The 144,179-nt window shown below is 33.9% G+C and overlaps 1 protein-coding gene across 1 annotated transcript; it reads right to left on the bottom strand.

Annotated features, from left to right (window-relative positions):
* Window positions 1-53,297: 53,297 nt before the first annotated feature.
* Window positions 53,298-110,887, bottom strand: LOC129227964 (dynamin-1-like). The gene is made up of 16 exons (XM_054862589.1): window positions 110,815-110,887; window positions 107,405-107,558; window positions 105,105-105,181; window positions 102,625-102,771; window positions 98,881-99,084; window positions 95,278-95,376; window positions 94,977-95,085; window positions 89,058-89,252; window positions 82,713-82,848; window positions 71,154-71,212; window positions 70,903-71,041; window positions 66,439-66,593; window positions 59,489-59,684; window positions 58,049-58,186; window positions 56,597-56,653; window positions 53,298-53,402 (listed from the first exon to the last, which is right to left on the bottom strand). Exons 1-16 carry the CDS (start codon window positions 110,885-110,887, stop codon window positions 53,298-53,300), a joined length of 2,043 nt encoding a protein of 680 aa, XP_054718564.1.
* Between the last annotated feature and the right edge of the window lie 33,292 nt (window positions 110,888-144,179).

Genomic DNA, 144,179 nt, shown 5'->3' with positions numbered 1-144,179 from the left:
TAAAAAATATAAATAGATTTATCATGAGTTTTTACTGTAAAACTATATGTTGTAAGTTGACTTCTTTATTTTTCTTTTTTATCTGTCTTTTCATTAGTATACTTCTCATTCATTTTTTTAAAAGTTATTCAACAGTATTTTATTAATCTTTTGCATTACATTTCTCAAAATCAAGAAAATTTTTTAAGACCAAAGCTTGTAATTTTCATGTACCACATTTCTAACGTATGGTTCGCTAATATTTGTTAAAAGCTTTAATTAGTTTTCATTTGATATGAATTCCTCCTAAAAATTTTGCACAACATTTAGAAATATATTTATACAAATAGAAGGAGATTTAAAAGTTAAAACAGTTGATCTTTTTAAAGAGTCGCGTTCTAATGTATCTATTAAACTTCATCTTTCAAACAATTCATGTTGAAAAATTCCTTCAAACAATATTTACAAAAAATATTTATTACCCAAAGTGAGGGCAAAAAAGCTTCGTCATTAAGATCGAAAGTATTAAAAATGTATAGCATGAAAAAAAGCCATATATAAAAATGTGGAGGGCAAACCAGGGCACGTTTACAAATGGAGCACGTTTACGCAGTGCCTTTTTTTCAAATGAATTATAACTGGAGTTCCAACAGTACAGTATCAAGTACAGAATCGTCAAATTTATTATGTTCAGTGTCAGGATCACTTCAGTCTGACTCTAGCAGATCAAAGTATTTGTTAACTCTCTTTTAGTCGAAGGGTTAATACAGTCATTATTTTCTTCTAAAATTTTTTCATGGTTTGTGTTTTTATCAGTTAACTCTATTTTTTCATTGGAGTTTTCATTTTTTATTTCTAATTTTTCCCCGAATTTCGGAATAAAAACAGGAGGTACAATTTAAATAAAAAATTTATTAATTTCTTTTGGTGGATTCAAATTTTTTTCAGAATTTGATTAGAGTTTCCAAATTTACGTCAGTTTTTGGTCTGGTTTCTAATTCTTTGTTAAGTTTTTGTTTTTCATTTTTCCTCTTTTTAGAAGATTTTGTTTTGTTTAAGTTGGAATCCTCACCACCCTGTGAACGATTTTTCAAATTTTTGGCCTGTTTTTACAATATTGTCATCTTATTCTCAAACATTTTATTCATGTTATTTTCGTATTCTTTTCGATTTTTGTCGAGATAGTTGTTTGCAAATCTGAATTAAAATCAGTTAGCATGGAGATTTATTTTGAAAGTTCCTCATTCCTTTTAAGTGACTGGTCAAATCTGTTTTCAAGTTTCAGTAGGTTTGAATTAAGATTTTCAGTTTTAATTGAAGATGCATCGAATCTCATTGTTTGCAAATCAAATAAAATTTCGTAATCAGCTAAATTGAGAGCGGAGAAGATATTTTGATCAAAATAAGAATTTATTGAATCATTAGTGAAGTTGATAACTTCTTCAAAGTTAACATTTTCAAAATCTTGATATAACTTAAATTTAGTTCGGTGAATTTTGTCTAAGTAATCTTTAATGAGACAAGAATCATTAAATGAACCAGAACTTACCACTCTGCACGGCCCCATGGAAGGAACTTTGCTCGAGAGGTAAACAAACTGGTGGGTCAATATTAATAGCCGCGGCGGCGGCGGCTTCATCAGAATTAGTGATGTTCCGGATATCCGTATCCGTATTCGCGGATATCGAGGGAAAATAAAGATCTGTATCCCGTATCCGTATCCGTTACTTTTATGACAGATCTTAAACGGATTCTAACTATTCTAATTTCTTTTTAAATATTTGAATAAAAGACTCTTAAATTCTGTATAAATTAGGTTTTATTCCCTATTTAAATTATAAGGTATTTCAGAAGTCAATCTGTACCCCCCCCCCCTTGTTGCAAAAAGGAAGGGGAAATAAGTTTTAAAAGTGTGTATCAGTGTGTCTTTTTGTGGCATCGTAGCTTCTAAACAGATGATCCGATTTAGATGGTTCATTTTTCGTTCAAAAGGTGACTTGATCGAAAGTGTTCTTAGCTTGGCCTCGTTTTTTTTTTTGAACTTTAATTACATGAGACATTAATTAAAAACCGAATTAACGTTTTTCACAATTATGGTAGTAAAAATTTACCCGTACGTTAAAAATGTTGGCCCTAATTGAGGGAACGAAATTTTCTGCGTTTGATATTTATTTGAAACTTCCAACTTATATACAGTAGGGGCTATAATCATGTTAAGTAGATTTTAAATGCAATTCTATGCCTTTACACGCGTGATTGGTAGCGTTTTCATAGACGGAAGATAAGGAAAAATGCTCAATGATTTAAAATTTTTACCTGCTGTCAGTTCATATTTGTTCACAAATGTGTATTCCGACCCGCGAAATTCATCTTAATATGAGGTTGGCTCTCTGGGACATGTTTTGTTATTTATATTTTTAATTTAATATTAGTTTTTGTTATTGATTTGGGATTACTGTTATTCTTCATTTTTGTTTTACTCGGCATCCTTCAAAAAAAAAAAAAAAAGAAGTGAAACTAAATTCTCTATTTACTGTTTGTAAAGGTGTCCGGCTCTGTATTTCGTCGGTCGGAGAAGTTCGGTGGAATGAGTCAGCGCTGCATTTATGTTGAGATAAAATGGGAAAAATTATTTCTAGCCTGTCCAATAGCAGCTTTACACTCTTGCTCCTGTATCCTACATCTACCGAGTAAGATAAAAATAATTTTTCACATTCCATCTAAGCATTAATGCAGCGCTGACCCATTCCTTCCAGCTTTCCCTCAATTTTAACGGAGATTTCTTTAGAGTAAATCATAGTCTTGATTATATTTTTGCCGCAGTTGACATTTTTAGAAGAAACTGCCATTATTCTGATGGGAATACCTTCCGTAACAAATTTTACACTTGGACAGTTGAATTGGGTAAAAAAGAAATTTGAGATCCGTATCCGTATCCGCGGCATAATTAGGGAGAGTGAGATCGGACATCCTTCTCCGTCGATGTCTCGAGAGGGAGAGATTGAAAAAATTCTGTTTGTCTTGGAACAGGGTGAAGGGCATAACGAAAAAATCCGTTAGGTGTATGTGCATATATTATTAAATTCCTCTTTTTTCTCTTGACATCAACACTGTAATCGCGGTAAACACTAATAAATTGCCCGTAAACCCTTGGAATTTATTGTACCTTTCCTGTGAACATCACTTTTGCATCCCTACGAATAGGGAAGTTGCAACCTATTAAATGTTCATATTTTGGCTATTGGATATTGTTAATTGACCCTCTACGTCACAGGGCGCGAATGGGCAGCCTTCCACCGAAGATCCCTTGCTTTCGCTAGGAACATTTTGAGCACGCTGATATTTTTATTTTTTAGAAATTCAATAATCCTTTTGAACACACTATGGAGGCCGGATTCGTTAAAGCACAATCTAAATAATCTTCCTCAAGTAACACCAATGAGATATTCGAATGTTTTCGAGAGGATGAGATGTTTAATGTTCCAGAAACGCGAGGAGTTAAATGCGAGGAGAAAGCCTTTTACGTTTCGTCTTCGAAGTCGAATGCGTGACCTTCGCTTCTCCCCTATCGGAAGAGGGGATGACGTCACATCCTATGCCATTTGACGTTACAAGAGCTTGAACTTTAAAAATTAATTTAAAAAAAATACATATCGTATCGCAAAAATTTTTTCACCTATGATGTTCATACATGTTACTCTATCATATAAAAATAAAATTGAAAAATCGAAAACTTCCCTATTCTAATCGTAAGCATTTTCCGTTTAATTCACTCGAAATAATCTTACTACGCCATCTATCGGCAAAATGTTTAACTTTTATTTTTTTCACTCAAAGTCCCCTGTTCTAGCGAAGGATCCAGATATTCGGACCAGCAGTGTTTAAAATTAGAGGATTTTGATAACGGGACTTCAGTTAACATCATCCGGTATATTTAAAATTTTCAAACGATTGATCCACAGAATGATAAAACACTGCATGAGCAGCACACCTTTTTTGACTAGTACTAAAATTGGAACGACACAGAGAAGAATTTAAAAATTAGAACTTCCTTGCGTTTAGTACTTTTTCTTTGCGAAAATGTAAAAACATTTCTTCTTCAGCCATTAATGAATAAGTTATCAAAAATGACAAATTTAAATAACTCTAATATGTACTGAAATCGGTTTCTACGGGGAAAATATTCTGCAAAACGATAGGGAAAATATCTGAGCCTCCACTTAAAATTTTGCATATTTGCGCCATGTAATCACGCTTTTGATTCCAAAAGAACTATAATAAGTAATTTGTAACGGAAAAAGTTGTGAATATCTAGTCGGCATTATTTTGTTTCTAATGTTATAAACGGGAGAACAATCGATAGAGAGAAACCCAACACACGGGACTAAATAAAACTAACGGCATTGAAAAAATTCGGGTCCGGCGAGAAAATTTTTTAAACGCGGGAAAATGTTAAATTCGGGAGTAACAGATGTGTTGATTCAAATGCTAAGCGAATATTCGAGAAGAGCACTCAAAACTTCACGTGAAATAACAGTAAATCCTCGAATTGGCTTATGAAAGATGACGCCTTTTGAAAATGACAGAAAATAAGGTTCTAGGAAAAAACGTCCCCAGCAAAACGTCCCCGGAAATAACATCCCCGGAAGAAAAGTCCCCGGAAAAAATGTCCCCTAGGAAAAAACGTCCCCTGGAAAAAACGTCTCGTATAAACAAAATTGAGATGCTAAGTTTTTTTTATCATTTTATGCAATTGTTTAAAATTTTATCAGCATTTGGTTGAATATATTGAATTAAGAAAGGATTTTAGTTGTGCCATCTGTTAAGTAGCTGGTTAACAAGACGCGTACGTCACTGCCCTTTGTTAATTGCTCCAATCCCCTACAGTAGTACGGCTCTAGTTAACCAGCTAGCTAATAGATGGCGTCACTAAAATCATTTTAATTTCATGTGTAGTTTTCTTGATACTTTAAGTTAAAAACTGAATTTCGAATTTTAATGGGAGATTTTTTTCTCTGTTTTTTGTAATCGCTAAAAGTGAATTTCAGGTTTTAATATTTTAATGCTTTGCTGCGTCCCTGCTGAGGAAACTGTGCAGAGGAAAATAAGAAACTGATGTCAAGTGCGCATGCGCTGCTTTGAAAACTACATTTTTGTCGCCAAAAGACTCGGTTGCATATGACTGCTTGAAGTGGAAAGTATAGTTAATATTTGTTGAAATGCAAAATGCCTTTAACGTTTACAAAATCAAACAAAGGTAGAAATGTTTTGCACGATGAGGGATATTCCTATGTTAAGCAAAAGAACGGAACAGATGAAAAAGAAATATGGAGATGCGTAGAGTGGTATGTTAATAAGTGTGCCGGACGAGTTCACACACGAAGTGGTGAAGTCATCAAAAGACGCGGATGCCACAACCACGTTGAAGACAGTGTATGCCAAAGAATGCGTATTGTAAAAAATGAAATTAAAAGAGCGGCAGAAAAAACTCAAGAAGCACCTGGACGCATCATAGTTGAGGCAGTCATGAATTTGCCATTGTCAGCGCAAGCAGAACTACCGACCAAAGATTCATTGAAAAGAACGATACGGAATCAAAGAAATCGAGTTGCAGCACCTCTTCCAGAACCGCAATGCTTTTCGGATTTTGATATTCCGGTGCCATATAACGAACACAAAGGCGAAAGCTTTATTATTTACGATAGTGGAAGAGGACCTCACCGCATAATTATATTTGGCACTAACCGCAATTTGGATCTTTTAGCTTCGGCGGAAGAAATATTTGCTGATGGGACTTTTAAAGTCACTCCCAAACCTTTTGAGCAGCTCTACACTATACACGCTGTGAAATATAATCGCAACTTTCCGTTAGTGTTTGCTCTCTTGCCAAATAAACAACAAGGGACGTATAAAAGGGTTTTGGATGAGATATTAAGATTGCGATCATACTGGAGGCCGAAGTTCGCTATAATAGATTTCGAAAAAGCAGCAGAAAATGCTATACGGGAAACATTTCCGTCCATTGAAATACATGGCTGCTTTTTTCACTTTTGCCAAGCTGTTTACCGAAATGTTACAGGGGAAGTGCGAAAAAATTACTGTGATGATAATAATCCAGATTTTGCACTGTATCTTCGACAACTCCCTGCTTTGGCTTTCGTTCCTAAGGGTCAAGTTGTCGAATCATATGAGCAATTAATTTGCTCTCCTTTTTTTGAAGAACATGAACAAATGCTCGGCCAGCTCTTAAATTATTTCGAGAGCACTTGGATTGGACAACTCGTGCGAGCAAACAGAAGAAGGTCTCCCCGTTATTCGGTAGAAATGTGGAACTGCCATGAAGTCACAAAAAGGAACATACCGAGGACTAATAATTCGATAGAGGGCTGGCACCAATCATTTTCTTCTTTGTTGTCTGGGGATCATCCCACTATTTGGAAATTTATTGATGGCCTCAAATTAGAGCAATCAAAAAATGAAGCTGAGATTGAACAGTGCATTGCCGGTTTCGTTGCTCCACACCCAAGAAAATCATACAAAACACGCCATCAAAATATTTTGACAATTGTTAATGATTTTGAAAATAGAAACCTTTTGGACTATTTGCGTGGTATCGCCCATAATTTTAATTTTACAGTTTAAAATTGGTTATCCCAGCTGTCGCATTTATTTGCAACATTTTTGTTTGAATTCCTATAATTACACGTAACTTTGATGAAAAGGGATAATGTTAAGTTTTATGTTAATAGTTAATTTGCCTTTTTTTTATTTTAGTCCATTACAAAGTAATATTTAATTTTAATCATTAATGAAAGAAATTATATATTTTATCAATCGTTTCAAAAATTGTCCTGAGTTGAATGTTTTAACAGTCATTTTGCTATATGTTATTTTGATCAATCATGAGGTATGTAATTGTAAGGAAAAGTGAGTAAAATTATATATTTCGTCAAGTGTTTAAAATAGTTTTTAAATTAAGTTGCTTTTACAGCTTGTTTGCAATCTTTTACCTTACCTCATTATAAGTTTCGAAATTTAAGGGAAACTGAGAAAAAATGTTATATTTTATCAACCGTGCCAAAAATTGTTCCTAAGTTGAATTGTTTTAACAGTTTCTTTGCTATATTTTGTGTCAATTCACGATAAGGGATGTGACTGAACGAAAAAGTGTGCAAAATGTTATGTTTTGTCAATTGATTTAAAAATTCTTAATTAACTTGCTTTAAGAATTGGCTTTCAATATTTTACATCAAACTCATTATAAAGTACGTAATTCTAATGGAAACGTGAAAGAAATGTTATATTTAATTAACCGTTTTAAAAAATCTTTTTGGATTGAAATGCCGTAACAGTTTATTTGCATTTTTTGTTTTAACTTATTACAATATGCACAATTTTTACGAAAAATGAGAACAATATTGTGTTTGCACCAGTTTTTTTTTTAATTGTTAAACATAAATATTTTAATTGCAATGAGAAGTGAGCGAAATGTTGTTTCATAAAGTGACTTAAAACTTTTTCCAAATTGAATCGTTTTAACAGTTAAGTCGTAATATTTTATTTAAATCATCATTTAAATCATTTAAATGAAACTGAGAAAAAAAGTTATATTTTATCAACCGTTTCAAAAATTGTTCTTAAGTTGAATTGTTTTAAAAGTTAATTTGATATATTTTAGTTTAATTAATTTTGAAGTATGAGAGTGTAAGGAAAAGTGAGTAAAATGATATGTTTCATCAAGTGTTTTAAAAATTGTTTCTAAATTGAATTGCTTTACCAGTTTATTCATTTTTTTTTATCAGTAAATAAAATATTTGAAATTTATCTACAAAAATTAGTTTATGTTTTTTTATTGCACTAAATGTGCATTAAAGTTATGTTTATATTCTATCCAATTATATAACACAATTATACTTATCTCAGATGTCAGATGAATACTGAAAATGCCAGTCTGTAAATCGTGGCTAGATATTTACTGTATTTTATTTCTAAGTTGCATTTGAAAAGAAGTATGGTGTGCCATGATTTAAAAAAAAAAACAGTTGACACTTTATTTCGTTGGCCAACGCTAACTGCCACCAATAGGCTGAAAAAACTGCAGTGATTACGCTACAAAATATTGCTACATATGCTACATTTGTACTTTGACTAAATTCAATTATAATTTGGTTTCAGATAAAGTCAGCTGAGATACAGTGAACAACGCAAATCTTCTTTCTGTCACCGGATTGTCTGCGGATATTTTTTGATCCAAAATTTATAGAATATTCTTAAAACCATGCATAATAATTCACAAAAAAGGTTTTAATAAATTTTATTTCCTACTTGTTAATATTTTTACGTTACTTTTGTAAGAAGAGAAACTTTGTACGAGGAATAAAAATCTGAACAATTCCTTGCTTTGGCGAGGACTTTTTTTTATTTATTTGGTTTTGATCGAGTTTTCAAAATCCTCACATACTAATCCGACATTTATTTTACATGTTAATGTTATAAATCTGTACCTCAAAGCCCGACTAATGTAATTCACCCAACGCTAATTTACAGAATATGGGAAATCATTTGTATGATGCATGCAAAGTGTACGACGCACGCTCTTTTAACACCGAATAAGTAATTAACACATAAGTAATTAAAAGGCTTTTTTTTTTTAGAATTACGTTTGCATGTGCACCAATATTTTAGCGGTTTTATTTAGTTTTAATAAACAAAAAATATAAAGTTTAGTATATTGTCAAGTAGCCACCAGTAAAATTTATTTACCAAATATTAAAAGTATATAAAATATGCAGTTTAGTCCTGAGCATCGAAAACTACCAGTTTTTTAAAATCGATTAATATGTATTTATTTTATTTGTTTGATAACTCGTTGCATAATCTTCTCCTTATTCGCCGTGATAAAACATTCGTTTTCAATTTGTTAATGAAGCGTTATGTCTGTTTACATACAGTAATTCACGCACAGTGATGCTCTTTAATTACCATAAAACAGAGTATTCCAACAAATACTGCACAAAATTCAATTCGTCAGTGGAAATGGTAACACACTTTGCATCTCAATTTTGTTTACACGGGACGCATTTTCATCGGGGACGTTTTTTCCAGGGGACGTTTTTTCCTAGGGGACATTTTTTCCGGGGACTTTTCTTCCGGGGACGTTTTGCTGGGGAAAGGGGTCAGGGGGTCCAAAGGGGTCCGGCACGTTTTTTCCTGTCACCTCTTGAAATATCGTTCCGTGGCAGAAACTTCAGGCCCATATTGCTCAGCTGAGTGGTTTTATGTTGTGTATCCAGGAAAGTAATGTTTCTTCCTTCCTTTCTCCATATTTCTTTTAATGCGTCTAAATCATTGTGATAAATCTGTGAATGTATTTTAGACTTTTCAATTAATTTTATAGGAATTCCCGAGCATCGATTGTTAGCATGTTCAGTATAGAAAGGGGTACTTATTGAAGAATGCTTAAAAAAAAAGAAAAGAAAAAAAAACATTCATATTACTGGGATTTTCATACTATTCATACTGTTAGGTGTTCAGCAAGGACGGATCCAGAAATTTTACAAGGGAGGGGCGATTGATTTTTTTTACTTACTTTTTACTAGGTATACTGATTTTAAAATATCGATCACAAAGGTTTTGGATTTTAATTCTGAAAAATTCCCAATCCCAAACCTCCTTTCTCTCAACATCAATGAAACTCATCTAAATTTGCGTTTTTTTTTTAACTTCATTTTCGAGAATTTTCCATTGGAGAGCCCCTCAACGGAAGGGCGATCGCCCCCATCGCCTCTCCCTGGTGTTCAGAGTACAGAGAGGTGAGTCTATGGAGTCTCGCCCGGACCATCAAAATGTGTTCAGAATATCGGGGTGTTCACATTATAGGCAGTGTTCATATAGAGAGAGTCCTCTGTAAATGGACTCATCTATGATTTATAGTGGTATCGCAGGTGCGAAGCAAATGTTCTTACCTGCGAATTCGTGAATGAATAAAAAAAGAAGAATCAGTTCAAAGACCCTAATTTGTAAAGTTATGTAACTAATGTGCACATAAATGAAACTGGTAGCAATTATGTATTAAAACTGAAATATGGAAACTATTGGAGAGATTAGAAGTTTTTTGAGTACGAGTGTGGAGGGCCTTTTATTTACTCTGCTCACTTCAGCGAAGGTTCTTCTTTTCGTTACTCTATTCGCGCAAATGGTTCAATGAGAAGAAATGAAGACGATATGAATTCTTATTTGGTACAGTCACAGAAGGAAAAAAACGGAACACTCGTTCCTATTCGAAGACTATTGACACTAGAGACAAGTGTAAGATGTTATTTAGTTATTTATTTTTTTTTTAATAATAATGTGCTCTAAATAAACATGTTATTAAATTGTTGTTAAGAGGTCGTCTTCATATTAAAACGAGCTTCAACTTCAAAATGTTCCAATAAGAAAACCCTTCTTTATTTTTTTTTACTTTGTGTACAAATTTTTGTTTTATTTGATCCAGCCGTTACTTCAAAATTAAGTTTTGAGCAATCCCTCTCGTAATGTTAAAGCGTATTTTGATATTATTGCATAAAACACATTTACTATGTTAGGTACAGCAAAGATTGCTTTTTTACATCAAAATATGAATCAACCCATTAATAAAAACATCATTTATTACAGCGAAAATGTAAATTTAGATTTTTTTTTATAAATTGTGAAAAAAATTTTAATATAATATGATCTAAAACGATATATTTAAATTGAAAAACAATAGAGAAGAGCTTTAATGCTAGAATCCGAAATATGAGCTCAAAATATTCGGTGGTTTCTGTTCTATAGTTAAAAATTCATTTTTTCTCCATTTAGGGGACCGTATACCTTTTTAAAACTGAATATTGGTTAGATGAAAATTGGTTTCTTTGGAAAAAAATAACAAAATTGTTCAGTAAAATAATCAAACTAATTATAACGTTGTCTTTGTGCAAAAGAATTATGTCGACAAATATTAAAATGTGTAAATTTATTTTCTGTCTATGCAGAAGAACAACATATAATTGCATTCGTCCATTTAATTTAGATATATAATAGAACGCCAAAATATAAATAATGTGAAACACTTTTTCATTGAATAATAAAAGAATATTGCAAGTTAAAAGCCATACTTAAAATATTTCTGCTATTTTCTGCAGTAGCCATTGCAGTAGTATACAATGGACTCTCTCCATTTGTAATGTAAACACTACAATATTCTGAACACATTTTGACGGTCCCGGCAGAACTCCACAGATTTAACATAGGTTATCCTTTCTCTATTCTAAACCCCCTATAATATAAGCATCCCGGTATTATGAACGCTATTTTTAAACCTGTTCAATTACTACCTCACTATGTACGGAACATGTTCACAATCGGTATTCGGGAGTTCGTATGAATCAGATTGGAATGCCTGGTCTACATTCACAATTTGATCTCAATGATTGAAGTGCATTAAGGGAAGGTGTTGAGAAGAAATAGAAAAATTATTTTCTTGGATATTACTGCATCACCTAAAATTATTCGGATGAGCAAAATGAGTCTGAAGTTTCTGCCATTGAACTATATTCAAGAATCCAACCGTTGTATCAAGTAGTATTCAACACCTTCAAAGAACCATTACCTTCAAGCAAAATGCGGCTGGGAATCACTAGTCCAGTAAAATTAGCAGTTTTCCTGGAAAAAATTAAAACCCAAGGTTTTTCTTTGCAAACAGCTTTGTTATATCTTTATCAACCACATCTCAAAAGATTTTTCTCTGTGCGCTTCTCCCTTTCCGTCTTTTGGGAGGGGGCGGGGGAAGAAGGGGAAAAATTTCAACTTTGCTATCTTGGAAAGTGGGGTATCGTTTCTAATGCATCGAAAAACACCATAACCGAATCGATACAACAAATATTTAAAGAGTTTTTAGCTTAAAACTAAATTCAAAAACAGATTAGGAAATACCCGTTTCATTGGAATTATATGTTGGTCTCTCTTAATCAGGAAATAAAGTTAATCGATTTGTTCCAAAACCTCATAAAAACGAAACAAAAAATGTTGTTTGCCATGAAATTTTAAAATTAAAAGTACCTGCATCTTATTCATTAAAGAAAGATCATTTTTTATCCCATGCAAGGTCGGCACGGGGCTACTAGTTTCATATACCGGTCATTCCATGCGAAATGAGCAAATCAACTGTGGCTGATAGTCACAGATTTCAATGAACATTTTTATTTAGGTAAACCATGCATATCTATGAGGGAATGCAAAGTATGGAAGTTTAAAAACTGTTTGTTGCATTGTTGTTCAAATTAGATGTTGATGCTTACACTGTAAAAAAATTCCGAAACGTTACTGGTTTTTTTCCGTGGAACGTTTCGGGATTTCAGAGGTTTTCACCTATTTCCCCGCAAAATCAAGTATCTTCGCAAAAAGGTTTTCTGCATTGCTGAAAGATACACGAATGCAGACTTTTCACTGGTGTGAAAAATATTTTTTGCTACCAGTTTAAAGATTGACTGAGCGTGTTTATTATGTGTATCGGCTTCAGTTTGATTACGGCCCGTCCAGATTGACGTAAACCTCCAATGCGAGCAAATAAGTCACTGGATAGCTGCAGCTTTATATAGCGATGCAGGAATTGCAGACAAGGAATATGCTTGATTCTTGCTTGCAATTTTCGCTTAGATTTGGCCATGGTTGCTTTAATGGTTCCGGAGATCCCGTGGGAAATTAGGAAGGTTATAATCAAATACATAAAACCTGTTTATATTTCTTAGAAGGTTCACGATTGGCTTTAACAGAGGAGATTGCCTAATATTTCAGAAAGGTTACTGACTTTTATCAAAAAACGTTCCTGGTTTTTTCAAAATATATTACTGGTTGAAATTGGGCACACAACAGCTTCCTATTATTTTCCAGGAACGTTTCTGAATCGTTTTTACAGTGTACGCTAAGCCCAAATTTTCAGAGTTCATTGCAGCCAGTTTGATTGATAGATAGATAGATAAGATTTATTAACAAAACAAAATACACATGCATAACAGTAAGCAAAATAAAATAAAGTAAAGTTTAAAAACTTACAAATTATAAAACATAAATTAAAAACGTCATAATAAAACATTAAGAAAAACCTTGACTATAGTTCAATATGAGTTAGTAGTAAATTCAACACTAAAGAGCGCCAAAGGCACTGTCCGCAGTGTTTTTTAATTGGTTTAGTATAGAGTACAAACACAAATATGTATTAACAGTAATATTTACAAATTAATTTTACACAAGTAGTAAAAATTTTACACAGAACAATTATTGGACTGTTTGACTCCAGAAAAAAAAACACAATAAATCGCATTGAAACATTCAATAGTATAAAAAATACAATACAAAATCCCCCCCCCCCCGGTTGGCAAGTCAGTATATTTTATCCAGCTAAAAGTTAATTTATGATAGAATGTCGTTATTTTGTATATATTCATTGACCCCTTGTTTATATCTTTTGAAGTTCTTCTCATTCCTAACATCTTCCGTTAGTGCATTGAACAGCCGCGGTGCCAAGTAAAAGAATTGCTTTTTAATAATCGTTTTATTTGGTTTTATAAATTTATATTGTTTACTTGAAATTCGAATATTATATTGTTTTTCATTAATTTCAAACCAGTTATTGTTGTTATGCAAAAAATACAATATTCTCTGTGCATATATTTCTCTGATATTATAGATTTTCTCTGACTTTTGTAAAATAGTACCGTTTTTATTAAGTTCTTGTTTAGATCCATAAATTATTTTCAAAATTTTTGCATAAATTCTATTTAAATTGGTAAGATTTGTTTCATAATCACCTCCCCATGCACAAATACCATACGTAATTATTGAGTTTATCCAAGCATAAAATAAACATCTAAGAAACTTTTTCCCAACTATATTTCTCAATAGATAAAGCCAATGTATTCTACCTCTTAATTTCTTCCCAAGTTTATCAGTATGGCATTTCCATTTTAAATTTTCACTAAAAGTTATACCTAAATAATTTATATTTTCGACTCTTTCTATGGTAGGGCAGTTACAGTTATTTGTGCAGTCACTTGTTGGGTCGTGATATTTTATGCCTAAATCAATTTTATTAATTCCTTTCTTTTTTAAATCAAACTTTATATATTTTGTTTTATTTATATTAAGAGATAACATATTGTCAGTTAACCATTTATTTATAGCAGTTAAATCAAGTTCTATTTGTTATGCTCCTTGCAGAATATGATAATGCTGTATCATCTGCGTATAGAGTAATTGTACCGTATAATTTAATGTATGACATGTCATTAATATATATTTAAAAAAGTAAAGGACCTAAAATTGATCCCTGAGGGACTCCCGTTTTTGTTGTTTTATATTTGCTTATACAGTATTTAGTTTTGTTGCTTGTTTTCTGTCCGTGAGGTAGGATAATATCCATTTGTAAGGTATTCCTCTTATTCCAACATTGTATAACTTTTTTATCAAAATCTTTATGCTTACACTGTCAAATGCTTTGCGTAAATCCAAGAATACTGCTGAAGTTTCATAGTTTTCGTTAATGTTCGCATAAATTTCACCTGCTAATTTTAATACAGCTTTTTCAGTATTTCTGTTTTGCCTAAATCCGTATTGTGCGTTATGGAAAAAATCATATTTTTCTAAGAAATTCATCAACTGAGAGCTATAACATTTTTCCAATAATTTTGAGAATATTGGTAGAACTGAGATTGGTCTGAAATTATTACAGTCATCTTTAGCACCTGATTTGTGTATCGGTGTAATTATTGCTTTTTTTAGATCTTCTATGAACTCACCTCTTTGTAGACTAATATTGATGATTTTTGTCACAATTTCTATATGATAATTAGCAATTATCTTAAGTGCATTACTTGTAATTCCGTCATGTCCCGGTGTTTTGTCATTCTGCATATTATCAATAATATTTTTAACCTTACTTATTTCCATTGGGTAAATATACATAGAATTTGTTTGGTGTGTTATGTTATTATCATAGTTTGATGCTTTATCGCCGTTTATTTCCACACAACAATTTATAAAAAAGTCATTAAATTTTTCAACTAGTTCATTGCTATTATCTACATTGATGGAATTCTTATTCTTAACCCCTGTAATATCTTTAATAATATTCCATTGTTTTCTTCCATCTTTTCCAGCATGGACAAATTTTTTATGAAAAAAATCCTCTTTTTCTTTTTTAATCAACTTTTTTAATTGTTTATTGTATTCTTTATAATTATTTTTATATTCCTTATTATAAGGAAATTGTTTTGTTTTTTTATATAATTTTTCTTTTTTATTGATCTTATTTACTAACTCTTGTGTAATCCATTGTTTTTTAAATTTATTAGCTTTTTTATCTTCTTGTTTTTTTCCATGAATTCCTTAATTTTACTGATAAAAGTGTTATAAATCTCATTTATCTCCATGTTTTCATCTATTAAGCTAGAGAAATTAATTTCCTTAATATCCTGTTCGAAAGTTCTATAATTGATGCATGTTTTAGTTATTTGCTCGCTACTCCGATTACGTTTCAAATGTTTTTCTAATAATTTTTTGTTATCAATTTTTACTAGTAATGCATTGTGATCGGTTATTGTTGTTTTATGTACTGAAGCTGTTACTGCTCTATCTATTCTGTAATTACATTTATAAAAGACATGATCAATACAGGATGAGCTTAGGTCATTACACCTAGTTGGTATATCAACATATTGCTTGAAACCCATAGTGTACATAGTATTAATATAATCATTTGTTGTCGTGTTATTCTGTAAAGTATCAATGTTTATGTCACCAATATACAAAATGTTTTTACATACAATTCCTTTTACCTTTTGTTCAAGTTCTAATATATAATCATTTATACTACATTCAATAGCCCTGTAAATAAAAACTATAAAAAAATCAAGTTCCTTATTATACAAGTATAATGCCTCAGCAGTATTCATTAAAATACTGTGATCAGAAAAGTAGTATTTCTCTTTAATATAAGCTATGACTCCCACTGATCTATTTCTTTCTCTTGTATTATAAAGTATAGTTTGTGATTCAATAACTCCATAAGTTATAAACGTACACTTAAAAAATAAATATTTCCACATTCTATAAACAAGTATCTATTTGGAAAAAGCAAAGTAAAATTTATTCGGATCTTTTTTTTTTTTGAATCTGAGATATTAACAAAGATTGAAAGTTTGCCAATTTACTTCAGATTTCAAATCACTCTTCTACTCTTTTAATGAAAAAAATTACAATAAAAATTATTCAGATTGAAAAACTATCTATTACTAACTATCTGCTCGAATTCAGTAATTGTTTATGAATTTCTTGATGACGAAATCGTACTTTAAAAAATCAAAAATTTCCGAAAATTTCATTTTTTTCTCTATTTTAGATGTTTTTTTGAATAAAAGGGGAATGCTCTAAATTTACTCAATTTTTTTTACGTAACATATTGAAGTGTCTTTTAGGTGCTACAAAATTTTAATCATTGGAATTAGCGTATTTTTGTTACTAGAGTAACTTGAACTAAGGTAAAAGAGCGTACTGAGTTTAAAGATATGGGCAGAAGACCATCTTGTCTTATTCGCAATAGCATTTGAGATTGGACTATGAATTTGAGGAAATTTGTTTTATCCATAAATAAGCATATTTGACAAAATACACACATTTACACTGGTGTGCAAAAATTAAGGACGAAGTCGAAAAATTAGCATATCAGCTGAACGAAGAGGCAGAGCGGACAGAAAGACCAATCAGGAGATTAAGTAAGGTGATGTACGGTAGCACATGCGCAGATATGCAGGCAGACGTAATGGGGGAGTGTCTAAGTAATATAAAGCATGTTGTCGGTGTAAGATCAGTATTTCTGGCAAAGAGATTGCACGCCGTATAGCAGTTAAAATCACACCGAGTTGCTGCCTCAGCGAGAAATGGCGAATAATCAATCTGTTAGACGACATCTGGATGCTTTTACCCGAGGTCGAATTATTAGAAAGTTGGAGGAAGGCCGCAGTGTGACAAGTGTGGCTGCAGAGTTCGGAATTTCTCACAGCATCGTTTCACGACTTTGGAGACATTACTTTGCTTACATTACACATGTCCTTACGTATTGGGTATCTTACGGTATTAAATGTGTTGATTTGGAAAGCTTTCGTACAAAGTTATATTGAAAAAACCGTCTCGTCCTTAGTTTTTGCATACCAGTGTATTTCAACAGCCCTGCAGCGACGTTCGTTGAAACAAAAGGATTTCTTTGGTAGCGAAACTCGTCTAACTCGTCGGAAACTTTTCCTTCCAAGTAAAAATTGTCAGTTAAATAACATTTGTCACAATGAATCTAATTTTCAATGGAAAGCAACTGACTCTTCTGTCTGCTATCATTGGCAAAAGTGCTTATTATGGCATACGATAAAACTGTCAAATTATTATCCGTCAGAACAAGTACCCATACGACATACAATAACCCCCTTATAACTGCAAGATATTTTCTTCTTCTACCTGCTACAATAACAAATAGTTTTTTTTTTTGTCTCATCAGTAAAACTTATCAATCTTGAAAGTAAGGTTCAATAACAATTTATTGAAGTACCCATAGCTGTCTTGGACATATGAAATTATCGTCGTTTCATCTCAATAACAATTGAACACCTAAACTCCTTGTCTCACATTTATTTCAGTCATCAGTGAAATTCGCATATGTTTAAAGAAAGATAGTTTAGAGATCCGGCCTAAATCCAACATCAATAATTTAATTTCTTTGTTACATATGTATAGTAACTATTTGTGACTAGGTAACGTTTTTCTACTCATTGATTTTATGCATCGATATTTCTTCAGATAAGTGATATCGATATTTTTTCAGATAAGTGATTTTCTTAAGTTACTGAATCCACATGGATTGTCACTGTAGTACACATGACCGATTAAAGATGATATTTGTCTGAAACTACTAGAAATATATTAATAAACGTACTATTAATGTCTTCAACTGGATATTTCTACAAAAAATGAGCCACAAAGTTTTAGCCAGATTGAAAGATTTTTCGTAGAGAGCAAAAAAAGAAAGTAAAAAAAGCAACATTTCTTTTGATGCATTTGTTAAAGTTATAATTATCATTATTATTACTTGATATATAATTTTTGTCCGCGAATTATTTTTCATAAAATTCACATATACCAATACATTTTTTCAAAAATTGAAATAAATGTTAGGTACACTTGCTTTTGTTAATTTAATCGTTTATCTATTTCTTTGAATTCTCGTAATTTCGCATAAAACACAAAGAAAATTCTATTTTTTTGAATTTTATTTTACGTTTGGAAATCGAAAACCAATTTCGAGTTTCTTCAAGCAAGTAGTAGAAACACAGCTCTATATTCTTGCAAAATTTGAAAGTTGTCTGAATTTCCCCTCATTTGAATTTTTGTGTCTATGTGAAGGGGAAAATCAATCGTTTTACAAATGTCACTAAGTTTAAAACTTATTTTGAATACAAAGGAGTTAAAATACAGCTTCAAAAGTAAGGTATTTCTATTATGATGCTTAGCACATTGTTGGGTACTAATTTCAGCAAAGTTAATGAATTCCTTAAAGGTTGAGATTAAAAAATTAAATGCTAAACTATGAGAAAACTGAAATATTTTCAGTTTTTGAAACTCGGTTAAAAGTTAACTATAATAACCATGAAAATTTTACTGATATCAGATGAATTACAGTACTCCATAGATTGCAACAACATATACTTTTATGTTCTTATTAAATATAGTTAATAAGATACAAGCCAAAAAAATTGCAACATTTAGCATTTATGAGAATGCTGTTGAATTTGATCAATTTTCAATCGCATGTAACTATTGAAACAAAAAATATTAAGCAAAAATATTTTAGATATTTTTATATAGGCATAAAAGAAACCTGTATACCGAATTTCATAAAAATCTGTTACTATGGCTGCCAACACTTTTTGTGAATTTTGTGAATTTCGTATGGAATGACCCATAAGACAATGTAAGTCTGATGCGTTAATGGACCTTTGAATTGCATGTATCATATTTTCTCCCCCGGTCGGGTACCCCCCCCCCCCCCAATCAGGAAGAACGTGTGACTTAAAAATTTAAAAATAACTGGTCTGCAGTAGTGCAGCATTATAAGTCATTACACTCCTGTGTTGACCAATTTTCCTCCCTCTTTGCTTGAAATTAACTTCCACTGTGTTTCAGCTCACAAAATTATGTGGACCCTCGATCGAAAGAGAAATCGATATTTTTGCATTTCATAACTTTGAGTATTTTAAGCTCAAATTTTGGATATCCGTATAAAATCTCCCCTAAATTATCTTTCCATCAAAAAAATATCTGGCCCCATATTACTATTATTTTAAATATTAATTTAATAATTCATTTTAAAAAATCAGAATTTAATTTTTGATACAGTAAATGACGTTTTTATTGTAGGGTTGGTTTACACTTTGATAAAAATAGGAAAAAAAACTTTGCCGTATCCAAGGACGTTTCGGTATCATACGGAAAAGTATGAAAAATCTTTGTAACATTATAAGATGTTTTTCTTAATTTAATTGTGAAGAAACGGCTGAAGCAAAAAAATAAATAAATAAATGTTGTACATAAAGTTAAATGGTGATGCTACTCGTACATTTATTAAAACATGGGATTTCTCATAGAATGTTTTAAAGTTCATGCGCATTTTACTGTAAAGACGGCCCCTTAACAACAATAAGGTAATGGAATTATACAGAGCACATTATTTTTGAAAAAATAGTTTTTGAATTCGAACGAGAGTTTAGTTTGTTTTTTCCCCCATAACTGTATCTAGCCACATAGGGCATAGAATGTCTTTCAGAGAGAAGTTAAAAAGTGTTTAAGTCTAAGCGACAAATTTTGCTGAATAAGCTACTATATTTTTAAAATTATGCAAATTTAAAAGCTTTAAAGAAGGATGTGCATTATACGGAGCTTATAAATAACTTTATTCTTCGGTTTTTTTTTTTCTTTTTTGAGCAATCACGATTGCTTGTTGTTCTCACTCGACTGTTTTGAATTCCTATCATTTTATTTTCCCACCAGCACCCGCTGCCAGCACCACCGTCACGTCGACCGGCCTCACAATGCTGCTCCTCTTGCGAAAACCGTCTCCAGGTTGCGACCATATCCTACACACACACGCATACACACACGCCTACACACATATACACACACTCATGTCTGTGCACAGACACAAACACACGCTCCTACACACACATACACATACACACACTCATGCCTGAACACACACACAAACACATGCACACACGAAGGCCTACACATACACGCGTCTACACACACAGCACTCCATACACACAACGCACACACATGCATACATACACACGCACCCACACACATGTGTCTACACAAACACACACACACGCAAGCGCCTATACAAACACACACGCGCATTCATACACACACACGCTCGTGATTGCGAAACACATAATTTGAATTCAAGATGCCAAAAACTCAAATTAATATTTTTTTTTCCTTTCTTTTTGAAAACGGCTAAAATGAAATGTTTGATGTTTCGGAATATTGCGACGTCAAATTAAATATATTTTGATTTAAGTTAAAGTCCTTTTGTGAAAAATTGTATGAAAACTGCGTTTTCTTTTCTTTTTTTGGTTTACTTCGTGTTTTTATTTATTTGTTTCGTAATTCTTCTATACATATATCGGGGCAACAGAAATTGTTGATGCAGTTTATTAGTCATTTTTTTTAATTTCAAGTTTTGTTTGTTTTTAAAAATATATTTGTGGTATATAATTTTTTATTCTCATCTTCTGGAAAATAGTCTGGAAATAAATGAGAGCAAGAAAGTACACCTAATCTTCAGTAAAAATATCGTTCTTTACCAAAAGTCAAAACAGATAAATAGTCATTACATAATTTTCATCAAATTAAAGCAACAAAATAGCGTTATCTTAATACTTTATTTTCAAACATAAGTATCGTTGAATGTTCCATCTGTAAAAATAAACGAACTTTTAAAAGAAGAGAAAAAAATGAATTTAGATAAAACAGACATTAAAAGTAAAATTTGAATTTCGACTACTACTTCATAGTATCAATATCATCGCCCGTTTTTCTCATGGCGGCAACAACCTTACCCAGTTTTCTCATAGAACCATTACCTTCATTTATTTCTTTTATCAAATGCAATACCTTCAGTCCAGCTGCAAGAAACTGGACCATTGCCCACTCATTATCTTGGGCAGCACTTTTTCGTATGAAGTCATAAAACTGAGCCAAGGATTCAGCAATGGCAAAGCTCTCTATAACTTGAAGTGTCCTGTCGCCTTTATTTCTGGAGCAGCAGTGATTGATTACAGCTACGTACTTCTGGACTGATCTCAAAAATCGTCTACTTTCTCTGCTGTACAAGGAAGACTTTAAGTACAGTTCGCACATGTTATCCAGATGTCGAATGGCTTTCGCCAAAGGACGAAAGTTACCACAAGCGTCTTCCAGGACCTTCTTTATTGCACACACCTCTTCAGTTATTTCGTCAGATATGAAATATTTTTCCAAAACGATTAAAAGAGAAAGAAACAATATTAAAACGCCGCTATAAGGAGCATTGACAAGTAACACTGTATTAATAAACAAAAAATACACGAGGAAAGTACTCATGTTTTTCGTGTTTATGACGAATCGTGACCTACGGATATAGCTATCAACTGTTGACACAACTCTTCTCATGCTTTCTGCATCTTTTCTGCTCATCAGGTCGTCCAGCTCCACGAATTTTTGCCGAAATTCAATTGCAAACGCGGTTGCTTCGGTGTATGACAGCTGAGGGTTTTTCTTACGCACAAGTTCTGTCAATTTTCTCTCCTGCAAAAAATTAACAATTTTGATTTATTGATATTATTATGCCAAAGACACACTGTAACACATACACTGTCAAAACAATTTAAAAACGTTCTTAGGAAATAATAGGCAGCTGATGTGACCAACTTTCTGCAAGTAACATATCTTGCAAAACACAGATTTAGCAGAAATATTTTCCGCTAAAATTCAGTAACCTTCCTGAAATTATCCTGTAATCTTTCTGAAGAATTCAGTAATCTCCCCAACTAAAGAAAGCTAGAGAACCCTTACAAATAAATTAGGCAGGTTTAATATAGCAGCTTGGCACCTTCCTAATTTGACAAGAAAGCTATAAAACCATTATAGAAATCACGCCCAAAGCCAATGTGGAGTTGCAGACAAGATCCACGAGTAAAGTCGCATGCAATTGCTGCAAAGCTATGGAGTCAAGAGACTTTTCGCTTTGATTGGAAGGTTAAATCAATCTGGAAGGGCTTTTATCAAGCTCAAGCCTATACACCTCAGGGCTGTGCGATTTTAGCCGGGCTAAAAAAGGCCGGCCGACTTTTTTGGTTTAAACCGCTTAGAAAAAGCTGGCCGAAAAAAATGTTGGCTTTTTTAAGAAAAATGAATTTTTGGGGTATTTTTATTGTAATTCAATCAAAATGAAATTTATTTGTGTCTTTAATGCAAATACTAGGTACTGTATTTAATCAAATTTCATTTAAATGAATATTAAAAAACTTTAGTTAAATTCAAAAAATCACACGACACTGTTGTTATCATACCAGTCATTTGGTTGAGACTTTAATAACAATGCACTTAAATACCTTTTCTTTTAATCACCAAAAACTGTTTCTTATTTTCTGCAGAAAGGTAAAAAAATATTTTTAGAAAAAATAGTTTACTGCATAAGGATAAATATATGAAAACCAACAAGACCATATTGAAGAATGAATTTAAATTCTGCCCGAATGACATAGATCTACAATTGTTGTTAGGAACATAACATTATTAGTTGCCTCTGTGCTACAAACTGAGCCAACTGATCACTGAAACAGATCTTTCAGGGAGAAAAAAAACAATACTGTTTTTTTTTAACCACTTGTTATGTCATTTAGCTTTTGTTTTCCCATACATTGAGGTACTAATCTACAAAAGCAGAAATCTTAAATATGATGTTTAATGAATGCATAATCCAGATAGCCCCTCCCTCCCCCTCCCCCTACCGTGTCAGACTTTCCGAAAGAAAAAAAAAGCTGCAAACGAGTGGTTCTATTTGTCTGTTAAAGTTTATCTGACTTTTAGTTTTTATGAACTCCCCCCCCCCCTTTGTAAGCCTTAGTCACTACTGATGTTTAGCAGCGTGCGTCCCAGTTTATTACGTGCCAGCTCTTTTTCTTTCTTTCTTTTTTTTGAACACAGTTTTGAAATTTAAAAAAAAAGATAAAAAGTGGTTGTATGGCGGAGGGGGGGGGGGGTACCAATCTAAAAATTCTTGTCTGCTCATTTCAAGCATAGTCATGATCAATTACTACTTACTACACCATCCCCAGTAAGAAAACCCCATATTTAACTAGTTAGAATCTGAAAAATGTCATTATTTCATAAGTCAAATTTTATTTAAAAATTCATAAAAATATGATCCCATTGAGATCCCAACTTGAAACTTTGCACAAATGAAGATGAAATGCACACAAATTTTTGAGAATTTTTTTTTTTAATCTTTATACGTTTTCTGAGAAATTTAAATTTTATTTTTTAAAAATAAAATTTTTCTGAAATGAGTCATGTTGCATATCCTATTAAACATCAACTAATGTACGTTAATGTTTTAAATTTTAAATTTTAATTTTTTTATTGATTTTCTTTTCAAATTAGTTAGGTTTTCTATCATATTAAACAACACAACTAATGTGCTTTAAAATGCTTTTTGTCAAATCTTTCTATCTATATTTGGTCCTGAGTTATCGTCCATTTTATGTTCAAGCATCCATGAAAAAAAGATGGTTTTTCGAAAAATCAAAGTCTCATAAATAAAAAAACAAAAAAGATAAAAATCTAAAAATTTAGTTTTTTGATTAATTCGAAGGGTACAATTGATGAGCCAAATTTCAAAGAAATACAAAAAGGTGAGGGAAAAAATTTGGATCACTTTGACATGGAATGACCCAACTATATTTTTAAGGTCAAGGTACTCGTCAGATGTTTTAACATTATGGTAGGGCTTACTTTGCATGAAAGCTCAAGGGAGCTGAGATTCTGAACTTGTTTTTAGCTTGCGTCAATTTTTACATAATGGACGGAATTCAAGATATTTACGCATAAAAATATGTTTTGACACCTTACGGCTCCTGTACCTCTCTCTGGAAATTAAACCCGGTAGAACGATATTTTTTAATTTAGTTATCTGAAATAATCTGAAATTTAGTTAACTGAACCACGAGAGCTAACACTATTTTTTTTACCACAGCGTTGAGGATGACACGAGCGCTGAGCTTTCAAGACTCCGCCCACCTGCCATCAACGAAGGCAGGGGTTCAAGATGTAGCCGAAAAGGAAAGAGTTAAGCAGTCCTTTCTTTTTTTTGAAAATATATATATATATTTTTTTTAATGTTGCGTTTGCAATACTTCCAAAACAAATTCCTAGGTGATCCGAAATTTTCAAAAGACGGAATTCCGTCCCCCAGACGGAAGTGTGGCAGCCATGTACAAAAGCCTCGTTGCAGAAAACTTGAAACCAAGCTTCTGATGTGTTGTCTGATCATTTTATTCTGTAAATGAAGAACATTTAATTAATACAAATATAAAACAAATAAGGTGTGAAAAGGAAGTTCACTACAGCAAGCATGTCCCGATACAATTTGGTTGAATTTGTGAACTGCATTATGTTTTAGATTTACCATAAGTGACATTTTACTCAATTTATCATTAATTGTTTTACGAAATAGCAACTAACGAATATCATAGTGTAATTATAAATACAAGAAAAAAGGTTGGATTCAAAGCCCTTTTGGAACCAAAATGTCGCATAAGTCGGCCTGTACTTTTCAAGAGGTTATAACAAAAACAATCGCCAAAAAGGAGTACCGTTTTTTTATCTTATCTTAGCTACGGAGATATGCGCGGGTCGCACCGCCCATCAGCCTCCATAAAGCCTATGAAATTTGCAATCATAAAAAAAAAAAAAGACAACGCTCGATGCAATGACGGCGCAGATTTCCTTACAACTTTCATTCCATCTCTCCATCGCAGAGGAACGTACGTGATTATTTCAGAAGTAGAAGAATTTTCAACTTCTGGACGAATTATTTCCAAAAAAATCATAAGTTGACTCATAAAACTTACTTGTAGTCACAAAAGTAAATTGCACTGTGCTGCGCAAAAATCGATTCCGTTGCTTTCCTGTCCATATCGGAATAATATGCCGGGCTACAGTATGGGCCGTTGTTGCCATTTTTACAAACATTTGATATGCACACATGTTCAGAGGAGCACATAGGACTAGTGTGTTTGAGGGGGAGGGGGATTTCTGGCGACCTACACCAGGGCATGACTTAAATGAAAAGCAGCTACCCACCTTTCTTAATATATTCTTGAATACAAATGACATGGTTTTGTATCCCTAAAGGGTATAAAAAAGGAGCTGGATTACCTACTGCATCTGAAGTGTACATTTTAAGTTTTCATTTTAAAGTAGTATGTAATGGACTTGTAAATTTTCTACGTAGATGTTAATAAACCTGATTTTAATATTACTGCTGTATTTATTGACTGGAGAACATAATATGTCTCGTGAAACTTATTGTGTTTCATGTTTTACCACTAACAAAAAGTTTGATAAAACCTAAATTACTAAGCTACTTTGATTAATCAAAAATAAAAAAGGTCCAACATTAGCTTATCAACATACAAAAAAGAAGATTTTGTGAGGCTGTTCGTTTAATTCAAATTACACACTTGTACAAGCTTTTATTTCGTCGATAGGCAAAGGATTTTGGATCCAAAGGAGTTAATGTCATTAATAAATTTGAGCTCTTAATTAATATAGTCAACCCTTGATGAATTTCTCTTTCAAATAGCATCTTCTTCCTGAGCGACCTATCGTTTCTTCTATCGCTTAGCATGACTCATCATTCCTCAGTACCGGACACGATAGAGCCCGTTGAAAAGGGCAGGTTGACTTATCCGACATTTTGGTTCCAAGACGAAATTCGGTCCAACCTCGTTTCTAGTATTTATAAATACGTTATAATATTCGTTGGTTGATATGTCGTAAAACAATTGATGATGAGTTGAGTAAAATGTCACTTAAGGTGAATTTAGAAAGATAACTTAGTTCACAAATTCGACAAAAATGTATCGGGAAATGTTTACTGTAATAAACCTCATTTTCACACCTTATTTGTTTTTTAATTTGTATTAATCAAATCGCCTTCATGTGCAGAATAAAATAATTAAACATCAATCAGGCATCACATCTAAAGCTTGGTCACCAGTTTTCTGCAATGAGGCTTTTGTACAAATGCATTTTTTTTTCGCCCGGCAATTTGGAAACTAAAATGTCAAATAAGTAAGCTAGGTTCCCTTATATAGTATCCTTAGGACCCGAAAAAGCAGCAGAGCTGCTCTGTGTCTACTTTCGCTGCTGCCACACCTACACCCCTTCTACGTCTAGAAGGCTATGGAATTAAAATTAAAAAAAAAAACGTGAGAACACAAACATTTCCCAGATTTTTTTTTTATTTTTTTATTTTACAGGAATTATATATAAGGTATTAGGTTATCTTCAGACTGAAAAACAAAGTCACGAAAGCGAAAAAACATCGGTAAGAATCTTCAGCTCATAAATCATTATTAAGTTTTACTTGAAATATTTTTTGAATATGTCTCATTCGAAACGTCCAGTGGTTAATTTGTATGGGAGCTCTTGTGCTTTGTTTAAATTTATGTGAATTTGTACGTACTATTCAAATATTATTTGTATATAAAAAGAACAAATAGTGAATGCTGTGTGTGTGTGAGAGAGAGAGGCCCTTCTGTTAACCTCAATAAATATTGGATGAAATGCAAAAAACTTTACTTAATAACTTAGAATTAGCGCTAAATTAGTCGGCCTATTTATCAGAAGAATTCTGGTTTAAATGCAAATAAGAAGAAGAGTTAACTCTTTAAATTGGATTAACTGTTGAACCTAGTAATTCAGATGTGGGAGGGTCCGGAGGTTCAGCCCCGGTGAAATTTTTTGAAATTTTTGTCATAAAATACGCTCTGCTATTGAAAAACGCGCGAGTTGTGAGGGGCGGTCTGTGATACGATTTCTTGTTGACCAAAAACCTGTAAAAATTTATCGGCAAGCGTATGCAATGTATGGGAACAATGTAATGAATACAATATCCGTACGGCAATGGTAAGGGGAAAATGAAGAGTGGAATAAGAAGAAAAAAAATTTTTGGAGATTGCTGCATCACATAAAATCCTTCAGCAGAGCAAAGCCTGAAGTTTCAGCCACTGAACTATATTTCAAAAATCCAACCATTGTATCAAATAGTACTCCAATCCTTTACAGTACGATTTCTTTTAAGCAATATGCGTTTGAGAATCACACGGAAAAGTTTTCACTTAAACAATTGGATATTAACAGGCACCTTTCAGGAGTATACACAGTACAGATTAAAATTACTCTTTTTTTTTCTGGAACTAGCTATATTTTAATATTTTATTGTTGAATGTTCTGCAAAACTTACTAAAGTTAAAAAAGGAAAAAAGAAATGCAAGAGTTGAGGTCCTACTGAGGTGAATAAGACATCACACTAGCCATCAATCCAAAAATCAGTACCTCTATCTCAGTAACTGGTATGGCGTACTTAGGAAAAGTACTGAACATAGTCTATTAACACAATAGAATGTATTAACGTACATTTCTAGTCTCCCTCTATAAAGAACACACAAAAAATCTGAACACTTTTATTCGGTCCCATGAGGCTTCAGATTTGAGTGTGTGCATATGAGTTTGCACTGAAGATTCCTCGTGTAAGTCAGAAACATGACTGGCTTTGATTAGAAAGGTTTCTGCTTGTTTCAGAAAGAATCTTAGTTTACTTCAAGAAGGTTACTTACTTTTAGCGGGAAAATTTCCAAGGTTTTGCCAGATATGATATTGTCAGAAATTAGGCACATTAGCTACCCATGATTTTCCAGAAATGCTTCGATTGTTTTTTACAGTGTAAATTCAAATAATTTGACGTAATTTTAGGATCTAAGTGAGGTTGGCCTTTTTAGTCAGTTTCACATCATCAATAAGACGTTACCACTGTTTGCTCTTCACAAGTTTTTGAATGTTAGATTGTAACTCGTGAAAAAGCGCACTTCAGGTCCCTTTTAATGTACTTGCTCGACTTGCTTTACACTGTAAAAACAATTCAGAAACGTTCCTGGAAAATGCTGTGCTCAATTTCTGCAAGTAGAATATCTTGCAAAAAACAAAAATGTTTTTCACTTATGTCCAGAAAACTTCCTGAAATTATCCTGGAATCTGTCTCGAGAGTTCAGAATTCTGCCCGGTTAAAGAAAGATGTGTTTAACAATAAAATATTAAAATGCAGCTGTTTTTTGCATAGTACATTCTTATGCAAGGTACGTGTTTTCTTCCAAGTGAAAATGTTTCCGGGTGATTCTCAGCCGCATTTTGCTTGAAGGTAATCATACTTTTAAAACCTTGAATACTACTTGATACAACGGTTGTGTTCTTGAAATATCGTTCCGTGGCAGAAACTTCAGGCCCATATTGCTCAGCTGAGTGGTTTTATGTTGTGTATCCAGGAAAGTAATTGTTCTTCCTTCCTCTCTCCATATTTCTTTTAATGCGTCTCAATCATTGTGATAAAGCTGTGAATGTATTTTAGACTTTTCAATTAATTTTATAGGAATTCCCGAGCATCGATTGTGAGCATGTTCAGTATAGAAAGGGGTACTTATTCAAGAATGCTTAAAAAAAAAAAAAAAGAAAAGAAAAGAAACATTCATATTACTTTGATTTTCATATTGTTCATACTGTTAGGTGTTCAGCAAGGACGGATCCAGAAATTTTACAAGGGCGGGGCGATTGATTTTTTTTACTTACTTTTTACTAGGTATATTGATTTTAAAATATCGATCACAAAGGTTTTGGATTTTAATTCTGAAAAATTCCCAATCCCAAACCTCCCTTCTCTCAACATCAATGAAACTCATCTAAATTTGCGTTTTTTTTTTAACTTCATTTTCGAAAATTTTCCATTGGAGAGCCCTCAACGGAGGGGCGATCGCCCCTCCCTGGTGTTCAGAGTACAGAGAGTTGAGTCTATGGAGTCTCGCCGGGACCATCAAAATGTGTTCAGAATATCGGGGTGTTCACATTATAGGCAGTGTTCATATAGAGAGAGTCCTCTGTAAATGGACTCATCTATGATTTATAGTGGTATCGCAGGTGCGAAGCAAATGTTCTTACCTGCGAATTCGTGAATGAATGAACAAAATAGAGAATTCAGTTTTTCTGACACTAATTTGTAAAGTTATGTAACTAATGTACACTTAAATAAAACTGGTAGCAATTACGTATTAAAACTGAAATATGTAAACTATAGGAAAAATTATAAGTTTTGTGTGAGTACGAGTGTGAAGGGCCTTTTATTTACTCTGCTCATTTCAGCGAAGGTTCTTCTTTTCGTTACTCTAATCGCGCGAATGGTTCAATGAGAAGAAATGAAGAAGATATGAGTTCTTATTTGGTACAATCACAGAAGAAAAAAACGAAACACTCGTTCGTATTCAAAGACTATTGACCCTAAAGACAGGTGTAAGGTATTATTTTTTTAGTAATAATGTACTCTACATAAACATGTTATTAAATTGTTGTTAAGGGGTCTTCTTCATATTAAAACGAGTATCAACCTCAAAATCTTCAATAAAGAGCCTTTCTTTTTTATTACATATATGTGATTTGCATCATTTGTTAACATTGTGTACAAATTTTTGCTTTATTTGATCTAGCCGTTACTTCAAAATTAAGTTTTGAGAAATCCCTCTCGTTATGTTAAAACGTATTTTGATATTTTTGCATATAACACATTAATTAACTTAGGTGCGGCAAAGATTGTTTTTTTATATCAAAATATGAATCAACCCAGCAATAAAAACATTATTTACAACAGCGAAAATGTAAATGTAGATTTTTTTTATAAATTATGATAACATTTTTTTTAAATATGATCTAAAATCATAATATATTTGAATTGAAAAACAATGTAGAAGAGCTTTAATACTAGAATCCAAAATTTGAACTAAAAATATTCAGTAGTTTCTGCGATATGCATAAAAATTCATTTTTTCCCCGTTTATTGGACCGTATACCTTTTTAAAACTGAATTTATGAAAACTCGTTTTGTTGAACAAAATTGTTCAACAAAATAATCAAACCAATTATAACATTGTTTGTCTGCAATAGAGTTACGTCGATGAATATTAAAATGTGTAAATTTATTCGCTGTCTATGCAGAAGAACAACACATGATTGCAATCGTAAATTTTATTTAGATGTCGTTAAAACGCCAAAATGTAAATAATGCGAAACTTTTTCATTGAATAATAAAAGAATATTTCAAATTAAAAGCCAAACAAAATATTTCTGTTTATTTTCTGCAGTAGCCTTTGTAGTATACAGTGGACTCTCTCCATCTAAACACAGTAATGTAAACACTACAACATTCTGAACTTATTTTGATGGTTCCGGCGGAACTCCATAGATTTAACATAGGTTATTCTTTCTGTATTCCAAACACCCTATAGTTTGAACATCCCGGTATTGTGAAGGATATTTTTAAACCTGTTCAATTATTACCTCAGTATATACGGAACGCTTTACACTGAGTCGAAAAACACCATAATTTAATCGATACAACAAATATTTAAAGAGTTTTTGGCATAAAAACCAAATTCAAAAACAGAATAGGAAATTCATGCTTCATTGGAGTTATATGTTGGTCTCTCTTAATCAGGAAATAAGGTAAATCGATTTGTTCCAAAACCTCATAAAAACGAAACAAAATGTTGTTTGCTATTAAATTTTAAAATTAAAAGTACCTGCACCATATTTATTAAAGAAAGATCGTTTTTTAACCCGAACAAGGTCGGGACGAGCTACTAGTTTCACATATGCGATGTAAGTCTGATGCGTTAATGGACCTTTGAATTGCATGTATCATATTTTCTCCCCCGGTCGGGTACCCCCCCCCCCCCAATCAGAAAGAACGGGTGATTTAAAAATTAAAAAAAAAACTGATCTGGAGTAGTGCATCATTATAAGTGATTACACTTCTGCGTTGACCTATTTTCCTCTTTCTTTACATTGAAATTAACTTCCACTGTGTTTTATAGTTCCCAATATTATATGGACCCTCGAGCGAAAGAGAAATTGATATTTTTGCATTTCATAAATTTGAGTATTTTAAGCTCAAATTTTGGATATCCGTGTAAAATCTGCCCTAAATTATCTTTCCATCAAAAAAATATCTGGCCCCATATTACTATTTTTTTTAAATAATAATTTAATAATTCATTTTAAAAAATCAGAATTTAATTTTTGATACAGTAAATGACGTTTTTATTGTAGGGTTGGTTTACACTTTGATAAAAATAGGAAAAAAACTTTGCCGTATCCAAGGACGTTTCGGTATCATAAGGAAAAATAAGAAAAATCTTTGTAATATTACAAGATGTTTTTCTTAATTTAATTGTAAAGAAACGGCTGAAGCAAAAAAAAAAAAAAAAAAAATGTAGTACATAAAGCTAAATGGTAATGCTACTCATACATTTATTAAAACATGGGAGTTCTCATACAATGTTTTAAAGTTCATGCGCATCTTACTGTAAAGACGGCCCCTTAACAACAATAAGGTAATGGAATTATACAGAGCACATTATTTTTGAAAAAATAGTCTTTGAATTCGAACGAGAGTTTAGTTCGTGTTTTCCCCATAACTGTACCTAGCAACATCAGGCATGGAATGTCTTTCAGAGAGAAGTTAAAAAGTGTTTAAGTCTAAGCGACAAATTTTGCTGAATAAGATACTATATTTTTTAAATTATGCAAATTTAAAAGCTTTAAAGAATGATGTGCATTATACGAAGCTTATAAATCACTTTATTCTTTGGGGGGTTTTTTTCCCCTTTCTTTTTGAAAACGGCTAAAATAAAATTTTTGTTGCTTGAGAATATTGCGATGTCAAAATAAATATATTTTGATTTAAGTTAAAGGCCTTTGTGAAAAATTGTATGAAAACTGCGTTTTCTTTCTTTTTTTTTTGGTTTACTTCGTGTTTTTATTTATTTGTTTCGTAATTCTTCTATACATATATCGGGGCAATAGAAATTGTTGAAGCAGTTTATTGGTTTTTTTAATTTCAAGTTTTGTTTGTTTTTAAAAATATATTTGTGGTATATAATTTTTTTTTTTATTCTCATCTTCAGGAAAATAGGCTGGAAATAAATGAGAGCAAGAAAGTACACCTAATCTTCAGTAAAAATATCGTTCATTACCAAAAGTCAAAACAGATAAATAGTCATTACATAATTTTCATCAAATTAAAGCAACAAAATAGCGTTATCTTAATACTTTATTTTCAAACATAAGTATCGTTGAATGTTCCATCTGTAAAAATACACGAACCTTTAAAAGAAGAGAAAAAATGAATTTAGATAGCACAGACACTAAAAGTAAAATTTGAATATTGACTATTGCTTCAAAATATCAATATTATCGCCCGTTTTTCTAATGGCGGCAACAACCTTACCCAGTTTTCTCATAGAACCATTACCTTCATTTATTTCTTTTATCAAATGCAATACCTTCAGTCCAGCTGCAAGAAACTGAATCATTGCCCACTCATTATCTTGGGCAGCACTTTTTCTTATGAAGTCATAAAGTATGGCCAAGGATTCAGCAATGGCAAAGCTCTCTAAAACTTGCAGTGTCCTGTCGCCTTTATTTCTGGAGCAGCAGTGATTGATAACAGCTACGTACCTCTGGACTGATCTCAAAAAAAGTCTATTTTCTCTGCTGTACAAGGAAAATTTTAAGTACAGTTCGCACATCTTATCCAGATGTCGAATGGCTTTCGCCAAAGGACGAAAGTTACCACAAGCGTCTTCCAGGACCTTCTTTATTGCACATACCTCTTCAGTTATTTCGTCAGATATGAAATATTTTTCCAAAACGATTAAAAGAGAAAGAAACAATATTAAAACGCCGCTATAAGGAGCATTGACAAGTAACACTGTATTAATAAATAAAAAATACACGAGAAAAGTACTCATTTTCTTCGTGTTTATGACGAATCGTGACCTACGGATATAGCTATCAACTGCTGACACAACTCTTCTCATGCTTTCTGCATCTTTTCTGCTCATCAGGTCGTCCAGCTCCACGAATTTTTGCCGAAATTCAATTGCAAACGCGGTTGCTTCAGTGTATGACAGCTGAGGGTTTTTCTTAAGCACAAGTTCTGTCAATTTTCTCTCCTGCAAAAAATTAACAATTTTAATTTATTGAAATTATCATGCCAAAGACACACTAACACATACACTGTCAAAACAATTTAGAAACGTTCTTAGGAAATAATAGGCAGTTGATGTGACCAACTTTCTGCAAGTAACATATCTTGCAAAACACAGAAATATTTTCCGCTAAAATTCAGTAACCTTCCTGAAATTATCCTGGAATCTTTCTGAAGAATTCAGTAATCTCCCCAACTAAAGAAAGCTAGAGAACCCTTACAAATAAATTAGGCAGGTTTAATATAGCAGCTTGGCACCTTCCTAATTTGACAAGAAAGCTATAAAACCATTATAGCAATCACGCCCAAAGCCAATGTGGAATTGCAGACAAGATCCACGAGTAAAGTCGCATGCAATTGTTGCAAAGCTATGGAGTCAAGAGACTTTTCGCTTTGATTGGAAGGTTAAATTAATCTGGAAGGGCTTTTATCAAGCTCAAACCTATACACCTCAGGGCTGTGCGATTTTAGCCGGGCTAAAAAAGGCCGGCCGACTTTTTTGGTTTAAACCGCTTAGAAAAAGCTGGCCGAAAAAAATGTTGGCTTTTTTAAGAAAAATGAATTTTTGGGGTATTTTTATTGTAATTCAATCAAAATGAAATTTATTTGTGTCTTTAATGCAAATACTAGGTACTGTATTTAATCAAATTTCATTTAAATGAATATTAAAAAACTTTAGTTAAATTCAAAAAATCACACGACACTGTTGTTATCATACCAGTCATTTGGTTGAGACTTTAATAACAATGCACTTAAATACCTTTTCTTTTAATCACCAAAAACTGTTTCTTATTTTCTGCAGAAAGGTAAAAAAAATATTTTTAGAAAAAAATAGTTTACTGCATAAGGATAAATATATGAAAACCAACAAGACCATATTGAAGAATGAATTTAAATTCTGCCCGAATGACATAGATCTACAATTGTTGTTAGAAACATAACATAAATAGTTGCCTCTGTGCTAAAAACTGAGCCAACTGATTACTGAAACAGATCTGTCATGGAGAAAAAAAACAATACTGATTTATTTTTTTTTAGCCACTTGTTATGTCATTTAGCTTTTGTTTTCACATACATTGAGGTGCTAATGTACAGCAGCAGAAATCTTAAATATGATGTTTAATGAATGCATAATCCAGATAGCCCCTCCCTCCCCCTCCCCCTACCGTGTCAGACTTTCCGAAAGAAAAAAAAGCTGCAAACGAGAGGTTCTATTTGTCTGTTAAAGTTTATCTGACTTTTAGTTTTTATGATCCCCCCCCCCCTTTATAAGCCTTAGTCACTACTGATGTTTAGCAGCGTGCGTCCCAGTTTATTACGTGCCAGCTCTTTTTCTTTCTTTCTTTTTCTTTTTTTTTTTTTTTTTTGAACACAGTTTTGAAATTTAAAAAAAAAGATAAAAAGTGGTTGTATGGCGGAGGGGGGGGGGTACCAATCTAAAAATTCTTGTCAGCTCATTTCAAGCATAGTCATGATCAATTACTACTTACTACACCATCCCCAGTAAGAAAACCCCATATTTAACTAGTTAGAATCTGAAAAATGTCATTATTTCATAAGTCAAGTTTTATTTAAAAATTCATAAAAATATGATCCCATTGAGATCCCAACTTGAAACTTTGCACAAATGAAGATGAAATGCACACAAATTTTTGAGAATTTTTTTTTTAAATCTTTATACGTTTTCTGAGAAATTTAAATTTTATTTTTTAAAAATAAATTTTTTCTGAAATGAGTCATGTTGCATATCCTATTAAACATCAACTAATGTACGTTAATTTTTTAAATTTTAAATTTCAATTTTTTTTAATGATTTTCTTTTCAAATTAGTTAGGTTTTCTATCATATTAAACAGCACAACTAATGTGCTTTAAAATGCTTTTTGTCAAATCTTTCTGTGTATATTTGGTCCTGAGTTATCGTCCATTTTATGTTCAAGCATCCATGAAAAAAGGATGGTTTTTCGAAAAATCAAAGTCTCATAAATAAAAAAATAAAAAAGATAAAAATCTAAAAATTTAGTTTTTTGATTAATTCGAAGGGTACAATTGATGAGCCAAATTTCAAAGAAATACAAAAAGGTGAGGGAAAAAATTTGGATCACTTTGACATGGAATGACCCAACTATATTTTTAAGGTCAAGGTACTCGTCAGATGTTTTAACATTATGGTAGGGCTTACTTTGCATGAAAGCTCAAGGGAGCTGAGATTCTGAACTTGTTTTTAGCTTGCGTCAATTTTTACATAATGGACGGAATTCAAGATATTTACGCATAAAAATATGTTTTGACACCTTACGGCTCCTGTACCTCTCTCTGGAAATTAAACCCGGTAGAACGATATTTTTTAATTTAGTTATCTGAAATAAATTACAAATTAAATCACTAAATTGATATAACATTAGTAAAAGTTACTTAGAAATCTTTTAAAAGGTTTAAAATAAAAAAAAAAGAAGAAGAAGAAACCTGCTGTGAAATTTTAGACTAGATAATTTCTTGGTATTTGTCTGAAAATGAACTGTTAAAGTGGCAATTTTCTGAAATTCGAGCTAAAATTTGTTTTTTGCTAAACTATTTAGTAGGCATGGTGTTTTAGGACCATGATAAGATTGAAGTTGAATAAGATGTTAAACTAATTATTACACAAAAAGTGTCGTAGAAACTCAATGCAGCCTTCAAGAAATGTCAAACAAAGATCAAGGTTTTACAAATTTTACCATTTTTAACTACAGTAGAACGTCGAAAGTGTGACTATAGGTAGTTCGGATTTTCGAAAAGAACCAAGAAAATACCGTTTAGGAAAATAGTAAGTCACTTAGTCAAATAAAATTTTTGTATATGTATATAACACCACATAAAACACAGCACATAAGGTTGCAATATGTACAGTAGGACCTCGCTCATCCGGTCCTCGTTTATCCGGGTCAAATTCGTTTTTTTTTTTTGTGTGTGTTTTTTTTTAATTATGTTCATGTAGATAATTTTAAATTATGGTATCAATAACGAAGCGATACAAATACCGATCATTCGCGATTTATTTTGTTTAAAAGCACAGATTGAACAACAAATTTTGGTAATAAGAAAAACACCACTGCAACTGAACAATTATGATACAGGGTTAGATTGTTCGTGCTTTATTCGATTGATATGAGTGTTTAAACCAGAAGACAATGGACTCATTCATAGTTAAGAAATTGTGTGATTTTTAAAGATATTTCTCTTTTAAGCAATTCTGTGTATTTTTTCTACGATATATATTCTCTTGTTGTAATGAACGGTAACTCTGCTTCGTTAAGGATTTGTTTTGCTTATTACCCGGACTACCCGGATTTTCGGGAGTGCGTTTTGTCCCAGCCTGTCCAGATAAGCGCTGTTCTACTTCAAAAACATTTTCTAAAAAAAATCAGCAAAAATTCAATCTCCTAACAGACATTAAGAAAGGTATATTGCAGTTTCATGGACATGCGTTAGGATTTTTGACGTTCCGGATTTTTGCGCTCCGGTTTTTGATGCTCAGATTCTTGACGTTCTGATTTTTAAGAAACTGAGAGAAGTGCCAAAGATGCGATAACAGATTCTTGTTGTAGGACAATTATATTACCTTCTGGCATGTATAAGAAAAATTTGGGAATTTTGAGGTTGGCTTTGAAAAAAATATGCATGAAAACTAAATTTTTATTGACATTTCTGGAAAACTGCTCATCCAATATGTCCTGAAAAAGACTGACTGTTTTCAAAAATGTATAACAGGAAAACGGTAATTGATGAAAATCAAATCCTCCCCCCCCCCCCCACACCTTGCAGAAAATTAATGCTGCGGGCCGTAATTTTTTTCCTGCCAAAGTTGCATATTTTAGTTTAAACATTTTCCAATAGATGGCGCTGCAGACAATAAGCGCGTAAATCAAAGAAAGATAGAATTTGATTTTTATCATTAACCGTTTTCCTGTTATGCATTTTTGAAACAGGTCAGTCTTTTTCAGGACACCCTGTAGTTTCCATTACTATTTTTGTGTAGTCACATTCTTAACATAATCCTCAACAAATTAGCCTGTAAAATGTTTGGAACTTGTCCGAAGTTTGGCAAATTTTTGCTTGAGCTTTAAAAAATTGCTCACGAAATCCTCATTCAGGGGTTCATTTTCTGGCAATTTTGGAAGGATGAGAAGAACTTTGTAGTAGCATTGTAAAAGCCAAGAATGAAAAAAAAAAAAGATTTTTTGGCATCTTGAATTCAAATTATGTTTTTTGCAATCACGAGCGTGTGTGTGTATGAATGTGCGTGTGTGTTTGTGTAGGCGCATGTGTGTGGGTGCGTGTGTGTGTATGTATGCATGTGTGTGCGTGTTGTGTATGCAATGCTGTGTGTGTACGCGCGTTTGTGTAGGCGTTCGTGTGTGTGCGTGTGCGTATGTAGGCATATGTGTTTGTGTATGTGTGCAGGCATGAGTGTGTATGTGTGTGTGTCTGGAATGTGTGTTTGTGTCTGTGCGCAGGCATGAGTGTGTGTGTGTGTGTGTTTGCGTGTAAGTGTAGGATATGGACGCAACCTGGAGACGGTTTTCGCAAGAGGAGCAGCATCGTGAGGCCGGTCGACGCGACGGTGATGCTGGCAGAGGGAGGTGGTGGGAAAATAAAAGCAGCGTAACGCCAAGGACAGTCAAGTGAGAACAATCAGCAATCGTCACTGTTGAGGAAAATATTCTTAGCTACCAATTTAAAAATTAACTAAACGCATTTTTTTCATCACCTCAGAGCAACAGTAGGATGTCTTACTGTTGCTCTTAGGCAATGATTTAGTGTATCGGCTTCAGAGTGATTACAGCCTATCCAGATTGACTAAGCTCGCAATAAGAGCGAATGAAGTATTATCCGTTTCTCACGAGAAGGCACTTCGCCACGCCTTCTCAAACACAGAGTTTTATTTTACGCGGGTGTGATCGGTAAACATATCCACGCACTTCTAAATGAGACAACCAGACAGCCTTAACTTGGCCGTGCATTTTAATGTGCAAAAATGTCTTATCACTTGCTTCACTTGTTCGTTGCCAGTTTAGTTATTCCTACATTTTAAAAACTGCTGCTCTTACAACATAATGCTATAATCTGAATTTTCCTTCTGCCTAAACCAGCGGAATAGAATCATAGGATACCACGTGACGAAGGATCTTCCAAGTGTCTTCTCGTGGAAAACGGACTCCGCAGCTTTGCCAGGAATTGCATATAGAAGTCAGATGCTTGGTACTTGCGCAATTCTGTTTCAGCGTTGACCCTAGCTGCAAAAATGATTTTGGAGCATTATTTGGTAACCAGAAAGGCGTCAAGCTACTACTTAAAACTTTTAAAGTTTTCTCTGAAGGCTCCAGAAACAAACTGGCTTCAAACTGAGATATTTCGGTAATATTTACAAAGATTTAAAGATGATTTTAGGAAGGTTACTGACTTTTATCGGAAAACTTTCTCGGGTTTTGCAAGATGTGTTGCTGGCAGAAATTGAGCACGTCAGCTGCCCATTATTTTCCAGGAACGTTTCAGAATCGTAAAAATAGTTGTTCGTTACTCCAAAGTCTAAAGAGCCCTCTATCGGCATTTTTTAAACTACATCTTCAAAACTTATCTTCAAGACAATATTGAAATAAAAGAATAATTTTAGCGAAAACCGCAAACGTATCGACACCTTTTTCAGTTTTTTTATGATCATTTGAAATTTTGGACCCAAAACTTTAATGGCGCCTCTCTCCTTCGGAAAACGTTTGGGACCCTTATTTTTGCTATTAAATTTTTTGTCCTGATACGTACTATCACCCCTTAAAGATTTTCCCAAGAGTTCAGAAACATCCTTTAAACTGCTGTATTAGGACAGACAATAATGTAAAAACTAAGATCTCGGAGGGACGGGTACCCCCAGTGACTGATTTACGGCGAGGCATTCGGGGCCTGGCCCGGGGCACCAAAGGAAAGGGGGCACCAAATTTCTGTCTTTTTTTTCTTTTTGTGCAAAAAGACAGAAACAAAAACTCCAAAACAGTTTTATGATGGACAATGTGAAGAAGTCATATTAGATTCTAAGCAAAGTTTCAAGGTTTCCTGTTTTTATGTAATCTGTTATAATTTGATTACAAAACTAAAATTCAGAATGTCAGCCTATGATGGCATATTAAGGAAATTTTCTTGCTTGTTTGAATGCGACAAGCAAAATATTCGAGAAAGTGCGAAAGATCTTCAAGAATCTTATTCCTGTGATTTGGAGGAATCTTTTCCTGATGAATTTATTCATATTAGTTCAATCATCGGAAAATAAAGTTCAGTCACCGAAAAGTTAATAAAAATCCATAAACTTGGTAAATGGATACTTTTGCCAACGTAGATACAGCCCTGAAATTGTTTTTGACTTTGCCAACCTCCAGTTGTAGTGGAGAACGATCATTTTCGCTATTGAAGAGATCTAAGTGTCCTTTGCGTACTCTCATTTCTGATAGTAAATTATCTTCATTAGCTCTATTATCAATAGAAGGAAGTTTGGATGCAAAACTTGGTTATAAATACATTATAGATGAATTTACTACAAGAAAACAAAGGAGAAAACAAAGGAACCCCGAAAGCACATTATGATTTACCTTAACCATCATAGTTTCTCCATCTGCGACCGTAAAAAATTTTCTTACATGAAAATCAGGAATTTATTTTTGAGTTTTCTTCCTATCAAAATAATATCCAAAATATACCTTTATATTTTTTTTTGGGGGGGGGCACCATATTTGTCAGTGCCCCGGGTACCCCCAGAACAAAGCGAGGGGTGTAACAAGAAGCGTAATATCAAGTCTTTTTCATAAGAATATGCTTAGGAAAAATAGCGTGACAAAGGCGGGGCCTGATTATCCGAAAGGTTCGAGAAGTTCGAACTTCCCCTCAGAATTGTTAGGGAGGTGTAGGTGATAAAATGTTGCCACAAGCTAGATTTTCAAATGTGGGGTTTTTATTGAACTCTGTTAAAATGTTTTTTTATGATGTTTACTTTCCTCTGTGAAGTTTCAAATATGATTCAACATGATACTACCCTTATTTCCTGGGAATTCAAACGCAGTTTCCCCAAGCAAAAAGTGGAAGGCCTCAAAATGAGACCAAGTTTACCCTCATTTCAGAGATTAATCGGGCCCTGGAAAAGGGGTGAGGGGGGGGGGGGGGTTGGTGAAATGTGACAAAACAAGGAGGGATAAAAATGGGGGGGGGGCATGGTACATCATCTATGGGCAGCACATTAGTGAATTTTCTTGTTCCGAAATTGAAGGCCTCGAAATAAGAGGGTAGCAGTTCTACTTATAAAACTAATTTCAGGAATAAAAAATGCGTTCAAAATTCATTTATATATCTATGATATGTTTGCTCTAAAGACTAATTTTCTTCTAAAAAATTAATTTTAATGATGTTTAAATAAAATACAGTGTAATATGTTTCCGCGAAAACGCTTGAAATGAAAAATCGATTAGCAAGAAATGGAATTGCGATCCAGACAGTAGGATGAGCGATGTAACATTTTTAACAAAAGAATTATTTCATGAAAATAATTATCTGTATATTCCAGTACTCTCAGTTTCGTATTAAACGTTTTTCACGGTTTATTGATACCTATGTGTAATTAAGAGTTATATATTGGAACTGTTCCGTTCTTACTCATAATACTCTAAAAGAAATTTGGATTTTGATAATTAATCACGCAATATTTGGTCCTAATGAGAACACAATGCGTGCCGTGGCATGAATAACACTTTAATTTTTAAGTCTGCAACAATAATTGATGCAAAACAATCTGATGTGAACGCCACATAAAACTTTCTTTTGGGTGTTCTTTTAAGATGTTACACGCGTCAGTAATAATAATTCTCAAATGAATAGCTTTTCTACACACATAATAGTATGGTATATATTTATGGGAGCGGGGAAATTTTTCCGAGTAAAACTCCGAATGTTACTGAATGATAAAATACGAGCATACATGCGTACGTTCGTGCATCTTATGAGAGAAGATACATTAAAAATCAGTATAAAAAAATTATAAATAAATAAATAAATAAATAATGGCAAGTTTACAATTCTGTCTCCAAATTTGCCGAACTGTCAGACAAAATTCACCGTAAAAGATTTTTTTTTTTTTTTTGGAGATCACAGTGACCTACTGTGACCTCTCGTTGTGGCGCCCTTATGTAAAACACAAAACTGGTATAAAGCAGAGACCCCTTTTTGCACTGAGGTCTTTTTTTTTTTTCAGCAGTAAAGCCGACAAGAAATTTTTAAAGTCTTTATAAGTGACATTCCATTAGCAAAACCGGTGGCGTAGCTAGGGAGGGGCGAAGGGGGCGGCGATTTCACACTTTTAATGTGAAAAAATTTAACTCGTTTTCCCAATAAGAAAATCATGCTTTTGATCTATTACTGAAAGAAAAAGAAAAAAAAGTCTTTGAATTGTAAGGTTTTAGTACGACTATGATAATACAATTACTCTAATACAAAACATGTGTTTTTCTTGTGGACATCTCAGCACTATTGTTTGTTTTTTCTCTTCTAGCTGGGGAGCTAACCGATGGAAAACTGCAAATTATGATAAGAAGATACCACTTGGTAGGAATGTTGTTTATTAGAAAATGAAAATAAAACCCAGAGGCAATTTAAAAAACCGTTTAAATCCAAGATGGCGGCGTTTTTCAAAATGGCTATCCATCTTAGAGTTTTTTTTAATATATGTCGTACAAAAGAGGTTTTTGTATCGAATTATAGGTTTTTCATATCACAGATTTCATTTTTTATGTTGAAAATAAGCTAAATCTTCATTTTGGTTCCTTTTTTTAAGTATAATTTTATTACTTACAAAAGAGATTATGTGCTTTTCAAAGTACCAATATAAAAATAGGAATAATAAAAAGGCAAATATGTACCAAAATATTAGTACTATGTTGTTAGTTAAGCACTGCTTCATTCTTCGCATTAATTTTTGCATAGTAGTGTGCAGGACAGACCAGCACTTCTGCAGCTACACTTGTTTTTGCAGATTTTGCAGGTGCAATTAATGAACTCAGTGCACGAATCAGAAATTTCCAGTAACTCTGACCATTTCAGCTGCCATCCAACCCTATTCACTTGGAGATGGTGAACGTATAATATGTTTGTGAGCTTGTCCCCAAATGTGTTCAGCCTGGAAAGCACTACGCAATACTTTATTGGTGGCAAACTTTCAAGTGGCCGATTTTTTGTCATGAACAACTCTTTCCTTGCTTCATTTACAATTACGCTATTACTAGTGGAACAGTACAGTAGTACTACTACGTACCTTTCAGGTTGCGAAATAAATAAACACAGTTGCTTCTTTGAATATCATCCATGCCTCCCAAGTTTTTTGAACTTCCCAGTGAAACTAGGAATGCTGTCACAAAACTTATGAAGGCATGAAATCCTGGTAAAGCCTTTCTTTTCCTTTTCTGTTCCAATAGCTTCATATATGGCATGAACTGTAATGCATTTGCTGTTGTTTCCAGCTACAAAAGCAATTCAAAGTTTATCCAGACTTAATGTTGACAAGGAAAAAAGTAAGATATTGCAAAAACTAACACATCTGCATCAACAATGCACATCACAATGTTCCTGAAACGGTTTTCTACCATGTCTTGAAGAGGCACTATCATTCTTGAGCTTGTTTCTTCTAGGTCAAGGCAAGTAACATCAATGAGGGAAGTTTTCGCAGTACTATTTCTTTTAATGTCTTCATCGAAAGTCGTTAGAACCTGCACATTTGTTATGGTACTTACAGCAAACGTACCTAACAGCAGTAGTGACGGTTGAGGCTTATAAGTGGAGTAGGGGGGGGGGCAAAAAAAAAAAAAAAAAAAGAAACACTAAAAGCCATGGCATTTTCAGCGACAGCAAAAGATGAAAAATAAAATGTACATAAAAAGGAATTGACATCACTGTGCACAATAATCCTGCTATCGATTACGATAAGGTTTTGGTCATTTTCGAAAAATGGATTTCCAAGTTCTTTCAAAGTGCTATAAAGAGCTCGAACCTTAGTAAAATACAGTTGACTCTCTGTTTAACGACTTTCAAGGGACCACAAAAAATCGTCCTTAAGTAGAAAAAGTCTTTAAATAGAATGCTCTTAACACTACAGTGGGCCGTTTGGGACCGTGAAAAGCCGTCGTTAAATAGAGAAAGTCGTTAAATAGAGCGTCGTTAAACAGAGAGCCAACTGTATTTAACTTGAAATGAGTGGAGCTGCTCAAGATGGAGTCGACTATTTTCTTCATGTTTTAGTTTAATATCACACTTAAACTCTTCTATTATTAATCGGCTTATTTGTGGTCTAGGAACCATATAACGCCTAAGTGCTGATGGATCCTGTGTCAATTCTATTGCACCGACATCTCTTTTAACTATTGCATTATTTTGTTGGTGTGCTTGGTCTCAGCAATCAATACTGATTGCTGAGAATAATCTATTAGATGATATTACTTTAAACTGTCCCGAAATAAATGATCGATGTAGCTCTGGTAGTTCAATCTCTGCATCATAAAGATCTTTTTAGATGGATTGAAAACGGACGTGCGTAATATAAAACCACAAACCTCTAAAACATTTATTGATTACTATGAAAACATATTTAAACTTTACGTTTGTAAAGACATTGAGACTTTCCAATGCCATAGAATTGATTTTATTTGGGGCATATATTTTACACCAACGATTTTGACCAAAGGTCAAACCAGAGAGAAGTGGGGAGCAGGAATAAGAAGACAAGTGCTTTCACACGGTACTTTACCTAAAAATTGGCCAGGATTTTTAAGAAATTCAAATAACAAAGGATTCCTTGCTCTGTTAGGTACGTTTAGCTGTAAGTACCATAACAAATGTGCAGGTTCTAACGACTATAGGTGACGACATTACAGGAAATAGTACTGAAAAAATTTCCCTCATTGATGTTACTTGCCCTGGCCCAGAGGAAACAGGCTCAAGAATGATACTGCTGCATCTTCAAAACATGGTAGAAAACGGTTTCAGGAAGATTGTCACGTGCATTGTTGATACAGATGTCTTAGTCTTAGCAATATCTGACTTTTTTTCCTAGTCAACATTAAGTCTAGATAAACTTTGGATTGCTTTTGGAACAGGAATCAACAGAAAATCCACTACAGTGCTTGCCACGTATGAAGCTATTGGAAAAGAAAAGGAAAAGAAAGGCTTTACCAGGATTTTATGCCTTCATAGGTTTTGTGACAGCATTCCTAGATTAACTGGGAAGTCCATAAAATCCACTTGAGAGGCAAGGGTGACATTTAAAGAAGAAACTGTGGCATTTTTTATTTATTTCACAACCTCAAAGATCTATACCGAGCGAAATTTTTGAAAGGTAAATTGTAGTACTACTGTACTGTCCCACTAATAATAGCGACACTGTAAACAATGAAACTAAAAAATTGTTTATGACAAAAAAAAAAACAGGCCACTTGAAAGTTTGCCAGCAACAAGTATTGCGAAGTGCTTTCCAGGCTGGACACATTTGGGGACAAGCTCACAAACATATCATATGTACACCATATCCAAGTGAATAATGTTGGATGGCAGCTGAAATGGTCTGAGTTACCGGATATTTCTCATTCATGTACTAAGCTCAAAAAGTGCACCTGCAAAATCTGCAAGAACAAGTGTAGCTGCAGAAGTGTTGGTCTGTCCTGCACACTATTATGCAAAAATTAATGCGAAAAATGAAGCATTGTTTGACTAACGACGTAGTACTAATACTTTTGTACATGCATTTAATATTTTTCCTATTTTTATATTGGTTCTTTGAAAAGCACGTAATCTCTTTTGTAAGTAATAAAATTATATTTAAAAAAAAGCAAAAAAAAAGGAACATTTAGCTTATTTTCAACATGCAAAATGAAATCTGTGACCTGAAAAACCTATAATTCAATATAAAAACCTCTTTTGTACGACATATATTAAAAAAACTCTAATATGGGTAGCCATTTTGAAAAATGCCGCCATCTTGGTTTTAAGCGGTTTTTGAAAGTGTCTCTGGGTCTTAATTTCATTTTATAGTCATAAACAACATTCCTATCAAGTGGCATCTTCTCATCATAATTTGCACTTTTCCATTGATTTTTGTCGTTTAGCTAAGTGACAACAAGACAACAAGAGTAAAAGGAGAGAGGTCTGAAACGGTGGGCGATTTCTTGCTCGATAATGCTGTCTTGCTTTCAAAACAGCATTATCTGTTTGAACAATTGCTTTGATTGGTCATTGACTACAAAAGTTTCACTAAGACAGAGTGAATTTTAGGTTCATTTTATTTGTTCATCACAACTCGAATAATAATTGCTTGTACTACTGCACTATATCGACTAATTCCTTTATGCAATGAGTTTCACATTTAGTTATTCATTTTAAGGAAAGGTTTTTAATTAGTAAAATGATCTCTGCGCATAGCCTTTCACATTCCAACCTCTATTAGTGAAAAAGAATCATCCCATATTTGATCTCGAAACATTTCCAAGGGATAACGCCCCACTCCATCCCTTCACATATCATTTTCTAGCCTAATACTGATTATTGAGTTTTTCTAACTTCAATACCAACAAATTCCTGAAGGCGGTCAAGCCCTGACCCTTCCTGTATAAGCATATTCCAGAGAGCTCCTGAACGTTCTCTATTCTCTTTAACGTCTTCAAAGATAAGACTAAAATTGATTTTGAAGTTTGAAAATATTTCGGGAGGAGAATCCAGTCTTTGTTGGAGTTAGGGGAGACCCTTACACGACAAAATACAGCCTACTTTTTTGTGTTTTTCAATTTTGTTAAAATACTTTCCGGACAGCGCCCCAGAACTTTCCCCAATATCTTCACGAATCCAAAGATAGCCTAAAATTCCTTTTTTAACACTTCGGTTTCGGAAAATTTCCTTGAAGGCCCAACCCCCCTACGTCACCAAAGTATGCATAAAACAAATTTTAATTTTGGAAAGAAAAAAAAATTAACGGGAGCTCCAAATATCTTTTCTATGAGTGCTTCTAAAAATTGCTTAAATTTCCGAATTTTGACTTAACATTTGGAATGTTTCGTTGAGGCTCTGAATTTCTTTTTTGTCCTCTTCCAGAAAAATAAGGAGGGAAAAAAGTTTATTCTCTTGTTTATTAAAATACTTTTGACTCTTTGATGTGTCAACAATTTGCCATCAAATAGGGCAGCAAATTGAGGAAACGCCCCAGGCGGCAGAAAGTGTAGCTACGCCACTGAGCGAAACCAGAATTTTTCCTTAAAGGCGGAGGGGGGGAGACGGAAGTGGGGAGAGAGTGAGCTTAGTAAAACAGTGCTTACACATTTTTTGATCACCATGCTATGATAGGCAATATGATTTCACACTAAGGAGTTAAGTGTTATTTTAACCTCCAACTAACCACTCGTTGTGCACTTTTGTGGATGTTTCCTTCTAGTCGGTACACGCAGTATGAAACTCAAGATTTGAAAGTCAAATAGGAAAAACATGCGTAAATCTTTAGAGTACTTACTTTCTGATACATGGTAACCACTTTCAATTACTCAATTCAAAGGAATATAATACAAGAGACTATGATAGTCAACAGACTAAATTTAACACAACTTTTAAAATTGATTTAAACTAAATCGTTAAGAACAATTTAAAGAGAACGTCGATTTCACGAGTACGTCCACTTCCGTGACCGTCGCTAGGGGCTTCACATTTCGAAGGTCATAACCCCCTCTTTCTCTAACTAAGCAACTGTCTTCTTTTCTACACTCATCAAACCCTTTATTCAAGGGACCAATAGCGAGGGCGCGGAGAAGAGATAATCGCCCTCCCTTTTCCTTCCCCCAGGTGGACAAATGCAAATCCATGACGGTGTCTACCGATTTTCGCCTACGCTGATAACGAGAGCATTTTTGACGAGTGGATCACGCCCTCCGGAGAGGATTAACGTCAATCACATGGAGGGGACGATTTCCGGTTTTAGAGAAGGGGTTGGGTAGGGATTTCTAATTTTTCCCTACGATCTCCTCTTAAATGTAAAACGTGTTAGCAGCTGAGATTCAGCCATTTTTTTTCTTCGGTCTTTTCGTCTAGTAATTATTCATTATTAAAATGAGTCCTAGGAAACTACGTTTTCATATAGGGACTCTACACGAAACAAGTAGTGGAATATTTTTTTAAATAAAAGGGACGTTTCGGGGAAAAAACTTACCAAATTTTAAAGAAAGAAAAAACGGGATGTTTGGGGAAGAAATTGACGAGATTCGGAAAAATAAGGGACTCTTAGGGATGGGAGGTGGGGGGGGGGGGGACAGCTATGGGAATAATGTACTTTTAGGGACTGGTAACTAAGTTATATGCTGTCAACAATGTTTTTCAATCCATAATTCACGAACAACGAATTCTGTATCATTACAACGCAATATAGGACATGTCAATCAATGAAATTAAATAAAAACGTAGTAATTCTAAAAAATACGTCAGACATGTCCTGCTACCGTTAGAGTACATTTATTGACTTCGGCAAAACGGATAAAAAATGAGCATCATGAACTCGATGGAAAATGTGACTGTCTTCTTCGATGAAGACGAAATTGAAATTCGTGTTTAGTTTGACCAGCAAGCGGTTTTTAGGATTTAAACCATTTTTTTCTTAACAAATCGTGTCTGTCTTTATTACTTTGCAGTGTTTTCAAAAATTGAATTTTAATTTAGCTTTGATTTTTATTACCTTTAAGCTTCATTCCATTCTAACAGCTTACAGTTTATGAAAAAGTACAATCATTATTCTTCACAGTCAAATCTAGGAAATATTCTCACTTTGTTTTATCAAAATATGGATCTTATTAATTTATGATTGTTAAAACTTCAAATGTACCAAAAGGCTCATTAACATTTGATCCAACACATTTTAAGTTCAAGTACAGAGATATATGAGGTAGTGATGTAGTAGAACTTTGGTGCATTTCTCTCTCATCATTCAGGTTTTCGATCAAAAGGGCAAATCGACTCGTTTTTTAAACAAAACAGCACATATCCAAAATCAAAACAGCCATATCTCTTTCATATTTTACTTTAAAAATTTGTTTCCCTGTTACATAATATGTTATGCCTTTGTCCTTAACAACTACGTACCTATAAAATATGAAAAAAATATTTTGCTGTTAGCTTAGTTAGTTTTATTCACCTCATAGGCAGATTTGTAATCATTCTCCCCCCCCCCCCCAATCAAAAGATAAAATGCAACTTTTCTTGAATGTCTCGACTGAAACCTTTTTAAATAGTAATTTCAAAATTCACTTTTCAATAATTTCATAGTTAGTATATATTCCTTTTTTTTAGGGGATAAGAACAATATATCAATCATTAAATTAACATTCTTCTGACGGGTTTAGAGAGGTAATTTTTTTTAAAATCAAGTTTCTTTGGAGCGAGCTGCAAGACTCATGAGGTAAATATTTTTTTTTTCAAAAATATTTAAAAAATAATCAAAACCAATATTTTTTTCCCTAGGGATTTGTTTTACAATTTTTCACTTACTTTTCGGCTTGAAACTAATGTATCGGTCTCACTTCTATGAGCCAAATGTCCGAGAAAAATTTCGCGGTAGGAAAAAAAAAAAAAAACAGGACAAAATCTTGGATTTTTTGCATGCGAATAGCATCGCAGATCTTCAGAAACGAAATTTCCCAAATAATTTTCATTTATTGAAATTACATTCACAGATATAAGTAAAAACAAATGAAATTAAGTATGTCTATATTTAAGCATTAACTAATATTTCTGGGGATGTATAGTCAGTCCCCATTGTTTATCACTTCTTGGAAAAGGTGATAAAATTTAATAAGAAGAAAATGACTCAGTATGGAAAATAAAAAATAATGAAATTTTATTTTCAACAATATAGTAAAAAAATGATCGTAGTAAAATTTTGTGTCCCCTAAAAATGTATCAACCTCGTTTGGAAATTCGGCACTGCCTTTTAGAAGTTCTTAGATTCTGCACACACGAACGCGGTAAAGGCATATAAAAATAAATCAAGCCCACAATATATAATTTATGAGCGGTATGAACAATCATTTTCTACAATGCCCCCGAATACTTGCAGTTCTTTTCAACATTAATACAATTGTTAATTCCGATGCAATATTTTGTACTTCAAGCAGTAAAAAGCACAAAATATCAATACATCTAAAAAAAACTAAAAGCACGAAAGCTGTATGGACGCAAGGTAGTTTTTTTTAAATCAGAATTACTACAAATTTTACTCTCTGTTTTATGTTTATTATTTGTTATTTTTATTAAAGCGCATTCTTATTTGTTTCATTAATTGGATAATTACAGCAATTTTCAAATTGAATATCAGGTCTCAAATCTATCAAATGCTTTAGCAGAAATTGAACTGTAAGCATTCATGTTTTCAAAATTTTTTTGGTTGATATAAAGGATAAGTTTCCTTTATAAGGTTAAAATTGTACATAAAATAAATTTTGTTTTTAAAATAAATGTTTCAAATTCTCAGGTTTAAAAAATAAATTTAAGAAAGAAGGGGAAAAAAAAAACGATGTAGCACACGAGGCGCTGAAAACAGCTGTGCCAAACGATAACATTCCACTTATTTCGATTCGTCCCAATCTAGTGGAAAGAAAAAACCCCTCCAAATATCCCTATCACAGAAATTACCCCATCCATGCAAAACTTTTTCCCTATGTCCAGAGAGAACCCATCAGTTGTCAACCCACTTTCCCGGTCTCTATTGTTAGCTATTACCCCTCGGTCCCCTGCCGTTCACGGTGACAGGTTCTAGATAAGGAGCGTAGGCAAGAATCGGTATGAACCTCCATGACACCCTTTCGTCTCTGAACTTTTTCCAACCCCGGAAACAACAGAGTGCACGTGAACCTGTTTACAGCACAAAGGGGATTTCGACGAATTTTACCCTATCCCTACTTAAAACTTTCTGATTAGGAGGCATAAGGTCGGAACAGGTGTCTGTGATTCACAGGCAAAAGAAAGAAAAGAAAAATGTCAGAGGACTCGTTGAACGTTGATCATAAAATATTGATGACTTCTTCAAACATTTTTTTTTCCTCATATCCATTGCCATAGCCATAATAACAACGAAAATAACAGAAGTTAATATGCATGCATTAAAAACCTTATTGTAAAACAAGTTGTTAACAAGATCACAACCAAAACGGCACATATACTAACGTAGCGAAACTCTTGTTCACTTCGAATGTTTGCTCTATCCATTTGGCATTTTTACGCATAATTTTGCACTTTATTTCCCAAATTTAAAACGTTGGATTTTAATTTCTATTGTATTTGAGCATAAGGCTTCGTTAAGAAACAAAAATTGTTGCATACCCTTTCTGAAAAGCTTTCCTATTTTAAAAAATAATGATTTGCACTTGTTGCGGAGCACGTGAAAATAATTATTTTTCCAGTACAACATTTTTTTAAAACTAAAATTCAATTTTTATTTCTCTTCTTTTCTTAAGTTACCCTACTTAGTGTAAGCTTTCAGCTGATATCCCTTTCTTGAATTACAACAAGTAGGCAATATTTTCAGATAAAGGTGAAGAAGAAAATAAAGTTTTCGTAATGGGGTCGTTTCCAAAATTTTAAAAGTATTTTTTTTCTGAAAGATCATGTTTAAAAACATACGCTCTTGCCATTGTTTAAATAATTTGTTTAAGTTTAATATTTTTAAAAAAATACTTTAATCGGTGCGCATTCATAGTTAACGCTTTTGCCGATGCCATCACAAATGATAAAATGCCATTCAGTGTTGCCATTCACAGAGTAAATTATTTAATTTGCATCTTTACTCACGCGTATTGGCAACGATATGGTTGATAGCAAGCGTAGAGCGCAAGTTTAATTCGCTTCTTGATTATCATAACGTGGAAACGCAGTAGAAAGATGCGCCAAAGAGCATCATTTGTGACGTCATCAAGACCACGCCTCGTTGAAAAATCGAACATTTTCAAAAAATTAATTAAAAAATAACTGTTGGGAAAACGAAAATATTTTCTGGGTCCGTGTGTGTGTGTGTGTGTGTTTTTTTTTTTTTTTTTGTTATTCTATTAATTTCAGTGACAAAAATTACTACTTTTGACTGAAGGAAACAACCCCATTATTGTGTTGCTCACGCTATTTAATGTATCATCAATATAGGGTCGTTTCCGAAATTATAAAAGTTTTTTTTTCTGAAAGAGCATGCTTAAAAATATAGGATTTGACGGTTTTTAAAATAATTTGACAAAGTTTAGCATTTTCTAACAACTATTTTAATCAGAGCGCAGATTCAACTTCATTTTTTACGCTTCTGCATATGACATTACAAGTGAAGAAATGCCATTCACTGATGCCGTTAGCGCAGAGCCCAATATTTAATTCGCTTCTTTACTTACATGTACTGGCAACGATATGGTTGATAACAAGCGTAGAACGCAATGTTTAATTTGCTTCTGAATTATAATAACCTGGAAACCTGGTTGACAGCATGCGTAAGCATTCAGCGCGCCAGTGGAATAAAACACCAAAGTTGAGCACGTGGGATGTCAACCACGCCTTATTTGAAAAATCGGACATTTTAAAAAATTAAAAGTTTTGAAAATAAAACAAAAAATTCTCGCTCCATGTTAGTTTCATTTCATTATCTATCAATTTCTGTGACTAAAAGTAATACTTTTGCCTGATGGAAACAACCCCATTGCTACTTTTAAAGGTATGTATCCAATTTTCACGCAAAAAATTCTCCTATATATTGTGGGGTAAAATTTATATGAAATTTAATTCTCTAATTTGGATTTTTAATCTTCTTTTAAGGGACAAAATTCAAAAAAAGGGAGTCGGAGCACTGTTCAAAAATATGAAATTATATCGATTTTTAAAAAAAACTTGAATCAGTTCAAAAATTTGACAGATGAGAGAAGTTCAACTTGAAATGTCATACATTTCAGCAAAATAAAATAAATAAACAATTATTATTAAATCCAACTTTTATTTTAGAATTAGAGTATTCAACGCAGTGTGTAAATAAATAAATGAACAGCTGGTTTTGAAAGTTGGAAAAAAAAAGAACAAGAAAAAGATAGAGGTAGATAGTTCAAAAACAAAGTGGGAAGTATAATTCGATTTTTTACCCATTTGAAAGGCTTGCAAAAAATTAATTAATAAATGTATAATGAATGAGGTACTATAAACTAATAATTAATTAGTTTAATATGAAACTAAGCACTTTGAAAAGCGTTTTGTGAAAGGTCATTGAAATTAAGCACCTTAAAGCACACTGATAAAGTTCTGCAATTAATCTACTTATAAAAAACGTCTTTCGAAATTGAAATTTTTTTTATTAATATAAAATTTGTTAAAAACATTATTTATGTCTTTAATTTCTTTTTTTTTTTTTTTAAACTTTTACAAAACAATAAATGCCTCGATCTCCTAACATGTGCATGCTGGATTAAAATAAATAAATAAATAAATAAATGGTGAAATTAATTAAACATCAATTCCAAAATAGAATACTTTTTTTTTATTTACTTACGAACTTCTACAAAAAGTGCAGTGCATTAATGCCTCGACCACATTACATACAAGAACAAAAATCACTAAAAATAAATACAAAACAGAGCACATTTTCATTTACTGACTTTTAAAAACTTGTACAAAAGGTACAAAACATTAATTGGAGATCGCAAAAACTCGTTTTGGTTTTTCATAAAAACGAAGCATATGATAATTTGAATCCTCTGAAACCTTTTCCAATTATTTGAGCTGCATTCAACTGGTTCTTATTGCTAAAAGGATTGTATGGCTTCAAGAGCTAGTTCAAGATAAGCACAAGTCGACTCCACGCGTTCTTTCCTCTGAAAATCTTCATCACAATCTTCAGTTAAGGAGGCCTGTTCAGAGAAAAAGAGTATTTCAAAATAATTTATAAAATAATCAGAGGCTAATTTATTACCATGCCGCAATTGCTAGGAGACCCTGCAATATTGGGGCTGTAATGAGCATTCTAAAAGGCATATAAAATTATTTTTCGTCGTTCTAAGAACCCCCCAGATTCGCATTTGAAAATAATAAAAAACACGAATGTATTTTTGACAAAATAATATTTTCACTAAATTCTATAAAGGACCATAATAGGTGCCGCTTAATGTGGTCACGGTTAATGTTATCATTCGCTTAATGTTATATATCAGAATCAAGAGGTCCCGGAATATTGCTGTTAAACAAAGTCTGATATTGTAATTAGTGCCTTCCTTTATTTTTATCAATTTTTCATAAACTTTCATTTGTTTCTCTTTTTCCACTCCTCAATCAAAAGAAGTAGAAAAGCCAACTCTGACAAGTAGTTTCCTGGAAAAGAAGTGCCTTTATTATCAGTAAAGCAGAAGAATTTTTCTCCCTACTCAGTCATACTAAATACTTCACTCTAAACGGTCAAGCATTTTTGCCATGGAGAAAACGCGCAATGATTTAACTGTCAAGGTAAAATATGACATTTTAAAACGATTTGACAATTGAACCGTAATGAGTCAAAGAAATGCTGTAGACCAACTAAGCATTTCTCAGTCATTGCTTTGTAACTTACTAAAAAATCGTAACGAAATTGAAAACAAAATGTAAAGCTAAATGAAAATTTAGACAAGTGAAACCGTGCTGGAAAAGATGATGAAGCAGAATATGCTTTCAAACTGGTTTATGAATATCGTTGAGCTCTTGCTTTTAAAATGGACTGAAGACTTTGTAGCATCAGATGGATGGTTTTATCGATGAAAAAAAAAGCTATTCCATTCTGTTAATTCATAATTTAAAACTGCGCTTAGTTGAGTCATGAGAAAGTTTAGTTTGAAGTTGTAAAACAAATGCATCTTAATTCAAAAAAATCATCATTTTGTGTGTCCTGGATTCTTTTCGGTTGCTGTTATCAAACTGTATTTTTCCCTATTTTGTGTTTGAAAGTTAAACTTTTGAATACATTTCTGTCTAATTTTTCAAGCTTTTCATTCATTCTATATATGAAGTGAAAAGAACACTGATGTTGATACACGTAATACTGTTTTAAAAATTATATCATAAAACATGAAGTAGCCATTAAAAAGTAGTTATATATGCAATAGAAATACACGTAATTGGAAAATTTAAAATGAAATATGCTGTTAAATCTGTAATATTAAAATATAAATTAATAAAAACCTATTTATTTTGATAGATCAAAAAATAAAAAGAACCCTGTCTCTCTCCTTTAATGCTTCAGGAGAGGGAAATTGTCCTCATTGTCTCTTCTCGTATTCGTACCTGAATAGTGACCTAAAAGTTAGTAATAGCTATACTTAACAGTGACAGATATTAACAGTCATTTTTTCAACAAAAATTTGATTTTCGCATTTCAATTTCGAAAATGTCTTGCATAATACGAAAGTTCAACGTTTTGCCTGCGATATTAGGTTAGGTGTGAGATTTTCGTTTTCGGATTTAATTTCTGAAAGATTCTTTCCCGGCATTTTTTAACATCGAGCTATAGGTGGAACTCCTATTTTACGTTGTCTGTTTCATACGTTATCCCGCTTCCGACGTTGTTTTCTGCTGGTCCGTGAAAAAAGGCTGTACTGATAATGTTAAAATATTCCGGATTTTGCATTCGTTTTTTCAGAAAATTAGCTCAATACGTTTTTCTACAAACAAATAAAAATATTTTTTAGAAGACTCACACGAAGTTTTTTTTTTTTTTTTCTTTTTCAGATTTTTTTTTTTTTTTTTTTTTTGTTTCAAGATAAATTTATTTATAGCTGTTCGAAGCTCCTTTCTTTTTGTTCAATCTTGATGTCTTTTGTCTGTGAGAGGGGTTTCCTCAAATCGTCCAATCATCCGTCACGAAAATCGAGTATCAGAGCTGCGGACACTCTTCTTCTTGAAAATCTTTCAGAAGTCGATGACAAATGTATCGTCTCATCACGTCACGACTTCCTTCCGTTTCCGATTTAATAACCGCTTCCAATTATTGTGATGAAGACGATGAGGATGAAAGAAAATAATGGAGGATTTTCCCACAGTTGATCCATAGCAATTCAAAACATAAAAACTCTAAAACAATTTTTATTCGCAAATACCAACCCGGAGCAAATTTGCAAAAAATGTAGTATAGAAAGTGCTATAAATGAAATTGTTTTTGAAAATAAAAACTTTTAATGACATTCTGAAATCTTATATCTGCTGGTGGAACACAATTTCCAACTGGTAAATTTTCAATGATGAAGAATGGCAATGTATACATTCGTAGCTTTAAGATATTATTCATGAAAATGCACGGGATGAGTTATTGTTTATAAAAGAATAGTATCATAACTTAAGATGCTAACAGAAAAATGCACTTACAAAAGAAATATCAAGTTTTAGGATGAATCTGTTGAGAAAAGATCGGTGAAGTGCTTTCCAGTGTTGACTGATTTTACAAAGGAAATTAATGTGGCGCCTATTTAGAGCTCGTTGCTCAATAGTTGATAAAATATGTAAACGCCTGCGAAGCATGGACTTGTCTTTTGCATACTTGTTTTGCAAGCTTTCACAATTAAACTAAAGTACAATAGATGACAAAATGCAGAAAGTGAAATGAAAAATTCGGAGATACTGCCATATATCTTTTTATGGCAGTGTAAACTACCTACCTGGTGTCTTTTAAATAGTAATGTTTCCAACAAATTAGTAATGTTTAATTTAATTTAGTTAATTTAACTAGTATCTACTCACTCGAATGAAAGGGGTCCACACTGAATATTGGTCTAAGAAAGAGGTCCGCTGGCTAAAAAGTTTGGAAAGCCCTGTACTATAGTATTTCATTTTTTTTAAATACATTCTAAAGGTCAATGCAATGGGTAATACACATGACTAAAATATTTTGGCGATAAATTTGTTGTCTAGGCTCTGTGTATGTTGTTTTCATGAAATTCATGGATATACAGTTGCTATTTTGTAGCGATGCTGAAGTGAACCAACGTTATTACAAACAAACTCCATAGTTTCGTAAGTACACAATAACTAAAAATTCATCAAAAAAAAAGGATGTTTTTAAGAATCAGACAACTTGACAACTTACAATGTTAGCAGATTCAACAAGTGTTGGAATAAGATCTTTTCTCGTGAACTCCATCACCTGAAAGGAAAATATTGTAAGTTATTAAGTTTCATTCTTGAAATTTTTTTAAAGTATATCCAAAAAAAAAGAAAAATTTCTCATGTTTCTAAATGTTTCATTTGAAACATTTAGAAACATGAGCTAATTACAGTAAGCTAAAAGGCATAGAGCTTCTGGAGTTTCCAGAACGAAATGAGAGTTCGCAGCAATGTAATAGAATTCGCAGCTATGTAAGCAAATGTTGCAAAATATTAGTTTCACTCACGGATTTTCATTAAACCCGAAACGTCTGCAAGGGAGGACGATGTTTTCATACCATTAGAAGTTGGATTTACCCAAAGTGTGTGTTTTTATCTTGTCGAAAAAAAAAACAGTAATGACTAATCATATTCACTAAGTGCTCGGCAAATTATTAAACAAATTTCAGTACAGAGAGCAAAGCATCTCATAGCAATTATAAGCCCTTGGAAAAGGATTTAGTTCAGAAAAAGTTAAGTGATACTGAGTAGAACACAATTTAAAGAAGTTTCAATCAAAACAGTCCACAGATAGAGAGCATGTTCCTCGAAAAGTAATATTCATGACCTTCTATGTTGTCCTCACCGAAAGGATAGACTAAAAGTAAACAAACATATTGTCAGAAGGTTTGTCAGGGGGGGGGGGAGGGATTTTCTCTGGAATTTAAAAAAAAGTAAGCCAGTGCTATTCGCATACAGTCTGACCACCAATGAGATGGAAAAGCAAAAATTTGGTTTACATGTGGAAGTGGACGCATGGAATGCCAGCGTCCAGTTTTCAGGTATGCCAGCTTTTGCAGATGTATGTTTCAAACTAAGCAGAGTCGCTCTGAAATTAACGGAGCACGCGCATCAAATTTTGACTTGCCCCCTCCTTCAGGCAGACCTTCGAGAAGAGATAAAATGGAGGGAGTGAAGACTTTCATTCGTGAAACAAAGAGACCAAGTCACGTGATTGATTTTAAAGCGAAGCATTGGAAGAAATCAGGTTTCTTTCGTTAGTTTCACGCAAAACGTGTCAACTATTCGTCGTCGTTCAGTCACGTGACTTGAGATCTTTGCAAAAACTTTTGTGAAGCGAGTGATTGGACTTGCTCCCTCCATTTATAATTCCTGCGCTAGGAGATAGACACATCTAAAGTAAACGTTTACTAATTCCATATTATCTGTATGCAGACTGTACGCCGTCATCTTTGCACCAATTATTTCTTGTCCAAGCCAAACACAGGATTCACGTCGCCAATAAAATGAGGTATTTCTTTGTTTACATCTAGCCTATCTTTTTCATAAGCGCAGTATAGAGATCATAAGAGAAACGCTGTTTGCCCGCCTTTCTCGATGACGTAATATGATGCTGTATAATTATAAGATCATTCATGAAGGAAATTATACTTACTTTGTGAATGAGAAAATAAGCAATATACTTGATTGTAGTATCTCCCACTTGTTTGTGGATTATTTTAAGATATTTCATTATCAGACCTTTCACGTAGGCAACATCGTGTTGGAATCGAGGACTTGCCTTCAGGTTTTTCTGATTGAAGAAAAAAACAAAAGCCATGTTGAAAGTAATATTTTACGTGAAAAACCGTTGTGTGAAATTTAAATTTTAATGCAATAATATAGTACATGAGAAGTATTGAGATAATTACTTTCTCTTTTTTTTCAGTTCAGACAAAAGGTCTTTCCTAAAGGGCTGATGATCTATATATGCTGATGAGTTTTTACCAATGTTTTGACCTCTTTCTCCCCGTTTGTCCCAAAGTATCAGTTTTTTACCTTACACCCTTCCCAACCTCTTGTCACATGTCAAGCTATTTTCATTAACATATTCTCCTAAAATATGCGTAGTGTCACACCTATTACTACCCCTCCACCCCTTGTTACAAACTGTCACAATATAACGAAATCCACCTCGACATCAAACCTCGACAATCATTTTCATCATCATAAAAGGGCAACCCTTTTATTTCTTCTGACGTTGAAGAGAACCGTTAAGTCAGTTCATTTCTACTTTATACTTATGAAAAGTTTCATTCCCCCGTCATTTAAAAAATAAGATGTTAAACAAAATAGGGAGAAATGTTCATTTCTGAGGACGTGACAGCTGAACCATCCTCAGGAACAAGTAATAAATAGTCTGGCTCTGGGAAATGATATTCAGACTCGGAAGCGCTCATTTTTGTTTCCATGGAAAGAGGAGAAATTCTTTAATTGCCACTCCCGGTAACAAAAACAGCGTGACGTCCACCTGACAACATACTTCAGGCGGTCTGCAAACTATTTTTGAATTGAAAAGTTTTTTCTTCTTTATTTCTTGGCTTTCTGCTCCAAACTGCCGAATTTAAATAATGAAATACAGAACAGAATGAAACAAAATGAAAAATTAGGAAAAAATGCCCAAATCTATGCAGGAGTCTTCAGTGGCTAAGAGGTCAAAAGCACTTGTTGCGGCAACTGGACGCTCTTCGATTTTTTATTTTATTCTTAAGCGTCGTAGCCTACGCTTTCTGGTAATTATTTAACCAAGCATTTTCTTTAGAGTATAACTTGGAGACGGCTTACAGCAGTTGTTATAACTAATCAAATGCCAGCTTACATTGCACACTATTTTTCTGTTTTAAATCTTCATCGTAAACTACTGAAAAAAATTCTACTACTGGTTTTGGCATAACACCAGTAATCATCATCGACAACATAAAGTCGTAGCTTGGAAAAAATAGCATTTTTCCTCACCCCTACTTTAACCAATATGATCGTAAAAGCTTTAGCCCATCGTAAAACAACTCATCAAAGTCAGACTACACTTTAGAACATTAATTTAAGAAATAATTACCAGTAACTGCACAATATCGTCTTTGTTTGAATCGCTAGCTTCAGAATCACCTTCTTCAGTTGTACTCTTCGGTGGAATCTCGGCGTCATCAGCTTTGACCTCACCCTGTTTCGCGTCATAAAACGCAGTGTCATCCACAGTATCTTCTGAGTTCCAAACTTTCATGAGTCCCACAGAAGGGACAGTAGTATCATAGCTATACAAAAGAATTGCATGGTTGTTAATACTCAAGTGTCAAACTCTTATGAATAACTAGAAAATTGTCCGTCAAGATATGACGGGTGAAAATTGCTTCTACATTTGAACGAAGCAATTGCCTGCTTGGTGGTATTTTGATGGTTTAAATTTTAACCCTAACTTCAGTGGATGAACCCTAAACTCCAGTAGATAGCGTTCATTGTTGACCATTTTTTCGCTTCTTAATTCCCCTAAAATGACAGTCTTACCAGTAAAACAGTTAAGTTACCAGATAGAGTTCAGCCTTGTCAAAAAAAAAGGCTTTCCCTGCACGTTAAAAATTCCTGAAACACATTATCAAATTATCATGCCGGGGAGCGAGTTTCATTGTTGAAGCCCCAGGAGCGTTAGTCGATCTGACTGTAATATACTATACGAGGATTATTTTTCTGATTTTTTTAAATTTTAAACATATCAAGTTTCAACATTAAGCAATGTTTTTTTTCCCCTAAGCCACCTTTCTTTTTCTTTCTAGCCAGTTTTTTTTTTTAATTGAATAAGAACGTGACATAAAGTCTATCCCATAAAAATATCTATAATAAGAAGAAATGTGTTCTGAAGGCAATGAAATTGCAAGAGTTTTATGAGGTACGAAAAATATCTGCATGTCCCTTTATGTGCTTTGAAATAATTATCTTATTCAAAGGATCTTTTCAAGGATAGATATTCGCCGCAGCGCCTCATTATCATATTTTTTCCTCTTTTGATTTGAACAACTTTTCATTCACTTTTGAGCAGAAATGAAAGAAACTTAGAGAAATTAAACATAATAATCTGAAAGGGAGGAGGGGGGATTGTATTAACCCTGTGTAAATTCAATATTCCTATAAATCAACGAAGTCAACCACGTGTAAAAAGTGGATTGATTTTAATGTAAATAACTTTGAATATAAAACTTATGCAAACATTTTAATTTTATATTTTAATGCTATTTTCCAGCATATTATAAAGTGTTAAACGTTAGCATCTTTGGAAGAAATTTAAATTGTTTTTTTTTTCTTATAAACTAATAACACCTTTAGGGAAAATGCACCGAAAAATTCAAATCTTGCAAAGGTCCCGGATATACGTTCAATTTATTGTTTTATGGATAAAAAACAAAAAATATATGTACATATATATGTTTGGCATTTAACTTCAAAGAAGTTTATTTACTGGCTGAGTAGTCTGATTCAACGAACAAAATCTCAAAATTTAAAATGCATTATCTGCTTCGTGAAAAAGAGCTGCAACGATTTTATGCTGGATGGAAATGATTATAAAAATATTAATCTTTAATTATTTTTTTATAATTTTCAATATTAGCACTTTTTTTCCAGTGATCTGTTTTCGATTCGAATATAGCTTTCTTAAAATTTTGAGCCTTTGTAAGTTAATTAATAAAATGATTTCTAATCTTGACATGTGTGCTTTCATGTTAAGTTTCAGAGTTTCATACAGTGAGTTAAAGAGTAAAATTCTTGTAATACATCCCTGCATCATGTGTATTCTCCGTTTGCTTGTGTATATCATGAAAATATGTGATTAATTTAAAATGTTTTTACTTCCTTTTACAAAAAAGGAAGTATTGTATTCGCGAAAAAATTTTCACTCAAAAATCGCCCTTAATTTCCATTTTGCTCACCCCCAAATGAATGTTGAGTTTTTTTTTTTCGATTCGACCACATGCGGAAAAGTGCCTACGAATGTATAGACACGCGAAATATCCATTTTGACCATCAGGTAATTACAACGACTTTTCTCGTGACGTCTGTATGTATGTGCGTATGTGTGTATGTGCGTATGTGCGTATGTGCGTATGTATCTCGCATAACTCAAAAATGGTATGTCCTAGAAAGTTGAAATTTGGTACATAGACTCGTAGTGGGGTCTAGTTGTGCACCTCCCCTTTTGGTTGCTTTCGGATGTTCCTAAGGGGGTCTTTTGCACCTTTTTGGGGGGAAATCATTGTTAATTTCGATGTAAACTCAAGTGGCGTTATAATTTGTCGGACACTTGGCGATATATCGCCAGTCTTTTGGTCGCCAAGTTTTGTCGCCAACTTGGCGACAAATTTGGCGGAGTTTTTTTTTTTTTTTTTGGTTTCAATTTGGCCATTGTTGGTGATATTTAGAGAATAAATATTGAATCACATTAAAATAGCGAATAATGGGGAAATGACATTAAATTGGAGTAAAAGGAAGTCATGTGATGCACACATCAGCTCGTTTATATTTTGAAATAGCTGCAACACCTATGATTATGAAAAAAAAATGATTTTTTTTTTAAACATTATCTTCACTTAATATAATTCATATTATCCGTAGAAACCGTTTCAAGCGCAATGATCACAAAAAGAGACACCTAAAATAAAAATAAAAAATCCAAAAAAATGTATTCTCTTTAACAACAAAAATTACTCCAGCGATAGCATTTTGTTCTTTTTAACGCTCATCAATGGCAGCATTACAAAAATGACTTTCAAAGGTGCCTTATTTTTTTAAAAAAATCACCTCAACTTTTGAACCCAAAATGGAAATTTTTGCAAAATTGTAATTATTTTTTTTTTTTTTTTTTTGCTTTGAAACAGTCGGCCATTTTTCTTCATTTTCCCAGAGGTGTTCAAGTACATTATTGTAAAAGATTTAAATTCTTCCTGTTCTATGTTGTCGGTGTCGGGGCCAATTGGGTCGACATTTGGAGACACCACCCTCTGAAAAAAAATTGCAGAAAAATTTGTGTGTGTGTGTGTGTGTAAGTGTGTGGTTAGTGTGTGTGTGTGTAAGTGTGTGGTGTGTGTGTAAGTGTGTGTGTGTAAGTGTGTGGTGTGTGTGTGTATAAGTGTGTGGTGTGTGTGTGTGTGAGTGTGGGTCAGGGTTGCCACGGAAGTTCAAGAATGAAATTCCCTGACATTTCCAGGTTTTCCAGGTGGTTTTGAGAAAAATTCCAGGTTATTGATCTCCACCTTCATTTTGCAACATTAATATATACATCTCAAATTTTGATAAAACTTACCTCTTTTTTAAACTTTACAAACAATGGTTACCAAATTTAATTTACTCAAGCTGAAATAATCAAAAATATGTACTAAGGGTGGTTCATTTTTTTTTTTTCTCTCAGCTCGAGTCCAAGACACCCCATATCTTTTTTTTAACTTACTAATAGTATTGTGCTGTAAAAGTTTTAGCTTCTTACTCAAATTTTAAGAGGGTGCTCAATGACCCCTTAATTTAACATTAGCTCTAGCATAGAAAAAGTCACAAATTTAGAAACATTTAATTTCCTCAGCTGTTTTTTTTATATAAGTAATTATTTTATTGCAATGAATATGCATATAACTCGTGTAGATTATAGTATGTAACATTGTTTTTTTCAGTTCAATGTATTTTTTTAACCCCCTCCTCATACTTATGAAGTTTGAGGGAGGGGGTCGAGCACCCTCTTTCAGTTGGAATAGGAAATTAAAATTCTTCCAGTATTTTACTATCCACAAGTCTAAAAACATTGAGTGGTGTCCTGTTTTCTAGGAGAAACCTTTTTTTAAAGTGTATTTTTGAACTACCCTAATGTACTAACACAAGTGAAGCAAATGACTGTAATAAACATTTAATGTAAATGTTGCATATCTAATTTTCAATAGCGAGGAGCCACTGCCTTACATCAAGTGAAAGAACTGCAAAATTAACAATTGTGGCATCTGTATCACAAAAATAAAGTTAATTGCTAAAATAATCTGAACAAAAAACTTATGAAACCTAAACTTTTTCTATTATTGCCTTCTACCCCTCCAATCCATTGAACTCAAAGCGCTTTTAGACTTTGGCCTGTAAAAAAATCATGCATCTTTTAGCTTCACATATTTACCCTGTTTGTTGCTCATAAAACAGGAGTGCCCCCCCCCAAGTTCAATGGCACCCCCCCCCCAATACTTCTGAACGCCTTAGCGCTTTTTTTTTAATTTTTAACACTCTTTTTTTATTATTTTTTTTACCTATTTATTTATTTTTAATTAGTATTGTTTTGAAAGAAAAGTGTGCTCGCTCCCCAATAATATACACACACAGATGAAAATAATAAAGTAAAATAATATGAGTAAATAATTTGAATAAAAATAAAGTAAAATAAATAATTAAAAAATCCCCCCCAAAAATTTTGATGGCGCAACTTGCGACATAATCACTCCTGTGGGCACCCGTCATAAAGTTAAATTTTGAGCATTGATCAGAAACTTCTCTGATGTGCAGATTTTTTTTTAATCGGATTACTTTTATTTAGAAAGAAAGAAGCGTATTGGAAGTCTTTAAAGATCACTACCAAAATACTAAAAGATTAGCGATACTTCTGTAAAAAAGAAACTTTCTAAGTTTAAAATTGTCTAATGAACTAAATTTACAAAACAAAATTGTTTAGAATAAAATACGATTTCGTTAATTAATTTAAAGAAATAATATAAAATATGAAAAGATTATTGCAGCTCATTAAAAACTTCAGTCGCACTCGCAGACAAAACAATGTACTGTGCATCATAACAACTTCAGAACTGCTGACGTAAACAAGCAGCGTTTAAACAGAGCCCGCTCAAAGGAGGATGAAAAGAAGTACCTTCTGCGCATGTCCGCCGCGGGCTGCTATGGCGCACGCGGCAATGGCAGAGAGTTGATAAAAAGAACTGCTGCAGGGGGAAGAAGAGAGAGGGGAATGACAAAATCACGAATGGGGGAAGGGAATGGCGGCGAAAAAAAAACAAAGCTGAAAGTTTTCTTTTTTTTTTTTTTTTTGACGTCACAGACTGCGGGCTGCGCAAGAACGATAGGAAATATGCAATTTTTCATTTTCCCTGACATTTCCCTGATTTTCAGCCATTTTCATTTTTCCTGACAATTCCAGGTTTTCCCGGTTTTCCCGGTGCGTGGCAACCCTGTGGGTGTGTGTGTGAAATCTATGCTTAGATGATCAATCACACCCATTCAGTGGCGCACACAGGAATTTTTCAAGGGGTGGGTCCAAGGTTGAAAGCCTTACTATTATATCATTCCCCAATACGTCGTCAAATATATCGACTAGGTTTTATCTATTCCCGAGAACGAAAAACAGTAATAAAAAAAATTAGATGAATGAATAATTAGCATTATTTAAGGAAATACACTTGAATAAAATAATTGAAAGCAAAATAATATACGCTTTTAATTTTCTTATAATGAAAAAAATGGATTCAAGTTCTCAGAATCTCATTTTACTCTGTAGTTACAAAGCTAAAAACATGATAATTACAGCGTACTCATTTATAATCACCATTCTGCTTCTTATTAGGAAAAATTTAAAATATTTTTAAAAATCTTTTAATACGAGGATTTTATTTTTTCACTTTTTGAACTGAAATTGTTTGAAATTATTTGACGTACAAAATGCATAGATAGTATTCAATCAGGGAAAAAATGCAAGACCTATGGGAGGGGTCCGGACTCCTTTTTGTGCTTTTGTGCGCCACTGCACCCACTCATAGTGTTTTTTTTTTCCTATGTTTTATAAAGATGTATTTGAATTTTTAAAAATATATTTTTACCTAAGCCGAAAGAGAAAGAGGGAGAGAGTGGAAATGTTACAAAACCAATTTTAGCATTTGAGAAAATAAGCTCTGTGTTTCTGAATGATCATGCAAAAAAAAAAAAGAATTAGCAATCAGAAGCAATTTTTTGTTTTGCGATTGAGTGTTTTATTAATTACAGAAATATTGTTTAAATTCCTCAAAATTTCGTGTTCAATAGTGCCACTTAGTATTAGAACGATTATTCCTCAATATTTATATGTTCTCTCGTTAGAACCAAACCGAAACGGTACTCAAATTTATCCTATGTCCACAAACGATGCACACATTGAATTCTAGTAATTAAAGGTGGTGCTTTCTGTTGAATAAAATGATTAAATGCCTCACGTTACGTTGGTTTTTCTGACTGTAACGATACAGCTGTAAATGTAAATACTTACAATTACCCTTTTATCTTTTTCCTTTTTCCCCTTTTTTTTACGATGTAATAAAATGTTATTGAGCCTCTAAAGTACAGTGGTGCGAACTGCATATTCCTATAACAATGTGGTTGGTTTGTTTGTTGATGTTTTTTAAAAATATGTTGAAGACTTTACGGACACCCTGTAAATAAACGAAAGGTTAAGTCATGACACTTTCATTACTAGAATATTCGTGTGGTTCCCTGGTAAGTAATAGCTCGGCATTTATAGGAAAGTTACAGAAGAGAGCTTTATGATGGCCACAAAACAAACTAGTTCAGTAAGTTGCGAACATTGAAACTGGCAAGCCAAGAATACATATCAGTGCCTCAGAGCCAGAAGCACGTAAGTCACATTATGTAATTTTACAGCAGAGAGGAAAAACTTTTCTCTGGTGCATGCCAAGGATGGGACTCGCATTTTTTCAACTCTGGTAAAAAATTAAAAGCATTTCTTTTTAAAGAATTACTTTCACATGGCTCGATGCGGAATAGGCTTCAACTTACAACGCACTATTGAACGGAAAAACGCAACTCTTCGACTTACATCAGTTAGCTCCGAAGTACAGATATTTCCATAGGCATTGGAAAAATTGGCGTTCTTCTTAAAAAGATTGGCCACCCCTACCATTCTTAGAAAAAATGAAAAATTATGCTGCATTCCAGTACAAGGTACATGAAAAGAAAAAAAAAACAACGAAAAAAAAACAAAGAAAAAAAACGACTTACTCTTCGGACTTGAAGTCTGGATGAGCAATGTTTGAATAGAACATTTCAGCATCAATATGCTCTTTTAGTCGATTTTGGGTTTTCTCTGTTTCTTGCTTAATAAAGGAGCAGATTCTGAACAAGACTTCATTTTTCAAAGTGGGGTAAGAATCGAGCTGCAATAAATATTTTTTTTAATGTTATTACGATAAAATAAAAACTATTGTGAGAAAATCATCACAGAATTCGCAAAAGACCAAGATATGATGAGGTATACGGTATATTAGGTGAATTCTCAGATTGAAAATTAAATTGAAACTGCTTTTGTAACACAAAGCAGATTATTACCAAAGTAGGCTATTAATCACAAAGCAGATTGTTACCAAAGTAGGCTATTAATCACAAAGCAGATTGTTACCAAAGTAGGCTATTAATCGCAAAACAGATTGCTACCAAATAGGATTAATTATCAAAAAACAGATTGTTGCCAAAGAAGATTATTAATCACAAAGTAGATTGTTACATATGAACAAGTATTATCATTGCAAGATGATTAACGGTGGAAGAAGTTAGTTAATTAATACGACAACAATTCCACTCATTTTACGTCGTATGAAACATTGAGAAGAGATAAAGTGGAGGGAGTGAAGATTCTCATTCATGAAACCAAGACACTAAGTCACGTGACAGATTTTAAAGCAAATCATTGGAAGAAACCAGGTTTATTTCGCTTGTTTCATGCAAAGCGTGCCAACCATTCGTCGTTGTTGAGTCACGTGACTTGGAGTCTTTGGGTCAGCTTTTGCTGAATCAATGATTGGACTTGTACAATGAACACTCGGTCGCCAGCAAAGAAAGATGAACTCACACAGTTAGTAAGAATTCTCACAGTCAGAATTTACCTCCGGAGAGGAGGGTGCCACAAGTATTCTTACATTTTTATAAAATACCATATATTAGAATTCGCAATATGTGTTAAACCATGAGTTCTGGATATGGGTACAGCCTTGCTACAAGCTGAAATGACATTTTGAATAGGAATTGGCCAAATGAATCAATGTGGGTTGTTGAGGGTCACAACAATCCTATATATAAATATGTATTTAAAAGGGGAAAAAACTTTTTAGTCAACTTACACATATGACACACGACATCCAACATCCAGCAGGGTTGCCACAGAAGTTAAAGAATGAAATTCCCTCACATTTCCAGGTTTTCCAGTCGGTTTTAGGAAAAATTCCAGGATAATGTATGACAACTTACGTTATTTAATATAAATACAATATAATTTTTACTGTAAATAAACCTAATTCATTAACAAAAAAAAAATGCTTTAAAACATTATTGATCATTGTTATCATTATCTGGGTTAAGACAAACTTGAAATTTAACTACAAATGCTTTGAAAGGCCAGATAATTCCAATTAATGCTTTCATTTTTAAATCTCTTCAATTATGTTCTGCAAAAGTTTGTTTCCCTTTCAATGCAATTTTTATTACTCAAAACTTTTTTTCAGCACTTTCTTTTTTTACTCTTTTTCTTACTTTGCAACTTTTTCCTATTGCATAATGATATGTACTAGGGACCATTCCAGCCTAACTGAGCATATTATAAAAAATCTCATTTGATTTAAGTCTCCCTCCCTCATTACAGCATGAATAACAGTATTCCGTCAGTCCATAATGCTGCAAGACTTCTCTTTCAAATTTTTGACCAACATGCCCTTGCTGACACTACACTCTCTCCAAGTGGTGTGACATATTTTTAAACAACATTGATGTTAAAAAAAAATGTTCAAAATTAAAGCATTAATGTTTTAACAGAAACCACGATGGATGTTTCCAAAACATCGACAGTGCCACTATTCTCAACTGTAACATAAACATGGGAAAAAATTATCCTCATTGTGATAAAATCGTAACATCTTTCTTCGCCAAGAAGGATCTATAAAAATCATAGTTCATTCTGTTTCAAAAATAACAATATATGCTATAAATATTCTCTGCAATGATAATTCAATTTAAAATTCATATTCTTAATACAAAAGAATATAGAAAATTATTACACTATTCTTCTAAAATGGACTTTCAATTTTGCTTTCAAAAGATTTTTTACAAATCCTTTAGCTTTAAAAGCAAATGAAGAACTAAAAAATTTAAATGCTCAATTTTTAACAATTCAGTATTTTTACAAAAAAAATATGTAATTGCTAATTAACTCAATAACACATGAAATACACCGCCAGCTCAGTCAATTTCCGCCGAGGACTGCAGTTTCGTGCTTATTAGCACTCATCAGCCCGGCATAGGAGTGATTTAGCTGGAAGTGGAAAACCTCTTAAGGAAGCCAAGAGTGCCAAACTCAATAATAGTTAAAGTTTGCAAAAATAAATATATAAAGTCATTCTAATCCAGAATTAATTTAAATAACTTCCAACCGTTGAAATGATGGGAAAACTTCAAGAATGCATATGGACTGAAATCTCAAACACACTAAGCAATTTTCGGCAAAGTCACTTTCAAAAAAAAAATGTTCGCATCTTTCCCAAAAAAAAAAAAAAAAAAAAAAAAAAAAACAAGTTTAAACCTATAAAAGCTAAAATTTTAAGGCTTTAAACTTTTATGATCATTCATTTCATGAAAAAGAAAGAAAAAAAAGTAGAATGAAGGCTATTAAAATGCTAGTACGAATACACGTACTTTGCGAAAAATACTAGTAATGCGAGGCTTGATTTTTTTCCCAAAACAAGCAAAATAAAACGTAATGATATAAATCAGAGCTTCATAATTTATGTATGGATTGTTCTAAAAATTTATTTATTTATTTATTTTACTTATTACATTTAGTACTTAAAAATGAGCTTGGATTTTCTTCTTCTTAACTATCAGGAAAATTTGCTTATCTGGAATGCAATATTTAACGCACTTCCACATTTTTAAGCAACAGTTTCACCTATCAGATGCAAAAATTGAGAGAGATTCCCTAACATTTTCAGAAATTTCAATAATTTGTGACTTTCCCTGACAATTCCCTGACCATTTTAGGTGTTTCATTTTCCCTGACAATTCCAGGTTTTCCATAATTTCCAGGTGCGTGGCAACCCTGTCCAGTCCCTGGCATTCATTTAAATTTTGACATCTTGAAATCAAATTACTCTCAATCACGAACTGCAATAGAACCCTACTCGTTGGGCTTCTTGTTTCTACAAAAGGCTCTTATCGCAATTATGGTCGCGGAAAACGTAATTTAATTCAAGGTGTCAAAATTTAATTGAATGCCAAGAACTGGATGCTGGATGTTGTGCTCTGGAGGCTTTTGTTTTTTTTTTTTTTCCAAAAGAGGATTGTGTTAAGTCGAGAGGGTCGAGTACAGTCGGACCCCGATCAAAGGACCATTACCAAAATCAAAGAAACATTAACTACGACCAACTCAGAGAAATTAACAATTCGCAATTGCTCAAAAATCATACTTTTAAAGATCTAAACACTATTTTAGCTTGAAGATAGTGTTAGCTCTTAATTAAATTACGATAAATTAGCCGTCACAAATAAAATATCAGGACGCGTTTGATTGCCCGAATAGAAAAGATTTCTAGTCAGTTCTCGATACATAGTTGCATGTATCGTTACATTTGTTTGAAGCTAACTTTTGTCTTCCTTTGGAGTTATAACACCTTCACAGTTTTCTAAGTAATGTTCAAATAACAATGATACAAAGTACTCAACATGTGAAAAACTATTGTCATTTTCTCCTTATTGATTCTCATGCATAAGAAGTTACTACTTTTATTTAGGCGTAATCGAAGCACATTTTCAATCGTTTTAAATGTTCACACACATCAAAACTACTGGAAAATAAAGCTAAATGATCACTAATGTGCAAATATAGTATCAATTTTCTCCGTTAGATTTAAGAAGCGCACAATCAGCAGAAACTAATCGCAACAAACTTATTTTCGTGGAGCACCTTCTACTTTATGAGGGTAAACTACCAACTCACATCATTTGGAGAATCAGATAACTCAACTGCTTCTGACAAACTAATCAGTGGTGTTCCCATAGGGTATACTCCACATACGCCGTATACTCTCAAACATTTTTTAGAATTATAGCGTATACCCTCAAGCTTCAAAAATTTAAAATTTTCATTTATAGCTCATATTCCATCATCGCATTTTTAAATTCTCCTAAAGCAAAAAAATTATTTTTATGTTAACCACATTTTCCCACAAGTAACCGTATTTCTGTATATTTCTTAACAATTAACAAACCAACTCCTTTTAAACGCCTTATAATCGCATACACATATTGTGCATAATGGATTACTGGGAGTATACCCTCAGAAAAATTGATGAGAACATCACTGAAACTAATTATGAAAACAAGTTATTGCTCTAAACTCAACAAATGAGCTACATTTTAATTCCTGATCCACAGTTATTCAGAGTACTCCAATAAAAATTTCGATTTTTATTGACCACTCACCAATTTTGCTGATTCTTCGACAGCAGTGATTAAAACATCCATCACGCAATTAACAGATTCTTCAAGAGGCTCTTTGTAAAATTCAAGTAATTTTCCATTCATAGCATCCAGAGCAAGCGATGGCACTGATATAGAGTTTCTGTAAACGACCAAATATAAATATATTTATATATCAAAATTAATAAATTCAACTCCTTAAATCCCCCCTTTTTTCCCCTTTATCCTTATTGTATTTAATTGAAAACTCTTACCTGACACCGCATAAGTTGGCAACAAGAATGGTTAGCTCTTCCTCGTCTGGTATCAAAGACTATTGAAAAGAAGCAATAAGTTTTATACTTCATCAAGGCATTATTTTTTCAGTATCATGTAATTTACTACACAATTGAGCTAATACTTCAAAGCAGTGGTTGGAAAAACTACATTTTTTGGTAGAGAACTACAACTACAGCTACTTTCTTACAAATGTAGTTAACTACAACTACAACTACTTTTTTTAAAAAGTAGCAACTACAAACTACTTTTGAAATGTAGTCGCTACTTCGCTACTTTTCAAAAAATAAGTAAATAAACAAAAATAAAAAAAAATGAAATAAAATAAAATAAGTTGGTTTAGTGTGTCCCACAAAAAATGAGTCGATTTTTCAAGTCATACCCTCTTATATTTTTCCAGTTATGTCAAAATAATTTGAAAAAAAATTTTTCATATAATTTGTTGAATAACGGCAACCCGTGCCGACTTGCGTCTGAAAGTGTAAACCAGCATTTGTATGCTAGCTCACCCCCCCCCCTCCAAAAAAAAAAACTTTTTAAAAATTCGAAATTCCTGTTGATAAAACGTTGCCCCTAATTCCTACTCCCCACATGTACCACAAAAAATATTTATTCAAATTAAAAATCATTTGGATACCCCACACTTGGCCTAAAAATTATAATTTTCTTCAAATAATTAATTTTTTTCCTATTTATATATATCTTTTAAAAATTTTCACATGAATTTAAATAAAAAATCAAGTTCAAAAATTATTAGCGAGCTCATTTTCAGATCAACATTTTGAAAAGAGTAACAAAAAAAATAATACATTTGAAATGAAAAATTCAACTTAACCTTGAAAAAATCCATATCTTTGAGTAATTTTAACGCTAATTACCTACTTTACTGTTAATATTTTTCAGCTTGGTAATTTCGTAAAATTTACCATAAATTTTAAAAAATATGTTTCGAAAAAAAAAATTTTTTTTTTTGAAGAAAGTTATAATTTTAGGTCAAGTGTAGGGGATACCTTAATGTTTTCTAATTTGAATAAATGTTTTTGTGGTGCATGCGGGGTATAGGGGGGCAACGTTTTATCAACAGAAATTTCGAGTTTCTAAATTTTTTTTTTTTTTTTTATTTGGCACTGGTTGCAGTTGTTCAAATTATATGAAACTTTTTTACAATTGTTTTGATGTAAGCGGGAAAATATAAAATGGTGTGCGACTTGAAAAATCAATTTTCGATTTTTGGCGGACACCCTAATGCAAACACACACGGTAAGAGGATTGAACAAAAAAAGGTTTAGATTGACAAATTAAATTATTTTAACATGGAATATTACTAAGAATTATCTATTATTTATTTTTCGCCCCAAAATGTCCGTTATTCTTCTCTTACATAACACGTAATTCTCGTATTCATTGTAAGCCAGCAAGGGAAATTCAATATCATCCTCATCTATAACATTTACAGTAGCTTGAAAATTTAAGCTTCACGAAATACATATGTTATATCTTATATATATAAAAATCTCGTGTCACGATGTTTGTTCGGGGTAAACTCCGAAACTACTCAACCGATTTTTCTCAAATTTCATATCTATGTGTCATTTGGTCCAACTTAAAAGATAGGAGAGTTTTTATAATTTTTTATTGCAAATTTCATATTAATTATGCAATAATAGTGTGAATTAATTGTTTAGTTCTAAAAATTCTTAATAGATGGCGGTGTAAGTTAATTATTTGATATAACTCTAACATCGTATAACTTACTACTAAAAACACCATGATAAAAAAACTCAGAAATGCTGCTTAGAATTTCCATATAACGTTTCGGGATATTACAGGTTATTATTTACTTCCTGAGAAAATCAACTATATTTTTCAAAACGTTTCCTTGAATTGCTACAAATTGCAGATTTCACACCGTTGTGAAAAGTATTTTTCTCCACCAGTATCAAGATTAACTAGACGTATTAAATAGGTGTATCGGTTTCGGAGCGATTACGGTTCGTCCAGATTGACTCAACACCCAATGAGTGCGAAAAGATATCTGGATCACGAAACGTTGCAAGAGATGCAGAGGAGTTACATTCGAGCTACTTGCTTGAGAGTCTGTCTTCGCGTTGGCAATGCGTGTATTAATGCTTTGAGAGCTTTCTTAGAAAAGCAGGAATGTTCCAGGCTGTTATATTAAACCTGCGTTAGGCTACTCTGACGGTGCCAGAATCATAACTGCCTTTAACCAAGAAGACTACTGAATTCTTCAAAAATATTCCAGGTTAATTTCAGGAAGGTTAATGAATTTAAGCGGAAAACAATTATTTTCTTTATTTTGTTACCCAAGAGATTTTTAATAACATTAATTCTTGCAAACATACGTTCGCAACAGAAAAATGCAGTGACAATTGCATCGTCAGGCATTGCTGCTACTTTTTTAGATGGTAGACGAACAGCACATTCAGCTTTAAAGTTGCCTATTAGATATTCATAACAAACAAAACGTAATGTATAACATTACAGAAAGAAAGAAAAAAAAAAACAAAACGTGGTTTGGCTGTAGTGTTGCAAGAGAGTGAAATTATAATTTGGGATAAGTGTACTATGGCTCATGAGTAAAAGCATTCATTCGAAGCACATCCTAGGATTGTACAAGATTTGAACGACAACGATAAACTTTTAGGCGAAATCATCTGAATACTGTCTGGGGACTTCCGGCAGACATTACCAATTATTCCGATGAAATCAACGCATGTTTAAAACAATCGTTTTTATAGCGTAATGTCCAGATAATGCGATTGGCCATGAACATGCGAGTATAAACGCAAAATAATCTAATCGCACAAGTATTTTCTAAGCAATTGCTGAGTATTGGAAACGGTGAAATTGAACTGTATCAAAATATACAGTACAACAAAAAATTTAATTTTTTAAAATCATAATTGCCTCTGTAATCGCGCTGGTTTTGTAGCAGTTTTGTTTTCGGTAAACATTCACGAACAGATAGGAATATTTGTGGATCGTCAATTGTCGACTGTCAAATACATACCCTGATGCATGTCGCAAATTGTATTTATTGGTCGCACAAAGTCATTGGGAGTTGACACTTTCTAATGCAGGTTTGACATAAGGAGAAAATGTATTCGTCACCTGTTTAAAACAATTTTGACGACACATTACCCAACACAATCATTATTCTTTAAGGATAAACTATATAACTTTCACGTTTGAAGACGTATTTCATAAAGTTTAACAAACACACAAATGTCCAAATCCAGATTTTACACCAGAGATGAATATGAAGCTTTAGTTTTAACTGAACGTTTTTGCGTTTCAATTTCAAATTTGCCACTTAGTTATTATGATATGCCGTCACTTGATAGTTGGGCCACCGACTTAGTTTACACTGATTTGCAACGTACAACAACAGAGCAAAGACGCTGTCTTAGCTACAATTATTGCGAATAATGAGCCATTACTGACGGCTGGAAAAAAAAAAGCTCCCCATTGATGCTGAACAAGCTTATACAGTTGTTGATGAAAACAAAGCAGTAAACATTTCAACTGAATTTTTAAATTCCCTGGATACACCAAAAATGCGACTACACGATTTCCGGTTGAAAATTGGCTCAACAATTTACTCTTTTTCGCGATTTAAATACCTAAATTACGCAACGGTGCACGTTTCTTCATCAAAAGTCAGCAATTTTGTCGAGAAAGTTGAAAGGAGAAATGTTTGTGTTGCCACGTAATCCATTAATAACATCATAATTTTCAAACACATTTGAAAGGCTTCAATTTTTTATTCGTTTAGCTTTTGCAAAGACCATAAATGGATTTCAGGAACAAACAATGTCTTCTTTCGGTTTGGGCTTGAAACATAAATATGTCTCTTATGGGCAACCATATATCGCCTACTCTCACGTGGAAAGTTTTCATACTTTTCGTATTAGCAAAAGACTGGTTAAGCGAGAACATTGTGCACAACTTAGTGCTTAGACAGTTTTCAGTTTTCAAATAATAGAAACAATAGTTCGAAGTCAATGTTATCTACTTCATTGAAAAAATTTAATTTTTATATGTTTTTAATTTAGTTAGTGTATTTTGTAAAGAAGTTATTGATCACAAACTATAGAGAAAGCTGAGGTGAATAAAAAGTAGTGTAGAATCCAAAAGTGTATGGTGGTTTACACTTAGTTTCTACATTCGGTTATTTTACAATCAGTTTCAATATTTACTATCACTTTCAAGTTTTTTTTTTGTTTTTTTGCGGAAGTCATACTTACAAAATTTACTAATCGTAAGTATAATGCTTTTTCCATAGAAAATTTAGTTAGTACTTACTGAATTCAATAAGTACTTTCTTCAGCCTGCACTGTAAAAAAAAAAAAAAAAAAAAAAAAAAAAAAAAATCCGAAACGTTACTGAGTAAAAATTTTCGATACTTGCTTGCAGTTCTGGCTAAGCTTTGGCTATGTTTGCATTACTGCTTATAGAAGTTCCTTAATAAATCAGAAAGTTGCTAAGCTTTTTTTCGTATCCCTTCCTAAGTTTACACTCAAGTTCCAGAAACACGACGAACTTCAAACGGGAAGATCTTCGAATTTTTCAAGATGCTTCCGAGATGATTTCAGGAAGGTTATTAACTTTTATCGGAAAACTTTACGGGTTTTGGCATGACATGTTACTGGCAGAAATTGGCCACATCAGCTGCCCATAATTTTCAGGAACATTTAGGAATCGTTTTTACATTGAATCACGCCCATTATCAATCTCATATGTCTTAAAATCGGCTATACTATTTTAATCTCTATTAAAAATATTTATTTGATTCTATCAAAATAATGAGTAAAAGTTTATTTTAATCCAACTTCTTTGCCACAGCAACGCGTGGCTGGGTCAGCTAGTCTTATATATATAAAAATCTCGTGTCACGATGTTTGTTCGGGGTAAACTCCGAAACTACTCAACCGATTTTTCTCAAATTTCATATCTATGTGTCATTTGGTCCAACTTAAAAGATAGGAGAGTTTTTATAATTTTTTATTGCAAATTTCATATTAATTATGCAATAATAGTGTGAATTAATTGTTTAGTTCTAAAAATTCTTAATAGATGGCGGTGTAAGTTAATTATTTGATATAACTCTAACATCGTATAACTTACTACTAAAAACACCATGATAAAAAAACTCAGAAATGCTGCTTAGAATTTCCATATAACGTTTCGGGATATTACAGGTTATTATTTACTTCCTGAGAAAATCAACTATATTTTTCAAAACGTTTCCTTGAATTGCTACAAATTGCAGATTTCACACCGTTGTGAAAAGTATTTTTCTCCACCAGTATCAAGATTAACTAGACGTATTAAATAGGTGTATCGGTTTCGGAGCGATTACGGTTCGTCCAGATTGACTCAACACCCAATGAGTGCGAAAAGATATCTGGATCACGAAACGTTGCAAGAGATGCAGAGGAGTTACATTCGAGCTACTTGCTTGAGAGTCTGTCTTCGCGTTGGCAATGCGTGTATTAATGCTTTGAGAGCTTTCTTAGAAAAGCAGGAATGTTCCAGGCTGTTATATTAAACCTGCGTTAGGCTACTCTGACGGTGCCAGAATCATAACTGCCTTTAACCAAGAAGACTACTGAATTCTTCAAAAATATTCCAGGTTAATTTCAGGAAGGTTAATGAATTTAAGCGGAAAACAATTATTTTCTTTATTTTGTTACCCAAGAGATTTTTAATAACATTAATTCTTGCAAACATACGTTCGCAACAGAAAAATGCAGTGACAATTGCATCGTCAGGCATTGCTGCTACTTTTTTAGATGGTAGACGAACAGCACATTCAGCTTTAAAGTTGCCTATTAGATATTCATAACAAACAAAACGTAATGTATAACATTACAGAAAGAAAGAAAAAAAAAAACAAAACGTGGTTTGGCTGTAGTGTTGCAAGAGAGTGAAATTATAATTTGGGATAAGTGTACTATGGCTCATGAGTAAAAGCATTCATTCGAAGCACATCCTAGGATTGTACAAGATTTGAACGACAACGATAAACTTTTAGGCGAAATCATCTGAATACTGTCTGGGGACTTCCGGCAGACATTACCAATTATTCCGATGAAATCAACGCATGTTTAAAACAATCGTTTTTATAGCGTAATGTCCAGATAATGCGATTGGCCATGAACATGCGAGTATAAACGCAAAATAATCTAATCGCACAAGTATTTTCTAAGCAATTGCTGAGTATTGGAAACGGTGAAATTGAACTGTATCAAAATATACAGTACAACAAAAAATTTAATTTTTTAAAATCATAATTGCCTCTGTAATCGCGCTGGTTTTGTAGCAGTTTTGTTTTCGGTAAACATTCACGAACAGATAGGAATATTTGTGGATCGTCAATTGTCGACTGTCAAATACATACCCTGATGCATGTCGCAAATTGTATTTATTGGTCGCACAAAGTCATTGGGAGTTGACACTTTCTAATGCAGGTTTGACATAAGGAGAAAATGTATTCGTCACCTGTTTAAAACAATTTTGACGACACATTACCCAACACAATCATTATTCTTTAAGGATAAACTATATAACTTTCACGTTTGAAGACGTATTTCATAAAGTTTAACAAACACACAAATGTCCAAATCCAGATTTTACACCAGAGATGAATATGAAGCTTTAGTTTTAACTGAACGTTTTTGCGTTTCAATTTCAAATTTGCCACTTAGTTATTATGATATGCCGTCACTTGATAGTTGGGCCACCGACTTAGTTTACACTGATTTGCAACGTACAACAACAGAGCAAAGACGCTGTCTTAGCTACAATTATTGCGAATAATGAGCCATTACTGACGGCTGGAAAAAAAAAAGCTCCCCATTGATGCTGAACAAGCTTATACAGTTGTTGATGAAAACAAAGCAGTAAACATTTCAACTGAATTTTTAAATTCCCTGGATACACCAAAAATGCGACTACACGATTTCCGGTTGAAAATTGGCTCAACAATTTACTCTTTTTCGCGATTTAAATACCTAAATTACGCAACGGTGCACGTTTCTTCATCAAAAGTCAGCAATTTTGTCGAGAAAGTTGAAAGGAGAAATGTTTGTGTTGCCACGTAATCCATTAATAACATCATAATTTTCAAACACATTTGAAAGGCTTCAATTTTTTATTCGTTTAGCTTTTGCAAAGACCATAAATGGATTTCAGGAACAAACAATGTCTTCTTTCGGTTTGGGCTTGAAACATAAATATGTCTCTTATGGGCAACCATATATCGCCTACTCTCACGTGGAAAGTTTTCATACTTTTCGTATTAGCAAAAGACTGGTTAAGCGAGAACATTGTGCACAACTTAGTGCTTAGACAGTTTTCAGTTTTCAAATAATAGAAACAATAGTTCGAAGTCAATGTTATCTACTTCATTGAAAAAATTTAATTTTTATATGTTTTTAATTTAGTTAGTGTATTTTGTAAAGAAGTTATTGATCACAAACTATAGAGAAAGCTGAGGTGAATAAAAAGTAGTGTAGAATCCAAAAGTGTATGGTGGTTTACACTTAGTTTCTACATTCGGTTATTTTACAATCAGTTTCAATATTTACTATCACTTTCAAGTTTTTTTTTTGTTTTTTTGCGGAAGTCATACTTACAAAATTTACTAATCGTAAGTATAATGCTTTTTCCATAGAAAATTTAGTTAGTACTTACTGAATTCAATAAGTACTTTCTTCAGCCTGCACTGTAAAAAAAAAAAAAAAAAAAAAAAAAAATCCGAAACGTTACTGAGTAAAAATTTTCGATACTTGCTTGCAGTTCTGGCTAAGCTTTGGCTATGTTTGCATTACTGCTTATAGAAGTTCCTTAATAAATCAGAAAGTTGCTAAGCTTTTTTTCGTATCCCTTCCTAAGTTTACACTCAAGTTCCAGAAACACGACGAACTTCAAACGGGAAGATCTTCGAATTTTTCAAGATGCTTCCGAGATGATTTCAGGAAGGTTATTAACTTTTATCGGAAAACTTTACGGGTTTTGGCATGACATGTTACTGGCAGAAATTGGCCACATCAGCTGCCCATAATTTTCAGGAACATTTAGGAATCGTTTTTACATTGAATCACGCCCATTATCAATCTCATATGTCTTAAAATCGGCTATACTATTTTAATCTCTATTAAAAATATTTATTTGATTCTATCAAAATAATGAGTAAAAGTTTATTTTAATCCAACTTCTTTGCCACAGCAACGCGTGGCTGGGTCAGCTAGTATATATATATATATATTTTTTTTTCAAATTTAGGTTTGTTCATACAAAATTAACGAAATTTTCAATTCGCAAAATCATCGATATCTTCATTTTCGCGAAAATAAATGTTTTTACAGTGTTGGATCTCTTTGAAGTTTAAAACGTTCATCCACGGGACATTCCCGAGTCAGAAAAAACAAAGGGGTTACTAAATTGGCGGTTATCGCTAATTCATATATACTTTTCTTTTTAAGTCAAGCTCTATTCAATACAAATTTTGGCGAAATATGAAAATTACAATTGCAAACGAACTAATGGCGTCAGACAGATAGAACGTATGGCGTCAAAATGATATGCCAGAGGTCATCTCGTATTTTTATAAGTCTTATTTCTTATTGCATCCATTGATGTACTCGCGTAAGATTTGCTCGAGTCAAATTCGTTTAAACCGAATTGTTTCTTTAAAAAAAAAAAAAATCTTTATTAAAAAGTAGTTTTTAGAAATCGCTACAAACTACTATTTTTTTGTATCGAACTAACTACTCACTACACTACTCTTTTTTAAAAGTAGTGCACTACACTACAAACTACTGAAAAATGTAGCTACTACAGTAGCGTCGCTACTTGTAGCGCGCTACTTGTAGCGCGCTACTTCCAACCACTGCTTCAAAGCAGTGGCGTAGCAAAAGGGGGGGGGAGATGAAAACACCTCCCAGAGGCATTGGTTTTAACAGAAATGCAAATTCCAAGTATCATACAGTAGTTTCTGCATATAAAAGGGCTGTTTTGATTCCTTAAAAACAAAACCATGCAAAAAGTATTTTTGATCAAAAAAATCCCCCTCAGAAAGTATTTTTGATCAAAACATCCTCTCCAGAAGGTATTTTTGATCAAAAAACCCTTTCCAGAAGGTATTTTTGATCAAAAAATCCCCTTTCAGAAGGTTTTTTTTTTTTTTGCTGCTCTAAAAACTCGCTCCAGAAGGTATTCTTAATCAAAAAAATCCTCTCCAGTAGGTATTTTTGATTAAAAAAAAACCCTCCAGAAGGTATTTCTGGCCGCGCTAGTGCTTCAAAGTAACATTGACGCATACTTGAAACGAAAAGCCATGTTTAAAAATAATAAAAAAACCAAAATGTTGCTGTAGCCACTCCTCGGTCAACCGCGGAGAGATAGCTGATGAACTGGAAACGGTAACAGAACATTTCATTTTGTAATAGGTAGGATCAGCGAGAACGCGCAAGCAGTAAGAACTTAACTACGTGGTGCGTCCGTGCTTATTCTGAATGAAGTGATTCACTTCTGTCTACAGTCCATCCGCCATCTCTCAGGAAGAAACAACATTATAAACCGCCCTCCAGTTGAATTGCAGTTAACAATAAGAAAAAATAAAACGCTTCAATACTAAAAAGTTTGTGAGGGCACCCTGGATGCATAATTAATTTCTATGTAAACACTGTTCTATTCTCCATTTTTTCTATTTACCTTGTCAGAAATTTCTTGAGCTAACCGTTCTGCAAAATAAAAGGTACGTAAAAACGAATAACATTCATTTTAAACCCAGCTTAGTTACTGAGACAGTCATTAGATTATCAAGTTCAACAAGAAATTCAGCACATCCCTTACGAAGATACATACGTAAAATGAGGTTGTGAGAAAGAAAAAAAGGGATGTTAGTGGACATTTTCAAGTTTTGAGTGAAACGCGTTTAAAGATGAGGTTCTAGATAGGCTTTCATTGAAATTATTCTCTAAATCATGCAGTATAGCATTACCTACCAGGGCTACTAGTACTATCTCTAGCCCCAAGACAGAGGAGGAGTTCACCTATAATTTCTACTGGTTATTTCCAAATTTATTATTTTGCCACTTATGGGCCATTCATTAACTACGTAAAGGTCCCGAGGGGGAGGGGGTTGAAGAAATCTTTACATACCCTTACTTGGGGGGGGGGGAGGGTCCAAACCCATTCTTACGTAATATTTTTCAAGTCGATATTTTACATTAGAAATCGCGCGGTCAAGTTGTTTTGCAGAGATCGTATTTTATTTGTGTCTGGAAGATAAAAAACTTAGGTTGAGCTGTATTTTATTTGTTTTGTAAAGAATGAATGGTGTAAAATAAAATTTAAAAAAATCGCACTAGGTATGGCATGTTTTATTTTTAATTAGTATCGCATCATATACAAAAAAAAAAATGTCGAAAAAACATTTAGTCTAGATTCCAACTTTTTAGTAAATATTTCTTGATACAATAAGATTTAATTTAATTATAGTGAATTTAATAACGATTCCTGTGATACAAGATTCGTGGATTCGTTATTTTATTATTTTGGAAAACGAAATGGAATCTTACGTAAGAATAGCACCGGAAGGGGGAGGGGTGAAAAATCTTATGTACCCTTACATGGGGGGGGGGAGCAAAAAATTGCCAACACCTTCCTTACGTAATTAATGAATGGCCCCTTACGTCCATTTGCTTCTCACTGCCTCAAATGATGTTAGTAGTTTCTTTCAATAATGTTTTGGTTCATTTTGCTTTATTGGCTAATATTGGTTTAGTAAAGCCACTTTCAGGACAACCGACTTAACCAACATTTTGGTTCCAATAATGGCTCAGAACCCGCTCTGCTTAACGTATTAAAAATAACTATAGCCATAGAATGTGACTCTGATCATTTGAAGCATGACCTTGACAATGGTTACTTCTTTTTAAGGAGTTCAGGGAAAAGGGAACGTGCTACTTGCATTGGCGCTGATTTGAGTTGAAACGTTTTCGCAAAACTACCACTACGGAAATAAATCATCTCAACTTAACGCAATAACTTTTACACCCCTAAAAAGTAAACATTGTCAACATCAAGTTTCAATCTATTATTGCCACAATATAGTCTTCGCCTTCCATGTTGCAAACAAAAGTTACGAAGATCAACAAAAGCTAGTTTTGTGCAAACCTAACAAAAACTCAGTTTCCCGTTCCAAGAAGTATTAAAAATTTTTACTTCTTTATTTCTTTAATTTTATTAATTTACCTTTTGTGTTATCTTGTCTATTATTTATTTACTTGTTTTTCATTTTTCTCAGTTATTTTAAAACATGATTTATAAAAATATTTTGCTTTTATAGACTAAAATAATTGAACACCAATCATGCAACAAGGTCTGAAAAATGATTTTTTTTTCACTGAAATATTTTTGGCCTTCTAGTCAAGTAGTTCCACGCGGTACCTGTAACAAAACGTAAAATAAGTCACCGCCCTTTTGATAGTAGTTTTAGAACTTACCAATTCCAGTTTTTCCTGCACTCTCGTGTAGAGTATAAAATGAATTTGAGCTCCGGCAGTAAGCACGCGCATGTTAATACCTTCAGAATAACCCATCATTTTAACGTTCAAATCATCAATAAAGTTTTGAATTAATCTGAAAAAAAAAAAGTGTTTCATTAAAAGTCACTGAAAACTTGAAGAAAAAGAAACGTTGAATTTCAGTTAGTCAAAAGTGAAATACAGCTGAAAAAGGGTTTTGAGATTTTAAAAGAAGATACTAAAATTTTTAATGTCATTTCCTGGCAGTTCAAGACACTTGAAAACTTGAAATAAGAAATAATTTATTTTTAAAAAAATGAAATGCAAAACTGTCTAGTAAACCAGAGTTTCCCAAACTGTGGTCCGCGGACCTCTGGGGTTCCGCGAGTACATGCCAGCACTGTAAAAAAAACTGAAACGTTACTTATTATTTCTATGGAACGTTGCGGGATTTCACTGGTTTTCATCCATTTCCCTGTAAAATCAAGTATTGTTTCAAAAAAGTTTCCTGAACTGAATCAAGTTGCACCCCTCATTGATGCGAAAAATATTTTTAGCCACCAGTTTAAAGATTTATTGAGTGTGTTTATTCGGTGCATCGTCTTTACTTTTCATTACGGGCCGTCCAGGTTGACAAAGCACCTACTGAGGGCAAATTAGTCTCTGGATAGCTGCAGTCAATGGAGCTGCTTGGTTCTAACTTTCAATTCTGCCACAGCGCTCTTAGTAAATTCCAATCAATTGTACTAAATCTACCGAAATCCCTTTGGAAACTCTAGACTGACTTTAACCGGTGAGATCTCTATATCCTTCAGACAGATTTCGATTCCGTGTCACAACTGACTACAACTGTATTTATGTCGAGGGCCGCATACTAAGTGCCTTGCCTCCATTATTTTTTATACCGATAGATGGCAGCACCATCACCGGATCCAACAGTTAATGAGAATTTAGAACTAGACCAGGAACTAATAGCTACCTGGTGCTAGCACCCCCCAGAGGTATCGCTTCACTTGGAGGACATTGGGACCAGAGCATATTTAACGTCGCCCAGTCCCCTTTAATGACGACGGTGGATCTTCGACCATCGAGGTTCGAACTCAGGACCCTCCGGCCCCGAATCCGACACTCTACCGATCGAGCTACCACGGCCCCTTCAGACAGATTCAAGGTTAATTTCAGGAAGGTGCTGATTTTTAGCGGAAAAAGGTGCTAGTCCTTTCAAGATATGTTACTGGTAGAAATTGGGCATATCAGCTGCCCACTACTTTCCAGTAACGTTTCTGAATGGTTTTTACAGTGAGGGAGTCCGTGGTGCTATCCAGCTAAAAAGTTAAATATTATTGAGATTGAAGGACTAGTAACGATACTTTAATTCAAAGAGAAAGCACGTTTATCAGGAATAAAAATTGCTTCTTACGTACATGCAGGACGCGGCAACCCCCCCCCCCCCCCCAGAACTCTCGGAAGTAAACACACTACACATTAATTAATTTTGTGTACATGACGAAGTTCATATTGTTACAAAACTATATTAAGTAAAATGCAAATATTGGGGCACATTTTTACAGCTGGGATATTATACTTCAAATAAAACTTTGCTCCAAAATTTTCAAGACTAAATTTAATAGTCAACATTCACATCTTCAAGCAAAGGCTGAAATAGTTCAAATGCTATAGTTTGCAGTCGCTTTTTATAATTATGGAGTACCCCTGCGAAAGGGGTACCCCCAAAATAATAATGTAAGAAATGGAAACCAGACATGAGCTCTTAAAAATAGACAGAACAAATGAATAACTAAATTTAAAGGAAAAATATATTCCGCTCGCCGGAGCGGGGGAGGGGGGGGGGGTCCGCGAAGTTTGTAGTTTTTCTCGTTGGGGTCCGCGGAGGTCTGAAGTTTGGGAACCTCTGTAGTAAACAATCGGTGCTCACTTACGCTTGTTTTACAAATGCCACCAATTACTTCTTTAGAAATCTCTCACTCATTCGCAAGGAAAGAAAGCTTCTTTTGGATGGTTAGTTGCTAAAGTTGGCATTTATGATTGCCATCTATTGCTTATTTAAGAGTATTATTTTATATATTCCCGATTTCCCACTATAGAATGACTTGAAAAGGACAGACCGGCTTATCCGACATTTTGGTTCCATGACGATCGAAATGAGCAGAATGGGCGCCGAGCACATTGGCCCCAATGTTCCCGGCACCCAATCTTCCTGGACCGCATGACGATTGGGGAATCAACCTTGTTTCTAGTATTTATAAATATGTTTTAATATTCGCTGGTTGCAATTTCGTAAAACAACTGATGATAAGTTGAGTAAAATGTCACTAGAACAATAACATAGTTCACAAATTTAACGAAAATGTATCGGGAAATGTTTACTGGAATGAATCTCATTTTAACACCTTATTTTTTTTTAAATACAGGTATGTATTTTAAGTAAAAAGAATATTTTTGTCCTGACACGGCTATACGCCAGAGGGCGCTCCGATCGGTTGGAGTCGGTAGTGGGGCCTTCGACCTTGATACCGCTCCGCTCGGCAGTCGCCTGCTGGCTTTGGTTGAGGCCTCTTCAAAAAAGTGTGTGCAAGTTCAAAATGCAACAAAGCATTGAACAGCGTTACCGCATTCGCCTTGGAAAATTGACTGCATCAACACTGGAAATGATTCAGCAAGTGTACAGAAGGGAAAGCTTATCGCAAACTCAAGTTTTTAGAGGCCGGGAGAGTGGAGGAAGAGCCTTGTGCAGATCGCTTATCAACCGCGGAAAACGAGCAACGTGTGCGACAGTTGCTGAACACGTACCAACGTTTAAGTGTTTGCATGATTGCAGAACAGCTAGGGAATGGATAAAATGGTTGTGCACAAAATCATCATTGAGGATCTTGGAATGAGAAAGATTTGCGCCAAACTCGTGCTTTGTGGTTGCCGAGAACTTGACAAAAATGGCATCGTAACAGTTCCACAGCGTCTCTACAGCCCTGACCTTGCCCCAGCAGACTTTTTCCTCTTCGCCAAAGTGAAAACCGCCCTCAAAGCCTCAAAGGGCGCCATCAGGGGACCCTGGATGATGTTAAAAGGGCGTGCACGCATGCTCAGATGGATGTTTTGGTTCGTGACTTCCAAGGAGCGCTTGAAACGTAGCCTGCAGAGGTGCGTTGATGCTCAAGGAGCATATTTTGAAGACTGCCAAAGTTATGTAGCAATATCTCTAATAAATTATTTTTTGTGGACTCATTCTCATTACTTATAATACATACCCTGTATGTATTAGTTAAATCTTCACTTACCGAAAAAAATAAGCAAACATCAAACAGGCAACACATCTAAAGCTTGGACACCAGTTTTCTGCAACAAGGCTTTTGTAAAACTAATTTGTGTCTAATTTTTGTCAACCGACAATTTTAGAACAAAAATGTCGGACGAGGCTGCTCCCCTTATATAGTGGCCTTAAGTCAATCTGAAAGCCCAGTAATCGCCGATACACTTATCAAATACGCTCAGTTTATCTTTAAACTGGTAGCTAAAAATATTTTCACACCCGCAAATGAAGTCTGCATTCGTACAACTTGTAGTAATTCAGGAAACTTTTTGACAAAAATACTTGATTTTCACAGGAAATTGATGAAAACCCGCTAAATCCGGAAAAGTTCCATGGAAATAATCAGTGACATTTCGGAATTTTTTTATGTTCGAAAGCTACGCTGGTTACCAGGACCTTTGCCATTTTACAAGTCAAGTACATGTAATCGACCTAGCTGCATTATTTTAAGACCTTGTTCCCGAGAAAGCAGAAGAACTCTGGAGGTAGAAATGTTTGAATTCAGAGCATCAGAGGCCGGAAATTCACTGTAATGCGTGAGAATTTCTAAAAAAAATTGAGAAAAGCAAATTTTTTCCTTTCCCAAAAAATCAGCGTATAGAATAAAATCGTTTTAAATTTTGAAACATTTAAAACGATTTAAATTTTGAAGCGCTAAATATATATTTTTAGAACTGCTTACATATACCTGACTTGTTATGTGCCCTGGCCTCAAAAAATTAAGGTACAACCGTTTTTTTTTTTACGTCTAATTTGCAAATGAATGAATGTAGGAACAAAAAATTTGGAGGATAGGTGCATTAAATAGCTTTTTATTGAGTGCGTCATAAAAATTTGCATAAGTGTATTGCAAAAACGATTTATAACAAAAAAAAGGAATTTTTGCTGAAAAGTCCATTCTTGAAGAAAGCAGAAGATCACAGTGTTATATAAATGACATAGAAACAATACAAAAATAGGTTCTAATAAGGGATGTGTCCCCACTAACTCAAATGCATTTGTGGTAACGGTTTTCCATGCTGTTTATTAAGTTGTCGGACACCAGAATAGGAAGCGAAGACCAGACACAGAGTAAGCCTTGTTCCAGCTCGTGCAACAACCTTGGAAGAGGATTTAAAGCAGTAACTGGTCTGCCAGATAGTCCCAAAGATGTTCTATCGAATTCAGGTCTGGAAATCGAGCTATTCATTCCATTCGTTCCAAACCGTGGTCCTCAAGATACTCCTCAACAATCCGACCTCGATGAGGTCGTGCATTACAATCCATCAGAATGAAGTCATTACCAATAGCACCAGAATATGGGCGGACATATGGGTCAAGGATCTCATCCCGATATCTCAGACCAGTCAGAGTTCCTCCATGGAACACATGCAGGTCAGTGTGACCACCGAGCGAGATCACTGCCCAAACCATGATTCCACCATCTCTATAAATGTGCCTTTCAACAGTGTTAGATTGATTTTATCTAGTGAGCTGTTCCCTCCAGATCAGTAGACCCCCTGAATCACTCTTCAATGCAAATCTGGACTTCTCTGTGAACAGCATAGAAGCTCATTGCTGCTGGGTCCAGGAAACATGTTCTCATGCCCAGCATAAGCGGATCCTTCGGTCCCTGAGCGGAACGCACGCAACTGGCCGTCTTACATAGAGACCTGCATTGTGAAGACGATTTTGCACCGTAGTAGCAGAGATTCTTCTTCCTGATGTTACAAAGTGGTCGGCAACGAACTGCGGCACAGTAGTGGTTCTTCTCCTTCGGGACAAAAGAACTAGAAAACGATCATCTACAGGTGTTGTAGCTCGTGGTCGGCCTGGAACAATTCTTCTGGATACAGAATTTTCTGATTGGTATTGATCCCAAAGTCGCTGAACAACTCTACGAGACACATTGAGACGTCTAGCACCTTCAGCCTGAGACAATCCCATTTCCATCCATTCACCTGCCCACCACCTTAACGAATCGAGCAAACGACGTCTCTGAGACATTTTCTAAACTCTATTGACTATTGTCACCGAAACTGCCAACAACAGTTGAAAATAAACACAACTTACACACAAAAATACGCAAGTTTGATATTTGCTTTTTTTTCTCTCTCATAAAGATATGTTCTTTCATGTAAAATAAAAGTGTCAGCTATGGTTTTTTTTAAAATGGTTTTAAAGTTTGTTATTATCATTCATGCAAACTATCAATTTTATTGTTACTGCCATTTTTTTAATCGTGAGCTTCGAAAAATATGTTGTACCTTAATTTTTTGAGGCCAGTGTATTATTAACTATGTTTAACTATTGATAACACGCTTGAAAAAAATAATAGTGCCCGCCGTCCGACCAATATTCTAGAATGTGCTCTTAGGTACAGGAAGGTTGGGGAACCCTGCTTTGTTATATGGATTGCATTAATGTTTCTTTAATATTTGGACTCAGATTTTACTTATACAGCTAAAATTTTGTATAGGCCAGAAGTGGAACATAAGGCGGCCACAGCTAGCTCGTAGGTAGCCACAACTAATCAAAAGTACACTGTGTCAGTTGAATTTATTTTTCTTTCTATTCATTTAATTACTTACAAGATTTTGGTTACGTTACAGAGGCTTAATTCTGAGCGAAATAACATATATTTGATTGTTATATTGAGCTTACAAATAGATTTTAGTTTCTTAGAACTTTATTTTCGCCTTAAACTGGTCCCAATTGGTAACCTACCGTAGCTGAATGTATATCCTCTCGGTGGCGTTCGGATTAATGAATGTTCGGATTACGGTGATTCGGATCAAAAAGATACTGTATTAAGATCGAACGTAGTTTTTATAGACCTTAGGGTTTCGCACAACATATAGGGAACCCTAAGGGTACCATCCAAGTGCACGAGGGATCCGAAGGTGACATGAACATACAGATACCACCAATTTAGCAAACTTTATATAAAGTAACACTTATTTTTTAATAATAAATAAAATATCACTGCATATTTTAAAAGATCTAAATTTGCTTACTTGATTAAATAAAACTGCTTTCCATTTGGGACGTTTCCCAAGACTTTCTCAAACTCCTTAAGCTCCTTCTTGTAGGCACTCAGTTTCTGCGATATATCGGTGCGAACATTCGGCAAGCAAACTTTGATATGAGACCTGAGCATCTTTTGAAGCAAAATCTGGAGATTAAGCGTCCCCATTCGATGGGCAATATGTCTGAAATCAATTGAAGCAAAACGAAGTTGCAACACATTTGTTTCTAAATAACTACTATAGTGTTCGCGTTAACTGGGTTTTCGGGGACTTTCAACTTGCTTGCCAGCTAGTTCCAGTATACATGAAATACACCGCCACCTCAATCATTCCAGCCGAGGACTGCAGTTTCGTGCTTATTAGCACTCATCAGCCCGTGCAATAAGCACGCATCCTCCCTCAGGAAGTGACTGAGCTAGAGGTGAAAAACCTCTTAAAGGAGTCAAGAGTGCCAAACAAACAGGTAGCTAATATAGAATTAGCACTGACCAGACGAGTGACCGAAGCAATGATTAGGTTCAACTCGAAGATCGAAGGCAAAACAAGGTATTTTCAGTAAGTTACCGTCCTACAGCCAGGCCTAAGTCAGAAATACACGAAATACACCGACAGCTGTCATTCCAGCCGAGGACTGTAGTTTCGTGCTTATTAACACTCACCAGCCCGGCATACGAAGTGACTTAACTAGAGGTGGAAAACCTCTTAAGGGAGCCAAGAGTGCCAAATGGCTCATATAGGGCGGTAACTTTCTGAAAATACCTTGCATTGCCTTTAATCTTCGAGTTGAACCGAACCATTGCTTCGGTCACTCGTCTGGTCAGTGCTAATTCTACATTAGCTACCTGTTTGTTTGACACTCTTGGCTCCCTTAAGAGGTTTTCCACCTCCAGCTCAGTCACTTCCTATGCCGGACTGATAAGTGCTAATAAGCACGAAACTGCAGTCCTCCGCTGGAATGACTGAGCTGGCGGTGTATTTCATGCATTTCTGCCTTGGCCCTCGCTATAGGGCGGCAACTTACTGAAAATAGTTCCAGTGTGTTCCCTAAGCAATTCTGTCTGACTTAATGTCATCTGGATGTCAGTTTTGACTGCTTAAAACTAGTCTAAATGAGAAATTGGGAACATTGAAAAAATTTTCAGTTTGTTTCTGTGGGAGGAGAAAGTAACATTTTCCATTCCTTCATTATTGTGTACGAAATAGGGATACAACGGCTATAGAGTTAGAAGGGAACAACGTCAAAGATAATTGGACTAAACAGACACAAGTCCATGGGGGGGGGGGGGATTGTTTCGTGTGGTTGGTATTGGAAATTAGAACTTTTGACAACTTCTCTTCTGACCAAAAGTGAGAGGTATCCGCTGCAGTCTCAAGCAATGAATATCAATATCAATAGGCAATAAAATACCTCATAAGCTATTGGCTAGTTCTTGTAGGTCTAATAATGCTATTTCAGAGTACGAACTGTTCTCTTTTCTCTTTTTTTTTTTTTTTTTTTTCTTTTTTCCTTCACATTTGCCTGTTCTTCGAGGAGAAAATGGTTTAGTTGCATTGCATTTCTTCAGACGCCCAGAGAAACCCGATTTTCTAATACCAGTCATAAATGTAGTATGTTTTACTGCCATAGACAAGCGTCCGTTAAGTACGATTACCTCTGCGAACTTTCTTACTTTCTATATTTCTTTTTAGCGTACTAATATAAACGAATGCAAAATGTAACTTCCTCTTCTCACAGAAAGAATCTGAAGGCTAGATCAATATTTATAATTTTTCATCTAAACCAGTTCTGAACAATTAAAATTGACATCCAGATCGCATTAAGACAGATATAACAGCTTATTCGGACCTGCTGGAGCTAGCTGGCAATCAACTTAAAAATCCGCAAAATAACAGCTTTGTCCCAATTAATTCAAACACTATCCTTATACATTATTTCTGTAGCCTGTTTTTCGTTCCTACGCGAGAACTTCCTCAATTCTTCATCGATTTCTTTGATTTACCCCTTATTTTATAGATTATCGTGCAGGCTAATGACGGAAAATAGACCCACGGTCTAAAAATTGTTTTTTCTGTCAAAAAAAAAACCTGTTTTAAAGCACCAGATTGAAGTTTTCGGTTAAATTTAACACTTTTACTTGCACTCTGACCGACAGAGCTGAATAGCTCGAACGGCAGAGCGTTCGACTGGAAACCAGAAGAACCAGTGGTCGGGCCCATGTCCGGACAATTTGCATCAAAAAGTTAGAGAGATATCGTGCATTACATGAACACTTCATAACAATGAATAACAAATATGAAGTAATAGAATAAAGGAGATGGAAATGCTCCTTGCTGTTATGAAAACTTGATGCCATATGCAGCTAAATTGATTCTTACTTGTAAGGTTTTTTTTTTTTTTTTTTTTTTTTTCAAGCTTTGGCTCCGGTCAGAAAATTAAAGTATAATGTAAGCGAAAATATAAGTGTCAGGTTTAAGATTTCAGACTACAATGGAATTGTTTTTTGTTCAGAAAAAAATAAATAAATCGTATATTGATACAGATTCTTCTAATGAGTTTTTGACCCTTTTCACAGCTAAAAATTTTTTTACCTCAAACTGAAATTACACTTTTCATTTAAAACTAACTATTTTTTAGAACACGAAGTAAAACATTAAAATTACTAACAACTTGACGGGGAAAATATGCTTTTTTTTCTTCTTTCGGCAAAAAACAAATAGCCTATCACATTTTTACTACATTCGAAAAGCTACGCTTAAAAAAGAACTTAGTTCAAATTATTTTGTATTTTAACCATGCGGTTAAATGATGAAAACGTGCTGCCATCTAAGCCATAACGGTTCAAGCAAGCAGCCTGCGATAACAAATTGTAAAAATTTTAAAAAATAAAAACACCTCTCTTCAATGTCTTATCTTATATATTATTTCTATGGATTATTTTTCTGTCAGTATGCGAGATCTTTCTTATCTCTTGAAGAAATTCCCCCCTCATTTTAAAACTTATCAGGCCGGTTAATGACGAAAAATAGACTTACGGTCTTAAAATCAAGTTTTCAGAAACGCCCCTTGCTGTTGCAAAACCTTGATGCATCCTGTAGTTCTAATGCAGATTTTTTTTTTAAGCAAAGTTCTAATACAATTTTCCAATTTTTTGCGTCGCTTTCGGCAAGAAAAAAAATTTTAATTAACCTGTTTTTTTTTTTTTTTTAATTTTTTTTAATAAAGCTTAAAATCACTAGACTTCGGCACTTGCTCGGTTAAATTGATAAGTTTTTTTCGGTAGAGCGTTCGGCTATAAACTATCTGAACTTCGGGCAAGCCCGAACTGTTCGACACAATAGCAAATGTAGATTAATATTGCGCATTACATGTACTCATAACATATAACAGATAACACACGTAAGGCAATAAAAAAATGCGATGGGAATGCTACTTGGTGTTTCGACTCCTTCATGCAGGCTACAGTTATCATTCAGATAAGTTTACTGTTAATCGAAGGGTGTTCTTCCTTTTTTTTTTTTTTTTTTTAAGCTTTGACTCCGTCCAGACCACTAAGCATAATGTAAGCACAAAAAAAGTATTACATTTACCTCAAGGGAATCCTTTTTGTGCAGAAAAACATTTTCATTGTATGCTGAAATGTAGATTTTTCTAATAGAAGTGTTCGATCTTTGTTACAAATGTAAAAATACTACGCTAAATTGAAATTATGAGTTTCGCCCAGCAAACCTTTGATTATTAATTCGAATACGATATGAAGCATTAAAATTATTATCAACAAATATCTTCAATGTTTCTTATTTTCCGTCAGATGCTCACATGGGCAGGACTGTATTTGCCACAGCCCATTTTTTCACATGCAGAATTACTGCTTTTTCACGAGTCACTCAGCCACTTTTTTAATGATATTTATGATTGCATTGAAAATACGTACAACCAAAAGGTGAGCGATGATCAAATTATCACAACGTTGTATTTAACGAGGTTTTGTTACTGATGTCTTCAAAATACATGCCTTCTCTTCTGCGCTTACTTTTTTTCCTTTACTTTTTTCGGTTCTTCTTCATAACGTTCTATCTTTGAAATTTTTAAAGAGCGAAATGCTTCATGAAACGATTCGAAGCACAGTGCGGAGTTTCGCACGGGTCGACTAGTGGTAATTGTTTTCTTCAATAATATTTTAAGCAGTGTCAAAAGGCAAGTCAAGTAATTCTTTCGTTAAGCATTTATGCAGTTCTTTGTCCAGATTGTTGTTTATAGCAGTGGCGTAGCTAAGGAGGAAGGAGCGGCTTCAAGTAGCGGTCATAACCTCCATGAACGTAAGATAGATGAATGTTACGCATAGCGTTCAAATACTTTTTGGAAAAAAATATAGTGTTCGCTGTCATCTTCTTAATTTATTAATTATTTGTTTTTGTAAATGTTTGAATTAATACTTCTTTTCACTCTTTCTGAAATTATCTAGCAAAGTTTATGCTCTACTTGAATAAAGTAGCTCTAGCTAAGCGGTCGCCAGTCGCCAACGGGAGACTATTTAATTGAATATGGCTTCCAAAACATCTAGTATGAGTTACCAAAAGTGGCGATCACGTGTTTCTTTTTTGTTAGAAATAATATCAAGCTATTACAACACGCCTTCAATCCTATTTGAGCCCTTCTCTTGAGTCTCCAGTAAGCATTATCTAGATTTTTTAATAGTCAATCATGTCAGGCCTAATATTTTCAATCTTAGTAACAAAATAAACGATTGCCGACGTTTTTAAAACTACTCACATTTTACAATAATCCTCTTCCTTTTTTTCTTTTTTTGAGCAATCACATTGCTTATTGTTCTCACTTGACAGTTTTGATTTCCTATGATTTTATTTCCCCCTCCCCCTCGCCTCCCTCTGCAGCACCACCGTCGGCCGTCCTCACGATGCTGCTCCTCTAGCAAAAACCGTCTCCAGGTTGCGTCCATATCCTACACACACACGCATACATACACACATCTACACACACATACACACATCTACACACACATACACACATCTACACACACATACACACATCTACACACACATACATACATACATACGCACATACATACACACACATACATACACACCTACACACACACACACACTCCTACATTCACACACATACACACACTCATGCTTGCACACAGACACAAACACACACGCCTACATACATACTCGTGATTGCGAAAAACATAATTTGAATTCCAGATGTCAAAATTCAAATTATTTTTTTTTCCTAAAAAGTTTCTTTTTGCTATTACGACCTTACATTTCTAACTCCTCGAAAAATAACCGTTTTAGGCAGAAACGAAAGACTAATACATAAACCAAAACCTGAATGAGGTCTCACATTTGCTTTCATTAAGTTATAATTGCCAACATTTGAATTATTTAAAAGTTTGTAAAATATTTCCTTTTGTTGTATGCTGATACGTTTATATTAAAAAATATATCCCATTAGATTACGTTTATTATTTTTGCAGAGCATCCTAATCTTTTTGCGTTGATGTTGATATTACTAATAGTGAATAGTTTTTTTTTTTTCTTTTTTTGCGCTGCTTGCATATTTAAGAAAAAATGGCTACCAAAAGTACAACAGTGGCTACCATTTTTTTTTTTTTTTTTTGTGATTTTGGTAGCCATTGGCTGTATCTGGAATTCCCATTCAGAATTCCAAGTCCGGATCTTTAATAGTATAGGGAAGTTATTTCGAGCTATAGGAAGAAATGATAGCACTCTCCCTCTCTCTTGGCTTTATTTATTTATTTATTTTTTATTTATTTTATTTTATTATTTATTTATTTTTTATTAGTTATTTTTTTATTTTCTTTTTTTTTTATTTTCTTTATTTTTTTGAATTTAGGTCGAAGAAATATATATATTGCTTACCTGTAACAGTCTCTTGAGGTAAAGAATTCTTTCTCCTTTCTTAATATATACTGTATATCTCGTCCTGCATCAATGTCCTTTTGGCTTCTGTTCAAAACACCAACATATCCTGAAACAATTCTTTTTTTAAATGTTTGTATAAATTACGTGAAAAATATTAAAAGTTACAATCATAAGTTGGGTATATTTTTCCGGATTAAGAAGCAACTTAAATCAAAATTTCAGGTAGATATTATACAATATCTGCCTGGTTTTGTATTGTAGAAAGTTAATGAAGTTAGCATATAATAGAAATAAAAACCTCTTTTCAACGGAATTTTTTTGTTCTCAAGCACTTCTCTTGCATTCGTCCCTTCATCCATCAAATCTAATTTTGTCAATACACCAATAGTCCTTTCTCCTAAAAGTAAATTTCATTAGAAAAAGAAACAGTTTAGAAGTCTTTATTCATCAGTACTTCAACAAATAACAAAACCTAAAGGTGCCGAAATTTTTTTCATTATAATTGTTTTACTAGGCAGGCAAGAAAGGTTGAATTGATCATCGCACGTAGGCAGCCACAGACAAATCGTTACTTATACAGGTTGTCCCAAAACGACCGCATAAACTCTGACAGCTAGATCAATCGTTGGGAGTTACATAAAAACTGCCCAAAGAAGCGTTCCTGTACGATCCATAGTTTACGAGAAAAATACGAAAAACAAAGTATGACGTCGCTGCCGGTGCAAGAAAAAACACTTTATTGGACATATCAACAGCAGTTTACGTACATTACGTATAACAACAAATACGTGAAATGACGTTTTAAACATTGTCGTCTGGAAAGATATGCAAAGACTGTTGTTGATACGTTCAATAAAGTGTTTTTTCCTTGCACCGACAGTGATGTCATACTCTGTTTTTCGTATTTTTCTGGTAAACTATATATCGTACAGGAACGCTTCTATGGGCAGTTTATATGTACTCCCAACGAGGAATGTAGCTGTGCAGAGTTTATGCGGTCGTTGAGGGACACCCTGTATGTAAACGAAAGATATGCAGATGCTGGATAATTTGACGGAAAATTAGCATGAGTACTGCTGCTAAGATTATTCAACATAATGCAATATTTAAAAAAAAATATTAAATAAAAACAAAAAACCCGACTGTGTAAAAACCAAAAAAAACTAAAAAGGAAAATGTATAAGCCCAGTAGTTTAGAATGTGTTAAGTGCTACTGAATAACTACACCGTTGAAATAGTTTTATAACCGTACACAGATAAGACAATTCATAAATTCAAAAGCAGAATAGAAGGATCAACAGTCGGGGCTCATTCCTTTCTAATTCAAGGAACCCCGTAAAATTTGAATGGGCTCTGACTGTTGATCCTTCTATTCTGCTTTTGAATTTATGATTTGTCTTATCTGTGTACGGTTATAAAACTATTTCAACGGTGTAGTTATTCAGTAGTACTTAATACATTCTAAACTACTGGACTTATACATTTTTCTTTTTAGTTTTTTTGGTTTTTACGCAGTCGGGTTTTTTGTTTTTAATTAATAATTTTTTATTTTACACTTTTTAGTTAACTTTCACTGACTTAGTTATTATGATTATAAGACGGTACATTTCGCAACCTTGTCATTTCATTGAGAGAGTTTGCTTGTATCGTGAGGTTTATTAAGTAACTTGCAGTGGTCTAAACTACTGATAATGAGTCCCTCTAGGGATCTAACTCGGCTTAAAGCTACATGTGCTTGACCATCGGCAAAAATGCGCGAACTTAAGTCAACCACAGCACAGCTATATAAACAGCCTGTATAACTCATGATGACGCGACATCGGAAACGTCCCCGTCCCCCCGTCAGTCAAATCTTTCTCGCAAAACTAAAAAAGCCTGTCAAGAAAGTACACGTCGCGAAACTCAGTCCCTTGAATCAAAGCAAAAACAATTGCAACATGTTAGAGATGAAAATCGAATTAGTAGACTTTCTTTCTTTTGGTGCTTATTGCACTGGTTTATTTGATGAGGACTACAATCTGAGTGTCTTGCCTTCGTTACGCATGATATATTTTTTATTACAGTACAGAATACATATAAAGAACACTAGAAAGAATTAACATCAGAAAGAGGGGAAAGTACATCCAGAGCGAGGGTGTCTTGACCCACCGCCTCAAGTGGAAGAAGCAATCGCTTAGACCACTCGGCCATTGAGACCCTAATAGACTTAGTAAACAAAAAAATTCAGGCAGCGAAAATTACCTGCATTTGTCACACGCAGGAAGCGTGCGACACAGTGTGCAACACCCAACGTGCGCTAATCCCGAACTGACAAAATGGCAACCGGTTTTTGAAATGGTACTTTTGATTACTGTCATGTGTTTAGTGACACTCTTAAGGTTAAAACAAATCGATTGACGTAAGAATTACCAAAATTGGCCAAGGCGTTTAGCCTGTAGAACGCCACATAGAAACGGACATACATACATAGACTGATAAACACATTACTCTCCTTTGCGTCGCGCACGCGCAGTCGGGTAAAAAGGCTACATTTTTGGAAGAACAGAAGTTTTAGTATGTATATGTTTCAGCTCAAATACAGATCCCACCACTTTAGATTTAGAGGGAAATCTTAAACATTTACAGTGTACAAGTATAATCAACACAATATGTGATTCTAAGTACTTAATTTATTAACCTATAGAAAATGGCAACAGATTGTTTTTAAAGCATTGAGCTTTCTCTCATCATTCGCCAACATTAAAATCGTTACCAATCGTGTGAATGAAAGCTTAGAGTTGTCTTAAAATTTGCAAAAAATGCTTAATATTAAAGTTTTATTCAACTCGTAAATCTATACAAATTTCATCATACGCAGAAAAAATTAGTTATTTAGATTTGTATCAATACTTTTAATATGTAACATTTCATTAACTACATTACCAAAGATGCAAACTTTCACGATTTTTTGTTAATATCTCTGGTGATTAAAGTCCCAGCAAGACCAGCTAAGAACACTCTCGATAGTATTACCTTTCGAACAAAAACAAAAAGAAGAATTTACAAAATCGGTTCATACGTTTAGGAGCTGCGATGGCACAGACAGACCTCCAGATACACACGTCAAACTTGAAATCCCTTTATTTTTTTGTCAGGTGTTAAAAAAAAAAAAAAAATGCACACACAAAAATTAAGTGCAGTCTGTTGATTTAGTATTGTTTTGGTGAAGAAGTTTTGTGCAGGAATCTGCATACTTTGATCAAGAGCGGCCACACTGATAATAAAAGAAAAGAGATTTTGATGGGCCATAGTGAAAGATCAATTTCTTTTAAATAAATAAATAGCTTTACAAATGTCCCTGTTTAGTAAATATTTATTTATTCCACATAAAAAATGGTGGAAATCGCATCATTTCACAAAATACCAACTAAATTTTAAAAATCAAGCAACACTTTTATTCTCAAGTTATAAATGCTAAATTGTAAATACAAAGGTAGTAAAACAAAAATTTCGCAAAGTTGCATACACGTGCTACAAGGATTATCTTTTTCAATGCAATAGAAGTATATGAATTAACAAACCTTACATTTCATTAATGTACTGCACTCGTTTCATGAAAAGAGAATCAGGTCATTTACTTTTAATTCCAGTTTTTCAGATAATATAGTTTTAAATGCAATGAAATTTCGTCGCAACAAATACCAATACAACGAAACATCCATTTCAACGAAATAAATATTCAGTCCCGAATTAATTGCCCTTATATTGCTTGAACTCGTCTACAACAAAATTCCAGTTACAGCGGATAAAATTCGAGGGTCTTTGAAGTTTGTTGTAACGGAGTTTCACTACATAATTATACTTTAAAAAAATGAAAAGAGAAGAAGTAATAATTTAACGTAACTTAAGAGAATTTACTTACTGTCAGGATCAGCAATTCTCGCAATGTTAAGAGCATCAGAATTGGCTATATCTTGATTGGCAGGTGACACTGCCAGAATAAGAGTTTGAGGTTGCCTGATGTAGCTCAGTACCATTTCTCGAACTATTTGCATGCTGTCTTCTGGCTGACCTGTCACAGCATTTCTAATCAGACCAGGTAAATCAACCACAGTCAATTTCAATACTGTAACAAAAGAAGTCTATATATTTTTGTTTAAATGGTTACAATAAGCAAAATATGCTACAAAAATTCTGTTTGAAAATATGATGAAATGCAACTTTATTGTTGAGTCTTTAGCGTGTAATGGCACATTCTTCAGGTCATGCCATCATGATGAAATGTTTGAAAGTGTTGGCCCTAAATTAGCGGTCAAAGTTTCGTTGCTCATTTTTGGTGGTACTGTAGTAGAAATTCAGCAATCTACACTCCAGTATCACACGTCGGGGTCGCTCCGGGTTTTTATTTTTGGATCTGAACTTAGAGAAGAATACAAAAGAAAAAAATCCTTTTGTGAAAAATAAAACGTTTTTATGAAGTTTATCTTTTTCTCTCCGCTTTTTCTTTCTTTTTTTTCTCCCTTTATTTTTAATTATTCAGCTTAAATCTAATGAACGAAACAATGTTACCGAAGAATTTTATGATTAATTCTGGAAGGAAAGCTTTTGAGCTACGAATATTTTGTGAAAAAATCGCTTTTACGACCGAAAGTTTTGTAAAGGGGCTTTAAAGGATATGTCATAAGAGACCTCCGTTACTGAGCCAAAACATGTAATTCAAATATTGTTTACGGAAATTATCAAAATTAATTGCATTATATGGAAGTATTGTTCATGTTCTACAGAGGCAATGCAGCAAGGATCTATCATATTTGGAGTCTTTGCAAGTGTTTTGTGCAACAATTGACGACTACATTGTAAAAACAATCCGAAATGTTACTCATTCGTTCTGGATAACGTTCGAAAAAGTTTCCTGAGTAGCAGTAAGTTTCATGAATGCCGATTTTACACTGTGGTGCGAAACAGTTTTTAGCTAACAGTGTAAAACAAGGACGGATCCAGAAAGTTTCCAAGGAGGAGGCGATTGATTTTTGAACTAACGTCGTATTGCGTATCTGATTAATAAATGCTTGCGGGGAGGGGCGAGTTGCCACATGATTTTCACCTAAAACAACTTAATTTTAAAGATATAGTCAATGATGTTCAACATCCTCCCCCTCTCCGACATCATTAAAGGTCGTCAAACATTGTCCTTTTTTGAAACTTCGGTTTCGAAAAATTATCAGAGGATAGTCAATGAACCCGTTCTTTCCCCTGACATTACACGAGGTGGCTGAAATCGCGTATTTATGACTTACATTTTGTAAAATGATCGAGGATAGGCAGCCAAACTTCTTCTCCTAACATCGCCAAAGATCGTCTAAAATTGCCTTTATGAAATTTAAATTCCGAAAAGTTTCTAGAGGGGGAGATTCGAACCCTATTCTATTTCTTTACATCATCAACAAGGGTCGACACCATTTTAGGACTTGAATTCAGAAAAATTGCCGGTGCAGATTCCCTCAAGGGAGGGTCGATCTCCTCCATCGCCCTTCCCTTGTATCCGCCCTTGGTGTAAAAATATACTAGACTTCTTTATTGAGCAATCACGATTGCTTATTGTTCTCATTTGACTGTTTTGATGTCCTTTGATTTTATTTTCCTACCGCCACCCTCCGCACCATCACCGTCGACCGGGTCCTCACGATGCTGCTCCTATAGCGAAAGAAGTCTCCAGGTTGCATCCATATCCTACACACACGCGCATACATACACAACTACACGCATATATACACAGCAACATACACAACTACACACTACAACTACACTACTACAACTATACGTACGCACACACGCACACACACACACACACACAAACACATACACATATACACCTACACACACATACACAAACACACAACTACCCACACATTCATGCCTGCACACAGACACAAACACATATGCCTACAAACACATACACATACCCCTCACACACACACATTCATATACACAACTACCACACACTTATGCCAGCACACAGACACAAACACACATGCCTACACATATACACATACCCCCTGCACGCACACACACAAACACACACACTAACACATGCACACACATACACCTACACGCACATACACAAACACATACACACAACTACCCACACATTCATGCATGCACACAGACACAGACACATATGCCTACACACACATACACATAACTCCCCCCCCCACACACACGCACATTCATATACACAACTACCCACACACTTATGCCAGCACACAGACACAAACACACATGGCTACACACACATACATATACCCTCTACATACAAACACACACACCCCCCACACACAAACACACACGCCTACATACACACACTCGTGATTGCGAAAAACATAATTTGAATTCAAAATGTCAGCATACAAATTATTTTTTTTAAAGTGTTTTGCTTTCAGTCACTTTGTCTAAGCTCAAATCTGAGGCGTAAATGCAGTCACCGAATGTTGTAGCTTTGAAGAAAGTGCTTACCATAGGGAAGTTTTCCATTTTTCATTTTTTTTTTTTTTTTATATGATAAAGTAACATGTATGAACATCATAGGTGAAAAAATTTTTGCCATACGATAAGCAGTTTTTTTTTAATTAATTTTTAAAGTTCAAGGAATTGTGACGTCAAATGGCACAGGAAGTGACGTCATGCGCTCTTCCGCCGCGGGAGAAGCCGAAGGACGTACAGTTGACTTCGAAGACGAAACGTAAGGCTTACCTCTTCGCATTTAACTCCTCGCGTTTCTGGAACATTAAACCTCTCATCCTCTTGAAAATTTTCGAATACCATCATTGATGTTACTTGAGGAAGATTATTAGATTGTGCTTTTTAACGAATCCGGCCTCCATAGTGTGTTCAAAAAGATCATTGAATTTTTAAAAAAATAAAAATATCAGCGCTCTCAAAATGTCCGTAGCGAAAACAAGGGATCTTCGGCGGTAGGCTGCCCATTAGTGTCCTGTGACGTAAGCTCATGATATTTCAGAAGAGCGCACTTTTGCGCGTGGATTTTTAAAAATTTATTAAAAATCAATCATGGTGTTTTAAAATTCGGCGATGGTGAATTTTTTAGTTTTGAGGGTAATTAACAATATCCAATAGTCAAAATATGAACATTTAATAGGTTGCAACTTCCCTATTCCGTCTCGGCTTCGGCTATTTTTGCTTTAGGAGCGCTCCAAGCTATTACATTTAACGTATATAAGTATTCAATTGAGGTTCCTGAGTTATAACAGAAACATGACTGGTTTTGATTAGGTAGGTTTCTTACTTTTTCAAAAAGATTGCAGGTTAATTTCAGTAAAAGTTAGTAACTTTTCGCAGACACCTTCTCCTGGTTTTCGGCAGATGTGTTCCTGGAAGAAATTAGGAACATTAACTGCCCATTTGTTTTCCAGGATCGTTTCGGATTTTTTTTAGAAGAATGGACTTGACCAACCGGAAACAGTATACAAGTTGGAACGATTAGAATGATTTTCTATCACAGATAAGCAAATAAAAAATGTTTAGCTGATAATTTTGTCCACTACATTTCCCAGCACTGAAAAGCAGATTCAATGTTACTTGAAATTCAGAAGTTAATTTTTAAAGTAACTACTCACAATATCAATGCAAAATAAAAATTTTAACTCACCCTTGGGAGAAAATATCTTGAGAGATATTGGATCGGGAGAAAATCCAATCGGTCCGGGTTTGCGATTTGTTTCATCTAAAATCTCCTTTTTAATTTTTGCAAAATCTGTAAACTTTTCCTTTTCTTTGTGCAAAAATATGCCATACTCTAAAAAAATCAGAAACATGTTGAGTTTTGACAATAAAATAGGAAAACCCCCTTAGAATAAATAGTAACACAATAATATAGCCTGTAGCGTCACAACGGAGGGGAAAAGGAGGCTGGAGGACCGTTATCCCCAAGACACACCTATACTAGAAGTGATGCCCAAAGTGGACTTAGTAGTAAATAAAAAGTATAAAAACTTCTTCTGAATATTTTCTACAAATGGGATACTCCCCTTAAATTACATTATTTGAATCTATCAAATTTCAACGAAAATATAGCACAATATTGAGGGGAAACGGTTACATATGAGTCTGGGGAAAGTTTCGTCAAAACACAAAAATAAAAACAGAGCCGAAAAAAAAATTACAAAAATACAAAACATATTTTTTGTTTGCGTGTGAGGGCGGGGGACACCATAAATTAAAATGTCTCTGAAAATAGCTATATAGTAGCTTCTTTTGCTACTCTGAAGAAAAAATTCATTCCGGAACTAAACGAGCCTACTACTCACTAAATTAGCTAAGACTGTAAATTTTTGTCAAAGATGCCTTTTTATCATTTTTAGCTGATTTCTAGAAACAAAATATTCTTCGCTTGTCTGAAAAAATCGATACGTTTAAAAAAAAATAAACGAACAAATAAAGTAGCAGCACCTTTTAAACTATGCAATTAATATATTCTTCGATTGCTTTCTAATAATAATAATAATAATAATAATAATAATAATAATATTTAATAATAATAATAACAATAATAATAATAATGACGCTGCTGCTGATGATGATGATAATGATGATAATAATAATGATAATGATAATAATAATAATAATACTGATAATGATAATAATAATGATAGTAATGATAATGATAATAATACTGATGATGATGATGATAAGGATAATAATGATAATAATAATAATAATAATAACAATAACAACAATAACAGCAACAGACAAGGGTCCAGTAACAGACAGTCGTAAGTTTGGATTTCAATAATAAGAATTTTTGGTGGGTAAAACTGGTGCTGCAGTAGACCATGAATACGGTGCAACCATTTAGTGTTATCAGAGTGAATTTTATGAGCCTGTTGGTATTTATATATACAAGGCAGTAGTTGAAGGTTATGCACAGCCACCAAGAGGTCAGCTGGTGTTTCATGTTCATTTGAATTTAATAAGGCTTTAGTTCTAAATATAAATAACTTTTGCACATTTTAAAGAGAAAAGGGAAATTTTGTCCATTACTCATCTTTTCCTCATCCTATCTGTTACTGGGTATCATCAGATTTTTCGGTGTCTGTCACTGGCGTCGGACCTCTGTTCGAAATTGAGCAAATAAAAATAGAAGAACTCATTCAGAGGATCCATAAACAACCAAACGTTAGATGAGATGTTGTTGCATGAGAGAAAAATAGTTTAAAAAGTCTAAAATACTCAGAAAATTAAGATAACATGAGAGCGATGTCTTCAGCATGTCTGTTACTGGTGCCGTTACCGTACATCAAAAAAAAAAAAGAAAGAAAGAAAGAAAAGAAAAGAAAAAAAATCGTTCGTTAAGCTCTTCCTTTCAGGTAAAAAGATAAAATTCCCCGATTTTTCACTAATGCTAAAAAGTAATGATAAAAAAAACGAAAAATAATAAAATGTCCACTGCAATAAATAAGTTTCATCATCAAAAAAAGAATATAAAATCGTCTGCACAGCTCTTTCTGTTAAAACATAATAGACTCTGAATTTCCTTTTGTGTGAAGACATTAAAACTTTAGAAGGAAAATTCAAGCAAATCATTGCACCGAACATTGTTTCAAAGTAAAAACCAGGACTGCAGAGTAGAAGTCGGAGTTAGACTTGTTTTGAGGATAAGGGGTCGGAGTCGGAGTTGAGAGTTGGTTATTTTCCCTACTACTCCGTCGTCCTAATAATAACATTTGCCCCTTGAATTAATTTCCTTTAATTCACCTATTTTTATTTCTGACTTGCGTATGGTATTTCGATTTTTATAAAAAAAGTTTTTTCTAATTCTTGAAACTAAAAGTTCAGAACATATTCAGAATCTGCACTTTTTTCCGTGCCTTTTTTGTGTGTGTGTTATCTTTAAGATTAAAACATTTTGAACGGTTCAAAAAATACCTTAAATAGTTTTAAAAAAATTTCGCTCTTTGTGGCACGATTAATCAAAATTTACGCCATAGGAAACTGCGGTGAATATGCTGCAAGTCTTGAAAAAGCCATCAACAATATATATTCTTTTTAAATTTTTTAATTTATTTATTTTTTTTAATTTTAAATTTTTTTAATGCATTAAAGAAGAAGAAAAAAAAAGAAAAATCTTACCTTCTCCGGTTGATGGGTGAAGTTGTACAACTGTTGGTCTTCTTGTCACTACGTCACTCCCACGTGGGAGGAATTCTCTGAAAAATTATCAATTATTTATCAAGAGTCAGGCAATTCGATGCACATCTTCAAAAAAAAAAAAAAAACTACATTTGTACGCTAATTTTCATGCATTTTGGCCTTAGCGATTTTTCTGTACTCGAGCCACACTCACACAAGCACGCAAATTCACAAATAAGTTTTATTTTCAACATTTTTAGATTTGTTGCTCATATTCAGAAATATAAAATCGCGAATAAGTTTTTGTAAAAGTCATTTAGCAGCAGAAGCAGCTTAGCCCTGGCTATAAGGCGGTAACTTAATTGAATATACATGCCTTGCCTTCAATATTCGAGTTGAACCGAACCATTGCTTCGGTCACTCGTCTGGTCAGTGTAAATTCTATATTAGCTACCAGTTTGTTTGGCAATCTTGGCTTCCCTAAGATGTTTTCCACCTCCATTTCATACCAGTTTCCCTGCAACAGCTCACTGCCCCCGACTCCAGCCAGGTCCTGGCTCTTCTCGCCCAGGTCCTCTCCCAGCTCCAAACCCAACAGCAACAAATAGATACCCTCATAAGCGGCCTCGCAGCCCTAGCGAGGCCATAAGCTTACTCCTCCCCCCCCCCCTTTTTCTTTTCTTATAGGTGTGCTTCGGCGCTTTCTCCTACTCCATGACTCGAGGTAAATGGGGGGTTCCCTACAGGCCTGTTAGCTATTGCATGGCTTGGCTTCAGTCACTCCTATGCCGGGCTGATAAGGACGAAACTGCAGTCCTTGGCTGGAAATGACTGAGCTAGCGGTGAATGAATGAATTTATATTTCAGTTTAAGCAGCTTTGGTGAGAGAAATCATTTTTTCAACTTCATCCCTCTTGCACCTCGCATATACGTGCTCTTCTTAACAAAACCATAATGCAAGGAAGTAGGGAAAGTGTGAAAAAGACTCCTCTTAAGAAGCAGCAGTTACACGTTTAGTGCGTAAACTCACGTAAGCGAGGTTCGTCAATTGAGGAATGAAATTTCAAATGCAAAGTAAGTTAAGATAATAGAAATGCTTTTTAAAATTCTTATAAAACTTTATATTCTTAAGTGCACATCACAACTAATTGATGAAGGATTCAAATCTGGGAAACCATCGAAAAAGGGCTATGCTTTTGTCAAGTGAAATATGTCACAGATGTTTCACAGAGAGTCGTCTCAACCCTGTCACTATGTGACTGCTGCCGTTGTGATTCGTGGGGACAGTGATATCCTTGCAATGTTTGTGTTACGTATCGTAACATAAGGACGGAGTTCGTTATCAAAGAAAAACGAAAATCAAGCACGTGAAAGCGAAACTACACTAAATAAGCTTCTTTCAGCCCGAGGAATTTTTCCAAGGTCCTTTTTCTTTTGAGAATTTAAGTTATATTTCAGAAAGTGACTTTATTAATTCTTTGAGGTATCCTTTTTTTTTTTTTTTTTTTCAAAAAAGAAGACGTTTTAACGTAAGACGTATATTTGTCTAAAAAATTTTTTTCTTAAAGATTTTATTGAGTTCAGTATACAAGTCATTCTCAAATGAAAATACATAGATCTCAACTCTGATATTTTTTCTCTTTTTTCTTTACAACAAATTCGAAATTTTGCTTTTATTTTTTTATTTTACACGTACGTATTAGGTTTATTTTTCACATTAGTAGCTAAAAAATGAAGCTTTTTATAATTAATAAAAAACAGTAACTACAATAAAAAATAATTTTAAAAATATTGGCAGTATTTTTTAGTTTTATGAAATTTTTTCGGGAAAGAGCTTTAAAGTAACCTTAAAAAATTGCGAATACGCTTTTTTTTTTTTTTTTTTTTTTTTGTGCATAAATTTAAGAAAAGTGCTATTTATTTCGGAAAAGCAGCAAATAAGAGAAAAATAATAAACTAACTCACCAATGATACGAAGGTTTGCAGTTTAGGGGGAGGAGAGGTGGAACGCAAGAGAAAACCGTTCCGGAAAATAGTTGCTTTTTTTTTAATTATTGCTATTATTGTAAAGATGATGAAATGTTGCCCAAACATTTTTTTTTCTTTTTTCAATTACTGCACTGGTGATATGAATTTCAGAGAAATATCAATTTTGTTGCAATTCTTGTAATAAAAATTAATTAGAGAAGATTTCGAAATGTTCTTCAGAAAATTAAAGAATATTTCTATTTTGCATTGAACAGGTGAAAAAAATCACAGTGTAAATTAAAGTCAAGAAAGGTATAAATAAAATATAATACCTTCCAACGAAGCTCTCTAAAACGCTGCTTTTTCCTGCACTCTGACAGCCAACAACAACAATTTGCGGGAGTGCTATATCCAAGGTATGGCCACCTAAAGCTAGTTTGTTTTGTAAATCATTGACCACGTCTATTAGATCAAGCGGCTGCTTGCCTAAAATTTCAAAGAATTACATAACTTGTGTAAAATTTCTCGACACATTGATAAAAAGAGAAGATCTGGGCTGGATGGGGATATCATTCAAATTCATAAATAGCATAACAAACGTCTATCTTCATTGATTGTTTACTTATCGCGTATTTAGAAGGAAATAACTAACATTATTTCACAAAATAGCAACTAAGTTACGAAATATAAACATAATATTTGTGATGAAAACTAAATGATAAAAACAACGTCAATGGTAAACAAAACAAATGACTCTCTTAATTAGGCTTGCCAGACGTCCCGGTTTTCAAACAAAATCCCGGTGTCCCGGCCGGTTTACTTCACGTCCCGGAAAATGACAAATTTGATTACAAATGACCAAAAAGGTCTAAAAATCATTAATTGTGAAGGATTATTTAGGATAATTACTTTATCATTTACAACATTGACTTGTAAAATTAATACCAGATTAGCTTGTGAGATTTTTACAACAAGATTGGAACCAAAAAAGACTGTCTAAAAAAGTCCTATAAAATAAAAAGAATATCTAAATGTTTGCAATTTTTTACTCCGCATTCAACGTGTTTTTCCTAACTGAAATAAATCGCAAATATTTACATCTCGAATAAACTGCCATATAAAAAACTCCCAAAATCAGGCAGGGGCATGTACCCCTTTGGATATTAGCAACACTGGGGAGAAGGGGTGGGGGGCATTCTTCCGGTGCCCCGGTTGAGCATTTCAAAAATCTGGCAAGCCTACTCTTAATGCCTTAATTATCGCGTATAAAAAATTAAATAACTAACATCATTTCATAAAATAGCAACCGAATTAAGCAATAAAACAATGCATTCTTTGTCGAAACTTGTAAATGTTAAACACAAAATTAATGGTAAACATAACAAATAACTCTCTTTATTAATGACTTAATTATCATGCGCTAAAAATGAAATTAGTAACATCAGTTGATAAAATAACAACCGAATTAAGAAATAAAACAATACATTTTTGTCGAAACTTGTAAATGCTAAACACAAAATTAATGGTAAACATAACATATTTCACTCTTTAATAATGACTTACTTATCGCGTATTAAAAATGAAATAAATAACGTCATTTCATAAAATAGCAGCCGAGTTCAGAAACAAAACAATACATTTTTATTGAAAGTTACAAATGATAAATACAAAATAAATGATAAACATAACAAATGACTCTCTTTATTACTGGCTTAATCATCGCGCATCAAAAAAAATGAATAAAGAACATTATTTTTCAAAATAGAAACTAAATTAAGAAATAAAAACACCACCTTTGTGCTAAAGCAAAAAATGGTAAGCAAAGTTTAATGAAGAAGAAAATTTTAAAAAAAAATCCGACACGTGTTGCTGAGTTACAAGGAACCTCTTTTTCGTTGCATAAAAAGTGTGTCTACGGATGAAGAAAAGCAAAAAGGCTTATCTCAACCAAAAACACATGTCTGCAATTTTTTGGAAGTTCAGTTTCATAAAGTAAGTAAAATAAGGATTAATAAAAGCGAGCTGTTCAGTTATCTCAACTGGCATTTCGAATCAAGTACTTGCGTAAAATATAATATTTTACTAACTTTATTCCAAGACTGAAATGAGACACATTTGCTAAATAAAAAGAAATCAAAGCATTGTTTTATTTTTATTGAACATTTTTCCCTTTTCTAGTCAGTGGACCAGATAAACATTCAATGTGGGCCGTATGCAGCCTGAGGGCCTTCGGTTGTCGACCTTTGGCATAAAAATGAACGATTCGGCACAATTTCATTACCAGAAATTTGTAATTGTTTTCATTTACTTCTGGTTTTACTTCATTTCTCCTCACTGTTTTAAGTTTGTGTACCTACATTCTTTCTTCTATTCTCCTTCATTTTGTTTTCTTTTCTGAAATTGGATAGAATGGTGCGAAAATTACTGTTGCTATTACCGACACAAAAAAACTTCTGAAATCATATTTCAAAAAAAAAAAAAAAATGCTATGATTTAATTTTCACTCGGCATTTCCTCACGCTACACTCATAGCCTTGCGGCGGAGCAAATGAGCTTCTGCTGCCAATTTATGATTATTTTCAATTAATCAATATCAAGCAGCGGACAAAGCGTAACTTTAGAAATAAAACTATGTTTTAAATAAAAAGTAAACAATGCATCATACTTATTAATCAATATCAAACAGAAAACAATACAACTGAATACAAGTTATGAAATGAACAAAACAACAGAATACAAAAACACGTGTATGAATAAATTTCATTTTTCTAAAAGTCGAGAGGAGGCAATATCCGCCATCCTGATCAAAAAAAATGACGGCTCTCTAGCGGTATTCACTGTTAGCTAGTTTCTTTTGTCATTGATGAACCGACAGGACTTTCAAATTCCATCGAAAAAATTGCTGAATGAAAAATAAATTCGCTGAAATAAGGAGTTTAAATCCAAATTTTTAATTCAACGCAGAAAAGAAAAAAGGAGAAAAAGGAAAAAGAGAAGAGAAAAGAAGAAAATAATAAAGAAAAACTAAAAGAAAAACAACGAGAGTGTTTCTCATGCGTGCAGTAAAGCAACAAATGAAGTTTCTCTTTTATTTTTTTCCTAAATTTAAAAAAAAAAATCTGGTTCATAAAGGTCTAACAGCGGTTCTGAATCGCTTTTGACCCGCTGATCGGTAGGTTAGATGAATTGTTAAAAATGACTTTACCCTATCTTATTTTAGATAAAAAATGAAATATATTTCATTATGAACAAGGTTAATACCACACTTTAAGCTAACTTCCTTGACTTAAGCTTGGGAAAGTAAAATCAAATTTAAAACGATTCGCACCGAGAAAAATAAAATTTTGAAAACTAGGTTGTATGCTATCTTTTTTTTTTAACTGTGTAATCAAAACGGGTACAAAAATTAGTTATAAGAGTTTCATCAGGATAAACTTTTAGTAATAAACTTAAATGTAAAGATGAGTGATTAGTGTAATCATTATGCAGAAGCGAATAAACCTTCGAGATAAATCACAAAAGATAGCTATAAAATTTAATCATAAAATTATCGTAAAATATATCATACAAAAGGTAAGTATTATTAATATTTGAACAATTAAAAACTTGGTAAAGGACAGGTATTTTTCAAGCGGTTTAGAATTCCTGGATTCTACGCGAAGATGAAGAAGATAAATCGTCACACACACACAAATTTGAAAGGTACATTATTTCACAACTAGAATGAAATGAAAAGATTTACCTGCCATTTGCAAGCTCTCACGTTTTCCGTTGTCTGGAGGACTGGAACTGTCCATTTTAGGGGGGTTATCCATTTTCGATGTGTTTTCCAGAGTGATGGACCAGGAGTCAGATTTCTTTTTTCTTCACCTACAGGATAAATCTTCCTTTTGTCTTGACTTTAGGAATGCTATGATATTATCGCCAGAAACGTCAGGATTATCAGCTGTTACTCAATTCTGACTTTTTAGATCGACCGCATCTTCAATATGATTTCACTTCTCACTGGGGGAGTACGATTAAACAAATACGAACGCGGTAATGTTCTCCAATCAGGCTCCTGATTGGCTCCTACCTACACCCCCACCTACCACTAGATACTTCGAGTAGCCACTTCGGTGAGGAGGGGGAGGGGAGAGAGAAGTGCAACTTTGTTGTATTTAAAAAAGAGCAAAAGCAGAGCGGTGATCTTCTGATCGTGGTTTCTCCAGCCAGATCTGGGTTTTTCATACTTATCTTGATTTATAGGGGGTTTTCCCACTCAATAATATTATTTTCTCGGGTTTTCAGATAATTTTTCATTTTACGGTCAAATTAATTTATATTTCTTACGCATGAAGTCCTTTATTTAATGTTATGAAAGTCAAATAAAACCATTAATTGCATGTTAGTCATCTGGTCCGTCATTTATCGGGGGTCAGAATGGAGCAAAAAAAAAAAAAATACTACGTGAAACGCGGATCAAAGCGCTCAGCGCAAGGGGCTCAACAATGAGGATTGGGAGTTTTCCATCCAAAGTTTTAATTCACCTTAGCATACTGTTCATACTGTTGCTTACTTTGCATACTGTTGCTTGATATTGCATACTGTTCCGCTTCGGGTTTTTCATTTTAGGCGATCCATTGATGAATTATAAGGGGTATCGCAATGAAACTTTCTCTTTTTTTTACTTCATTTTACAAAAAAAGGAAGTATTGTATTCGCGAAAAAACTTTCACTCAAAATTCGGCTTTAATTTCCATTTTGCTCACCCCCGAATTAATGTTGAGATTTTTTTTTTTTCAACCTGACCACACGCGGATAAGTTCCTAAGAACGTATAAACACCCGAAATATCCATTTTGACATTCCCCGAGTTAATTAAAACGACGTCCGTATGTACGCATGCATGTATGTGCGGATGTGCGTATGTGCGCATGTATGTCGCATAACTCAAGAACGGTACGTCCTAGAAAGTTGAAATTTGGTACATAGACTCCTAGTGGGGTCTAGTTGAGCACCTCCTCTTTTGGTTGCATTTGGGTGTTTTTAAAGGGGTCTTTTGCCCCTTTTGGGGGGAAATCATTGATAATTTCGATGTAAACTCAAGTGGTGTTATAATTTGGCACTTGGCAATATATCGCCAGTCTTTTGGTCGCCAAGTTTTGTCGCCAACTTGGCGATAAATTTGGCAATTTTTTTTTTTTTTTTTTTTTTAAATCTTGTTCCAATTAGGCCACTGGTGGTGATATTTAGAGAGTAAACGATTGAATCACATTAAAATTGACAATAATGGGAAAATAACATTAAAATTGGAGTAAAAGGAAGTCATGTGATGCACACATCGGCTCGTTTTTGAGACATCTGTGGAGTTTCGTTCTCAATAGCGCATTTCTTCATTAAAAAGTAATGAAAATTTCAGGGAATTTTCTACAAACCTTATTTGGTAGTAATTATTTTAGAAATAAATATTCATTAACTGTGTCTTCAAAGAAAAGAAAGAAAATATGATTTTTTTTTTGCGTCGAATTCACATTTCCGCTGAAGGTGGTGCTGAAGTGCGTGTCGCGTACACCAATCCGCCGCAAGCGGTTTGCATTAGCAGCCGTAGGCGACTAGAAGTCTTAACTATCGTAAATTAAACCAGTTATACTTTTTATGATGCAAATACAGTGAACTTCCTGTTATTTGCGGGAAGTTAATCCGAGAGGCGGATTATCCGCGACGCTTAGAAAAAATCGGTGATGATTAATTGATATTAGATAAACACCTACATTTTAATCTAATAAATGCAAAAAATCTACTTTTAGACATTTATTTCATTTACATTTATTTATTTATTTCATTTCACTATCTTCCAATGATATCAATGACCTTCCAATGACCTTCCATGGTCAAAAAAATCAGAGAAATTAAAACCTGATTATTAAATCTACACTACTTACTACTTTAGTTCTACAATACGTAACTGATTTTTAGATCTACATTACTTACGCGCGTTAATGAGTGACCGCACCATCAGTTTCGTTCGAAAAGTTCCCCTCCTCTCCCCGATGCGTTTTTGGTGCAACTAGAGTGCCTCTAGGAGCAACCTAACTTGATCTGTTTTTGTTGATCTCTACTATTTGCTCGAGAATGTATGAAATTCATTTGCAATAAAGAGCAATCCGTTTTTTGCTTTTACATACATTTTTTCATTCAGTGTTATCGCTTCAACTATAGTTTAAATTTCTGCAAGGATTATTAATCTTCTTAAGCTATTGCATACACTACTAGTATCGTTCTCACCTATTTTCCAGATTATCTGCGAATTCGCTTATCCGCGGTTACCGTGCCGCCCTATACCGCGGATAATCGGGAGTTTACTGTATATTGTAATTTCAGGTTCATGACAGAGTTATCAGAATATTTCATACTAGTGGTACCCGCAAGGCTTTGTCCGTAATAGAAAAATTAAAAGGTCTTTTAGTTCGCCTGTATAGTGTATATTTACAAATAATGTATGGTGAATTTTCTCGCCAATTGGCTTGTACCCATGCTACGGTTCCACGTTATGATAATTTCGTATCTCGCCAATTGGATTGTGCCCATGTTACAGTTCCACGTTATGATAATTTCGTAATTTACTCGTCCATCTTTATGATAATTTTGTTCTTAAAATTGGAATAGAAAATGAACCACATCAAATTTTCGAAAAATCGCTTTGAGGTGCACGCCTCCATGCTAGAAACTAACTTTGTGCCAAATTGCATGAAAATCGGCCCGAACGGTCTAGGCGCTATGCGCGTCGTCACAGAGATCCAGACATCCTACAGACATCCAGACATCCAGACATCCTCCGGACATCCAGACAGAGAGACTTTCAGCTTTATTATTAGTAAAGATGATCCGCATCAAAATATTTTATTGCTTCAGCCTAGAATGAGCAAGTGTGGAGGGAGGTGGAGTAGGGGACGACACACCAAATAAATTTCGTACCTACTGTTTCAGAAATCATAGTCAGGCCTTGAATCCATATGCCCCCATACAGAGGAGCAAGTGGGGGCTCCAGCCCCCCTTAGAAATTAGAACTTTCTTGATTTTAGAACTTTTTTTCTTTTCAAAAATGTAAAAACATTTCTTCTCTAGCCATTAATGAATAAATTACTAAAAATGTCAAATTTTAATACCCTATACTATAATGAAATCGGTTTCTATGGAGAAAATATCCTGCTAAACTACGGGGAAAATTTCTGAGCCTCCTTAAAGTGTTGCATACGGGATCCCATACCTGCATCTACCGATCAGAAAGTGAATCTTCTCTAACATTTTTCTCAAAAACGACACTGGAGGGGGGGAGGGGTATAACAGTACTCATCACACTTTGCTAGGTGAATTAAAAACGAATAGACTGACCAGCCAGTCCGGTTATCACATGCTGAGACATCAGTTTCGTTCTTATTAGAACTCCTCAGTCAGGAATAGGGAATAACTTTGCTGGAGGTGGACGTCATCTCATTGAAGCTGAGAGTGCCAGCAAGCTGTTAGATAAAGTTAATTTATCTCACCAGCGAGTGTCTGCAGCATGGTGAGGTTCGACTCGTGAATTGAAGCGTAAACTTGAATACTTAGCAGTAAATTACCGCTTTCTAATAAGAACGAAACTGCAGTCTCAGGATGTGATAACTAGGCTGTCAGGTACATTGCATTTAGTTCTGCCTTAGACCTGGCTTAGGGGCGGTAACATACTGCTAAAATCTAACTATTAGTTGATAAGATTTTGCTGGTAACGGCATCAGGATTGTTTTCTGCGATAGATTTTTCATTTTTTTTTATCGCACTTAGAAGTCAAACTACCCAATTTTCATCAAAAAATTGAAAATTTTGCTCTTTAAAAGTTACGTTAAAATGTAAAATCCAAAATGAATCGATTTTTTAATCTAAAGAAATTCATTAACTTAAAAAAAAAAAAAAAAAAAAATTTCAGATGAATCTGTGATTAGTTATGAGGAGCTCTGCAATGCAACGATATTATTGTTATTATTATTATTATTGTTGTTGTTGTTGTTTTGAAACAGCCGCGGATAGTCAAGATCAATGGTTCATTTTTTCTTATTAACTAATAAGAATTTCACTGAGTGTCCTTCAAATGTCACTTCTTTTGAAATATTTATGGATTTTCACTTGCTATACCCGCACGGCTGTGCTCGTGCTATATGTTTTAAAATGTCCTTTGAACTTATCTATATTTGCCCTCCACACCATGAAGTAAAAACCCGAAATGACTAAAACTACTTTAAAACTCCCTCCTCCAAGAAAAAAAAATCATTTAATTTAACCACGCTTTAAAATCATTTAGGCCACCGCATCGGAGTGAAACAGTTAAAGTTAAATGATAAAATGATAACGTTAAAATATTCAATCCGTAAGAAAATCTCAGAAAAAAAGCAATATGTAAAGTGGTCCCGAAATACAGATTTATCGTCTGAAAATAACAACATTGCGCGACAAAAAAAAAAATCTCAAAATGTTTCTGACACCAGTCTTGCTGAGTCTTATGTAAAGCGACTCCCTGAGTCCAAATATAACAATCGATTTTCCCTATCACACTTTTTTTTAGAAATAGCCCCCCCCCCCTTTTAAAAGTGCTTGACAGTTTCGTAACCATTATTTTTACTTTGAGGGGAAGGGAGGAGTGTTTAAACCGTTAACGTTCTTCTGCGGGGCTAGAGAGGTCAAAAGTTCAAAACAATGAGCGTTTGTAGCAAGGAGGGTGACTCATGGGTGTTCTCCTCTTAAATATTTTTAAAATCATCAAAAACATTCTTATTCTTATAAATAACCCTATTTGCAATGTTTTCGTTTGTTTTTCGGTGTAAAACCAGTGTATGTGCATTACTCCCATGAGCCCCATGTCCGAAAAAAATTTCAGGGTGCAAAAACTGAAAAAAAAATTTAAAATCTTGGAATCATTACATGATGCAAATAGAAGTACCCGCAGATCTTCCATAATGAACCTTCCCGTATTATTTATATTTGCTTAATTTGCATCCTCAGACATAACCGACTAAAAAGCTAAAGCTGAAAATTGCCTTAAAAAGTAGAATTCAGAAATAATATTATTTTTTGAACATCATCAATACTTTCAGAAATCAGTTATAAATGTTAGAAAAGTATGTTTGATAAATTTCAAATCTTAGCTACTACACGGTAAAAACGATTCAGAAACGTTCTTGGAAAATAATGGGCAGCTGATACGCCCAATTTCTGTCAGTAACTTATCTTGCAAAAACCAGGAACGTTTTCTGCTAAAACACAGTAACCTTCCTGAAAATATCCTAAAGCCTTCTGAAAAATTCAGAAATCTTCCCTTTTAAAGCCAGTCATTAAATTTAGGAAGGTATAAGATTACAGCTTGGCACCTTCCTGATTTATCAAGGAAGTTCCAAAAGCAGTATTGAAAACGTGGCCAAAGCTAAGACAGAATTGCAAGTAAGTATCAAGCATCTTACTCGCAAGCAATTCTTGCAAAGCCACGTAATGCATGGACTTATTCGCTCTCTTGGGCTGCTTAATCAATCTGGACGGGTCGTAATCGAATTGAAGCCGATACATTCAATAAATACGCTCAGCTGATCTTTAAACTGGGAACAAAAAATATTTTTCACAACAGTGAAAAGTCTGCATTCGTGCAACTTGTAGAAATTTAGGAAATTTTTTGACGATTATACTTTATTTTTCCAGGAAGTAGATAAAAACCATTTGAATCCTGAAACATAACACGGAAATACTCAGTAACGTTTCGGAATTTCATTACAGTGTAAAGTATGAAGAGAGTATTTAACATGTGCTAGAAAACCGATGTGGGTCTAAGATTAAGTAGGCTCGTTCAGTTCTGGATAGAACTTCTTGTTTCGAATCGAGATGTGGATTCCTTTTCTTTGTCAGTTGTACAATCCAGCTTTTCTTAAATTGTGTTCCGCGAAACCCCAGGGTTCTACGAGAATTACTCAAGAGTACCGCAAAGCTTGAATTCTTCCTTTTAACTCTGAAGTCACTTAAAAACGGGGAAAACAAGGTTTGTGCGAAGTTTGTAATGACTATTTTCATGAAGAGCATCAGAGAGAAAGTATCAAAATGAGTTACGGATTAAAAACTAATTATTGTCGATCTACAACCTTTGACCTGCGCAGGACAAAAATACAAAAAAAAAAAAAATAACGGCATTTTTTATTAATTTTTACAACAGAAATTTAGATTTATACCTGTGTTTTTTGTTCAAAACGATTTCGGAAATTTGGGGTTAATTATTGATGTTAATATTTGGAGACGATAAATATTGTTTGAATAATTTTCTTTTTTGTTACAAGAAACATTTTCAGAATATTACAATCAAACTATAATGCTGAAGAAATACCATGGGGTCCGTGAAAAAAGTGGACATTAAAAAAGGTTCCACTTATCAATCAAATTAAGATACACTGTATAACCTAAAAAATCTTCTTTGACTATCTCCTAATTAATTTTCAAGCCATGATGAATGTGTGATCCCATCCTAATAATTTACATCCGAAACTGGGAAAGTTTCGGTTGAGCAATACTTTTTGACATTGCTTTTCATTAGCTTTCTTGCATTTCTGAAGCCTTCCCAAGATTTATTGCTGGTCTTCCTCCCTACTACTTGCATTCTTAACCGCAGCTGTTCCCAACGGGTGAAGGTGAGAAGGTGGAATAGAGGGTGCGAAAGTTGTTTTAAGATCATTCTGCGTCAAATCGTCGAAACTCTAAAATAAATAGTCGACCGTGCCGTCTTGTCTCAGATTTTGTCCATTATTTTTTAAGAATGATATCTATGAGATATGCTTCTTTTTTTATGCTCTTTTTTTTTGAATGAAAATCAAGCATTGAAGTTTTGTTTCTATAATTTGATATTTGATCACTTTTTCAAGTCACCGTTCTGGTATGGATTCAGAGAAATCTCTCTAATTTCTTTATTTTTCAACCAATTAGGCTGAATTAAGTATCAATTTCAAGCTAAAACTTTTTCTTTCTGTATAAACGACAGAAAGTACTCTGAATCACAATGGTGCCACACCTCATCTAAAGTTCTAAAGTCAGTTTTTATGCTTTTTTCAATTGGGAAATCTAGTTAGTCACATCGCCGGAGTACCAACTAATATCTACATCGTTTTTTTTTTTTTTTTTGGTAGTATAAATAAAACATTATCTTGCTGTGGGAAAAAAATAGAAGAGAGTTTTTTGTTGCTTTGAAATTCAAAAAAAAAAAATGTTTTGCAGAAAATTTACTTTAAATACTAGTTTTCTATAACTTGAAAGAGCTTTTGAGCTTAAAAAAGTCCAAGCATTTTTCAAACCAAAAAATACTGGAATGTCAAAGAGTAAAAACCGATACGTATCAATCGTAAATAGCTAATAATTTGTTCAATTTGGAATGCTTTATACAAAATCCTCCTTTTAGACTTAACAAAAAAAGGGGGCTTTTTGATCGAAAATATAGTAAATATTAAGAACAATAATAATAAGAAAAAGAAAAAACATTTCTAATGGCCTTATTTTGCGTTTTTTTTCGATATTAAAAGACAAAGTACTCATAAGAAATCAATCTTCTTAACTTATGTTTTTACAATGTTGCAATTGCTGTTTAACATTTACATCTGTAAGCCTCATGATATACTGTGTGGAGCATGAAGAGATTTTTTTTTTTTTTCTTTCTTTCTTTTTTTTTTTTTTTTTTTTTTTTTTTTGAGCAATCACGATTGTTTATTGTTCTCACTTGACTGTTTTGATGTCCTTTGATTTCATTTTTCAACTGTTTGTTGATTTCTGTGAGCGCTTGCTGATTATTTCTGCTATAGTTTTTTTTTTTTTTTTTTTTTTTTTAAACTTTAAGCTTTGAACAGTTTTTCTCTAATTTTGTTTCATTTTTACATTTTTGTTACAGGAAACTCCGCTAATAGTTTAATTAGCATACAAAATCCACGTCAAAGTTGAACAGCTTTCGTACTTCAAAACAAACTTGCATTTCTTTAGTTTTATCGAAATAGTGTTAAATATTCAATTTAGGATCATAAAGACGTGTGTATCTTTGCCTGTTTTCTGTAGCATTTCTTTGACATCTGCGCTCTGTTCCGTGGTAAGATATCTTATTTCAAAACTAAGGAAACAGTAAATTCAACAATTGACGTTCAATAAAATACGAAAAATTCCCAGTGCCGAGTATGACGGCGAAATTATAACTTTCAAGAGGGACGGTGGGCGATATCATTTCAAATATAATTTTTCGGTGTTTATTCTCGTTTATCTTCCCCGCCAGAGCTAGAGGAGGATAGAAGCAACGGAGAAATGTATTGTCTTACATGTGTCAAGGCGTGAATGCTTTGCATTTAGCCAAATTCCAGACGCACTGACTGGGCCATTATTTACAGGCAAGATAAAATATTGCATCGATCTATTAAAAAATATATATATGGGGTTGGGATTCGCGAAATTGTGTCAGAGGATAACAAGAAATGTTATCATATTTTCCTTGATAAATGTATGCTTACGGAAAACAAAAGCAACGTCACCTGTGGAAAAAATAAAGGATGGGCGAAGGGATGGAAAGCATTCTTCTTCGTTGATCAAAAATTCTTTCGGCCATTTGCTTTGTTGGAACAAGATCAAATCTAGGGCGCCAATATGCAAAATTGTACGAGGGGGCTCAGATATTTTCCCCATGGTTTAGCAGGATATTTCCCCATGGAAACTGATTTTAGTGCAGATTAGATTTATTAAAAATTTACGTTTTTAATTACTTATTCATTAACGGCTGGAGAAGAAATGTTTTTTCTTTTTTGCAAAGAAAAAAGTGCTAAAAGCATCGAAGTTCAAATTTCTAAGGACAGGGGGGTGCTTGAGCCCCCTACTCCCCCCCCCCATATAGGCGGCTTTGGCGCAAATTCCTTCAAAACTAAATAAGAATTTTACTTCTTAGCGTAATGTAGGGAGAGTAAATTTTACTATTTATAAGAGTTCTCTTTATCGAAAACAAAAAATTGCTTTTTTTTCTCAAAATTGCTTTTTTTCTCTCCCTTCATCACTTGTATATGGAATCCTTCAAAAAAAAAAAAAAAAAAAATCATGCTCTCAATGTCTCAAGCATTGTTAAACACCATAAAAAGGGTCTTGTGCTCACAATAATTTGGGTGCGGGTATTATACTCTGCATAGCATGATTATTACGGCTTTACAATCCGAAAAGATAACTACTAAACTTCATCTTCTTTTCCTGTTTTTTAAACTCTTCTGCTTAGTAAAAAAATACCAAATTAAGAAATGAATTAACTGTTTTCTTCTTTCTTTTTTCAATTAGAATCTCCATAATTTGGTGCTGAGATTGGTGTATTTTTTTAGCGTTATCTACATGACTTTGCATTTTTTCGTAATATTCTATGGCCGATATCGCTTCATGATATTTCTTCCTTTTTGTACTTTTCAAATTACTCCAAGGGCCATTGCTTAATAAATGGGATAGATATTCAGTACTTTCGAGTAATAACATACGACGATACAGCACATACATAGTTATTTAAAACGATGTCGAAGTATAATTGTTAAAATTAATACTTCACAGTAATGCATCTGCATATTTGGCTTCGCAGCTGCTCTTTCAAGAGTTGTTGTCTTCCCTCAATGTGTTTTGTATGTTTCCTTTTTCTGTTTCATAAGTTCTTCCTTTACTTCCAACAGATGGCGCTGCAAAACGATTGAAGATTTTTGCATCAGATTCTTTGGTTTACAAATTTAAAACTAATATTGCTGACTTCTGATGCTGAGCAAGGGTGTATGTATATAAAGGGAAAGGCCGAAGGGTTCCGTCTCCCCCCCCTCCCAAAATCAGGAAAAAAGTAAAAATGAAGGTAGTTTACATTTGGTTTTAGTTCACAAAAATTTTCCAAACATTTAGATACAAAAAATAATAATAACAATGATAAATAAACTGAATAAAAAATGATAGTGATAATAATCAACGTAATGCGTTAGATTAAGGATTTCCGAGCTGGGTGCCGCATCAAGAGGTGAGGGATGACACGAAGTGTCCATGGTAATAATAATCTATATAAATAAAGCAAAAAATATACATGTGTGTATGTTTCCTGTACAAATCCACAGTTTACGTCGGACCTGGACCAAATTTAGCAGGGAGGTACTAAGCCCCCCCCCCCCGAGGAGGGACGTTAAGTGGAGGGGGGGATTCGAACGCCAAAAATTTTAATTTTAAGACCCGAAAATGACATTAAATGACTTTTTCTCCCCGAAATAATTATCCGACCAGATCGATTTTTATGCCATTCGAAAGCCCGCGAAAAATACGCGGGCTATAGGGTTCATTGATTTCCTTCGAATTGCAAAAGAAAAAGACTATAAAATTACCGGGAAAATTAAAAAAGCATCATTAAGCCTAATGAATAAAGATTTTATGTCGAAAATTTATTGTTTGCGCGATCTCATTTTAAATTAGCGTGAAAACAATTCAGAAATTGCCACTTTTTTTTTTCTCAACTGTGACTAAATAAAATTTTGTTTTTGTTTTGACATAAAAATTTTCCCTTTTGATTATTTGGCGGATCATCTTCTTTCGTTTTTCATTTGGATTTTAGGTGTTGCATTTTATTCATTCAGGAATTTTTGATTTGCCGTCATAGGCGGATTTAAGTCAAAATATTTGGGGGTGCAACAATAACAGGGACCTGGAGGAGGGGGGTATTCCTGGAATAACAAGGCAGTGGCGAAATCAGAAAATAATTTTAGGGCTGGACCCTTAAGTCTAAAAAACGCGATGTAAACCATATTAAGTAAGATTAGGGGATGTGCAATCCTTAACATTTCAAACTGCAGAAAAAGTCTTGAACGAAAGTCGATATCAGAAGCAATGGGTGGATCCAGCTACTAATTTGGAATGGGATTCACGCCCCAGAAAAAATTTCAAATAGTAGCTTTGAAAACGCTATTTTACAGTTCTTGGTGATATTTTACGGGCAAGAAAGGTGTGTGTGGCTCCAAGGGTATTTTTAGAAATTTTAGTCTTATAAATGTGATTATAGTCCATATCATACTTTGGGTTAGGAATGAGACTCATAGACTGTCTCCAATCGATTTTTTGAAAAGCAGACAGAAATATGTACCCCCTCCCCTCACCCATTCTACCTCTAACTTTTCATAATTGAAGTTTCAAAAATACTACGGAGGACAATTTTGGATGCTGTTACCGGGCGGGGTGTTCTGGAGCTCTCCCCTGGAAAATTTTCGAAATTGAAGTCCTAAAAATGAAGGTCTTCTGCAATACTCCATGGTATTAAAAAAAGGATTCTCCCACTTAAATATTTCGGAATAGTAGTTTTCAAAACCAAAATATTAACACTCTTTGATGATATTAGAGAAAGGAGGTCGGAGGCCCTTTTTCGAATATTTTCCAAAATTAAAGTCTTAAACACATGAGTGCTAAGACCATATTTGGTAAACGTTAGGGGCACTGCAGTTTTGCAAAACCGAAGCTCCAAAAACGAAATTTTAAACGATTTTCGATGTATTTAGGTGATTAGAAGATCTTTCTTGGAAATTTTGCGAAAGTGAAGCCCAAAAAACGAAATTTGTGGTACTCTGTAATAACATTGGCTGGAGAAAGGGCTTTGGAGAAGAAAAATTTTGAGGACTAATAGAAAAAATGAAAACAAAATAGAAAAAAATGAAGGAAAAAAAAGGGGGGGGGGGTGAGATATGAAAGAAAGAGGATTGTGCGAGGAGGGGGTGAGGAGGCACACAATTCGCCGCCAATAATCTGAAGCCGTTGAAAAATTTAAATGTCAATATTTCTTTTTGAAAGAAATTAAGATTTTTTCCCAACATTCTTTTTTTTTTTTTCGTAAAATAACTGCGTGTTCCCAAAATGAGATCTTTTCTTCTCTTCAATAATAAAGAATATTTTTTTATAAACATCTACTCCGCATTTTGTGGAGAGGGTTACCAATCTTGTGCCCCCTCCCCCCTGGATGCAACACTGCAACAAAATGTCCGGGAGTTCTCCTCCAAAAATGTTTGAAAAGCAATAGCCATGTTTTTTTTTTTTTTTTTTTTTTTTTTTTTTTTGACTTTATTAGCCATTGTTGTTTCAAAATAGAAGAATTGGTATTGATATACGAATAAATACCCAATTACAGAACATGCAATTATTCTATACAATAACACAGCACTGAACAATAAATTGTTTGAAAAGTTTCTTTATTTGCATGAAATTATTTATTAAGTTTTTTTTTTTTTTTTTCCAAATGGATAAAATTACTTTAATTCTTAATATGAGCACAGAGTTATGTTTTTCTTGCACTAGCGACGTGTGGTGATACACTGGATTCAAGTAAATTTACTAGTATAGCAGCTATGATTTTTTTTTTCCCCAACTGCGTTTCTGAGTGAAATATACTAAACTAATTTTTTCAAAATCCAACCAAAAATTTTGGGGGTGCGGCGCACCCCCTGGCACCCCCGTAAAACCGCCTATGTTTGCCGTTTTCTTCGTAATCATTTTTAAAATGATTATTTTGACAGGAAATTCACAATATTCTTTTTTTCTCTAATCGAAGCCTGATTGTTGAACATGCTTCGCCTGACAGAACTTTTATTTTCGAGGTAGACCGTGCAAAACCGGGCAATGCAGCTAGTATGAATATAGAACTAGACTAGACAAGCAGGATGCCGTGTGAAAATTCTAATTCTTCAAAGGATACCGCAAATTGTTATAGTTTGGGACCCTTTAGAAGGCTAGTTGGAGGGCACCTGACAAAGGTGTTCAGAAGGGGTCAGGGAATCCGTGCCCCCTTACTGAAGAAAAGAATATGTCTCGGGAAAGCGAAGTTTTTCCAACAAAAAGAAAAACAAATAATATTTGAAAAAAAAAATCTCTATTCTGTCAAAAAGAAATCTTTAAATCGAAATTTTTTAACAGATGCAGATTAGTGCTGAGCAAATTAAGTTCCCCTCTCTTTCTTTTACCCCCCCCCCCTTCTTTTTTTCTAGTCAATCTGAAAAGAAGGGTCTTTAAAATGTTTCTCTCTTGAACTCTCGACTTCTGTAAAAAATTTAAAATGAGTTTTAAATGTTCGTTTGCAATGGAAAATTGCTGTCCTAAAAACGCATTTATTTAGGGGATCCAGTTAGACGCTTTAATTAGAAAGAAGTTTTACTAACATTTTTTTCTGCTGTTTATTTATTTATTTAACTTAATTTATTTATTATCATTCGTTTTTATATTTTTTTAAACCAGTTTTGAAAAAAGGTTGCACCATTTGTACAATCCAGTCACCGAAAAGGAATTTATTAACATAGGAAAACCGTAATGACTAAAGTCAAATAATGTCTACATAACAAATATTTGCTGTTTTTCAAAAAAAAAAAAGAAATCGACCCTAAATCTCTTTATAGCGTAGCATTATTGACTAAAAGTATCGAATTACGAGAAAAAAAAATAATTGCGTTTTAGGAATAGTTGGTTCTATCTAGAGTAGGAAAGGGAAATAAATTTTGATCCCTTTTTATTCAAGTTTTCAGTTAAGAGGGTGAGTTTGCTTTGATTTTTCATTTAAGCTTGAAGTTTTTATTATTTCGTATCGAATACGAACGGGTAAACATCCGGGGGGGGGGGGGGTATTTAATTTTATTCGCATTAAAATTACTTTTCATCAAAATTGAAAATGGACGAAGGCGCTGCTTAAATTCGGAATTTTTTTTTTTCCCACATTTAAAATTTAGCAATTAAACATTTAAAATAAAGTGGGTTGTGCTCCGAAAAAGGGGGAGATGTAAAATACTTGCTTTTTGTGTTGTTAATCATACATTATTTTTTTAACATTTAAGAAAGGGTGGTTGCTATTCGGGGAAAGGCAAATATCTTCTAAATTTTTAAATTTCAGTTCAAAATATACATTATTCATCTTCAAAAAAAATACTTGAGAGTCAAATAAGTTTTTACTATTCAAGCACATATAAGTTTGATTTCCAATCAACCATTTTAAAGCTTAGTGAAATGCTTCTAGCGGGTTATTTCCATACATCTTTTTTATACAGTCTTAATCTTGACATTATTTTATAATAAAGAAAAGGAGGGGAGGAGGGATTTTTTTTTTTTTTTTTATTTGACTTACACTTAAAGTTTAGTTACGCTTTTACATTCAACTAAAGATATCTTTAGTTAAATAAGTTTTTTACTTTTCTGCAAATAAACCAGCTTCCAATTACCTTTAATTTGTAAGTAACAATTCCTTTTGAGAAAATAAAACCAGTACCATCTTTTATGACTATTATATATTTCGTTAAATTTATTTAATTAATATGGAACAGTATTTTTTTTTTTTTTGAAAAACTAAAATAAAACATCCGTTCTGAACAGTTAAACTTTTCATCTTTATCAAAAGAGGGGGGGGGGGTGACGATTCATCCCTCCTGCATTTTTGAAACACAATGAAATTATGTATTTTTGCGAATTGTATCATGGTTTAAAAGGGTGGGGATTTGCAAAATTGTGTCAGGGAATAACAAGATGTGTAACATCACACATTTTCCTGGATAAATGCATGCTTATGAGAAACAAAAACAGCGTGACGTGCGGCAAAGATAAAGGATGGGCGTAGAGGTAGAAAGGGACATCCTTCACTTCGGAAAACTATAATTCCTGTCGATCACACGGTTTGCTGAACTAGAAACAAGAGCAAATTCCTTCAGTTTTGCCAGGCAGTGCCATCTAGTGAGAAAAGATTTTACTATTCACGAACGTGCTCTTTATTCAAATACCTGTTTTTTTTTTTTTTTTTTTTGAAGTTATAACTTCTTATGGGAGGGCAAACCGATTTTTGACGTAACGCGCGTAACGGGTAAATTTATTTATAATATAGAATGCTAGGAACGCATACTTTGCGTAACAACAGTGGCTCTACCTGAAGACGCAGGCATTGCGAAGCGCATCACGTTCCAGTGGGCGTAGGTTCAAGTCTGCCATGAGGCAAATCTCGAGGGTACTTCGAAAAAATCCTAAACGTTGCTAAAAATGATTTGTAAAAAAACAATATATATACGTATCATTGTCAAATTTTTCTTATAAATTAACCAATAATCGTTACATATTATTTCTGAAGCCTGTTTTTCGTTTCTGCGAGAGATCTTCCTTATTTCTTGGTCGATTTCTTCCCTCATTTTAAAGCTTATCGTGCAAGCTGATGACGAAAAACACACAAACGTAGAAGTTTTTTTTTTTTTTTAAATACCTGCTTTAAAGCGCCGGACTGAGATTTTCGGTTAATTTTATAAATTTAACTTTGCTGAGACTGACAGAGCTGAATGGCTCGATCTGCAGAGCATTCGACTGGCAACCAGAAGAATGAGTGTCAGGGCCCAGCCCGGGCTATCTTTATTGAAAAACCAGACTAATTACACGAATACAATAAATAACACAAGTCAGGCAATAAAATAAATCAGATTGGAATGCTCCTTGCTGTTACGAAAACTTGATGAAACCTGTAGCTAAATTGGTTCTCACTTGTAAAGATATTTTTTCTCTTCTGTTTTTGAAACTTAGGGATCCGATTAGAAAACTAAAGCACAATATAAAAGAAAATATAAGTATTACGCTTAAGATTTCAGAATAAAATAGAATAGTTTTTGCTCAGAAAAAAAATCGTATACTGAAATGTAGATTCTTCTGATAACAGTTTTTGACATTTTGTACAAATAGAATAATTACTACCCCATATTGAAATTACGCTTTTCATTTAGTTAACCAATGAATATTTATTAGAATACGAAGCAAAACATTAAAATTACAAACAACTCGATGGGTAAAATACTATTATTATTATTATTTTTATTTATTTATTTATTTATTTATTTATTTATTTATTTTTTATTTTATTTTTATTTATTTATTTATTTTTCCATTTTTTTATTTTATTTATTTATTTATTTTTTTATTTTATTTTATTTTATTTTATTTTTGCTATTTCGGAAAAAACAAATAACCAGTCACTTTTAACACGCTTTTATTAGCTTCAATTGTATGTTTGTGGGTAACTCTCCTTTGGACAAAGAGCTAGTGGCTTATTACTAGGGGTGCGACATCGATGTCGATGTTTTGGAAACATCGATGTTTTTGTTAAAACATCGATGTTTTTAACATCGATGTTTTACTTTCGTTGTTTCCGGAACATCGATGTTTTGGTTTCGATGTTTTTTCGATGTTGATGTTTTTGTATTATAATTAAAAATTATAGTAAAATTTGCTGCAATTTTCTCGCTAGGTAATTAAATTTACGTATGGAATTGCTCCAAAAATTTCATTTATTTGCGTACATTAAAAAATATTGATTTTTCTGTGTAAAGGATGATTTTTGGGAAGATCACTAGAAGATGGTAAAAGATAACTGGAGGGTGAGGAAGAGGTCAAAGCTATTGGAAGAATTCGACACTGATAGTCTGTTGCCAGTTCTTGCAGTCGATTCTAAGACTCCAATTCTTAAAATAAAGGAGAATCCTATATATTACTACGGTGAATACTATAACTGTAAAAATTCAGAACTGTTAAAAGTTGTGTCGAAGTATTTGATAGTGATGGCGACTTTTGTTTCATCGGAAAGAGTTTTTTCTCTTCCTGGTGGAATAGTCAGCGAAAAGAAAAATGCGCTTAAACACCAAAAATTGGGGGTTACTTATCGTCTACCCACGGGCGGATACAGACTAACATTTTAGGGAAAGAGTGACCCTCACCTCTCCTCCATGAATAAACATATTGTTTTTGGTAAGAAAAATTTCTGAAACTGCTTAGGTGTTTAAAAAATACCACATCGGTCAAGGATATGGCACCTAATAGGACAAAAATCTCACGAATAAATTTTATAAACAATTAAAGGAAGAAGTATTTCAAGTATTTACTTAAAAATAATTCAAAAACTGAAATAAAAACTGAAATTATTTACATTTTATCCATACAAGTGTTTGAATACAATGCGAACGGATAATATTGTCGACGTTTTAGGGCGGGGGGGGGGGGGCATGACCCCTATGACCCTCTCCTTGTATCCGCCACTGCCTAGGTGGGCACCCCTGCGAGAACCTATGTATAATGAGGTTTTGCGCTAACATGACACTCAAAGCTTACATTTCTTGCACGATAATAAATCCTAAACACTGATTTAAACTAATAAACTATTTACAGCGCATTTAAAAATAAACTCAGCACAACTAAAAACTGAACTATCTAAAAACTACAGCAGAAAGAAATTCTAATTTATACAAATTCTAATCTATATTTTACAAAAACTATCGCTGAATAAATTTGTTGCTTATAAAAGCAAACGGGCGTCAGACATTTCTTTTACTTTTCATTATACTGGCTCCTGAACGCAGCGCCGCAGACTAACTGTCTCGAGAGAAGCTATTTTTACTGTCTACATATTTTAAATAGTGATGTGCCGGATCGTTAAAAAAGTAGATCCGCGGATACGGATCCGGATCATTAGTGGCAGAGTCCGCGGATACGGATACGGATATCAAAATATTTTTACACAAATCAACTACCCAAGTCTAGAATTTGCTACGGAAGGTATTCCCGTTAGGGTAATGACACTGTTTCTTCAAAAAACGTCATCTACGGCGAAAATATAATCAAGTCCATGATTTACTCTTTAAAGAAATCGTCGTTAAAATTGAGGGGGAGTAAGCTTATTTCTAGATAGCTTGGTAGATGTAAGATACAGGAGCAAGAATGTAAAGCTGCTTCTGGACAGGCTAGAAATATTTTCTCGCATTTTATTTCAACATAAACGCAGCGCTGAGCCCTTCCACCCGACTTAAGCCCCGACCGACGAAATAGCAGAGCCCGGAACACCTTTACAAACAGTGAATGGAGAATTTAGTCTCACTTTTTTGAAGGATGCCGAGAAAAACCAAAAGGAAGAATATCATAACAACAATAACAAAAACCAATATTAAGTTAAAAGTTATAAAAATAAAAACATATCCCAAAGGGCCGACCTCATGTTGAAATGAATTTCGCGGGTCAGAACACACATTGCTGACAAATATGAACTGACAGCAGATAGAAATTTTAAATCATTGAGCTTTTTCTCCTTATCTTCCGACTATGAAATCGCTACTTATCACGCGAATAAAGGCTTAGAATAGCATTTAAAATTTAGTTAACAAGATTATAGCTCCTACTGTATATAAGTTGAAAGTTGCAAATAAATATGAAACGCAGAAAACTTCGTTCTTTCAATTAGGGCCGATATTTTTACGTACTGGTAGCTTTTACTACCATAATTGTAAAAAAACGTTAAGTCGGTTTTTTATTAATATCTCCGGTAATTAAAATTCTACAAGAACGAGGCCAAGCTAAGAACACTTTCGAGCAAGTTACCTTTTGAACGAAAAAAGCAACTATCAAAATCGGTTCATCTGTTTAGGAGCTACGATGCCTCAAATAGACACAGAGGTACACACTTTTAAAACTTATTACCCCTTCCTCTTTGCGATGGGGGGTAGAAATTGGCTTTAGAAATAATCCCTTATAATTTAAATAGGGAATAAAACCTAATTCAAACGGAATTAGAGTCCTTTATTCAAATATTTAAAAAAATTTAGAATAGAAAAGATCCGTTTAAGATCCGCTAAAAAAGTAACGGATACAGATACAAATACAGATCTTTATTTTCCCTCGTATATCCGCGGATACGGATACGGATATCCGGAACATCACTAATTTTAAATACATATGCTATAAATAGGAAAGTGACAGTTAATACCCCCCCTCCCCCCCCCCCCCAAAAAAAAATCGAGAACTATTTACTATTCCTTATTATGGTTCAGTCCGGCTTCTTTTTTTTTTTTTTTTCAAGCAGTCATTTTTACTACTCAAATGCAATCAACTTTGAAACAGATTACAAAGTATTGTCGCAAATTTTGATGGGAGGAGGGGGTCATTATCCCCCCCTCCTCCTCCTTGTATACACTTCTTACGGTTTCGATCAAGTTTTTATTTTTTTGAGCAAACATTCAAATACTGGTCCGGGTGGGGGAGGGGGGTGTTACGACCCCCTTACTCGTATCCGCCACTGCGTCTACCTTCAACAAGCCCAGTGTTGCCAGATGGTCAAATCCAGATTTCCCCAATTCCCTTCCAACTTTTCCCCAAAAAGCGATGTTTTCTATCAAAATTCCCCAAATTCAAAAATTATTTTTCCTCTAATATTTTCATAAAATGAATCGACTTCCTTTGATATTTTTGTCTCTTGAAAAAAAAAATTCCCCAACTTTTTTTTTCTACCAAATTTCGTTTTTTTTTTTTTTTTTTGTTGTTGTCTTTATCTTTATCTTTTTTTACTAATAATAAAGCTGAAAGTTTCTCTGTCCGGATCTCTCTCTTTCTATGTCATGATCTCTGTGACGCGCATATCACCTAGAGCGTTCGACCGATTTTCATGAAATTCGGCAAAGAATTAGTTTGTAGCACGGGGGTGTGCACCTTTAAGCGATTTTTCGAAAGTTCGATTTTGTTCTTTTTCTATTCCAACTTTAAGAACATTTTCTCGAGCAAAATTATCTTAAGATGGACGACTAAATTACCAAGTTATCATAATGCTGAACCGTGACGTGGGCAAACCCATGGCAAGAAATTCATCATGCATTATTTGTAAATATATAGGGGAACCAAAATACCTTTCAATTTTCTACTACGGGCAAAGTCGTGCGGGTGCCACTAGTCATAAATACAAGCACTTGACCAAGATATAAGAAATAATCAAATATTTTTTTTTTCTCCTCGCATTTACTTACTCTGCTTCTGTATGTACATTTAAACTATGATTTTTGTATATATTTATCTAAGAACATTCTTCATCACACTTATTTTTGACTATTTCAAGTATGAATTAGTTACTCATGCAAAACTATTAATGCGAATTCCGTAGCATAATATTTCGCATAATGCGAAATGAGAATTCCATAAAGTTGAGCAAAGCTAAACCAACGCTGTTTGATACAAACAATGTAACTACCAGATGTCAAGACGCGAATTTAAAAGTACGAAAAAAATATTTTTTCCCCAGGTTTTCCCCAAGGAAAAAATTTTTCCCCAAAGAATTCCCCTCAAAACTCATTTCCCCAAAATTTCCCCAGAGAGCTCCAGATTTCCCCAAAATGGGGAAATTTCCCCCAATCTGGCAACACTGAACAAGCCGTCCACCAATTACTCACAATTTGTGTTTAACTTTTTTGCACTAACAGTTCAAAACATATTTCTTGCTCTTAATAATAATTGTTAGAATTAATTTTGTACTTTTAATATAATTTGCACAACTCTTTCTCATCATACAACTGACTGTAAGTGCTATGATATATTTTTTCGCAGATTTAACTAGTTTGTATTAATTGTTGCATGTCTTATCATTTTTTGTTTTATTATAGTACCAAGATGTTGCGAAATTATTCCTATTAAATTGTGTTTATGATTTGCAGTTCAGTAGTTTCAGTATATTCGTGGGGTTCGTATTCTTTTGTATTGCTCAAAATAGACGCAATACCCTGATCCATTAAGAAAAATTTGTTAGAGATTATCATCTATGCAAGTTTGTAGTGTAATATACTTAAAAATGTATGTTAAATATTGACAAAACGATCGATGTTTTAAAACATCGATGTTCAGAAACATCGATGTTTTTTGGTCGATGTATCAATACCATCGATGTTTTAATTTCCAACATCGATGTTCTGAAACATCGATGTTTTGCCATCGATGTCGCACCACTACTTATTACTGTTAGTACATTTCATCACTTTATCCGTGGCCGAGCGACCTAAGTTGCGGGTCTTCACTGACATCCACCTCCGGGAATCATTGGGCGTGTGTTCAAATCCCTTCTACATCGAAATTAAATTTATAACCTTGCAATTCATTTTTCGCCCACTTTTTCTGATCGGATTATTTTAAAATTTGGAACGCAACCTCATACCCGATGACAATGCAATATTCTATAAAATATATAATTTAATAAAAGCATTGTGGCGAAAAGTTGAGATGAAGCAATGAACAATAAGTTGAATGGAAGAAAGAGTTCGAAAAAGGGATTTTATCTTGAAATCTAAGTGTCATAATTAATAGTTTTTAATTGATATATCCGCTAATTATTATTGGAGGATTATGTTAATAGCCAAACATAAAGACGGGAAGATTACGAATCCATCAATACCTTGTTTGATGGTCAATTCACTCGTTCGGGAGAAGAAACTTGGACATAGATACATACGCTCAGTTTTTAATTATATAAGATATTAAAACAGGTGTTCCATCATATGATGATTGTTTCAATCAACAATGGTCTATTATACCATACAAATGCCCTATGGCATCCTTAAAACCTCGTGATTGGCATAAATATTGGTTTATTCCTAGTAACGTTGGCGCCTTTTAAGCTGTGGTTTTAATTTAGAACGTTTAGTTCTTTTTACAAATAAAAGAACAACAGCCGGAAGTTAGTTTTTATCTAATGCTTTACTGTGAAGCTTACATCAATAACTAGATTTTCATTACCCATGTGGGAAACAGATGAAATATTAGCAAATGCAGATTTCTCTAAAAATTCAGGTAACCAAGACACTGCAGCTTTAAAACAAAGAAAAATACAAAATGATGTTTTCTCTAATCCAAGTACAATTAATAATTCATTAAACTTCCAAAGAGGAAAACATAAATTCTTATTCGATTTAATGAATTCAAAAGAATAGGGAACTTCCTAACACTTGAATTTTTTTCGAATGGCATGTAGCACCAGAAGATTACAATGGCGCTCATCATTTAATCTAAGTAGTTTAGATATACCATACAATTCAACAGCTAGATCAAGATGGGACGGAGCTATGTGGCGTTTCATAGAAGGTACAGCTAATTATAATATAGTCAATTTAATAAAAAGCAGTATGAGAAAAGGTATGCCATTTGCTTTAATTAGACCGTGTACTTTTCATGACCATAATTTACGACTAATGTAATAATGTAAGACTCTAGTAATTGACTTCCTCTTGTCTTCCAATGTTTAATTAAATGCCATTGTACAATTAAACTTGATATAAATGATATTGATTTTATCTCGCTTTACAACAGAAATCAGGAGATTGGAGCCCCTATCTCATGTGGGACTAATGGGATCAAGAAGATCTAAGTGCTACAGATAAAGTCAAACAAATAGAAGAAAGACCAAAAAAAAACTTTCACTTCGCGACAAAACCGTTGTTGCTGCCCCCCTTGTGTGCCAATGGAGCAGAGCGAACGCAATGGGAGCCTTCACTGGACCATCAGATGGATTGTTTCATCTCTCACAATTTTCACCTGTACTTGTATCAGGCAATGCTTCTGGTAAGGGGGATTGACTAGGCTGTACACAGCCAGCCAGCAACTCCTAAACTTGAAGCAAAATTGCCTTTAAATCAGAAGACGTGGACCTTCCATCACCCAGCCAGCCACAATTGCCTATACTCAACTGCAAGCTTACTTGACGATGGAGAAATAAGCTGATGCCAAGCAAAAGAAATAGTTCCTAGAACCTTGTCCGACATTTGGGTGAAATTCTGCTCTTACCTTTAGAAAACAGATTAGTTAGTTAAACACGCGCACAGGTAACCATTTTTGTCATAATTTCTGTCATTCGTTGAATATTATCAATCAACCAGCTGAACATTTTATCCATTTGAATCAAACGCAACAACCGATAGCAGCTCACGGACAGGTGGTATCTCCTCTTATTCGCGAAGTAGGTAGGGTAGGTAACTAGAAAGTGTGACGTTTTTTCTGTTAACTCCTTTTTTCTTAGTCTCTCGTGACGTCATTGAGTACTTAAGTAGCAAGAAAGTATAGCCGCCTAGCAGCAATAACAACAAAATAATAATGCTTTTTTTTAATCTTATTTGTGTCTTATCAGATAAGACGTCTTATCTGATAACACACATAAGGTTAAAACAAATGTTGCTTTCAAAATATTCTCTTCTTAGTTATGACTAATTTGATATAGTTGATTTTGCATAAAGTATTTAAAAAATTTTACTGAATGCTCTGATGCTTGTTTTTCTAAATATGATTGAACTGTGAGTTTTGAAGGCACTACCTGTTTTGAAATTGCTTTTAATTTGTTATTTTAGGCTTTGCAGTTTTTAATCTTGCTGAAAAAAGTGCAGAGAATCGAATGCTGTCTTTAATACTGAATAGTATGCAGCAGGGAGATTTAGAAATTGATGATTAAATACACTGCATTAATATTTTAAAACTTGTGCAATTTCTTTTTTAAATTTATATTTTTAATTCATTCTGTAACTTCAAAAAATTGTCATTTATTGCATTTAATTCAATTATTGCACTATATTTTGAATACTTTCTTTTGCATCCATGCATAAATGTCAAAAAATTTGGTTACTATTATGGAAAGAAAAAGAAATATGCATACAAGTTGAAATTTTAAATGAAGAATTCAACTTATTAATTACATTAGAAACAGCTGTAGAAATAAGTTACGGGTATATTTTCACTTGAATGCCCACCATTGAATAAATATTCAACGTAAAACATAATTTTGACAATTTTTGTTCTGTTTTTGATATTTTCTCACAAAATAGTTTCTCGAAAAATGTAGGTTTTTACCGTCAGGTCCAAAATCTTGCCAACCCTGGTTTGTTGGTATCCAGGCTAGTAATGTATGATCAAATTTATTTTGCCTGAGGTATTTGATATTTATGACTGCATGTTTTGATGCCTATATGAGTATGTGCAATTGATCTGTGAGTTTTGATTTTAATTAACTTGTTATTTGTTTATTTTAGGCTTGCAGAATTTGTTTTAGCTGAATAAAAGGGCTGAGGAAAAAATTTTTTGAGGAAGTACAGGGGTTGTTAGATGTTACTTCCCCCCTTATATGGAGTAGCAGCCAGATACTTCACCACACAAAATGATTGTTTGACAGAGCAGCAAGAGTTCCCTAATCAAATATTATTAATTTCAAGATTTAGATTTTAGACTGTGAATAAAATTTGTGTGATGTTATTAAAATACCTTTTATAACTGCAAACATGTGTGCTTCTGTTATTTCTCAGTTTTATATGTCTGGGTTTTTTGTCTTTTTTTATTTATTTTTAATATTTTTATTTATTTTTATTTATTTATTTATTTATTTTTTGTGTGTGTATAACAAAACTGAATATTTCTCTGTAATTTTATTATGTAGTTCGTATGTTCTGGAATTTTGTGGACTTTCTTTTTCTGGAAAAATTAGGGAATTAGTGGAAACCTGATTATTTCCTTTTTGCAGTTATTCCGTCGCACTTGATTCTCAGGGATAACATACAAAACTGGAACCAGCATTTATTTATCTTGTAAAAATAATTTTGGTACTAAATGGGTATACATTTAAACCCAAAAACTTTATATATATAAAAAAATCCTTAAAATTAAAAACATAGTTCAAGCATACAGATGTAATATTGTTAGTTTGTTATGCTTCTACATGAGGCACAGCGGATTCCAGTGGACCACTATTCAATAACCAGAAAGGGCAAAATTGGCAAAATATCAAAGTCTGGGTATTATAAAAAGCAATTGAAAATATTTAAGAAAAATTAATAAATTATTGAATATAATTCATATTTCAGTTTAGTAGTACAATAATTATTCATATAAAAAGTTATTAAATATTTAAATTATATGATATTTAAAAACAGCATTTCACAAAAACAGATTTGTAAATAAAATAATAAGTTCATTACTAATTTTTTTAAAGATGGCATGTATAAGGCACTGGAATTTTGTTACAGGATCTTTGTCGGTTCACTTAATTGAAACAGCAGTTAAACTATAATTGGAGCAAATATAATTTGCAGCATGATAATGCTGTGATTTGAATCTGCATAACCCTCACAATGCTGATAGGTTAGGATGGCCCCTACTATAGTTGCTCAAGAAAAGTATTATATATGTCACGTCATTTATGTATTTTCCATACATTTTGGTTGTTTTATTTCATGAAAATGTTTTCATTGTGTTCTTTCAATTATAATAGTATAAAAAGACCTAACAAAACAGTACTTTATGTTCGTTTACTATAAATAAGAAAAATTGGTCAACTATGCTCCGCCGATGGGACACAGTGGGCCACTTTGTGTGCACACAATTTATTGTTTTATTCATAATCCATTGGAAATATTGTAGTTAACAATTTAGAACGTAACAAGAAAGCCTTATAAAAAGTCTGGTAAATTTAATAGTAAATTCCTTTTTCCCTTTTTCATAAAAAAAGTGGAAGTGGTACATTGTGCACATGTGCTGTGTATGCGTTTGAGTGTGATATGTATATCTCTTAATTCATGCAATTAAATTAAATTTTAAACGTTCTGATCAAACTCTATGAATCATCCAAAATCATGATGAATTAGATAAAAATAATTCTGAAGAAAGTGGTTAATTCAATAGTTAGGTGGTTAGGAGATCAGCCTAACGTGGAACCCCCCGTGCTTGGTTCCCAAGTTTTCCAAAGTGGTACCAAAATTTATTTCTGTTACCAGAATCAGCTAGTGAATGAGGTTTTAAAGTTGGGTTGAATATCTTTGCTATAAACTTCAATGATAAAGTAGAAGAAGTAAATTTAAGTTATTTTTAGGCTGATCAAGAATGATCCACGAAGAGGACCTGTTAGAAATTACTATTCATCTATACTATTAAAACCTGTTAACCTGTTCTCGTATCTGTGTGTGTAACCCTATCTCCTCCAGATTGTCATTGATGTCTACCAGGTCAATACTGTTGGATACAGAACATCGAGGGAAAACTATCCTGTCTCACCTATCACCTTTCTAAACTCTTAAGTAATTTTGTGATAACTTTTTATTGTTTTTTGTTTTTTCTTCCCTCAAAGATTGATTTTCGTACGTATTAATAATTACAATAATTAGGGGAGAAGTGGAACAGCTGCATCTATATAAGTCGAAATAAAGTGAAAAAATATTTCTACATCTTGTTCAGTAGATGTTGTAGATGTAGAATTGAGTCACACACACACACACACACACACACAAGCGAGCATCTAAAGCTGCTACCACTTCCGGACTTGCTAAAAATTAATTTTTCCCATTTTACTTCAGTTTATTAATGCAGCTGTCCCATTCCACCTGACTCCCCACCCCTCTACCGCACTTGTCTCTATCTAAACTAACGTATTGTTGTTCGCAAACCTCGATTTACCTATAGCTAATCAAGTTATAGCTTAGAGACCCAACTTTGTTGGGAGCCTCCAACTCCCGAAAAACAACAGGATTCGTTCCTAAAATAAATGAAAAGTTTGAAAAAAAAACCTTTCATTTTCAAGTGTTCGAAAACTTTGAACTGCAGGATAATGTAGTTGCAAACCTTGAATTTTAAAATTCTAACGAATGTGAGGGGTTTCGTTCGTAGTAGGAAGGGGGGGGGGGGTGACATTACTCTTGCGATGGTCATCCCTATAATTATACATTGATTATTTTTTAGTTGGAAGCCCCGCAAAAAGTCTTCGCCCAGAGCTCCTCATAAAATCTAGGGCAGCCACTGACCACTACCCTGGCTCCAGAAATGGCAGCATTCAATGACAGGAAACAAACTTATTTTCACTTGAAACATACATTTTCCTTTTAGCACTTGCTATATAAAATCCCCACTCCTTAAAGAATGAATGGGTTTGCTCGTTTAGAAGATTAAACCCTAACTAAAATTTATGGGAATTTTTTCTTTAACAAAGAGTAAAACTTCTGAAAAGAATGAAATAAAATTATTTGCGTTTCTGATATCTAAACTGCCTTTTCTCCCCTTATAATATGACGGATAATCCATCAGAAAATAACTGAATCCGCTTCCGGAAATTTTATAACCTTAAACTCAGTGGCGGATTCATAGGGGGAGAGATTGGGGCGATCGCCCCATCTCCAAAAGGTACATTCCTTAAGGCCACCAAACAATCCCTCCCCCCAAATACATCACAAAAAACGCCTACAACTATTCTTCTGACTTTAATTGCAAAACATTTCCATGGGAGAGTCCCTCTGAAATGTTATCAAAATTTTGAAATTTTCGCAGCCTCATTTTCAAAGAAGACTCTAGTTTACAAGAACTTTAACGGGAAGACTAAAACCTTACCACTTCCTGACATCACAAAAAAAATCTTAAACTGCTTTTGAAACTTTAATATTAAATATTTCCGGGGGAGAGTTTTAAACTTCATGCCTTTGCCAATGTCTTTAAAGATGGTCTTAAATTACGTTTTTGGGACTTCAATTGCGAAAACATTTCGAGGGAATATCAATGAAGATCCTCTAACACTGCATGTTTGAAGCTTTATTATCGAAAAATTGAGGGATAGCTCCCGATGCCATCCCTTCCCTTAATGCTATCAAAGATGGTAAACAATAGCAGTTTTAGGACTCCAATTTCGAACAATGTCCGGCGGAAAGTTCCGAACCCTTTTGCTTCTTCCAATGTCGTAAAAGATGGCTTACAATTGAGTCTTCGGGACTTCACCTTCGAAAAATTTCCGGAGAAGTGTACCCAAGTACTTCTTTTCTCATCTTTCAACATCATTCAAAGGTCGATGTTTTCCTACATCGTAACATTCCTGAGGAAAAGTTCTGAACTACATGTCTTCTGCTACGTCATCAAAAATGTCCTCAATTGCGCTTTTAGGGGACTTCAGGTCCTTTTTTTTTTTCCGGGTGAACCCCCGAAACCTCTTTCATTGCATCGCTATAGATTTCTGAAATTGCTTTGCATCACTATAGATCTCTGAAATTGCTTTTCTGCAGCTCTAATATCAAAACGCAACAAGAAAAAATTTCTGAATCTGATCCTTTTCCTTCAAGTCACCAAAGATGGCAAACAATTGTATTTGAAAATATACCCTAAAATTTCAAAACTTTTTCGGAGAGAATCCTTCAAACACCTCTTCCTTCTATTAACCAGCAAAGAACGTCTAAAAATGCGTTATGAACAAAAATATTCGGGGGAGAGCCCACAAACACTCTTACTTATGCAAGAATATTAAACTTTTTAAAATTTTATTTTCATTAGTCTCCCCCCCCCCACATGCATTAGTCATTCGCCACTCCCAAAAGGGTCGTCTGGATCCAATACTGCTTCAATTCCGACTCCTTTGCCCCAAAATCAGTCAGGGGTTCCATAAGCAAAGGCCGAGTTGCGCCGGACTTAGAGGGAAAGTGACTGACTACGATTTCGACTTTTGAATCTAAATCTTAGAACCTTAGAGTACTGACTCCAACTCTTTTGCATCACCAAAATCAGTCCGACTCCGCTAGCAATGGGAGAGTTGATGAGGACTAGGAGGGAAAATGACAGACTCAGGATCCAACTTCAGTAAATTAACAATCGCGCACCGACTCCGACTCCACTCGAAATGACGGAGTTGCGGACTTGAAGCGAAAATGACTTACTCCGATTCCGACCTTTGTAATCTTAAGGCCTTCGAGTAACCGACTCCGATTCTTTTAACCCAAAATCCACCCTACACTAGTAATGAAATAGTTGTGACCTTAAAGGGAAATTACAGACTACGATCTTTGTAAATTTTAAACCTTAGAGTATCGACTTCAAATCCTTTACCCCAAAATCAGTTCGACTCCGAATCCACAAGATGGGAGAGTTGTGGTCTTTGAGGTAAAAACGACTCCCAACTCCCGACATTTGTAAATTTAAAACTTATAAGTAACAAATCCATCTCCTTTACCAGGTGTGCCCAATCACCCTAAGAAAGAGGGCATCCCCCTAAAAATTGTGAAAATCCCCCACAAAAGAAAGAGAACACGAACCGAAAGTGAAAATAATACTTAAAACATCCCCCCTAAAAATTTGAATGGCTCAGCCAGCGCCATGACCCCCCCCCCCCCCCCCACTTAGGTGGGCACCCTTGACTTTATCCCAAAATCAGCCCAACTCTGACTCCGTAGCCCTGAAACAGACGGATTAATTTCTAAGAAAAAAAAAGATAAGTAATTTACTAAGGTTTCCATATGAAACTGCCTTAATTCCATCTCACACGTGAAAATTAAAATTGAACTGAAAACAGATAGACGTTGAATTCTCGTAAAAATCTCTTTTGCAATAAACGAAACCAATATTAATTTATTCACAATAGCAGATATCAGGTGTGCCCACATCTCCTATGGACAAGGGCGCATCCCCCCAAAGAACCCCCCCCCCTTCAAAATGAAGAGTCCCCTTAAAGTTAGAAAAATAACCCTCAACCCACTAAAAATTTCAATGGCGCAGTCTGCGCCATGCCCCCCCCCCCCCCCCGCTTAGGTGGGCACCCTGACTTTACCTCAAAATCAGCCCCAAGGACAAAGGCGCATCCTCTTAAATTTCGCGAAGACTTCCATCCGAAATGCATGAAGAGCCCCCTTAAAATGAGAAAAATACCCTTCAAACCCCCCTAAAAATTTCAATGGCGCAGTCGGCGACATGCCCCCCCCCCGGCAGCTTAGGTGGGCACCCCTGACTTTACGCCAAAACCAGCCCCAAGAACAAGGACGCATCCCCCTAAATTTTGCAAAGACCCCCCAAAATGCAAGAGCCCCCTTAAAGTGAGAAAAATACCCCTCAAACCCCCAAAAATTTCAATGGCGCAGTCTGCGCCATGCCCCTCCCCCTTCCCGCTTAGGTGGGCACCCTGACTTTACCCAAAATCAGCCCCAAGGACAAGGGTGCATCCTTTTAAAATTCGCGAAGGCTTCCTTCCGAAATGCACCAAGAGCCCCCTTAAAGTAAGAAAAATACCCTTCAAACCCCTCTAAAAATTTCAATGGCGCAGTCTGTGCCATGCCCTCCCCCCGCTTAGATGGGCACCCCTGACTTTAGCCCAAAATCAGCAATAAGGACAAGGACGCATACCCCTAAATTTCGCGAAGACCCCCCCCCCCCCCGAAATGCAAGAGCCCCCTTAAAGTAAGGAAAATACCCTTCAAACGACCCCTAAAAATTACAATGGCGCAGTCGGTGCCATGCCCCCCGCCGCTTAGGTGGGCACCCCTGACTTTACCATAAAACCAGCCCCGAGGACAAGGGCGCATCCCCCTGAATTACCCCCCACCCCCCGAAATGCAAGAGCCCCCTTAAAGTGAGAAAAATACCCCTCAACCCCCTCTCCTAAAAATTTTAATGGCGCAGTTTGCGCCATGATCCCCCTTAGGTGGGCACCCCTGGGATAGGGTGGGCCGAAATAAGCGTACAAATGTCGCATAAAATTAATTGAATTTTTCACTGTTTTTTTTTAAAGTAAAGGAATTGCGAAACATTTTAGTATTTACTTATTTCAAAACTACATTAATATTATTTTTTTTTTCATTTTCCCCATGTTTCTGTATTAAAGGAGCGTAGCTAAATATTCTACGAAATGTATAAAAGTCTTTGAGGATTTCAACTAATTCACTGACAGATATTTTTGTTTGCTGAAACTAGCTTCAAACTTTTATTTTTGATCCCCCCCCCCCCTTTTTTTTCTTGAAAGTTGAAAAAAGTGCGTTTTCGCCCTTTTTTTCAGTTTTTCAAGGTCGAATAGCGCCGGCTAAATATTAAACAAATTTAACGAAATTTTTTATGGGTAATAACGGGCCCATATAGCAACTTTTCCGCACTATCCAAAAACAGATTTCCAAAAAAAGTTTTTTCGGCCCACCCTAAATAATCCGAAATCACGGTTCAATAGCTTGCTGGCTATTACCCCGGGATTTCTCCAGGCTCAATAGCTCAGTGGCTATTACGCCTTCAAAATTCCTGGCTCAATAGCCCTGCTGCTATTGCGCTGGTAATTTTTAAGGCGTAATAGCTCTTGAGCTATTGTGCCGGGAATAAATGCCGGGAACATGAACGCCTCAGGCTATGCCGGCGCGCTAGCTGGGAAGCTATTGAGCAATTATCGGCGCAATACCCACAGCTTTAAAGTTTGTCCTGACTTTTGGATCACCCTGTGTTTCTTATCACGAGGACAGAGCGTATATGTCAAAGCTGAAACACAGAAAACGAGCATACATCTTTGTTGTCCTAAATTTAAACTTGCTTTTGACATTATTTAGGATTAGGATTTTGAATACCCGGCGTTGCCTGGGTCAGTAATAACTATAAGAAACAATAGCTATATTTTTTTCGTTTTCTGTTTTAACTGAAAGAACAACAAATGCACAGCGTTGATGTGCACAGCGAACTTCTTCCTTACCCGTAAAAAATAAATTGCAATAAGTATAAATAACAAAATAGTATTCATAAGGAAAAGAATTTTAGCATCTTGCGGAATTAGGATTATTGCATTATTAGAAAAGAATGGTGCATGTGGAGTATTCAATTTAAATGCAGATTGATTATATGAGCAGGAACGGAATTCAAGTATTATGTATGAGATCTATAAAAGATTCAGTCACAGAACATAAGCCCTATTTCACACGAGGCAACTTAATTGAATCAACTTTCGAGAGAGCTGAGCGGGTGTTAAGAAGCGTAATCAATTAGAAAGAAGAAAACATCTTGGCATCTGAACAAGACAGTCAACTCTGCTTGGTGTGCCCGGCACACCAAGCAGAGTGCACACACGTGCACTCGTGTCGTTACTATTGCAGTGCAACACGTGTCGTTACTACAGTGGTGGACAAAATTATAGACTCAAATTTTTTTTTATTTTGTTTCAATTACAACATGACACAGTTCAAATTATTTTCATTGAAGTAAAGATGAATAGTTGAAGAAATAGTTCTAAAATTAGTACATCTTATCAGTTAAATTAAAAAATTCATAAAATTAGAAAATTTGCAAATTTAATATTTTATCATTACGTGAAACCTGGACAAAAATATAAACTCAAAGTTAAAAAATCCAGGATTACGAGAAAGTTTCGTTCGAAAATGTTAATTTAACGCCATAGAATGAATAAATGTTGCCATCAGTGATTGCTAAAAGTTTGATTTCTGGAAATTTATGAGAAACATATAAATGCACCGCTGGACAAAATTATAAACTCTTTTTTTTTTTCATTTTTTCAATCATAATTTAACAATTTTTGTTCCAGTAAAGATAAATAACTCTTTTAGCATGGTAAAGCAGGATTGGCAATGCTTAATGGAAGATAGAACGCTGAAGATTACCAATTAATACTGGAATATCATCTCTTACCTTGTGCTCATTTGATTCCTGGAGGTAACTGGTCATTTTAGCAAGATAACGCGAGTGTACACACAGCACTTTAACTTATCATCTCTTACCTTGTGCTCATTTGATTCCTGGAGGTAACTGGTCATTTTAGCAAGATAACGCGAGTGTACACACAGCGAAAAGTACAAAAGAATGGTTCAAGCGCTGGGGTATCGAAGTAATCAAATGGCCAGCTCGTAGTCCGGATCTTAATCTGATTGAAAATCTTTAGGGGACCACGGTTCGCAAAGTTTATCATGATCGGCACCAGTACCAAACCACAGCGGAATTAAAAAGGGCAATACTTTCAGCATGCAACCATATGTCACTGCAGCTGTTGGAAACTCTTGTGAAACCTATATGCCCAGCCGCATATTCGAGGTAATTCAGAAAACGGGGGGTCCAACTCGTTTTTAAATGTTTGTAGTTTACACTAATGGCTAGATTTAATGCAGTGTTAATTTTTAAAACGTTGATTTTTTTTTTTTTTCAATTTATCCATGTTAATAGCAAAGTTACATTTTCCTAAATCTATGCTTTTGTTTTACTGAAGTAATTGCAAATGTAACTTAATTAAACTCGAAAAAAAAAATTAAAATTTTGTCAGCTTATAATTGTGTTTATGCAGTATTGTAAGTTTTTAATTTTGTAATTCAGCATTGTTTCATTTTTGGTCATTAAATGATTAAATATTTGAATAAAATTCTACCAAACTTCAGAGTTTCTTACTTTTGAGTTGATACTTTTGTCCAGGTTTCATGCATTATAAAGATATTAAAGTTGACATTTTTTAATTAAATTATTTATTTTATAAAGTTTATGAGTTATGCTGAATTTAGGACTATTTAGTCAGTTATTTATCTTTACT

This window comes from Uloborus diversus, chromosome 8 (genome assembly GCF_026930045.1).
Source record: "Uloborus diversus isolate 005 chromosome 8, Udiv.v.3.1, whole genome shotgun sequence".
In the NCBI taxonomy this organism is placed as follows: domain Eukaryota; kingdom Metazoa; phylum Arthropoda; class Arachnida; order Araneae; family Uloboridae; genus Uloborus; species Uloborus diversus.
The sequence above is the reverse complement of the archived record's forward strand: the minus strand, read 5'-3'. Positions and strand labels throughout refer to the sequence as shown.

Coding starts and splice junctions, on each gene's coding strand:
- LOC129227964 (XM_054862589.1), bottom strand. CDS start 110,887: ATGGATAACCCCCCTAAAATGGACAGTTCCAGTCCTCCAGACAACGGA. Junction 105,182..107,404: donor TTAGAGAGCTTCGTTGGAAG/GTATTATATTTT, acceptor ATAATTTTTCAG/AGAATTCCTCCCACGTGGGA. Junction 58,187..59,488: donor ACGATATTGTGCAGTTACTG/GTAATTATTTCT, acceptor TTCTTCAATCAG/AAAAACCTGAAGGCAAGTCC.